The sequence below is a fragment of the Monodelphis domestica genome, chromosome 3, assembly GCF_027887165.1.
Source record: "Monodelphis domestica isolate mMonDom1 chromosome 3, mMonDom1.pri, whole genome shotgun sequence".
Lineage (NCBI taxonomy): Eukaryota > Metazoa > Chordata > Mammalia > Didelphimorphia > Didelphidae > Monodelphis > Monodelphis domestica.
The window spans coordinates 173,933,678-174,077,856 of record NC_077229.1 but is presented as its reverse complement, the minus strand read 5'-3'; the positions used below and the strand labels follow the sequence as shown (position 1 = coordinate 174,077,856).

General features: G+C 36.6%; 1 protein-coding gene and 1 non-coding gene across 5 annotated transcripts; both read left to right on the top strand.

Moving 5' to 3' along the window:
• The first annotated feature begins 34,842 nt into the window (after nt 1–34,842).
• On the top strand, nt 34,843–103,345 carry MTDH (metadherin). Of its 4 annotated transcripts, none has more exons than XM_056823289.1 (13): nt 34,843–35,643; nt 53,650–53,865; nt 68,582–68,666; nt 69,420–69,596; nt 71,278–71,343; nt 72,825–72,902; nt 74,336–74,431; nt 74,906–75,001; nt 80,887–81,008; nt 96,916–97,035; nt 98,757–98,897; nt 99,989–100,145; nt 100,961–103,345. In XM_056823289.1, exons 1-13 carry the CDS (start codon nt 35,251–35,253, stop codon nt 101,029–101,031), a joined length of 1,818 nt encoding a protein of 605 aa, XP_056679267.1. In that variant the 5' UTR covers nt 34,843–35,250; the 3' UTR covers nt 101,032–103,345. The 4 variants fall into 4 exon arrangements, with proteins under 4 accessions (XP_056679267.1, XP_056679266.1, XP_056679269.1 ...); XM_056823288.1 differs by having other exon boundaries at nt 72,825–73,067; XM_056823291.1 differs by lacking the exon at nt 69,420–69,596.
• An 842-nt stretch (nt 103,346–104,187) lies between these two features.
• On the top strand, nt 104,188–104,244 carry MIR7293 (microRNA mir-7293). The gene has a single exon (NR_127496.1). It is a non-coding gene; the product is annotated as a microRNA mir-7293 (primary transcript).
• Nucleotides 104,245–144,179: the final 39,935 nt, after the last annotated feature.

Here is a 144,179-nt window from a genome sequence, read left to right as displayed (position 1 = left end):
ACTCCAACAGTTCTTTCTTTGGCTGTAGGTAGCATTTTTTTTAACATGTGTCTCTTACAATTATCTTGGGACATTGTTTCACTGATAATAATTTGTTCCTTCACAGATGATCGTAATAAAATATTTGTTACTATATGTACTGTTCTGGTTCTACTTATTTCACTTTGCATTCATTTGTATAAATATTTCCAGGATTTTCTAAACTTATCCTGTTCATCATTTCTTGTAGTACAGTAGTTTTCCATTACAATCATATTGTAATTAGCTTGTTTAATACAATACAGCTTGTTTAGCTATTCCCCAATTGGTGGATACCCCTTCAGTTTTTAATTCTATGCCACTACCAAAAAAAGCTGCTAAAAATAATCTTGTATGAGTAGATCCTTTTCTCCTACCTCTTATCCCTTTGGGATACAGACTCCATAGTGGTATTTCTGGATCAAAGAATATGTATAGTTTTATGGCCATTTGGGTGTGGTTCCATATTTCTTTGAGAATGATTGTATCAGTTCAGTTCCGCAAATAATGCATTAGTGTCCCAATTTTCCCACATCCAACATTTATCATTTCCTTTTTGGTCATAATAGGCATTCTGATAAGAGTGAGGTGGTATCTCAGAGTTGTTTTAATTTGCATTTCTCTAATAGTGGTTTGTAGCATTTCCTCATATGACTATAGATAGTTTTAATTTCTTCATCTGAGAACTGCCTTTTCATATCTTTTGACCATTTATCAATTGGGAAATGCTTTGCATGCTTATAAATTTGACTCCGTTCTCTACCTAGTTGAGAAATGAGGCCTTTGTCAGAGATACTTGCTATTAAATTTTTTAAAATATTTTTATTTTTATTTTAAATAAATTTTTATTTATTCATATATTTATTTATTTATTTATTTAAAATTAAATAAATTAATTTTAAATAATTTTTTTAAAAAATTAAAATTTTTTTCCCCAATTTGTTGTTTACCTTCTAATCTTGATTGATTTTGTTTATCTAGAAACATTTTAATTTAATGTAATCAGAATTATTCATTTCATTTTTTGTAATGTTTTCAGCCTTGTTTAATTGTAAATTCTTCCCTTATCCATAAGTCTGATAAGTAAACCTTTCATGCTCCTCTAATTTTTTTTATGGTAACACCATTTATTTCTATATTGTGTCCATTTTGATTTTATCTTGGTGTGTGGTGTAAGATGTTGGTCTTTACCCAGTTTCTGCCATATTGTTTTTCCAGTTTCCCCAGAAGTTTTTGTCAAATAGTGAGTTCTTTCTCCAATAACTTGGATCTTTGGGTTTATTGAACACTAGTTTACTATGACCATTAACTACTTCTTTGTTGATTTTATAACCTATTCCATTGATCCATTAATCTATTTCTTAGTCAGTACCAGACTGTTTTGATGATTACTACTTTATAGTATAGTTTGAGATCTGATTTGGCGAGGCCTCTTTATATTTTTCTTTCACTGATTCTCTTGATATTCTTGATCTTCTTTTCCTTCAGATGAATTTTATTGCTTTTTTTTAACTCTAGGAAATAATTTGTGAGTAGTTTGGTATGACATCGAACAGGTAAATTTAGATAGGATTGTCATTTTTATTATATTGGTTCAGCCTATCCATGAACAATTGATATTTTTCCAATTGTTAGGTCTGATGTTTAATTGAGTATTAAAAACTGTCTTGTTTTCCCACTACAAAATAGAATCTTTTTAAGGGAAAAGGAGAAGTAAGCACAAGCCTTCCTGAGAATTCTGAGATAGATGAATTGCAGTGGTTGGGGAAAATCATATCAGCTAGGTCTATCACTGAATGATGAAACTTAGTAAGGACTAGAAAAAATTATGGAAAATGAGCATAAAGGGGGAAATGGTAATTACTGTGTGAAAAAGCTAAAAGGAAAAGTCTTGGGGAATTCCCTTTATCTGCAAGCTTCAGTTCTCTACATATTTGGCTTTTCAAAACCCTGTGAAAAGCCCTGTGAAAAGAGCTTGCTTGAGTCATGAAATTTCTAAACAATGAAACTGAATTACCAAGAATTTACAAGCTTGTTTAAAACACAGAAATTATTTCTAATGTTTGATCCTTGTACCTGAATGACTTTATAACTTAAGAAGAAAAGAGAATCCAATAAAATCTTTTCTATGTGTGTGAATCTTGGCCAACTTTTATTGCAACTCCATGAGAGTAAAATTAATTGTATTCAATCCTACACTGTGGTTAGTAAAATTAGTCATTTAAGGTAAAAGCCTTTGGAACTGTAACTGATATCATTTTGAGTTTTGAATTCAAGAATAGTTATCTGATGGATCATTTAGTCATGATTTCACCATTCAAGAGAAATGCCACAAGATGTAGGATCTTATTGTATTCAGTTTCTCCATTTTGTTATTTCCTTTTGAATAGGAATGTTTCCCACCTGATTATTCCTGAGGCTGCCTATGATTTAGAATATTATTATATGACTGTCAACTGTGATTCTTACCTGAATTCAAATAGAATTAAAGATTTTTTATCTTTGTATATCTGTCAAGCAGATGGGAGCAAGAAGAGGCTTATCCCTTCTGTAATGGGTGAATATTATGGTTGAGACTGAAAAAATCTAAATTTAAATGGTCACCAAGGGAAATCCCAAATAATAAAATACCCAAGTCAACTGCCAAATTTTTATGGTGATTTAATTACAACAGGAGGAAGAAAATATTAGAGGGAGAGAGAGAGAGGGAGAGAAGGAAAGAAGGAGAGAAGGAAAGAGGGAGAGAAGGAAAGGCCAGTATTCTTCGCTGCTACCTCTGGCATTATTGCTGCCAATCTAGCCTCCTGGGTTGTCGCAGTCATCCACTCCCAATCTTCCTGATCCCACTCACTCCTGCTCCTGCTCCTGCTCCTGCTGCTGTTGATGTTCCTGTTGCTGATGCTGTTTGCTGCTACCTTGTCTTTAGAACACACAAGATGGGTGTCCCTGGAACTGCTTTCCAGGGCAGCTGGTAAAAGCCTTGGTGTGTTTCCGTTAGGCAGTAATTAGCCTCCTAACTCCCTGTCCATGTGGTAGGGGAAGCAAGCTGCTACCTAGTGTTTTACCCCAAGAGTGAAAGGAAAGGAAGGTTACTCTTCCAAGCAGGAAATAAAATTGCAAGCATGGCTCACTCTATGAAATAACAGTGTATTACTTATCTCAAACAGCTCCCAATTTTAGGATGCTTTTTCTTCCTACCATTCCTAAGTACACTTGTCCTTGCAATTATCTTGTCTGAGATTCAGGGGAGAAATTCATCTCCCTACAACCCCTTGCCATTTGGGCCTTCCCAGTTTCTGAGATACATCTAATTTGGGATTCCTCCACACTATGTTCATTGAGGAATTCTCCCTCACTTTGGAAGATCCCAGAGGTGTGACAAAAGGAACCTAAATGGATAGGGAAGGAAATTTAAAGAGTCTGGAGGTGGCATTTTTTTTTACCTTTTATATTTATTGGACTCTGCAAATTTGTCATAATTAAAAGATATGCATTATTTCTTTTTGGAAATGGTCCATTATTAGAATTTTATTTATCTTTACCTTTTTTTTAAAAAAAACATTATTTTATTTGGTCATTTCCAAACATTATTCATTGGAAACAAAAGATCATTTTCTTTTCCTACCCCCTCCCCCCACCTCTCCCATAGCTGACACTTGATTCCACTGGGTATCACATGTGTTCTTGATTTGAACCCATTTCAGTGTTGTTGGTATTTGCATTAGAGTGTTCATTTAGAGTCTCTCCTCAGTCATATCCCCTTCACCCCTGTAGTCAAGCAGTTGCTTTTCCTCGGTGTTTTTACTCCCACAGTTTATCCTCTGCTTGCATTGACCCTAATGGAGAAGTCCATTACCTTCAATTGTACCACAGTGTATCAGTCTCTGTGTATAATGATTTCCTGGTTCTGCTCCTTTCACTCTGCATCGCTTCCTGGAGGTTGTTCCAGACTCCATGGAACTCCTCCACTTTATTATTCCTTTTAGCACAATAGTATTCCATCACCAACATATACCACAATTTGTTCAGCCATTCCCCAATTGAAGGGCATCCCCTCATTTTCCAATTTTTGGCCACCACAAAGAATGCAGCTATGAATATTCTTGTACAAGTCTTTTTCCTTATTATCTCTTTGGGGTACAAACCCAGCAGTGCTATGGCTGGATCAAAGGGCAGACAGTCTTTTATCGCCCTTTGGGCATAGTTCCAAATTGCTGGAGGTGGCATTTTTAAGCGTTTTTGGACTCTTTGTTTTATAAGTCTCTGTATCTTATTGTATTTTATTTATTATTTGCTTTAAGATTTAATGTTGTTGTTTTAAATTCACATATTAATCTGATCAATACTATTCTGTTACACTGAATCATTTTAATCTATGCGTTTTGGCTATTTGGCTATATTCTGTTACCTTTCCCCTATGACTTTACTGAACAAAATATCATTGTAAAAGTTCATAAACAGTCTTTTCTTCCATTTTGCCTTTGTTAAATTGTCACATAGATAATGGATGTACTCCATCAACCTGGTTAACAACCTCTGCAGAATTTAATGACTTAAGAATCTCAAATTGATTTTAAGAGGTCTTCAGAAGTGATTTTTAGATCTCTAGTAGCACCAGTACCTCTGATCATTTGCCTGTCTTTGAATTGTTTGTAACAAAAGATTATGGTCCATTTGTAGTTGAAGAGAAGTGGAATAGCACTATTGTATTTCCCCATTTCATCATTTATAAAAAATGTAATGGAAAAAAAAATGTAATGGTTGAGACATCTGAAGTGATTTTCACTATTTAGTCCTCGGCTCCATGTTAAATGGGTGGGACATATTGGAGACAGGTCTGTTAATTGTTATAGTTTCATACCAGAGGGAGTGAGGTGCCCAAGAGGCTTAATTACCCTGTAATGGGTTATAATCTCATCCTGGAGGTGTGAAGGTTTTTTTTTTTCCTGTGACATCTAGTAGCTTCTGAATGTTGTATATGTGTGTGTGTGTGTGTATAAAATATACGTATATATATTATAAAAATGTTTAATTAAAAGTAGAGAACAAAATAGAAGTTCCTGACAAAAAGTTTTATATATAAAGCATGGAGCCTAAAGTAGTTTATGCATAATATTTTAACTCTTCAGTTTAATCTACTTCCACCAGAACAGTCTAGATTTCTTGGTGATATTTTAGACCCAAAAGGTTTTCATCAGCAGTACAGAGGTTTGTATTTTTTCTAGGATCCTCTGCCACATTTTGGTATGATGGAAGTAATAGGCTTTGTTAAAAAATATCTCAGCCAAGGTTGAAAGATTTGCTACATCTGTAGAACTTGTGACAAGTATCCATGAGTTCATAGTTGCTTTTTTTAAAAATGTCACACAGCAATTCATGTGAATCTTATATGATAATGGGTTTGTCTGCTATTGTCATTAATCGGGCTATTGTGAATTTTGGAAATTTTGGTACCTTAATGCATATTATTTACTGTACTGCTATTTTATAAAGCTGTTACTTTGTGAAAATCATTTGCATACACACAGTGGTTCATGGCCAAGTTAAAAAAAGGAAATGGATGTCAATTTGGTTGAGAAACCTTGGTATTCTACCTCTCCTTGGCTGACACAATGTGTCACCATAAGCTATATTGTTGATTTTTTAAAAAACATTTTTAATTATTGTTTTTCTTTGCATGTGCAATATAGTGTTTGAGTTTTACTTTTTATCTCCTTTTTGTATTTGAAGCACATGTCACCAGTATTGAGAAGATTTTCTTTAACTTTTTTGGTTTTGCAGTAATATAATTTTAAAATACATTTTCCCTAATGTCAATGCACACCCAAAAAGCTTTAGACTATAGGTATATTGCCACTGATTATTTTAAAAATTGTGTATTTGTTCCAAGTCAGACAAGTGATAAGGGCTAGGCATTGTGACTTCCCCAGAGTCACACAGCAAGGAAGTGTCTGAGGCCAGATCTAAACCCAAGTCCTCCCATCTCTAGTCCTGGCTTTCAATCCACTGAGCCACCTAGCTTCCCCCTTAAGGTTTTAACAGGAATATCTAAGGAATGTCTATTAAGTAACTTAGAACCAAAAAGCAAGGACTATTAGAGAAGAGATTGAGAGAAAATGTTTTGTAGTTCAAATAACCACATAGGATATCTGACATTTAAGATGAAATTTGTTGACATTGGGAATAAGCTACTAAAATACAAAGAGATTTAATCTTAGTTAATGGTGATATTCGTTGTATTACTTTGTCTTTTTGTTTCATTATATCTATATAATAAATACCTCTGTTTCTTAATATTTTTGCAGATATTATGTTGAGATACTCATAACAGATTGTGACTAAAAATTATGCCCACCAAATTGTTCCTTTTGGCCATCCTGGGTCCTTTCTAGGACCTCTTGGTCAAAACAGGAAAATATCAAAGTGATACTGTTTCTAATGATTTTTTTCTTGTTCAAAATTGCCTTGGTTCCTAGATCCTAATGAGAAACATCAAGATGAACCTGATAAAACAGTGATGCATGCGCTGAAAGTAACCCTGCAAATATTCTTGCATAACAACAATTTAGACCAGTCCTGAATAGCCCCTGAGATCCTGAAGATAATATCAAGGCTGTCTTCTTCACATTATCAAAGTTATATCCTAGATTCCTAGTGGTGAACCTATGGAATTCATGCCACAGACTGCACCCAGAAACTACTCTTTGGACATGCCATCTGACATTGCTGTAGCACAGAGTTTGCCAGAGTTACTAGAAAGCTAGAGGGGGGAAGGGGAAGCTCCACTTCCTCTTTCCACACCAGCCTAAGGACATCACCTACCCCTCTGCCCTATAGACCAATGGGAGTGCTTCCTCCCTCCCCAGTCTGAGGTAAGGTGTGTGTGGGGGACAGGGGGAGGCTTATATGCTGTGTGACAGTTGAGTCTGTGGAGAAGGTTTGAGGGGAGCAGAGCTCACAGTGTGGAACATAGCTGGAGGGGAGCAGAGCTGAATGGGAACAATGTGCTGGGGCCACTCCCCTCCCCTCTCCACACATACCTGAGGACATTTCTCATATCATCCAACCTCTGCCCTGCAGCCCAATGGTAGTGCTTCCTCCCTACTGTAAAGATTAAAATTTAGGGGAGACTGAGGCAGGTAGAAATTAGTTTCTCTCTTCAAGGAGTATTATATTTTATGAGGTTTATTAAAGTTAAGGATTAAAGAAAAAACAGGATAAGAAAAACGTGCCTAGGCCAGAGAGGCCTAGACAAGATAATCTCACATCATGGAAGAGCCCTGTCTGCCCCAAAACGGAAGTCCAAAAGAGACACAAAAGCCTTTGCAATCAGGTTAAATCCCTTCTCGATCTCGGCCCTCCTGAGAATTCAGTGAGATTACAAAGCATTTTGGGGAAGTGGAGCAAGGGGCTTGTGGGGATTGAAGTCCAGAGTTCAAGTCCATTTTTTACACTGCCCTGCCTGGGGTAGGGGTGGCATTCAAACTCTAAGGGGGGGTCTCAGTCTCTGGAGGGGCACTATATCTCTAAAAGGTTCACCATCACTGTCCTAGTCTATATCCCAAACTGTTGACACACATCTCCTGTTGCTAAGCAGGAGTTTCTCCTCTATTGCTCAATCTCAGAGATCCCCTCCCATCTTTCTTAGAATTTTAAACTTGTAATATCCTCTTCCTCCCAGCTTGGTTCTATCCCAACCTCCACACTTGTGTTTGTTTTCTCTTCATTAAAGGAAATAAAGTTACAGGTTTTTCAGGGGAACAGAATAACTATTGCTCTCTGTTTTTTAATGGTTAACAACTGTTAAACTCATTTGAGTTCTGTATTTGGGCATTCTGGAGATCTTTTTGTATATTTTTATTAATGTCCTTAATGGAGTCATAAGGGAGTTTTTTCTTTCTTTTTTTTCAGCTAGATCTGTTATTTCATTATTTCATTCTTGCTTATTTAGTTTTAAGTTACTTACAGAGATTACTTAGATGTTCCTGCTAAAATCTTTTACAAAGCAGATCCCTTAGTGAGGAAACTTCCTCAACCAATGCAGATCAATAAAAACTCTGTAATTTCTAGTCCTAGAGAGGGACTTTCTGAATTGCCTAAGGTCATGTAGTTAGTAAGTGAGAGATCTTCAACCCAGGTTTTTCTTTTAAAACAAAACAAAACCCTTATTTTCTGTCTTAAAATCAGTACTGTGTATTGGCCCCAAGGCAGAAGCTGGGTAAAGGCTAGGCAATGGGGGTTAAATGACTTGCCTGGGATAACATATCCAGGAAATGTCTGAAGTTTGACCTTCTCTAGACCTGGTTCTCAATCTGCTAAGCCACCTAGCTGCCCCCTAACTCAGGTCTTTCTGACTCTGAGGCCATCTTCATATCTACCCTTCTATACTGCCTCTATCAAGTTTTCAAATGACACAAATAAGTAAAACTAGCTAGCTAGCTTAGTAATTCATATTACTTCCCATAATCAAAGGCTATCTAAAAAGTTAAATTCCAAAGTAAAGCAATATCAAGTCTTAAGTTTTTAAATAACTGCCAAATTCACTATCTAAATAAGTCTTTAGCTAATTCATTTTATCTTCACATTCTATATCCACCCTTAAAAATTCAGATTCATTTAATCCATGTAGTACAAAAAACACCAGAGTTCCACTTCATTTTTTATCACATTTAATACAGGGGAAAGTACATCATTCATTCCTTGAAAACAACCGAGACCCAAATTGCACATATAATGTCACCAAAATGTCTTGAAGTCAAATCAATCCTAGATTATAAATGCCTTTGTAAAATGTATTTGCTTGATTGATTCTTTTAACATCTTTTCCAATATTGTTCCTATAATCAATAAGCCATGAATTTATTCTCTTACTTCATCTCTCTGTCCTCCAAATATTTGAAGACAACTATAATAGGGGACTGAACAATGAGGGCCCAAGTACTTAAATGGTGTGCAGATATGCCTTCTTGGTGGGTTATATAGAGCAAATAAAATATTCTCTTCTGGCTTCCCCTCTAATGTGGAGCTTTAGGGAGCCAGTTGTGGGCCATAAGTGATTGAGGGATTGATTCTGTGGGGTGATGAAAAGTTTTCTAATTGGCTTCAGAAGTAGAAGAGGCAGCTGTTTATCTTTTCCTGGGTTGTCATGTTTCTATATCTTTGTTTCTTTTGATTTTGTTTTTCATGCTAGCCTAATTTGGAGTGAATAAGTATATAGAGATAGAAGATAAAAAGAACCAGTATACAACCTTATGAGCATTAAAAGGTCACAAGAGTCCTTAAAGGTGCCCTGAGGAATAACCTGCTTGGTTCAATCCAAAGACAAATTGACACATGGGAAAAATATCTTGTGCTATAAACAAGGAAGCAGTTCAAATATCTGCTGTCATACCCATAAACAAACTTGGTCAGGACTTCATAAAGGAGGAAAAGGACTTCAAGAACCATAATATATTCAAATTAAAGTGTAGGAGAAAGTGATGTTTTATACTAATTACTTTAAGCTTGCAACCACTCCACCCAGGGGAGTGAGCTCTCTGGAGTGTGTGTCTTGTATATATGGGGCGTGGGGGGAGTTTGCACTTCTGTACTCACTATGTTTTCAGTTAACATCCCTTTGTTGTTGTTTTTTTTTAAGGTTAATTGATATAAACTGGTTTACAGATTTGGGGAGGAACACAACAGATGGGGAATCTCATGAACAATTATCAGAGTAACCACTCACTGTCTGAGGTGGAACCTATTGGTATGAGTGGGATTTGGGATAATGAGCTAAGATGTAGAAGGAGATAGGAAAAATTCAGATGATTCTGTCACATTCAGCTTCCTGTTCCTTGCCAAAGGACTACAGCTTGCAGTTTGCCTCTTGCCCCATTCATACCTGTAAAAAATAGACTCGAATACAGGACTACAATCCCCATGAGTCTTTGCTCCACTTCCCCAGAATGCCTTGTAATCTCACCTGGGCTGAGATGAGAAGGTATTTAAGCTGATTCAAAGGCTTTTGAAGTCTCTCTTGGCACTTGGACTTCTGTTTGGGGCAGATGTGGCTTTTTTTTCATAATGTAGGTGAGGTTGTGTCTAGGCCTCTCTATGACCTGGACACATGTCTCTTATCCTGTATTTTCTTTAATCCTTAATCTTCAATAAACCTCTAAAAAAATATAATACTCCTTGCAGAGAGAAACTAATTTCTACCTACCTCAGTCTCCCCGTCTCCGCTAAATTTTAATCTTTACATACCTTAACTCCTAGTCTTTTTTTGTAATTTCTGATTTTCACCTAATTTTGCTTCAGCCATCAACTGTAGCCTTTGACATTTTCGACTGCAGTATCTTTCTCCTTGGTTCCTGACACTGATTTGTTGAGATCTCCACTTTGTGGATAATTCTCAACCACAGCCCACCCTATTCCTCAAACTCAATGAAGACTCAGCATCATGGATTCTTCTCAGTGACAGACCTACCTACATGGGGCTGGTCTTGACAATCATATAGGGATAAAATAAGGATTGAGGCAGGGGAGGATCATGGGAGGGTGGTAAGATACAGCCAGTTGTGAAGGATAAAAAACACTTCTACAGATAATTGGTAAAGCAAACAGGGATCATTAAAAGTCAAAATGTGAACCTGGCAACACAACTTCAGTGTACCAAGACAGAACCCTCACCTACACTTGTAGTTTGGATGAATGTTATGTTTTACATTGAAAGAGTTTCAGCCACCCTTACCTAGGTAGAGAGTGCCATGATTTGGTTCCTAGTTGCTGGAAGAAAATAGGAGAAAGGTCACAAATTCCTTAGTACTTTAGTAGGGAGGAGGCAAGATAAAGGAAGTAGAGCAAAAGTCACTAGATTTACCTGCTCTATCCAGCCTTATTCCGTGTTTCTCTTGGGATAACATTTTAGGGACTTGGGCTAGCAACCAGGAAGATAACAGGAGTTAAAAGGAATCTCTCACCATACTTCAAATAAGAGTGTAGAAGGAGAGTCCAAGGGTCAGCAGAGTAGTTAAATGCAAAAGAACAATTTGCTCTAACCCTGAAGGTTTCTACTGGCTAGCTATCTATGGCTTTGGGGTTTAAATCACTGGAGGTCTAGATTGCTCCTGAGGCTGTTTGCTAAAAGAGCTGAAAACTCCTTCCTTAAGAGAATAGAAAATTTGGAATATAGCTTATTGCAGAGGCCAGAGGAGAAGACAGCATTAGTCTGCAGCTTGGTGGAGATGCTAGTTTGTGAAACAACAGTATCACCAGAGGTCTCTGGTGGCTTCACAGGAAGACAAGTGTGAGAAGCATTGTGATCCTTATTAATTTATCTTGATATTTCATTTTTCTGGTTTTCTGTAATTCTAGGAGAATTACACTGGCCACACATTTTCCTTGTATGCATTCCTCTACCACTGTTGGTATGATAATCTGTAGAAGATTGTACTCCTGTGTACAATATATAGGGAGGGAGCATTCTTGTCACTTATTTTGCTATACAGTTTAATTAAATATATATTTGCTTTGAACCAATATATCATTTTATCTGGCTAGATCAGTAGAAGAGACATATCAGTGGGGGAATGTGAAATCTGGTTCTGAGTGGATGTTGACACATAATGTATCTTGAAGATACATTCAAATGCTGACTTGTGAGGATGTCCCAGGAGCTCCCTCTTAAGTTACTAGCATTTATAGCTAGAAGGGCCCATAGAGATTATATAGTTCAATTCTAGAATTGCCTAAATAAGAAGCTAAGGCCCATGAAGGTGAAATTACCTGTCAAAGGTCACACAAATAGAAAGTTTAAGAATTAATATTTTAATCCAAGCCTCTAAACCTAGGAGTTTTGAATCAAAAATTTACAATTTAAACCCTTTAATTATAACTGGAGAAGGAAAACTTAGTCTTGTTTAAAGGAATTTCAGGCATCAGCAAACAGGAGGCCTAACATTTTTTGAAGAGGGAAAAGGCTCTGAAATCACAGATTAAATAAACTGGCATGAAGAGAAGCCTGATTTAGTTCTTTTTCAATGACTGGCTCCTCAACAAAAGTCCTCCTTTTATGTTTCTTGGTGGACCAGAGATGACCCTGGATCCTCAAATGCTTGGAGGCTGGAGAGGACAGAATGAAGTTTTACAATCTCCATTAAAACAAAAGGGAGGCTTCAAGGAGTGTATCTTTCTGCCCATTCCTTTCTTAACCATTCTGCTGAATCTTTTGAGTAGGTGTTGCTTGCTATATTTGAAGTGGGAATGTGTGAATAAAAATGAATATTAATTATAGTTGAATAGATAAAATGAGCTAAAATTCTGCTCCACTTTCTACCTGCAGTTTTAACTTTCCCTGTAAATTTGCAAGTGTAAATTATTCTTCAAGGAGCACAAATAAGGTACTCTCATGTTTTAGAGTGACTACTACATAACATATAGAGTCAGTTATGCTGTAACAACGTATAATTTCCAAAAAGCACATTACTGAGCAAAATCAACCAATAAAAACTACAGGATTTTTGGAAAAAAATTGGGTTAGGGACACAATGCTCAAAAATTACACCAGTGATACATTAAAAAAAGATAAAAACCTAATAAAAACAGTAGAGAGGTTTTATAAATATTAAATGGTTAAAAATACATTCTCTTTGCACTGTATCCTGGTTCCCACTGGCTGAGCTGAAAGACAGACTTTCAATGAACTGAAACATGATTGAAGATGGAAGAGACAAGAAAGTTGGACTACCCTACCCCTCTTCAGGCCACAGCTCCTACTATACCAAAAGATGTTCAATAATTACAATATTTTACAAGTAATGTTGAAAATGTTCTTTAATATAGCAATCACATTTGAACAAATACACTTTTTTGAAATGTGTTATAGCAGAACTGATTGTACTTAAGATGTTTATATGCAGAAAGACAAGCCAGAAGGAAGAGGTTTGGGATGGTAAATAATGATTTTGGTTTTCAATTGATTGAAATTGAGGTGCAAATGAGAAATATAATATGGAGAATATGAAGAAAACTCAAAAGAACTAATAGAAATAAAGAGAAAAACATTCAGAAAATAATTCAACTACTATGAGAACTGGAAACCATGAAAAAACATAAGATCTCTGAGTAATAGATATGGAGGAAAAGTTATTGGACCTTAATGTAGAAAGGTTATTGCAGGGTTATTGACATCCTGGAAAAGAAAGGGGGGGAAAACAGCTAACTCCCTTATTCTAGGAAATCACTCAAGGAAACTTTCTAGAAGCATAAAAAAAAAAGTGACAATTTACAAATTTAAAAAGAATCACAAGAATTTGATGAGGAAAATCATAAAATTTGAATCTGCAAAACATATTATTATGAATCTCTAAAACAGCATTGACAAATTTATAGGCTCCAATCAGAAAAATGAAATATTAAGGGAAATTAATCAGTATCACAAAATATTTCTTCAGGAAAACTAAGAATAATTTAAGAAATTAAAATGTGACAGTTAAATTTAAGAAGCATGAACAGTAAACTCAGAATTATCCAGAAAAACTAAATGTACTTTTTTAAGGAAAGAGATGAATACCTGAAAATCATCTGTTCTTTAAAATATTTACCGAAATAATATGGCCAGACATCATGGCACATACCTGGAATTCCTGCTCCTGAGGAGGCTAAGGTTAGTGGATCACTTAAACTGGGGAATTCTGAACTGATGTGGGCTAGGCCAATCAGGTGGGGAAACTAAGGAGGGGAAAACCAGCCAAAATTGGAATAAGGAAGGTCAAATCTTTCTGAGCTGATCACCAGTGGAATCTAATTTAATCAAGACAGAGAGATCCAAACTCAAAAAAAAAAAGGGAAGAAAGAAGGAAAAGATAAGACATACACACTTCAAAGAAGCCTTAGAAAAATAGCCAGAGTGAAAAGTAAAATTTTAGGCTAATATCATTAATGAATATGGGAGCAAAATAAAAATGAAATAATGATAAAGATAATTCAGCAATGAACAAGATGAAAAGATATAGAAAGACCAATAAAAAGATGTTCCAATATGTGTATGTGGGATGAATTATATATTAAATTATATATAAAAATATATATAAAAATTATATATAAAAAAAGGAAACATAGTCAATCAATTGCCAGGCACTGAACTAAGCACTGGCTGATACAAAAAGAGGCAAAAAACAGTTCTTACCCTCAAGGAAATCACAATCAAATGGAGGAGATAACAAGCAAATGAATATGTGCAAATATATACAGGAAAAATAGAAAATAATTTTAAAGAGAAGGTACTAGAATAGAGGAGTTGGGAAACTGTAGAAGATGGGATTTTGGTTGGGAATAGAAGGAAGCCAGTGGGTAAAAATTGGGAGAAGAGAATGGCAGACATGAGGACAACCAGAGAAAATTACTAGAGCAGAGAGGCGAAATGTCTTGGTTGAAGTATAGTAAGGAGGACAATTTCACTAAATCCATGAGTATATGGTAGGGATGGGGTGTAAGAAGGAGGACTAGAAAGGTAAGAGAGGAGCTACTAGGTTGTAGAGAACTTTGGATGCCAATGGGATTTTGTATTTGATACAGGAAGTGATAGGAAGCCATTGGAATTTATTGAGGGTATCAGGGAGGGTGGAGGGGGACATGGTAAGACTCACAAAGAAAATCACTTTGATGATTGAATGGAGGATGAATTGAAGAGGGAAGAGAATTGAGCAGACCCACCAGTAGAGTATTGTAATAATACTAACTTGAAGTGATGGAGGTTTGCATCAGGGTGATAGCAGCAACAGAGGAGAAAAGGAAGCATATTCAAGAGATATTGCAAAAGGTTAAATCAATAGACTTTGGTTACAGTTTGAAAATTAATGGAGAGGGGGAGAGAGTAAGGATTCAAGGATGACACTTGGGTTTTGAACCATAGGGCCTGAGAAGACACTGTTTCCCTCAATAGCAATAGGCTAGATAAGAACTGATGGGATTTTGGGGAAAGAAAATGAGCTCCATTTTAGCCATCTGAAGTTTAAGTAAAGCTCATCTAATGTAAAATAATGGAAAGAGGGCCAGTATGATAGTCAAAGAATCTGGGTTCTATAAAAATAAATAATGTGGGGGCAGCTGGGTGGCTCAGTGGATGGAGAGCCAGGCCTAGAGATGGGAGGTCCTAGGTTCAAATGTGGCCTCAGACACTTCCCAGCTGTGTGACCCTGGGCAAGTCACTTGACCCCCATTGCCTAGCCCTTACCACTCTTCTGCCTTGTAGCCAATACACAGTATTGACTCCAAGATGGAAGGTAAGGGTTTTTAAAAACAAACAAACAAACAAACAAATAAATAAATTATGACAAGCTACATAAGATAAAATATTTAGATGGAAAAACTATTCCACTATAGGTTCAACACTTTTCAAAACTGTTTAATTTGCCAATCAGATTCAAACTGTTCGGATACTTTCTGATACTTTTGAGAGAGGTAATCAAAAGTATCCTCAGTTTTGAAGTGAAGTTCAAATGTGAACTTCCCTTCAGGGGCAGGCACAAGGACGCTAAAGAGATTCTTATTATAAACATAAAATATTTGTTGAAATATATAAGGATAAATAAATTATTTCTAATCCTAAGGAATTCTAAATCCACCCAAATAAGCTCCCTGGTTCCACAAGGAACCCTTCTCCTATGTTTCACAGGCTACACTTCTCTCTCATCTGACTACCCAAATTTATACCATCTAAATAAAAACGACCTCAATTATCCTTATAAATCTTAACTTTGCCTTCAAATTATAAAATATTAAAGGCTAGCTGGTTGAGTCTCAACAAGAATCAAGTTAGGACTCTGAATTTCAGAGTCCAAACCAAAGACCAGATCTTTCTTTGGTCTTAGATATATAAACCAATCTATAAAAACCACAACAGATATTCAATAGTGTTTCCCAATTTGGGAAAAGAAAACACTAAGCTCCTTCAGATCTTACCCTCAGACAGAAAGAGAGGCAAAGATGTTATCTCCTCTAGCCCTGAGAGAGAGAGTCTCTGAAAGTGTGTCTTTGTCAACTGCCAGAGACAAACAACCAACTGTCATAGAGAGTAATTGACACAGAAAAATGGTTATAACTATCAGCAGTTGAAATTAACATGCTCTCTCAACTCTGCTTCAAACTCTAGTTCTTTTCTCATGCCAGCTACTTTATTTCTTATCTCTAAACTAATAAAACAATACTTATTTTCTAATATCATTCTTACAGTTCAAGTCTTCTTAAGAATCTATGACTAGGTAGAATATTAGAGTCTCAAATGTATAAGCATAGTAGATTTAAGAAAGGCCTTAAATGTTTAGATGAATCAATTAGGCTTCTATCTCAGGATATAATTGAGATTAATAGCTTAAGTGCCAATGCTAGAATATGCAAGAAAGTATTAGGTGATACCAATAATTTTTGGAATGTGAACAAATAAAAATCATGCTTTGTTTTCATAATGGCTTGTTTAGAGCTCAGATCTGTAATTTCAGACCTTTATTTCCTCCTGGGTATTATTTATTACTGATATCATGATTTTTTAACACCATAAGTGTATCTTTGACTTGTTTTCCCTTTCTCTTAAATATTCTCCTCTTGATTTGTAAATTTAGGGCAAGCTTTGCAGTCTGAGATGACTACTTTGAGTTTTCCAGAAGCCACACAGTTGGGGTACATACCTCCCCTAACCCCTTCCGGACTTTTGGTTGGTATGGAGAATCCATGTTGTTCAACCACCCTATGAGCAATTAATATAACTGATAAATATATATTTCTCATAGATCTCACCCCTAAACAAAACATGGTGACTCAATGTTTGTGCTTTGGCACTTACCAATTGTATGACCTTGGCAAATCATTTAACATCCAAGGACTTCAGTTATCTTGTCCCATATACAGCATTGGAGGTTAGACTACAATAGCCTCTGAGGCCCCTTCTAGTTTTCTAGCTTTAGGGTCTTGTATGTATGTATAATTATACATTCTTGGATTAGAATTCCTTTGATAAAATAGTGTCCATTTTTTTTTTAATATAAGAGGTGTAAGGGGGAAAAGAGGTTATTTATTAAAAAGGTTGGACTGGATTATTTAAGAGTGTGGTTGCCAGGGATTTAATTTATTCCAAAGAGATTTATTTACCATTTATTTACAAAATGTAGAAAGAGTGAAGTAAGAAAATCAGAGAGAGGATAGGGTAAGCTATCTAGCTTAAGCACTAAGTAATTTACTAGTGGCCCTGGCCAGGGAGAGTTAGTTCTTAGGCCTCAGCAAAGCTGAGGGCTTAGGGAAGTCTCTTTAGAAAAATCCAGCAGTTCAGAGTCAGCTTTTCACTCACCATGTGTCAGTTCAAAGGAAGAGATTTTAGAACAGCCTCTCCAGGAAACAGGGTCTCAGGTCCAGTCAGCACATTCTTCACCAACCTCCACTTCAAAGAATGAAGGACTGCCAATAGCTCTCCATTCAGGAAGTTGTAACTCCCTTTTAAAGACACTTTCTCTTGAGTCATTTCCTGTGTCTTCCTCTAATTGTACATCTACCAATCACAGTTGAAGTCCTGCTTTAGGACTGCCCAGGAAGCAGTCAGTCAATTCTGATTCTTCCCCCACTACTGCACATGTATGTCACAGACCTCCCCCACTCAAGTGTGAATGGAGTGTTTATCCTTTTGGTGATTAAATCTAAAAATAGGCAGGGGTTACAATTTAATCTTCACAATCAGGGGAAAGTTAATTATTTTCATTTTCACAATCATGAGAGAGTTAAATTTAATATTCACAGAGGTCCTGGGTTCAAATCTAATCTATTTCCTAGCTGTGTGATCCTGGGCAAGTCATTTACTCCCATTGCTTAGCCCTTACCATTTTTCAGCCTTAGAACCAATACATAGCATTGATTCTAAGATGGTAAGTAAGGGTTTTAAATAGTATATATGCTAGAAAAATCCTTAATTTTCTTACTATAGGAAGACTTTCTCCATCTCCCTAAATTCTAGTGCCCTTTCTGTATTATCTCCAGTTTGTCCTATATATAGCTTGTTTGTATATAATTGTTTGCATGTTGTTTTCCTGATTAGGTGGTAAACTCCTTGAGATTAGAGAAAATCTTATATCTTTCTTTCTTTAAAAAAAAATTACCTTCTGTCTTGGAATTTATACTAATTATTGGTTCCAAAGCAGAAGAGCAATCAGGACTAGGAAATTAGGGTTAAATGACTTGCTCAGGATCACACCACTAGGAAGTGTCCAAGGTCACATTTGAACTCAGGACCTCTTATCTCTAGGCCTTGCTCTATGAGTCATGTAGTTGCCCCTCTTGTGCCTTTCTTATGCTAGTGTTCAGCAGAGTCCTTGGCATATACCAGGTGCTTAAATATTTGTTGACTGACTGATCTAATAAGGTAAGAAATATATACATACATATGTGTGTGTGTATATGTGTGTATGTATTTGAAGCCTCAAACTGATACCAAAATGGAAAAGTATTAACATTTTCACTAAAAAAAACAATAATAAAGTGGGCTGTACCAATTTATCTCTTAATATTAGTCACTTTCTTCAAAATGTTAGCTATTGTAAAAAGGCACAGAAAAGAAACTGAAGGGATAAGGAAGTAGAGTAATATAAGCCTATAAAGGAGATAGGTAAAGAAAGAGTGATGAGGCAGAATAAGTTCCTTCTACCTATAGGTCTTAAGAATCTATCCTAGACTATGATCCTATGTCAGTCAATGTAGATTTTATATTTTCAGAAAAGAAAAAGGAACAGATGATTTCAAGGAAGGTGTTGTCCATAGCCTGGGGACAGTTTCTATAGGCAAGTCAAAGAACTAAAAGGCCATGAATTTAATGATTAGGAAGTCACCACTGACTTTCTGTTTTAGTAGATTGATGTGTTCAGAAGTTGAATTCATCATAACAAGAAATAATATGAGATTATAACATCAAATGAGATATTTGTAAAGTGCTTTGAAAACTTTTATTTAAAGTACTAAATATATATGTTGTTGTTGTTGTTGTTGTTATTAAGTAGTAAAATAAAATACCAATACAGATTCTTTGCTGTTGGGAAAAATTCTTTGAAACATGACTTTCCGTGGGGTTGTAGGGTTGTCTATTGCCAAAGAAGAGTTTTTCCTTTGGGCAAAGGCCTATGATGACTGGTTGAATTCAGTACCAATCCAATCCCAATACTTCATAGAATTAGATAAAGTAATAATAAAATCCTTATGGAGAAACAGATAGGCAAGAGGATTAATGTCCCACCAGATTTCAAAATGTATTATAAAACTGCCTAGTACTAAAAAAGAAAAAAAGAGATCAGTGAAATAGAATAAAGAACTCACCCAAAGAACCAGATGTTTGTAAGTGGTTACTACTTCATAAATCAATGCCTAAAAAACACTGGGGAAGGAAATCATTAAATCAAAACTTTTGGAGAAATATTGTTAGCTACATGGCGAAAAAAGGATTTGGGTAGAGTCCGTATACTACCCACTTCAAGGAGGTCTAACTAAATCAATGATCTAAATGTTTAAAGAATTATTTTAAAACAGGAAGAAACTGGACTAATATACTTATTTCAGTGGGAGGAAGAAAATATTTATTAAGTAACTAGAAAGAAACCCTAGAGACAAAAGCATAGGGCTTAATTATTCAAAGATAAAAGGATTTTAAATGACAAAAATAAATGTCTGAAATAAAAATAAATATTTTTTTTAGAAAAATATTACACCTAAAAGGTAAGATTAAAGAAAGATTAATGTCAAATGTAGATTTTAATGCCAAAGAGAGGAATTTGAATTTGATCATGGAAAAATCACTTTGGTTTCTATGAGGAAAATGCAAAGAAAGGATAGATCAATTAGAAGTCAATTGCAATAATCTAGGTAAGTGGTCATAGGTCCACCAAATAGAATAATAATTGGATGAGCAGAGAAAGGGACAATGCAAGAGATGGTAGGAAGATAGTATCAACAAGGTTACAACTATATATGCTATATAGATAGAATTGATGAATTGTTGTCCTTTATACTTGAAGAGGACCAGAATAATATCATGGGATCATGTCTTTTGACTCAAGCATAAATTAGATTTAAATAAGGCAGACCTGCATAAAATCTTCAGCATTACTTTCTCTTTTCTTCTTAAACCCATACCTTCTTTCTTGGAATCAATACCAAGTATCAGTTCCAAGGCAGAAGAGAGGTAAGAGCTAGGAAGCAGAGTTTAAGCAACTTGCCCCAGGTCACATAGCTAAATGTCTGAGGTAAGATTTGAACCTAGGACCTCCTGTTTCTAGGACTGGCACTCTGTCCACTGAGCCACCTAGCTGCCCTGGCCTTACTTTTTCTTCCAGAGTCATCGATGTAGAGGGCAAGACAAAAGTCAAGACAACTGGTGATGGCTCTTCTTCAAGCACACTCTGATCTCTCCACAGTACCTGCTTAAGCCACCTTTGTGACTGACTAATGGACTAAATTGTTCTCATCCACCTCTTTGATCAGGGGAAGTCTTCACCTGCCTGGGGTAGATCTCCCTTACCTCACCAGTGGGGCAAAGATGCAGATGTGGCCTCTGCACTGGCTTCTTAGAGCCACAGGAGGGGGGGGAGGAGGTGCCCCCAAAGGTGGGTGAGCAGCCCTGAAAAGGGTTCAGCAAGCCCTTGTGCCAGAGGTGCTGGGCTTCTCTGAACATCCCATGTACCTCATAGATACAGTATATAGAATGCAACTATGTGTACATGTCTATGTAAATGTTTGTATATGTATATATCTTTTTTATTTTCTCAAAATGTATGCATCATTTGTTACCTGCTATATTTTATTAGTTTCTTTCTTAACCAAACTGAAATTAGTTAAATTTTAGTCTTTGTTGGTGGTTTATTATTATTTGGTTCAATAATTGATTAACATTTGTTTTGAATTTTGAAAATGAAATACTAGCTTACAAAATATGCAGAATGTTTCTGTGACTATTCCTATTACAATGCCAGATTCTTTCACCTACAAAATTCTGCTGTAGTGGCAATCTTTCTACTGTCAGTCAACCATTCCTGTTTTTGGAACCATCAGCATCATTACCAGAGATGCCCCATGATGCTTGAACTGCTTTTAGAAATCATTTCTATTGCCAGAGTTATCAGGAGATCCCTTACAGTCCATCAGCTGTTTCTTTTGGCTTCATTTCAGTCTACAAGACCTTACTCTATTTAAAGAATGGCAGGCAACAAAAAACAGCTGACTGGTAGCACAAACTCCAGTCTTTAGGCCTTTAAATAGAGTAAGGCACTGTAAGGAGGAACAGGTTCCCTGGAACATGTCTCTCATCACAAAAAATGAGTTTGCAAGTTCTATTTTCCAGGGATTTTTATGGTGCTTAGATGGGCTAGATTTAAAGGCCTATTTTTGAGTGTGTGTGTGTTTTTAATAAGCTCTCCAGGCTTTATTTTAAGCAGAGATAAGGAGGACTACCCATCCAAAGGGAAGGAGACAAAGACAGGGATGAAATGGAAGATTATTTTGTGGGAGTGACTCCAACAACTGAGATAAGAGAGACATCTCTGTAATTATATGTAAATTAATATGAAAATGTAACATTTCTTTAAAATTGTTAGGAATATATTTACTATGAAAAGTCAAATATAGTCATTCTTCCTCATCTTTAAGGGGTACTTTAGTAAAGAATCCTTATGTCACCAAAATACTCTTAAACGTTGTTGCTAAACTTCTTACAAGCTTTGTATGCCTTCTGGAAAGTCCCTGCATCTCTTCCTTTTCCCACTGGTGAGTTTCTTCCAGAACCTGTGTTTTGAGGAAGGACCCAAATTAGGCATCATTCATTTTTCACCTTGCCCAGACCTGGCTATTTTCAGCTGACTTTTATGTATTCTTTTCTTTCCTTCAAATAGAAGCTTCCTGAAGGCAGGGACTGTCTTTTTGATTGTATCTTCAGAGCTGAACACAGTGCTAGGTAGTCAGTAATTGTTGGCTAAATGTGCAAAAACTTGAGAGAAACCTACAATCATTTTGCTTATTGCTCAGGTTAGCTAGAAACTATTCAATTTAGAAATAGGAAGTTTCTAGATATTGAATTTCTTTCCCCACTTTCAGGTACCAGATTTCTAAGTCCTCATCCAGGTAAAGGATCTGGAATCAAGACAAGGCCTGTCTAAACACAAGCCTAGAAAGGCAAGAATGTGGCTTGGCTAGGGGAAAATAAAGACTGTAGTGTCAGAGTTTACTTTTATCTTTTCTACCCTTCCCCCCTTCTTCTTTCCCTTTCTTTCCCTTACTTGGGAGAGTAGAAGGAATTTGAGGATTTTAAAATGGAGGGACCCCAGGCCTCTTTTTGTCTCCTTAGTGCTTAGCACAGTTTACCTGAAACATAGTAGGCACTTAATAAGTATTTACTGATTGATTAGTTGAGAAGACAGGTTCTATGACAGATAGTGCTTAAATATGATGTAGCTATTAAATTGGTAGGACTGCCCACCCTAAGATACTATGAGATCATCAGTGGAGAACAAGCCCCAGTGAGCAAGAAATTCTATTCCAAAGGACAGACTGGAGGATGAAGGCACCTTTTAGGAAGAAATACTCTAAAGAATTTGGTACTTAAAAAATCAAGCCATTCCCCAATTGATAAATAGGCAAGGGACATGAATAGGCAATTTTCAGATAAATCAAAACTACTAGTAAGCACATGAAAAAGTGTTCTACATCTCTTATAATCAGAGAGATGCAAATCAAAACAACTCTGAGGTACCACCTCACACCTAGCAGATTGACTAACATGACAGCAAAGGAAAGTAATAAATGCTGGAGGGGATGTGGCAAAGTTGGGACATTAATTCATTGCTGGTGGAGTTGTGAATTGATCCAACCATTCTGGATGGCAATTCGAAACTATTCCCAAAGGGAGCTAAAAGACTGCCTACCTTCCATCCAGCCATACCACTGCTGAGTTTATACCCCAAAGACATAATAAGGAAAAATACTTGTACCAAAATATTCATAGCTGAGCTTTTTGTGGTGGCAAAAAAAAAATCGGAAAATGAGGGGATGGAATCCTATTGTGCTAAAAAGAATAATGACCTGGAGGAATTCCATGTGAATTGGAACAACCTCCAGGAATTGATGCAGAGTGAAAGGAGCAGAACCAGAACATTGTACACAGACTGATACACTGTGGTACAATCGAATGTAATGGACTTCTTGATTAGTGGCAATGCAGTGATCCTGAACAACTTGGAAGGATCTATGAGAAAAAACACTATTCACATTCAGAGGAAAAACTGTGGGAGCAGAAACATAGAAGAAAAACAACTGATTGATCACATGGGTTGATGGAGGTATGATTGGGGATGTAGACTCTAAACGATTACTCTAGTGCAAATGTCAATAATATGGAAATAGGTCTTAATCAATGATAAATGTAAAACCCAGTGGAATTGCATGTTGGTTATGGGACGGGGCTTGGGAGAGGGGAAGAAAAGAACATGAATCTTGTAATCATGGAAAAATATTCTAAATTAATTAAATAAAAATTTTCCAAAACTTGGAAAAAATAAAAATTTTTAAAAAATTAAAATAAAAAAAATTTTTTTAAGAATTTGGTACTTAGAAAAAGATTCCCTCTGAGGAGAGGAAAAGCCTCTTCTAACTAAGGCTTTGAGAAATAGACCACTCCTTGAGAAAAACAAAACAAATTGAAAACTAGAATCAAATGGCTCTCTGTGTTTATTGCTTTTTCTAAAGGAGCCTCCTGGCTGTAAGATAAAAGAACTTGGCAGAAGCCACTCTCAACACGTACAAGAGAGCATTTGGGCCAGGACTCCAGTAGAAGCCAGAAGATACAAGAAAGAGAGGAGATATAGAACCCCTTGACAGTGACCAGTCTTGACCCCAGGCCTAGCAGAGCAGGGAGTAGTGGAGATTGTAGTAGGCCTGTGGCCAGCAGGACACATGACTGCCAGAGTGGAAGTGGCATGATGATATCACCAGAAGACATTAGGACCCTGTAGTATCTGAATGAGGAATTGTCCCTCTGGACACCTGCTGGGTCATTAATTCATCTTCCCTGGGTGTGTGCCTTTCCATTCATATTCTCTGCATGGGTCTCCTCAGCTTACCGATGCCACATATATATATATATTTGTGGAAAGTGTACCCCAGGTTTATGGGGCAAATGTTTTGTCGTTAAAAGACACCCTGTGGCATAATAGATAAGTCAGGAAGGCTTGGGTTGAAGTTGTGTCTGACATATATTAGCTGTCTGTCCCTGGGCAAATTACATAACCTCTAAGTGCTCCAAACAGTTCTCTAAAAGCATGTTAAAGAGGAGGCAACTAAAATTGTGGGAAAAGATTCCTCACCAAGGAGTTCTCTATGCCAATGAAATCACAAATCCTAGGTAGCACAGTGCTACCTAGAGCAAGACTTATAATCAGTAGAACCCAAGTTCAAATCCTGCCTCAGACAGTGTGACACTGGGCAAATTATATAACTTCTCTGTGCCTTAGATTCCTCATCTGTAAAAGAGTGGATAATATTATTACCTACTTTTCAGGGATGTTGTGAAGGTCAAATGAGTAGTCAACACAGGTAAAGTGCTTTGCAACCCTTAAAGCACTATCCATATAAATGCTAGCTATTGTTATTACCATTGTGAAATTGGTGTTTTATTAAATGCCATTGCTTTGAACTAATTGCATTCTCTGGCTGGCTTCTGAAGGTTAACACATGAGTAGGGGCTTATGAGATGATTTTGAGTGGTTGTAAATCTAGAGACCCTCGTACTCATGGTAGTTTTTGTTTGAGGGCCCATTCTCCAAGTAAGCTTTAACTCCTAGTACTATATCTATATATGGCTTTTCCAGAGGAATTTTTGCGAAGTATATTTTGAAACTAATTTCATCCATATAAATGCTCCTTCCAACAATATAGACCATGACCCCTCTATACCTTCTCATTATATATAATTCTTCTCAACGTCTTCCACTAAATTCTCCAAAAAGAACCTACACACTGTGCAAGAGACCTTCCTCTGTTTTTTTTTTGTTTGTTTGTTTTGATTTGGGTTTTGACATTTCACAGGAACCAAGATAGCATTCTGGCTGTCTGTCTCTGTTCTCACTTTTCCTGCATATCCAGTCCACCTCCTTTTCCAATTCTAAATTGTTCTGATGATATCTTTGATACTACTTCTTGCCCATGAGTCATGGGCAACAGATTATTTTTTTCCTACCATGAGTCTTTCCATTTCCATTTTGATTATCCCAAGACTGTGGGTTTCCATAATATAACACTATATAATATGACCAGTTAAATGCTTCAAAGCTTCACTAGATCTTTGATGCAATCATCATGGACTGGTGCAGATGATGGCATATTCGCACCATCTCAATCTGCAAGATCCTGGTTTTGTACATGTATATCTGTAAAACCAGCACAAAGGACCCACAAAATATACTGGTGCCCTTCTTCTGGTTCTGTTAATATTGTGAGAATGCCACAGTAGCATTATAGCTTTCCATCTGTTATCTTTTACTCTTATTGCATGATAGGACCTCTTTTTCTAAGCATGCCCCCATGGTAGTTGTGTTTTTTTTTTTTAAATAACACCAGTTTATAACTACCTTGGACTTTTCCATTACTCTTTAGGTCACAAGCAATTGTGATTCTTCTAATATAGTGTTCTATAATTTGTAGCATCACTGGATCCTACAAATTTGGATTGAAAACAATGTTATGAAACAAACAAGATTAGGATGATCAACTTGAAATTATTGGAAGTATTGTTCAATCAATTCATGCTATACAAAGATTGCTTAAAGGAACTGAGGAGAATAAATGGCTCAAGAAGGCCATGACAGTTGTCTTTAAGTATTTGTAAGATTCTCCTGTAGAAGAGGGATTACACTTGTTCTGCTTGGCCCAAGAGGATAGAACTAGAATGGAAGTTGCAAAAGGCAAATTTAGGCTTGATGTAAAGGAAATTTTCCTAACAATTAGAGATATGAAAAATGGGATAGTTTGTAGTTTCCAGTCACTGCAGCTCTTCAAGAAAAGGCTGGATGACTATTTATTGGGTATATTGTCATGGTGATTATATTTTGGAGATGATTGTACTAGATAGCTACTAAATTCTCTCCCAATTCTGACATTTTGTGATTCTATGAGTTATAATATAAATTTGTTTTACATGGAAAAAAAGAAAATATAGTGTTGCTAATTCATGAAGTCCTTCTGCATCATTCTGTCTTAGGAACCAAGATTGGTTCAAGGCTGCCTCCACTGTTCATCTCCTCTCTCCTGGGGTCTGCATGCTGCACCATCCCTTCAGCATCTTCTGGATCTGCATGGATCCATGCTTTGCCCCTCAGCATAGCACTAGCAGTTTGCTTAACTCCCTCACCCTGGCCTATGCTCAACTTCATTTCTGCCCTCTTTTAAGCACAGTGCTCTATCTCTGTTTGTTGGTTAGTTTCTCTTACATGGTATCCAAAACTACTTACTGCCCTAGAAGACCTTCATCAAACCCAGAGGATCTCTCTTAGAGTCTCCTATCTATCAGTCCTCTGGTGCCACTCCCTTCAATATTCTTCACAGTGACCTGGAGAAAATCCACCTTTTCCTCTGAGTTCTGGGATTTACTTTTATAAAGGGAATGCCAAAATACATGTGGCTTAGCATCACATGTAATATATGACCTCATGGACAAGCCTTGTCTTATAAAGACTAGCAACAGTTAAATAATTGTTTATAGACAGTCTGTAACTTTTGACCATGGTAGCTTATGAAACAGAGACCTATAATTTTTACAATGTAAAGGGAACTTGAAAGTTATCTGTTTCAACTCCCTTACTTTACAGATGAGGAAATAGTCCTAAAGAGGTCAAATGACTTGCCTGGAGTTACACAGCTAATTAGTGGAAAATTTTTTTTCTGAAACCAAGAGCTTCTGACGCTATCCTATTTTTTAATTGTTCTATAAGGCGTATCTAATATAAAGACTTTTATGAGGAACTGATGAGTAAACCCATTGAAAGCCTGTGAAAAAGATATATAGGCAAAGAAACCTCTGCCTGGGCTTTTAGGTCTTTTTTATTTTCTTGGTAAGATAAAGAGACATCATTAAAGATAAGCTTGGCTTATAAAATGTAGTTCTCCAGTATAGCTATATCCAAAAGGTCTGCCATTTTCCATCTCTACTACTGAAACTAAATTTAAAAGACATAATATGTGCCATTAAAGATCAAATTATTAAAAATGTAGTGTTATAATAAATTCAAAGTAAAATTTCATCATGCATATACTAGAGTCCTTAGAAGCAAAAATATTTAATAAATTAACTGACTTCCAAAGCTGTGACAATAAGAATTGTTTTCAACTCTTAGAAAAAAATATTTAAATTTTTTCCCTGCTATAAAATTTATGATGAATGACCTCAGAAAGATATCCAAATTATTTTATAAAATTTTATTCTCCATAGGAAAAGTTATAAATCTATTCTTCTCTTTTCAATCCTGAAATTGTACCCTCAGTTCCAATACCTAGAGTTCTTTAAGGTAAGATCTACCTCTCCCTTGATTTCTTATTTTCTTATTTCCTCCAGGAGCCTTTTTCAAGAAATATTCTCTCTGAACATGGATCATAATATGTCAGAAAATTATTATTTAAAATTTTATTGCCACATAAATAAAAATAATTTTTAAAGAAATTTTTTCTCTGTATCTGTCTCATCTTTAATTATTTCTTTTCCATTCATCCCTTACTATATTGCTATAAATATGTCCAGGTTTTTCCAATCCCTAAAAAACTCTTCTTTAACCTTTCTGTCCCATCAAACTATCATTCCATATCTTTTTTCTTTCAGAGTCCGGCTTCTTGAAAAAGTTTTCATTTAATGTTTCCATTTCCTTACTTCTCTCTCTTTAACTCCTTTCACTCTAGATCCTACCCACCACCATCCTAGTAAAACTTCTCTTTCAAAGATCTTCTAATCAACAAATCCAATGCCTCCTTTCTGGGACCTCATCGAAGCATTTGTGCCTCCATCCCTTCCTTCTGGTTCTTGTCTTTTAGCTTCAACCAGAGATCACATTATTCTGGTTCTCCAACCTCTTTTTACTTAACTTCTTTCTCTTTCCCAGGTCTTTCATTTTCTTAGGCACTTAAATCCTTGATTCCTTTCTTCCTTCTCAGTTTTTTGAAGTAGGTATTCTACAAGGTTCTGCCTTTGATCCTTTTTTTTCTTCTCTATACCCTCTCCTCTAGAGGCAACCATGGTAGAGAAGATAAAAGTAGTGGGTTCACAGTTGGAAAGACCTGGGTTCAAATCCTATTTCTGACATCTCACTATCTACATAGTAGATAGAGGTGCTATCTTTGACAAAGACCATCTTTTCTTTATACTAATTTTGAATGGGCTGATCCAGAGAAAGCCCCTCAAACTCACAAAGATGTCTAGAGGAATATAGGCCTCAGAGCTGGAAGAAATATTAACAATGATCTAGTTATCTAATGACAGAATTTGAGAGATGGAAAGGCTCTTTAGGGACCCTCTAGTCTAGCCCTTACACAAAAGAAATCTTCAGTATAATATACCCAACAAAGGGTCATCCTGACTGTACTAAGGACCTCCAAGGACAGAGAATGCACCATTTCTCAACACAACCCCTTCCACTTTGGAGCATCTCTAATTGTTAGAAGTTTTTCCTGACATCAAAGCCTAAACTGTCCTCTTTGCAACTTTTACCCATTGCTCTTAGTTCAGCCCTTTGGGGGACAAGAAGAGTTTCCCTGTGATAACTCTTCAGATACTCGTCCACTTAACATACTTTTCAGGCAAGGAGACAGGCCCAGATTATTCAGTAGATAAGTCCAAAGTCACATGAGTAGATAGCAGAACCTGATACAACCCTCCCAATAGGGACATAGTTCTTGAGCTGCCTGGGATATCAGAGGCCATCTAGTCCAAGCCCTTCATTTTGTGGTTGAGGAAACTGAATCCCAGGAAAGTTAAGTGGCTGGCTGAAAGTCACAAAGTAGTAAACATCAGATCTGAACGTAGGTCCTTTGACCTACAGAATGACTATTATTTTCAGGGTATCATAATGCCTATCAGTTGAGGGAGTGATCCCAGATATTTCAGGAAAGGAGTTCTCTAGGGGATATGGAATTCTGGCTATGTCTCTGGTAAGAACCTCCCTCAGCAAGACTGAAAAAAGGGGAACAGCATCAGAAGAGTTTCTGATGTTGGTATTTATAGGCCCAGACTGACAGGTGTGGCAGCTAATGAGAACCTGCTCTAGCAACTCTCTAGCTGGGTTCCTCCAAACCCTTCTCCATACTTGCAGGCTCTGATGCCTGCAATGATGTGGTAATTAACTGACTGTAAAGTTAGATTTTGTTATTATAGGACATCTGTGTCCAAAAACCACAAAGTATTTCCTTTTTTTTTTCCAGTTGCAATAGTTCATATAGGTGTCATGAGGTTAGTGCAGGAGATATTCTGAGGCTGGAGGAGCTTCAAATACCCAAATAACATCAGACACATGGCCGGTTACTTCTCTGAAGTCTGGTACAAACTCTGTTCCAGAATCATAGACTCAAATAGCAGCTGTTTCTAATGCCAAATAATAGCAGCCAAAGTAAAACATTAACTACTGCTCTCATCAACCAAGACAATTCCACCAGTGCCAGCTCCTTGCTGATCTCTTGCTGAAGCCTCCTCTCTGATCTCTGGCATTCCCAGGGGTTTGGGGCTACTGTGCTGACAATCCAGCAGGGTGATAAGAGAAAGTAGGAGGCAGGTTGATTCCAGAATTGTCTAGGTAGGGAGTTATAATGATGAAACACAAGGTAGCTTTGTAGAATTCATGAGTGGATTTCTCCACACAACCAATGATATGGACATTAACCCATCATGCTAAACAACCAACCTTTGAGGTAACAAAGATTTCATATGAAAGTGCTAAAGCAAATGGCAAAGACAGAAACTTCTACAAATAATAATGGCAAATAGGAGAGGTGACACAGAACTAGGGACAGACAAATATTGTCCTGATTTTTTTAAAATGGAAGAATGTAGAGTCTCTTCATAATTACATGAGCTTTGACTTCAATTTCTAGTTAAATTCTAGAAGTGGTTATTGTATTGAGCAAATGTTAACAAAATCTTTCAATATTTCCTTGTACACAGAAGAGAGAGATGGGCTGGATGATAGTACAGGTAGATATAGTTAATAGAATTTGTTATTTTTCTACTCAATTATCCCTTTTATTTAAAAAAATAGAATTAAAAAATAAATTTTTATTGGTATTTTTGTTTATATCATCTAACTTCCCTCCTCTGTCCCTCCTCCTCCTCCATTTCTGAGTCATCCCACATAACAAAGAATATTTTTTAAGGAAAAAAAAAGAAACAAAGAATAAAATCAGTAAAGCCAATTAACTCATTGATAAAAATATGAAAATACATGCAATGTTCCATACCCGTGGACTTCCCACCTCTGCAAAGGAGTGGGGGTAAGTGTTTAAAAATAGAAGTCTTTAATAAAGTAGATGAGCAATGCGCTTTATATGGGTCTTTAGAATTTGCAAATAGCTTCATACTTTTAAATAACAGCACAATGGAGCAGAAACAATGTTGAATTTGGGGTCAGAAGACATGGGTTCTTCCAGGTAATCCTACCTCAGACATAATATCACTGGTTAAAACCTTGCAGGTCATCTAGTTCAATAACAATTGTCCCCATTTTATAGATAAGGAAAGTGAGACCCAGAGAAGTTACTTGATTTGCCCCAGATCACACAAAAAAGTAGCATTGCTTTGAATTAAATTCATTTCCTTTAGATATCAAATCTTTCCAGTGTACCCCCAATAATTTTTCCCTAGACATGTGACCACAATCTTAATTACTTCTAATCTGTTTCTTCATTTGTAAAATAGGGACAATACTTATCTATCTCATTTGGTTGATGTGAGGAAAGTACTTTTCTGGCTTTAAATAGCTATGTAAATGTGAGATGCTAGAGGATAGGAGGAAGCTTCATGGAATAGATGGCAATTCAGTTGGGCTTTTAGTTTTAAAAGGTGGAAAGACTGAGAAATTCAGTCTATGCTTTCCTTTCACTCTCTAAAAAACATCTTGCAAAAATTCCACTAATGAATGGATCTTTCCAACTGAAACTGCTTTCTCCAAAGTTACTGAGGATCTTTTTTCTCTAAATCTAAGTAGCTTTTTCTTCATCCTCATTCTTCTTGGTTTTCATGTCATTGATCTTTCTTAGTTATCCTACCTCCCTAATCATTCTTTCTCATTTTCTTCTGATAGATTATCATTCATTGAATGCCCTCTAACTGTAAATGTATCCCAATGTTCTGTCTTTGGTCACCTCATCTTTTCTCAAAAAATAGTTGGTATAGTCAATAGAGTGCTGGGACTGGAGTCAAAAGGAATTGAATTCAAATGCCCTTTTAGCTATGAGACCCTGGGCAAGTCACTTGATCTTTGTTTGTCTTAATTTCCTCAAATGTAAAAATGAGGATAATAATAATTCCTAGGCTTGTTGTGAGGCTCAAACTAGTTAGTTTTTATAAGGAATTTAACATAGTTTCTGCAGAGAAGGCACTTTATAAATGTGTGTTCCCTTCTCTTTGATATATTCTCTCCTTTGGTAGGTAGGTAATATATCAAGTGTTGGATTTAGAGTCAGGAAGACCCAACTTCAAATTCTATCTCAAATTCTGTAGGGCCTCAATAACTCACTTAATTACTCTGTGCCTTAGTATCCTCATATGAAAAACGGGGATAATAATTGTATCTACATTACAGGGCTGTTGTGAGGATCAAATGAGATAAAATGTTGCCTCATTGCTTTGCAAACATTAAAGGGCTACATAAATGCTAGGAAAATGCTGATTTCATCTGTCCACATGTGTATAATTATCATTTCTACCTGGAGGACTTCTCTATATATTAAGCTCTAGTTTCTCTTCAGAGCTCTAATCACATCATCAACTGCCTATGGGATATTTTGAGCTGTATATATTATATGCATCTCAAATTCTACATATCCAAAATACAATTCATCTTTTCTCCAAAGCTTATCTGTCTTCCCAAAGCATCTATTTCCTTTCAGAGCATCACTATATAACTTCCATTTGCCCATATTTACAACCTCGAGGTTATCCTACACTATTCACTCTTACCCCACATACAAAATTAATTCCCAACTCTCCTTATTTCTCTTTCCACAATATCTCTCACAATATTAGAGAAGTCTCTTCTCTAATCATATAACCACTACCCCAATTCAGGTCCTAATAACCTCTCAGCTAGGTGGTGCAGTGGATAGAATGCTAGGCTTGGACTTAGGAAGTCCTATTTGAGTTCAAATATGTCCTCAGACACTTATTAGCTGTGTGATCCTAGCTATGTCACTTTGCTTCTGTTTGTCTCAGTTTCTTCAACTGTAAAATGGGGATATTAACAGCACCTACCTCCCAGAATTATTGTGGTGATCAAATTCATAAAGTGCCTTGAAAAAGAACTTATGCTCAAATTTGTCTTTGCCACTACCTATATGGCAATGGGCAAGTGATTTTAAGCTCCTTAGGTTTTGGTTTCCTTAACTGTAAAAGATGGTGGTTGGATTCAGTGGCTCCTCAGGTTCCTTTTGGCTCTAGATCTAAGAACCTATGGATTGTACATTTGGAACATTTTTTTTCAGAGCAGATCCTTTATAATTTGTTGTCCTTAATTTATAAGCCTAGCTGAAACTCTATTTTGTTTTTTTATATTTTTTATCTTCATCCTACTTCCTTCCATTTATTAACCACAACATCTATCAGAACATTTCTGTGAAGTAGGTCAATATATCCTTAAACACTTGCTACTCAATGTTCATTAATATTATCCCTATTTTTCAAGTCTAAAATCAACTTTCACTTAATCCAGAAAGCATGTGGCATGGAGTTAAATAATAGGCCTGCTTTCAAACCCTGATAGGGACAGTCTAGGTTTCTGAATCCAAGAGTGCTGGGAATAGTGTTATTAAAATAAAGACATTAAAAAAGAGGTACTAACATCTTCACTTTCCGCATGTATTGTTTCCCCCATTAGAATGTTGGCTCCTAGAGCAAGGACTGTCTTTTCGATTTGTTTCCCCTTACCCCAACTCCCTTCCCAGAACATTGCTTTGTATACAATAAGTGATTATTAATATTCATTCATTCATTGCTTTCATGCTGATGAGAATGTTGAAAATATTTTAGAAATAGCAAGTAGGGATAGAACTGATAGGGTAATTCATTTCTCTCTCAATACTTTCTCTGTTATAGTTAATAAAGAAAATCTTTTGAAATTCATTTTATAGAAGAGTTTCTGGGAAGGAGATCTGTAATTTCACCTACTTTCCTTTCAATGATCTTTTCCTGCATTATATTCCCTCTTTAAATCCAAAGTAAGTTCCTTGAGGGCAGGGACTTGGGTTTTTTATAAAAATTTGTGTCCACAACACTAAGCACAGAGTCTAGCACTTAGAAAGCACTTAATGTTTACTATTGACCTATTGTTCAAATTTAAGCTTTTAAATGTTGCCTGGATGTACTGCAACGCTAGTATGTAGAGGCAGAATTTTAACAGAGGTCTTTTTGATTCTGAAATTGCCTCTCTATATTGGTTATGTATCACAGAATCATCTATCTATATAGTTGGAAGAGGTCTTTAAAAAAAAAATCCTTACCTTCTCTCTTAGTATAAATATCTCTATGAGCAAGACAATTGGGATTAATTGATTTGCCCAGGGTCACCCAGCTAAGAAGTGTCTTGTCATATTTGAACCTAGAATCTTTAGTTACCAGGCCAGTGAACCATCTAGCTGCCACCCCAGAGGTCTTCTCATCCAACTTTCTCATTTTAAAGATAAGGAAATTGAAACTCAGGGAGTTGTAGTGACTTTTAGATAGTAAATTTAAAGATTCATTATTTGTCATCTTGGACAAATCACTCCACTTCAATAATCTTCAATTTTTTGATCTGTTAAAAGGGAGAGCAGGGGAGGAAGTTCAGGTGATTCCTAAGGTCCCTTCTAGTTCTAAATCCGAGTTGACATTTGTTGGTGAAAGAGTTATCGAAGTTCGGGATGATTTTTTTATGCCTTTTTCTTGGTACTTAATCACAGTGCAAATCACAGGCCTTTCCATTTCTGAATTCTTAGGAACTGGGAAGAGGGCAGCAGATTAAGGGCAAATAATTCCATTTCAGGGTAGCCAAGGACATCAGAGAAATAATACTTTTTAAAAGTTGGACTTAAAGTAATAAATATTGTTCCCAGTTTTCCAGTTTATAAAACATGGAACTCCTGACCTATGGCCATATGAGATTGGGAGGGGTTGGTAACACAACTAGTTGCTTTTGAGTCCCAAAGAGTATAAAGCCATTTTTGAAAATACTCCTCTTGATCGGTGGGGGAGGTGCCCTTCCTCCTTTCCCTCCTTCCCCCATTGGAGGTCTTCCCCTTCCCTCAGTCCTTTCCCTGACTCCATCGCGAGCCCCACCTCCCAAAGACTCAGCCGAGAAAAAAAAACAAAACTACCCCAAGCCGCAGTGCGGGCTCTACGGGAAATGCCCTCCCTCCCCTCCCCCAAGAGAAATCCCCCTTCACTTGCCCAGCCCCCATCCCCCCGACCCCGCCAGGTCATAACCAAAGGCAAGGCCATTCTCAGAGGCCAGAGTGTGGAGCTCGCGCGCTGACGTTTGGCCCCGCCCACCACCCTCTCCCACGTGACTCGCACGCCATCCCGCCTTCCCTTTCCCCACCCTGCCCCGCCAGTCCCGCCCCGCCCCGCCCCTAGCCCTGTGCGGCGCGCCCCGCCGCTCTTCCGAACCGCCATTGTTCAGCCGCGGGAGGAGGCCTGGTCCCAGGCGCTGGCGCCGACACGCCACTTAGCGGTGGCCCCTGGAGAGGCTGCGTACTCTCTCCGCTCCTCCTCCTTCTCCTCCTCTTCAATCTTCTCCACCTCCTCCTCCTCCTCCTCCTGGTGGCGGGTGAGCTAGGCTGCCTGGGGAACCCGGGAGCAGCCCTGTCCCCCGCGGTGGCTCGGACCGTGATGAGGTCGGTCTGAGCAGAGCGCCCGCGCGCCGCTTCCTCCCTCCCTCCTTCGCTTCCCGCGGCCTCTCGGCCACCCCGCGCGTCCCTGCTCCCCGGCGGCTTCCCGCGCGGGGCCCCGGACCCCGAGGGAAGATGGCCGCGGAAGCGGCGCGGAGTTGGCAGGATGTGCTGGCCCAGCAGGCCGAGGAGGGCTCGGCCCCGCTGCGGGAGCTGCTGTCGGCTGGTCTCTACCTGCTGCGCACGGAGCTGGGCCTCGATCTGGGGCTGGAGCCGCATAGCTACCCGGCCTGGGTGATCCTGCTGGGCACGGCCGCGGTCGGGCTGCTACTGCTACTCCTACTCGGGTTGGGCTGGGCCGCGGCGTGCGCCGGCGCTCGCCAGAGGCGGAGGAGCCCTCCCCGCCGGCGGGAGGAGGCTTCGACCCCTGTCCCGGTCCCTGCCCCGGAGGACGGAGCCCTGCTGAAGAATCTCAAGAGCGAAGATTCGAGGAAGAAGAACCGGAAGAGACTCACTGAGAAGCCCAAGGTGAGATCCGAATGAGGGAGCGGGAGTTGGGGTGGGGGCGAGGGGACCCCGGCTCGACCAGACTTGGTGTGCACGGCGGGCAAGAGAGGGAGTCACAGACCCTCCGGGGTTTAATTCCATGGGGAGACACGGAGGTTCCCTAAGAGGGGACATCATAGATAGGGACGTGAACTTGGGACATAGGTGGAGCCGGCGCCAGGACAGGTGGTGGCTGTCCAAATTCCGAAGGCTGGTGGAGAAGAGTGGACAAAGAGAACCGACGAGGCATGTTGGTGTACTTTCGAGATCCAGCCACTCTTATGGTATCTTATGACCCCAAAGAGTCTTCCGAGGCCTAGTCGACATGTGCAGGCACTGACACTGAAATGAGATGTCATGGTGGTGGTAGGAGGAAGTTAGTTTGTGGAGACGAATTCAGGCTTTGGCGAGGAGAAAGCCTGAAGAGATGCAATTTCAATATATATATTTAGAAGGTGGTCACTGAGGGAGAAGACACGTGGAAGACACGTTATGCGTCTGAATTAGCGGCACCCACCCCACCAGCCTTCCATGTTGGAAGGGAAATGGATGTTCCCCCTGGTCACGATGAATGGAGATAGAGCAGAATGAGATACTTTTTCCATTGGAAGATAAGACCGGCATTGAGGCCAGTAAAACAAAATGTTGAATCACACGAACCATCAAAGGTCAGGATGATAATCTTTAATAAGCCTTTTGTCCTGTACTATATGTACCCCCAACGTTTGGAAGTTGTGTTGAATGAACTGGAGTAAGAGTAGTATGACTGAGCAAAACTCTAGGAGATCCAGGCACTTCCTGGGCCGAAGTGGAAATGAAGATTAAAACCTCTTATCTTATATTTATGTTCCATAACTTCTAAATTTATGCTCTCTTTTTTAAAAAGGCCTACTGTCCTAGCTGTGTAATTGTAACCTCTAAGAAGAGAACAAGGGTTAAGGAGAGGGAGAAAAAAAATTCTATTTGGAAAAAATGAAGGCACTGTGTGATCTTTTTTCAGACTGCCAGTATGAACCTAATAGTGTGTTAAGTAGACTTCAGGTAGACAGGTAATTATAGTTTGTCAAAGTGCAATGAAAAAGAGTACTAAGTTGGCCTCAAGTGAACTCCATTTATTTTATTGTTGAATATGGAAACATTTTTCATCCTGTCTTTGTTTTTATAGTTGTTAGAAATTAACAAAACAAATTTTTATTGTATAATAAGTGAAATGTGCATTCATAGCACAGGTCCCTGCTTTCAAAGAGGGGTAATTAGGGGTAACGGGATAGGGAAGAATAGAATAGCATTTCTTACTTTGAAAATAAAAGGGGTTCAAATTCAGTATGCCATTTGCTTAAGTAATCAACCAACCAAGTACTGTTGGATATAAAAAATTGGTCTCTGAATCAAAAAATTAATTAGTCGGAAATTAGGCTTATGTACCTATAAAGTAAAAATGCAAGTCAATCTGTGTGGTTCTAACTGTTAGAGCAATAGGAGTTCAAGTGTAGAGTATATATCACTAGGGGAGAAGAAGGGAAATATAAAGGCATTCAGTAAGGAATTGGTACTTGAAAGAAGAATCCAGAGAGTTTGAATAGAAATAGTAAGTTGGTACTGGGGAACTAGGGGAGACATGAGTAAGTGGAAATGCCCAACCCTGGTTCCTAGTGCAATTATCTCTAATTGGCAGAAGTCCAGCTCAGTGCTTCATAATTTTGGATTTTCTTGGCAAAGATTCTGGATTGGTTTGCCACTTCCTTTTACAGATGAGGAAACTGAGGCAATTGGAGTTAAGTGACTTGCCCAGGGTCACAAAACGTAGTAGGTGTCTTAAGGCCAGATTTCAACTCATGAACATGAGTTGGCCTTTTGAACTTTTTATAAGTCACTTAAACTTTGTTTCATTTAGGCAACTCATTTATAAAATATAAGCTAGAAGCACATAATGTAAACTGTAAGTACATAGTTTGTTAAACAATGCTTTGAAATATGAGACACAACCTATAAATGAGATCTATTTTATTCAGTGGTCTATCCTTGAATACTAATAGTTTATGTACTTTAGGGTCAGTCCTTTAATTAGGACATAAAGTCTACCTTTGATTTTTACTAGAGGTGTGCTAGTCCCTTAACATTTCAATAATTATGAGTCTGCTAAATAGACTTAAGTTCTCAGAAATATTTAACTATTCTAGATTAAGATTGCTGAGGAGACCTCGAGTCAAGGTCTGTTAGTGTAACTTCCCCATAGTCTCTTTGGATAAATCATTATTGAGCCTAAAAATTTCTATCAAAGTATTTTCTTCAGTATATATTTTGTTTTCTTTTCATATTTTCATTCATTACTGTTAGTTGCATTCTTTAACCATTTCAGATAAAGAATTGTTATCTTAAGTCATTTTAATCTGTCTGACACTGACATTCTGGGGTTTTCTTGGCAAAGATACTAGAGTGGTTTGCCATTTCCTTTTCCAACTCATTTTGCAGATGAGGGACTGAGGCAAACAGGGTTAAGTGACTTGTCCAGGGTCACACAGCTGGTAAGTCTGAGGCCAGATTTGAATTCAGGAAGATGAGTCTTCTGACTTCAGGCCCAGCACTCTATCCCACTGTGCCACCTAGAGGCCCCCTCAGATAAAGTAAGTGCCTTTTATTGACCTTTGTGATTTGATGAGTATAATATTCATAGGATGAATCATAGATGTAGATAGAGGTTAAAGAGGACTATAGAATAAAGTATATATGTAATCCCTTCATTTTAAAAATGAGGAAACAGGCCTAGAGAAGTTAAATGATTTGCCCAGTCTTTTCAAAATTCTTTCTAATGTCTCATTTTTGTTTATAGTTTGGCACAGTGCATCTTTTCAAATTTTGTACATGATGGGGGCATGTTCCCATATTGTCTTTGGAAATTTTTTATGGTAGTGTGTTCAGATTGGAATATTTTATTTCCATAGGGTGATATAGTTTATTAGTAATAATTTCTCAAAATGCCAGGTTTTATTCTAATTTAGAATAAAAGTTCCCCCTACTTGATGTCATCCCATCAACATTTTTCAAGTAGAGGAAAACCTGCTGTAATTCATGCCCTGAAATTTTCTACACTAATATTTTATTAAATCAAGAAGCAATGAATTACAAGTTGTGTAACTTCCTTGGAAAACTACATAATTCAAATGAAATGAATTATTCTAAACTCTTATAAATAAATAAAACATTTCTTAAGTGTTTCCTATGTGCAAAAAACAATGCTGAGCTCATAGGGCAAAATAGGAAAGAAAAAGAGTTGCTGAAGAAGCTCATTTTTTGATGGGGAGCAACCGTTATAGAAGATTTCTTCTATATGTAAGGCAGATGGAAAGGCCAGACCTTAGGTTGCAGCTGTAAAGCTGAAGATAATTCATTTTCTTATGTTTTTTTTTTCCCACTTAGAAAATAATATCTATTTCTGATATTGAACCATTTGACAGTGCCAAAACTTTCTTGGGTAGGGACTTTTATTTTGAGATCTTAAATAGCTCTGGCTACAGAAACAGTTGACAGGTAGCTTTTACACAGTGTTTTCCTACAAAGTGGAAACTGGGCTGGTGTTGCAGGAAGAGGGTCTTGGGATCAGGATCCTCAGCTGGTTTGAGAGAATGGTTTTCAAGGTGGTGGTTTGATTTGCCTGGCATATATACCACTCACTCTTTCTCCTTCAGTGTCTTGTTGCTTCAGCTGCGTTGTTTGCCATTGATTGAAAGTTGATGCCTGGCTTCTTCTCCAGTGGTTGCTACTCTGGATGATGTCTGTAAGGCCTGGGCTAGGAGGAGTAATTTGGTAATAAGAGTTGCACTTTAGACATTTCTTCTGTGAATTCTCCTAAAGTTAAGTCAGTAAGCATTTATCAAAGTGCCTGCTTTGTAAGCACTGAGGATACAAAGAAAGACAGCCCTTGCTCTCAAAGAACTCAGTCTTAACAGAAGAGATAACATGCTAACAATTATATATAAAGTTGTATATTGGGTAAATGGAGGTTCTCAACTAAGGGAAGGCTCTTGCGTTAATGGGGTTTAGGAAAGACTTCTTATGGACGGTTGAGAAGATTTTATCTGGGACTTGAAGGAAGCCAGGAGCTAGAGAGAATTCCAGGCATAGGAGGATAGCCATTGAAAATGCCTCCTGTGTGACAGGCTCTGTACTAGAAAGAGAAGTGAAACAGTCCTGCCCTCAAGGATCTTAATCTTCTATGGGGGAGACATTTTATATTGAACAGAATAAACAAGGTAATTTTTGAAGGAGGAACTACAGTGGGGAAGATCAGAAAATATCTCACATAAGAAGCTTTAGAAGTATTTGAAGGAAAATAGGAATTCTAAGTCAGAAGTACTGAGAAGGTACATTCCAGGCAAATGTGTAACAGAGGGGGAGGAGGGGATATAATGAAGGAACAAGTTTACTAGGAACAGAATTCATGAAGAAGGGAGAATAATGTATATGATTGAGAGGTTCTTTGAAGCCAAGTTGCAAAGTTCCTTAAATAGAAGCAAGAGTTTCTATTTGGTATTAGAAGTAAGTAGGAAACTACTGGAATTTACTTAGCAAGGAAAGTCAGATTTATGACTGAGAATATCAGTTTGGCAGCTGAGTAGATGACAGGGCTGAAAGGAGGTAGGAAAACCACCTAGGAAACTATTGTCTGGTAGAGAGGGTGTAAATGAGAGGGTGTGGTATGAATAGAGAGAAGAGGAACAAGGTATTTTGAAGGTACAGCTGACAAGTTCTAGTGATTGATTGGCTCTGGGTTGAGGGAGAATCTGTCTTCTAAGATAGTCAGTAATGAATCTGGATAACTATGTGGATGGTAGCACCCTTAACAGAAAGAGAGAAAATGTGGGAAATGTGTGGATCTGAGGTAAAAGACAATTTTGAGTTCTCTTTTGGATATGTTGATTTTGAAGTGTTCATACCATCTCTGTTGTACTGTTTAGCATTTGATTAAATAATAATAGATTGCATGTTCTAAATTTAGTAGGCAAGTACTTAATGGGTCTCTAGCACTATGTGCTATCTCTCCCCTTACTTTATCCCAATGCCTCCCACAGAGCGAGTTGGAAAAATATATACATGTATGTGGATAGGAAACAGTATGTCAGGTGGGCAGAGATTATAATGTTGTTCCAGATCTGTGACATGTAATAAAGTCAGGCATTTATTAAGGACTTATTATGTGCCAGACTGGTAAATAACTTAAATATCAAAATAAGTAAAAAGAAGGACATTCCTCTCCCCTCAAGGAACTTAGATTCTAATGGGGTAAGATAACATTATTGAAAGTTGTGAGGTCATGGTGGCAGTGAGGAGGTCCAGGTTTGGGCCTCACTTCAAAGTGGAGAGTCTAGGAACTAGTAGGAGTGGACAAAGAAAGAGGGTGACAAAGTCCTTAGAGTGAAGCATAGCTACTATAAGGAATGATAGGCAATTTACCCAAAATGAAGGTTCTGGGCTAAATTTACCCTTGTAGGCTTCGGGAGTAATTTGTCTGAGGGATTCTAAGGGATAAAACTTCCTCTCCCAATGTAGATCTCTAGGCATCTCTTCTGCAACTTACAATACTAGAAAATTGCCTGAGTGCAGTGAGAGAAAGTATTTTGGCACAGTCAATAATATTTAATAAGTGGGATCTTAATCCAGTTCTTCCTGGCTTCCAAGGTCCCCTAACCACCATGCCTTATTCACACTTCTGAAATATGGAAATTACTTTTAAAAATTGTTTCTTGACTTAATTTTAAAGAGAAATTTAGATTTGTTTTTTGACATACCAAATCTAAAAACTTTCAACTCTTGTAGAAATTCTTGTATTTTGAATTTCACTTGAAAACAGATTATCACAGTGAACTTAAAATTTCCTTACATTCAGCAAGCATTTCATAAACACTTATCTGTTTGCAAGACACGATAATACTAGGAGCTTTGCCAAAGACCTGTAATGTGCGTTTAGTGCCTTTGGTTGTATTTAATAACTACCTCATCTCATTTAGAAGAGGCTGTCATCCTTAGTATGACAACAAATTTGTAAATACATAGGACTGTGCTTCTTGAAAAGCAGTCAGTGTTTTTAAAATGTGTTTTCTGAGTGAGCCTAGTTATTGAAAAATCACTGACTTGGGGTCAGACTGTAAGTCCATATTTTTATTCTGATATCTGTGTGATCATGGCAACTCATTTAATCTTCCTTGAACTTATTTCCTCACCTCTAGTGACACTCATAGTCTACATTATAGGGTTGTTGGGAGGAAATGTATTTGGTAAGTAAAGCATTTCACAAATCTTTAAAAGGGTTATAATGTGTATAATTTTTACTATCGTGTTCTACTAAAATCCATGGAATAATCAAAGTTGATGTTTTAATTAAGATCAAAATTTAAGTGAACCCAGCTTTTTTTTTTAATCTTCATCTTCTGTCTTAGAATTAATACAAAATATCAGTGCCAAGGCAGAACCATAATGGCTAGGACACAGCTAGGAAGTGATTGAGTTCAAATTTGAACTCTGGACCTCTTCTCTCCCAGACCTGGTTCAATCCACTGAGCCACATAGCTCCTCCTAAATCTAGCTTTCTAAACAAAATCTTTTCTATAACAATAATTCCAGGCTCTTCCACTGAATTCCAGTTTTCCATTCAAGTTCCTTGAAAAGAAGGAAGGATATTCATAATGGATACGTATTTCATTCACTACTTGAACCTGCTTCTCAGGACCTTTCTGAGGCATGGAATGTTGCTAAGAATTCTACACTTTTAGATCAGTGCAATAAAACATGAGATGTATGAACTGAAGCAGCATAAAATAAGCAAAACTAGAAAAGCAATACAGGCATCCTTTCCACACCATGAGGGTTAGGGGTGCATGCAGTGCCTCTGCATAAAATTTTTTGTCCCTCTCTTCATACCAGAGAAGTCTGAATTCTTTAATTTTTTTTTTATGGGATGCTTACAGTATTTTATTGTAAAATTTGGGTTACGTATTTGGTCATGGGCTGTGTAGTTTCTAAATTTCACTTGTCATCAGTGTAAATGAAAAGATCACTAAAGGGGAAGGAAACAAGTATTTTAAATGCCTACTATATACACTATGTTAAGCACTTTACAAGTAACTCATTTGATTCTCACAACTTTGAGAAGTAGATGTTATTTCCATTTTACAGGTGAGGAAACTGAGGCAAACAGTGATTTTTTTTTTTTAAGGTGTTGGCCCAGAATCACATGGGTTGGTAGTATCTCAGACTAGATTTGAAAGTCTTCCTGATCTAGCCAGCCTTCCAAACAAAGACCCATCTAACTTCCTCAATGTAAATTTAAAAATCACTTAAAAGAGGGAAGCAACTAGGTGCCTCAGTGGATTTAGAGTTAGGCCTAAAGGCAGGAGTCCAGGATTCAAATTTGGCTTGACTCTGAACAAGTCACTTAACCCCCATTGCCTAGCCCTGACCACTCTTTTGCATTGGAACCAATGCACAGTAATGATTCTAAGAAAGTAAGGGTTTGGTTTTTTTTTTTTTAAGAGCTCTTTTTAAAATGAAACAACTTGTATAATGGTTCTGGGGAGTAGAGAGGTGAAGGACTTGGAGGATCACATTATGTTTATTATACACAATCAAAGTTGAGGTTACAATATCAAATGCTTTTCTTTTTCTGTATTAAAATTAATACTGAGCATCAGTTCTAAGGCGAAAGACCAGTAAGGAGTAGACAATTGGAGTTAAATAATTTGTCCAGGCTCACATGACTAGGAAGTATCTGAGGTCAAATTTTAATTCGACCTTCAGGCTCTAGGCCTACCTCTATCAATTGAGTCACAGCTGCTCCCAGTTTTTCTTTTTTAAACAGTAACATTGAAAATAAGAGGAAGACTATTTCAGAAATGGCTGATAAGAAAAAAGATACATCTGAATTTTTTTAAGTAATGCTAATGTAAACTGTACATTTCAGCAAAATCCAGCTAATCACACCATCTGATTATGAAGTGATACCTGCATTATTAATTTATTTTTATTACATAGAAGGTAACTGCAATGCAGAGTTTAATGATAGTTGCCCTTTAATCTTAAAGCCAGTCATACAAATGTAGGTCTCTTTGAGGTCACTGCTCTTTTCCACACTATATACATGTCATGTGTCCCATAACAATATAATTATAAGAGCTGGTGGATGGTAATCTCCATTATTCCCAATTCTTTTTTTTAAAAACCCTTACCTTCCATCTTAGAGATTCAATACTATGTATTGGTTCTAAGGCAGAAGAATAGTAAGGGCTTGGCAATGGTTAGTTAATTAAGTGACTTGCCCAGGGTCACATAGCTAGGAGGGAATGTCTGTGGTCAAATTTGAACCCAAGACCTCCTATCTCTAGGCCTGACTCTCCATCCACTGAGCCACCCAGCTACCCCCCTTTATTCCCGATTGTTATGACTGTAGTTCAGGAATTACTTAATGCCTGCCTGATGTAAAAGAGACTGTCCTCTGATACTCAAGGATCAAGGAAACTAGTTCACAACCTTCAAAAGGAATTTTAAGAGTTCCTGTAAACTTCTCTGGCTTTCAGTTTCCTAATCTATAAAAAGAAATTCTATTTGATGATATAGGGCCTTTTCTAACTCTTAAGTCTTGAATATATAATCTAAGGCAGCTCTTTAGATAAAAGTAGTATGGTGAATACCACAAAGGGATTGTTGTCATATAAGCAAGATTTTGATGAGAGAAATTCCATTTTACATGAATTTTAACTAAAATAAAATTTCAAATAATTTTCCAGTGTTTTTTATAGTTCTTTGTAAATATAAATCATAAATCCTAGTGTTTTGTGTAATTACCCTCTGTGCTTTAAATTATTTGAGATAAGAAATTTGTAGATAAAATTGTGGATTGTGTTTGTGCTGTCAGCTACTGCTTTAGAGATTATAGCCTGTATATTTTTGGGGGGAATCACAAGGTTTGTAGCAGTAGCCTGTTGAATAAAAAATGTTCTATGAACAGTGTTCAACAAATACTTATTAATCTGCTTTGCCTGACATTGTGCTAAACAAGTAGTATTCACATTTTAAACCAATGTCTTGTTCAGGACTGGATTCCCCACCCCACCCTCACCCCCCAATGTGTGTTCCTTTTCTGGCCTTTCATAACACTTTTCACATACCTCTTGGCATTTATCACATCCTTTCTTGTATATAGTTACTTGAACAATGGTAAGCTTCTTAAGGACAGGAACTGTGTTTTGGAAGCTCTAGGAAATGTAAAGTCTAGCACAAGGCCTTACCAGGTCAATAAACCAGTGAATGACTGAATATTGTACTGTTGAATCCTAGAAATTTGCTTCCACTAAAAGTTTATATATAAGTAGATATATAGTATAATGCTATATCAGAGCTAGTATAGTTTAGTCATTGGATTTCTACTTCTTGGTTTCTAATAAACTTAAGATGTGATTCTAAGCTACTTTTTAAGTTAAATGTTAAACCCTCCATATACTTAACATTATATAAATTGTATATTGTCAGATTCTTAAAATGAATCCTAAATTGCCTAAATATAATGGAATTTAATTTCAAGTATAGTTTTTATTTTTCACATTTGAATAAAACTAGTGGAATCAATTGCTAAGTTTAGGCTATATGACACAATATTCATAAAACAATAGTGGCATTCCTTATATCATTTATCCAACCATCAACCAAGTTTTTTGCTCCCTGGCTTCTAGCTAATTGCTATTGCTACCAAACTCAAAAGGAATGAACTACTACAGCTGTCACCATGATTTGTGTTCTTTTTCTTGATTCCTACGAATATGTTGTAACCATTTGGACTATTCTTGTAGAAAGTACATTGCTTTAGTCTCTGGGGCAGGGTAGATATTGGGGGAGAGTACTGATGACTCAGGGAAGTTCAGTCTGGTGAATGTGGAATGTACATGTACCTACAAATCATTATTATGGAGACCTTCCTTTCTACCACCACCACCCTTCTTTTATTAGTATTAGTTTTTAATTCAACACTTAAGCATCTGGGATTTCATATCAATTGCAGCCCTCTGCATTAGCAGACAAATATCATGACTTGACTTGGCTTTCTTCACCTGGTTGCCATCCTGGGGATAATCATCTTTATACTGAACTGTGTTGAGCTTCCTTAGGTTCTAGATCCTTAAGTCCAACCCCTGCATTGCTAAATTAAGTTGGGGTTGGGGGTGGGGGTGAGACTACCACTGAAAAAGGTTAAATGACCTGGAGTCTTATAGCTGGACAGTATCTATTGAAACTTGCACTTCTAGCATCATATCCAGGAACTCAAGGTACTTAGAAAATCTCCAAATCATGATGGTGCAGCAGCTATATTTTATGAGAGACATGATCTGGAAGATGAGCTAGTAGAGTAAATAGAAAGGTCAAATAAGAGTAGGATCAAAAGAAAGCAGAGTTAGAAAAACTTTGGAGGAGGGAGTGGTTGACATTGTCATGCTTGGGAGGTCCAGTAATTTACTGGAGACAGGTGATTGCACTTTTAAGGAAACTTTTTTAATCATATGGACTTTAAAGTGCACTTTAGCTTGAAGCAGAGAAGGTTGTACTATAGATTTGTTCCATTGGGCTAAAAATTGGAAACAAAAGGAGTAGGATTGGGTTTATGAGTCAGATAGTAACCATTTCATTATAATTAATTTTATTTTCTTAATCCTATGTATTTTTTATTTTGTTCATTTAAAATTTTTTTTATTTTAAGACGGGGTCCATAAGCTTCATTGGACAGCCATAGAGGTCTACAACACAAAAGAAGGTATTAAAAAAACCCTGGATTAGATGATCTCCAAGTTCCTTCCAGGTGTAAATCTTCTGATCTTTTTATCCTTAAATATGATTTTTTTTAAAATTCACCCCCATTACTGAATGTAATCCTTCCCTCTTCCCTACCCAGAGAACTTGAGGGGGGGGGGCATTTAAAAAGCAATTCTGCAAAATGAATCAGCATATCTTCAATGTTGACAGTATGTACAAGATGAATATTTTTTTTTATATAGGTGCTCCACTAAAGTCCTTCCCTAATATCTCTTCATGGGTAGAGGTGAGTGTCCTCTCAGAAGTTTTTCCAGTGGGACACAAGCTCTAGAAGGTATAACCAAGCTCTAGAGTCTTCAAGGATGAAACTAGTGATAGTCTGTATGTTAGTCTGAGGTCTAGTGTACCATATAGTTCAGAAAGCCTCATTAAAAAGTTGGCCAGAGACAGACAGTGATGAATTTTTTAACCTCAGCATAACAGACTCTGTGTTAAATTATTGAATATAATCTCTGGCAGGTACCACCATCTGAAAGGGTTTCTGGTCCCAGCTCTGACAGACTTCTACAAGAACCATCCAAATGAAATTCTGAGGCTGTGGTGACTTGAAGTTATTTCTAAAATGATCTGCTTGAGGGGGCAGCTGGGTAGCACAGTGGATTGAGAGCCAGGCCTAGAGACGGGAGGTCCTAGGTTCAAATCTGGCCTCAGCCACTTCCTAGCTGTGTGACCCTGGGCAAGTCACTTAACTCCATTTGCCTAGCCCTTACCACTCTTCTGCCTTGGAACCAATACACAGTATTGACTCCAAGACGGAAGGTAGAAGGTTTAAATAATAATAATAAAAAAATGAAATGATCTGCCTGCTAAGGTGTAGAGGGGTTGTGATCTGTATTCAGTGTTTCCTACAAGTAGTCATTCCCTATAGCAAAAGTAGCAGAATGAGGTTACAAAGGAAGAAAATACTGAATTGTCTTCTGTTGTCCTCTGCCATTTCACAACTCTTTATTATACTGTTGAGCAGCACTTGTCTCTCACTTATACTCTAGCTGCCCCACTTCCACCCTAGATCTTTGAAGAACTTGAGTAACAAGTATTGAATTAAGCAGTACATAAATTTATATATTTTTATATTTAAGAAGTTCACTAAAGGTTCTATTCTTCTGGCATGTTACCTTTATTATTTAAAAAGTCAGTGAGGTTGGATATGGATGATACATAACCCAATGAGTGATAGACAATATAGATAAAATTCTTTGCTTGTGATGACATTTAAAAAATTTATTTGACTATCAGTTTGATCTTACTAAACTGCATTAATGAATGTTTTCAAAAGTCAAAGTATTAGAGTTTGTTGGTTTTATATATAGAGAAATTCCTATTTGGGGGTATTAAATGAGTCTGAAAGTAATTTTTTTAATTCCCAGGCTATTTTAAAATTATACTTCTGACAAGAATTTAAAAGACAGCTTCTTAGGGGAAGAGAGCTCTGAACTGCATAATCTTTGGAGAGGCTACAAATCAGATTTTTTAGTATTAATTCTCTTTTCCACCCATTTTTCCTGATAACTTTTATAACTGTAGGTGAAATCTTGTCATCAGAACTATTAAATATCTAGACTTTTATTGTGGTAGGAATTTAAAAAGAAATTGTTATGAACTAAAACAAAATTTAATATTTTCATATACACAGGAAACCAGAAAATAAGAATTATATGTGAAAATATATCTACATGTAGTTTGTTCCTTTTAATAACATTATATGAAAAAAATCACATTGCTCTGCTTGTGAAGGGAGCATGGTATAATATAGTGCTAATCTCAAAGTCAGGGAGATCAGGATTCATTCTGACCCACTTTTTAGCTCTGTGATAGTGAGCAAGTCACTTAACTTCTTTTTGCCTCCCTTTCTTCATCTATTAAATGAAGAAGTTGGACTTGATAGCCTAAGATTTCTTCTACCTCTAAATCTGTGTTTCTATTCTTGACCTTTGGATTTTTTTTTTGTGAATTTTTACAAAACACTCCATTAAAGCTCCCTTTCTCACTGTCTTCCTCCCCACTTCCCCATCACTGCCAGTACTACCTTTTCCCAAAAGAAAAGCCTACTTTATAACAAAAGTATAGTCAAGCAAAATAGATTTGTGTTCTATTGGTCATGTCTGGGATTGCATGTCCTCATTCTATATCTGCCTCCACCACCTTTCCACCAAAATGTGGGAAGCATGCTTTATTTTCAGTCTCCTAGAGTCTTTGTTTATTAATCAGAGAGGTTTTAAATCTTTTAAAATTGTTTTCTTTTATGATATTGAGATTATTGTGAGAAATAGTTCTCCCTGTTCTACTCACTTCACATTGAATTGGTTCATCCAGCTGTTTCTAAGTTTCTCAGAATCATATACCATAATTTATTTATCATTTCCCCAGTTGATGGTCACTTACTTTGCTTTGAGTTCTTTACTCCAACAAAAAGTGCTTTATAAATACTTTGTATATATCTAGGTCCTTTCCCCTCTTTTTGTTCTTTATCAGAAGTTCTTAACCTGGATTACATGAGCTTGTTTTTGTTTTTAACCCTTACCTTCTACCTTCTGTCATTGTTTTCTTTTATGATATTGAGATTATTGTGAGAAATAGTTCTCCCTGTTCTACTCACTTCACATTGAATTGGTTCATCCAGCTGTTTCTAAGTTTCTCAGAATCATATACCATAATTTATCATTTCCCCAGTTGATGGTCACTTACTTTGCTTTGAGTTCTTTACTCCAACAAAAAGTGCTTTATAAATACTTTGTATATATCTAGGTCCTTTCCCCTCTTTTTGTTCTTTATCAGAAGTTCTTAACCTGGATTACATGAGCTTGTTTTTGTTTTTAACCCTTACCTTCTACCTTCTGTTTTGGAATCAATACTGTGTATTGGTTCCAAGGCAGAAGAGTGGTAAGGGCTAGGCAATGGGGGTCAAGTGACTTCCCCAGGGTCACACAGCTGGGAAGTGTCTGAGGCTAGATTTGAACCTAGAACCTCCCATCTCTAGGCCTGGTTCTCTAGTTCTGCTTCATGAGCTTGTTTTTAAATAATTATTTCAGTATCATTGGCTTCTTTTGTAATCTTATGAATTTAATGACTTTAAAAAATATTACTTAGAGAAGGAATCTGTAAGCTTTACCAGACTGCTTTGGAATATTGTCATTTATATTGGCATGGCTTATTTTTTCTGTAGATATTCATATGGTTCTTGTATTTTGATAATTGGACTCCCAAATAGTTTATACATTCTATAGTAATTTTGAATGAAATTTCTTTTCGTCTCTTTCTTTGCAAAATGTGATGATTTTGTCTCTTTTCTATCCTTATTGTATCTTTCTTTTTTTTTTGCTATGGTTAGTTTTTTTTTCTTTAGTGCCAGCCTCTATCACATTCCCATAAAGGTAACAGCAAATAGGCACCCTTGTTTTACCCCCAAATCTTCCTAGAAAGTCTCTAGTTTTCTCTACCTAAAGAAGATATTTCATTTTGATTTTATGTAGACACTGTTTACCATATTAAGGAAAGATCCATTTGTTTCTATGTTTTCTACTATTTTTTCTTCTATTTTTTAATGTTAAACATTTTTAACATACCTGGTTGTATTTTGTCATTATTTTTTCCCTTGGTTTTGTTATGAATATGATTATGCTTATATCTTATCTCATTTTACCAACTCTTTTTCTGATAGAAATACTATAATGTATAAATTTTATTATATGTATATGTATATGTATATCTATAATATGATCTGTATAAATTTTATGTAATATATATAATATACATAATACATAATATAATACACTCTGTAGCCCTGAAGAGCCTACAGCCTTGTTGCTATTTTTTAAATCATATTTTTTGCATTGATATTATCACAACCTGCCACCCATAGAGCAGGCAAGCTAGCCAACCTAAAGCAGTGGGGTACCTTGGGGGGGAAATATGAAGTTGGTTACATTTGCTAGGTAAGTTAGGCTATAGTTACCACCTTGATGACCATCATCTCCCCTCAGACCTTGATTTGGACAATCTAGGACCTGCATCACCAGAGAGACCTACTTTATTTGCCCAGCCTCCATAGACATTTAGTAGAGAAGTCATTGTGAAGGAATTGGCCTTCCTTATCACTACTATTAAAAATTGTTGACCGGCTACCACCAACAGACAGCATCTCTGAGATCATCAGTTCTGCTTTCAGCTCTCCCTTTACAACATACACCTCCAAAAAGAAGAGATCCTGCCAAATTCTTTCTGATACGAATATAGTCTTGATATACAAATCAAGGAGAGTAAAAAAAAACAGAAAAAGAAAATTATAGACCATTTCCCCTACTAAATATCGGTAAAAAATGTAAATAAAGTATTAGTATAGACTCTGAAACAGTATACACTATGGCCAGATTAGATTTATATAAGAAATTTAGAATTGCTTTAATATTAGAAAAACTCTAAAATTTCATCAACTTATATTAATAATGAAATTAAAATAACATGATTATATCACTTGATGCCCCCCACCTCCACCCCCCCCCCCAAAAAAAAAAAGGCTTTTGACACACTACAGTCTCCATTCTTGTTTTTTAAAGACGCAGTAGGGGCAGTTAGGTAGGTGAGTGGATAGAGATTCTGGCTTGAAGACAGGAGGGCCTGGGTTCAAATGTGGCCTCAACTCTTAATAGTGTGACAAGGAAATCACTTTAAAAGACTGAATATATATTAATTTAAGGTCGCCAAGGAATTCAGCTATGTAATTCCTAAATGAAAACTCAAGTCAGCAGTCAACCTTTTATGGAGTTTAATTACAAACAGGATGAAGAAAGGTATTAGAGACAGAGAGAGAGAGGGAGAGAGAAAGGGGAGAGAAGGGAATAGGGCTTAAATATCCCTTCTGTTTAGGCTGGGCCAAAAGGCCCAAGCCCTTAGATAGCTGGGGCAAAGAAAGGAGATCAGTCCCTATTACTCACATGACCAAAATGGAGAAACAGTCTCAGGGGCCTCCACCTCCAGCTTCCTTCAGAGCTGACTCTCAAAGCACCACCTCTCAGACCAAAAACCTCTCCAGCCAACCACCCCCAGTCCTCAGACCCCTTTCTCTTTAAGGAAAACATCCAAGTTCCCTCCCCTCAATTCTCACATCTACCAATCACTGTCCATGTCTTCCCTGTGCCAATGGTGGCTCTAGCTTAACCCAGGATAGCCCAGAGGTCTGTGGCTTTGCACATGTCTGTTGAAGGTCATATTCTCAATAATTAAATCTTGATCCTTTGCTGCAGCCCTTCCTAAATCCTGTTAGGACTGAGTGGGGTGGAAATTGTATTTTCCAAGACCTGGTTCTGTCATTCCAAGTATCTCCATTGTATCAATTCTAAAATCAATCATGACTCAAAGAAATTCCTGTTCTATGCTTAAGCATAGGTCAAAGCCCTTTCCATTGTTCAGCAAAAGGTTTCTGTCCTAAAGTAATCTTAAGAAGGGAGGAGGAGGAACCTCCCATGCCAATGGGGTTCACATTCCAATAGAGTTCCCACTCTCAATAGGAAATTTTTCAAGTATGAAATTTCCCAATGGTGAAATTTCCAACATTTATAAGTCTAAGAAATTTTAAGGTTTACAATAGCTATGTGACTGGTCAAATCACTTTAACCTCAGTTACCTAGCCCTTACCACTTTTCTGTTTTGGAACCAATACTCTGTTGATTCTAAGGCAAAGGGTAAAGCTTATTTTAAAATAAAATTTTAAGCCCTAGAAAACAGTAATAAATGGACTTTTCCTTAAAATGATAAATAGTATATAACTAAAACCAAAAGTTACCTTTATGTGTAATGGAGTTGTCTACCACAACTATTATTTCCAGTAAAATCAGGAGAGAAATAGCTAAGTTAAAAGCTTAACTACTTTTTTTTTTCAGCACATATGAATATTTGCTTAAAGGATCCTAAAGAGTCAATTGAAAACTTAATTGAAATAATAATTTAAGAAAACTTTCAGGATACAAATGAATTCCACACAATTTATCAGCATTTCTTTGCCAGTAGAATTTAGCAAGAAAAGGTAAATTCTATTTACAATAACTACAGAATGTATAAAATACTAGAAAGACAAAAGCCAAGATTTACAGAACAATGTAAATACAACTACAAACCACTGCCTACAAAAATACATATCTGTGTAATTAGAAAAGTATTAAATCCTTATAAGTAAGAGGAGACATAAAATAAAAAATTCTAATTTAATTTATTCAATGCCATATCAATTAAACTATAAATGAATTTATATAACTAGAAGAATTCATCTGAAGGCAAAAAAAAAGATTAAAAATTTCAAAAGGAAATAATGAGTAAGAGTGGGAACAAAGGAGACCTAGCAGTAGAAGATCTCAAACTAGATAACTTAATTCTCAAAACAATTAGGTACTGGTTAAAAAAACAGATCTGTCAGTAGAACAGATTGGCAACATAGTGTAATAGAAGCAATTATGTCTAACACTTGAGTATTTGACAAACACAAAGGCCCCTGCTATTGGGATATTGACAAAAACTGGGGAAAATGGGCAGCAATTTGGAAGAAATACATTTTAGGTTAACACCTTATAGCAAGATAAGCTCTTAAAGTTTTGCAGAGTGCTTAATATGTTCTTTCATTTATTCCTCACATAGAAGTAGGTACTTTTATTATCTCCTTTTTATAAATGAAGAATCAAGGCCAAGAGATTAAGAAATATGCCCACGGTCACACCAATAGTTAGTTTCCAAGGCAGGATTTGAATTCTAGGGTTTGTTTTGTTTTTTAGTTTTCATAACTTAAGTCCAGAACTTAATCCCTACTGCACACTACCCCTAGCCTTCAATTACTATCTGTAACTTTGATCTAATAATCACTTAGCTTCTCTAGATCTATTTCATCATCTCTAAACTATGGGAATTGGACTAGATTATCTCTGAGGGCCTTTAGTTTTAAATGTGACCCTGTGTTTTTTTATCCTATAATATTTTTTTTTAATATTTGTACTGATTTAAATAAAATGCATTGGGTACTTTTTCCTAAATAAGTTTGATACATAAAACCCACTGAGCATTTAATTGTAATGTGTACCATTGCTGTATGATGCTTTAATATGATTATCCTGGCCATTTTATAACTTTATGAATGTTTTTTCATTTTATTTGTAGCCAAATGGGCGAACTGTGCTCGAGGTACCAGAGGAGGAAGTGGTCACAACTCCTCGAAGAGAAGCAGTAAAGCAGCAGCACCAGCACCAGCACCAGCACCAGCACCAGCACCAGCACCAGCAGCACCACCAGCAGCAGCAGCATCAGAATCAGCATCACCAGCAGCAACAGCAACAGCAGCAACAGCAGCTAGATGCAGAAAAGAAAAATGAAAAGGTTAGATGAAGATAAGGAATTTCCCTCTCTCCAGTTAATAACTTATGCCTTTATAGATGAGCCCTAGAATCTATCCTGAGCTTCTAGTACAAAATGTAAGCATGTCAAGCAACAAAGTGACTGCATCTTTGAGTTTATAACCCTCCTTAATTTTATAAATTATACAATTGAGTTTGGACTAGATAATCTCTAAGGTCCTTTAGAGCTTTAACTTTATGATCTATGATTCATATTGAATCAAGATTCTGTTGTAATTACCATCTATTTGTTTGACAAAGTTTACATTTAGTAAACAATCTACTTCCCTTGTGATACTCCAAAATTAACTCTCAAGATTTGTAGCTGGTACACTCCATGTCTGCTGTGTTCCAGCATTTTTCATGAAGAGGTCACAGCTTCTCTCACACTATAATATGTACTCTGGACACACATCTGACATGACTTAATTAATGATACTTGTAACTGCTTATGATTATTTTGGCACCCTGCAGCTGCATTTTGATTTATGCTTTTTAAACTAGGGTGAACCTTTTAAAGATGACCCACCCACCCAGTGCTGTGCCACTCATTCTGGGCATGCCTCCAGCCCATTACAGGAGAAGGAGAAAGCACTCCTGCTGCTGGGCTAAGAGGTGGGGGTTGTGAAAAAATGTCCTAAGGCATGGTGGAAGGGGTAGGGGGGCAGCCCACAGAGAGCACTCTTCTTTAACATTTTAAGCTGTAATTTCATAGCGTTATTAAAGAATTGCAAGTTATATTAGAGCTCTAATCCAGCCCCTTCATTTTCATCATAGGGATTTTGAGAAGCATGATTTTTACACCCATGTAGTTACTGGAGTCATTTGATAGAAACCATACATTCTATGCTTCCTAGAATCTGTATATGATATAAGTGGTAGCTTTTGTGGTTATTAAATGGAACATGGGGAGATACTTTTTTATTTTCATCTTAATGTAAACAAAAACCCCAAATGCTTTGTGAAAACTAGGCTACTAGGTATAGTGTCAATAGTTCCATTTACTTGACTGATTTTTCTAAAATATTTTTGAGCACCTATAATGTATAAGAGACTTTGTTGGTCACAAAGGGGAAATCAGCCTAAAAGTATAACACAAATCGTCCTTAACTCAGCTTTCCTCACTACTACAATAAAGTATCTCTTGCTCTCTTCACAAATATTGGTGATTGACATGACAGAATTGTATTGCTGAAAAAATTGTTTCAGTGCAGGTATATTTTAATATTTCAAAAACTCAATAGATCTGGAATCAGGAAGACCCGAGTTAAAAAATAAAGCCTCAGACACTAGCTATATGACTAGGGCAAGTCATTTTTTAAAATAAATTTCTATTTTTTACATGGTTACCATGGTTATTCAAAGTACCCTTTCCTTAACTCCTCCTATAGAGCAATCTCATTTGACAAATACTTGGGGGGGGGGGGCAGCACAACTAGTTGATCAATACATTGAAAACTTCTAAAAATAGGTGCAATGTGTAACACTTGTGAACTCCTTTAATACAAAAGTTGGGAATCTCTTCCCATTTTGCATATTCAAGCCCTGCTTAATCTTTATAATTTTGTTACATTTACTTTTGATTTTTGGCATGTCATTCTTTTGTTTATATTGTTTTGGCTACTATATTATTGTTTTGGGGGTATGTTTATTTCACTCTACATCGATTCAAAGATCTTTCTTGCTTCTGTATCACATAAATAATTTCTTACAGGAAAGTAATATTCCATTACATTTCTGACTCACAAATTGTTTAACCATTCCCCAGTTGATGAACATCTATTTTGTTTCTAGTCCTATCAGTGGCTTCCTTTGCCCAGTAATGGAGTCTCAGGTTCAAAGGATATGGACATTTAATTGCTTTATTTGAATAGTTTAAAATTCCTTTCCAAAATAGTCATGCTATTTAACAGTCCCACCAATATTGTATTAAAGCTTCCACAACTTCTCCAATATTGACAAGTACCCTTTTTTTGGCCATTTTTGCTGATTTCTAGAGTATGAAGTAAGACCTGACAATTATTTTGATTTCTGGGCAAATCATTTAATCTTGCCTGCCTCCGTTTCCTCATTTGTTAAATATGGTTATGTAAAAATTAATTTTATATCTAGTAATAAAAATATTTTTTTTGAGATTTATTAAGGATTAGTAGAAATCAAGGAATAAAGAAATACAAATAAAAATGGCCAATTAGCCCATTCAAAATCCCCATGCTTAGCTTAGCTTACCACTATACTTCCTACATCATTGCAATGGCAGAGCGAGTTTTGCAGGGGAGGGTGGGGGGGGGGGTGCGAAAAGCCTTGGCAGGAGAAATGTCGCTTAAAAAAAATTATCTAGGCTATCTTTAAAAAAAAAATTGAAGTTCTCGTCCAATCTTGCGGTTGCCATTAACTGTAAAAATTAATTTTATCTCTAGTAATAAAAACATTTTTATTATTAGAAATAATTTAATTTTCAGTTACCAATAGCAGTTATCATGATTACTGTAAGAATAAAATTATATTAAATGCTCTACAAACCTTAAAATGCTATTACATATTTTTAAAGGCTATTATTTTTGCCACAGGAGACTATTCAGAGATATAGAGGCTGGAGATCTCTGTGTGGGGTATATTTACTCTTAATTTATCTGAAATATAGACAATTTGAAGGAGTGTAATACCAGATAAAGCTTGAAAGCCAGGTCAAAAATATGGAAAACCTAAAATGCCAGTCTAGGCAGAGGAATGACATGATAAAAACTGAATTTTATTTTTAAAAAATAGGATTATTTGAAGGGAGTAGTGTTGGGCCTTGGGCAAAATGTAAAGAGGTTATTTTGAAGTACAAGATGCTAGCATGTATCACAGAAGAGAGTGTATCTGTGGAGGTGGGTGGTGGTGATTCATGCATTCAACCTGCTTAACAATCTTACCTATTTCTAGCATTGTCCCCTTTCTTCTTTTTTCCAGAGACTAGAGGAGGACCTTTTCCCTTGGGTTTTTGAAGGAGGGGAATCCTGTGGCTTATAATCATTTTTACCCCTACCTTGGAAAACCTCTAATTAAAGGAGTTAGGATCTAGTATTCTGACATGATCCTCTGTCTGATTAGTTCTGTTCCCAAAGTTGGGAACTACACCTTTATGTATTTCTCCAACCCCATTTAAGAAATTCTTTGTCCCATAATCTCTCTGTCTCACTTCACTATTGGCTCCATATTTGGAGATCAAGGCCATTTACACAGATATCATACATTAAGAAATTGCCTTCATAGAGGACATAGTTGAGGAATTGAATATAATTTCTGAGAGAAAGCATCAAGAGAAGCAAGAGGGAGAAGGAATAAGCCTTGAAGAACTGTATTTAGTGGTTGAAAGGAAGAGTCAGGAAAGAATTATCCATAAAAAGTATACTCCTAAACTTTAAGTAGGTAGAGTTAGGTACTTCACTAGAAGCAGAGAACAGGAGATGGGAGAGGAAGTAAGTAGAACACCCAAAACAACTTGAAGTAATAGGTCCTATTCCCAAAAAGAGCAACCATTGTGGCTGTAGAGGGACTACTATGGGGTGGGAGCTGGGGAAGGGAAAGGGCAGCAAGCAGACAGCAAGTGGGGCAGATAGGCAGCTCTTCCAGAAGGGGAAATAGTGATAAAAAAGTTTCAAGGAACCTAGGTAATTTTATCTCATATCAGGTAAGGAAAAGAGACCTAGGAAAAGGTCATTTGTAAAACATTGGTATTATAAGATCATTGAAAATGGGAGAAGTGCTATAGGACTGGGGAGAAAAGGCATGAGTCTCATTTTTCAATCGAAGGAAAAGGTATAATTTACAAACTATAGGCCAGTAAGCTTAACTTCAGTTCCTGGTAAAACTTTTTAAAGAGTCAATAACATAATTGATAGAGAACAAGGAAAGTTGGGTTGGGTTGTAGTCCTAACTGATATTCTGCCTCATGACCTTATGTGATTAATCTTTGCTTTAGTCAGCTCTGAGACTAAGGTGCCAACTTGAATGGCAGAAGGAGTTTTACAATTTTCGAACATCTAGAGAGGAAATGGTGGATATAAAGGAAAGGGCCCATACTCATAGCCTCTCCTCCAGCTTTGTAGAACATGCTGGAGCATAAAGCAGTAGATAGCATGCTCACTGAGCATGGAGTTAAGTAGAACCCTGAACTTCAGATACTTAACTAGTTTTGTAACTCTGGGACAAGTCATTTAGTTTCCTCAACTGTAAACTGTAAAGTAGGGATAGTAATAGCACCTACTTCTCAGGGTTATAGTGAGAATCAAATGAGATCATATTTATAAAACACTTAATACAGTGCTTAGGAAATTGGTGGAGCTTTAATAAAATAGTCCCTTATATACTTGTTTTCTTCATTTCCCCTTACCCCCAATATATATCATGGGAGAATTAAGAATCATCTCCATTCTCTTATGAGTTATTGTGGACCTTGGTAGTAGCCTAAAAAATTATAATGCATGAATGTTTATAAGAAGTTTAAATGGACCTGGAACAGAATGAGTCAGTCATTTGAATCAGGCTTTAAAGGATAAATTAGAATTGGGGAGGGAGTAGATATTTCATTAGTAGAGGAAAGAAACCATTGGGAGTGGGCATGAAATTGCAAGTATTTAGGTTTAACTACAGTGTGAAATGCATAGAACAGAGTCAGGATTAGGTTCTTGAGGACTTCCATCAGTAGGGATAGTAGAAAAGAAGATAAAAGACTATAGACCTAAAATTGGAAAGGATCTTCTAATTCATCTACTACTCCATTATTTTGCAGATGAAGGAACTGAGCCTTATACAGTGATGTTCCAGGCAGAATTTGAAATTCTCTTTTCTACCTACTTCACTTTATTGCTTCTTTACAGAAAAATAGAAAAACAGATTACTACCTGGGGAGCTAGAGATTTCCTTCCTAGTTGACATAAAGCTTTTAGTTGACAGTTCCTTGGATTTTGCCTTTCTTTTAGTTCCAAGTCTCATTGTGCCTATTTCCATTTTTCCCCAAGCATAGGTCAAGAGATCATATAACCTCCTCCCTCCCCCCTCCTGAATTCTAAGTATGCTATATTTACAGCATTCTCCTAATACCATCTGGTTACCCTGACCAACAAAAAGGGAAGAAAGAAAGAAATTAGTCTGATATAGCTTAGCTTTGATGAATCTTTGTTGATTTTAGTGGTGACAATTTCTCTAATTGCTCACTAATCTTTCTTTTTAATGGTCTGAATCTCAAAGATCCAGGAGGACCTAACTTCTAGGGTTAGAAGTCATCATAGAAACCTAGAATGAGACCAAGTAGAGCCAACCACCCAATCCAAAATGGCATAAATTCCAGTTCAGGAACAAAAGCTGTAGGGATGAGTAAATCAAGGAAAACACCAATATAGAAATTATTATACATAGGGGTCAGCTCTGTAATTCAGTAGATTGAGAGTCAGGCCCAGAGACAGGAGGTCCTAGGTTCAAATGTGGCCTCAGACACTTCCTAGCTGAATGACCCTGGGCAAATTACTTAATCCCATTGCCTAATCCTTAACACTCTTCTGCCTTGAAACCAGTACACAATATTGATTCTAAGATGAAAAGTAAGGGATTTGTTTTTGTTTTTTAATTTACACATATAAAGATTTCTTCCCAAAAGAGTGAATAACTCCAAAACAACTAAGTAAAGACTCAGGAATGAAACAAGAGTTGTTTGTTTGTTTGTATGTTTGTTTTTAATGAAATTAAAACTGAAATAAAAGAATTGAAAGAATAAATAGCTTGGAAGAGAGGTTGGTAAATCCCTTGATTTAATAAAATAGATAAAATAGAACAAACAAATAAATGATTCCACAAGACAGTAAGAAATAGGATAATAGGGCCAGTTCAGTGGTTTGAGAGCCAGGCTTAGAGATGGGAGATCCTGGGTTCAAATCTAGCCTTAGACACTTCTTTGACCCTGGGCAAGTCATTTAACTCCCATTGCCTAGCCCATGCCACTATATACTGCCTTGGAATCAATACACAGTACAGATTCTAAGACCGAATATAAAGGTTTAAAAGAAAAGAAATATTAGAATAAAAAACTTAAAAAAGATAGTATAAGTAAGATATATGGGGTCAAGAAGAATTGATGTATAAAATAGATCAAGGAGAAATAATTTAGGAAATACTGGACTTCCTGAAAACCTTGTTGAAAAAAGTCTGGATATTACATGTCAAGAAATCATAAATGGAAATTGCCCATGTCAATTAGGGATTAAAATGAAGATAGAAGGAAACCACCATTCACCTCTTCAAATAAACTCTAAAGAATTTAATTAGCTTAGAATAATTTTTGTTCTGTTCTCCCCAATATAAGTAATTCTTTTTGCAATGGGTAACAGAAGCAAAAACTTCTGCTAATCTAGAAGAGAAAAAAAACATCTTTTTTCAATTATCCTTTTGTTTCTAACTTCAGCTCATTCTAGGCTTTCATATTCTTGACTTTTTCCCTTAAAACTTTATCTCATATTTTTTATCTATACATCACATTCATTATTGAGTATAATACCCCAGTAAGCCATCCCTTGGAACAGAGGTTAGAGTAATAATGCTAGCTTTAGGTAGTGTTTTTAAGGTTTACAAATCATTTTATACATTTTATTTAATTTTATTCTCACAACAACCCTGTGAAATAGATGCTATTATCTTTATAGATGAAGAAATTGAGACTGAAAGGTAATTTGACTTTTCTAAGGTCATACAGCCAGTATCTTGAGATAGGATTCACATTAAGGCTGTCCTGCCTTCAGGTACATTCAGGTACTATCTATTACACCAGTAGCTACCTCACATTAAAAAATAAAGAGGAAAAAGCAACCCAGCAAAACTAACCAGTTTACTGACTATGTTTGACTTAAAAATTGTTTCATTCTTTGAATTTGTGTCCTCAGTGCCTAGTACAAGCCCCCTGGCACATAGTAAGTGCTTTACAAAGAGTAATTAATTGAATTTATAAAATATTCTACATCTATAATCCCCATATATCTTCAATTAAGTAGAGGGAAAGATGCATTTTTCTTGATCCTTCTCTGTGGGTTGGTTATTATAATTATGTAGCATTGACTTTAATTTTATTGATTTTTTTTGACTACATAGTACCACTTACTATCATTTCTTTGTTCAGCTTACTCAATGTACATCAGTTTTATATATGTGTGTGGGTGTGGGTGTACACACACAAATGCTTTTCTGAGTTCTTTTGTTGTTTCTCAGTGATGCCATGTTCCTATATCACAATTTGTTTAGCCATTTTCTCTATTACACTTTGGCCATTTTTCCTATCACTAGGCTCCCTGTTTGTTTAGTTTTTTACTATTACAAAAAATACTGTTTAGGAAATTTTGATGAATATGGCCATGAATATTTTGGTGTATGTGGAACGTTTCTAGCTTTGGTATTCTTTGGGTATATAATTAACAATAGAATCCAAAGTATAGGCATTTCAATCATTTTAAAAAAATCATTTAAATCATAAAAATCATTTTAAATTGTTTTTTAAAATGAAGGAACTAATTGACAGCTCCAGCAGTAATGCATTACTGTCCTCATTCTTTCCCATCCCCCTCCAACACTGACCAGTGCACACATCTTTTGCCATCTTTGCTCTTTTTTTTTTTTTGGATATGAGATAAAACTTTGGAGTTGTTTTAACTTTGATTTTCTTATCTTATTATTTAGTGACTTGGAAAAGAGTTTTTCTGCTGTCTGAAATTTAGGGGTGTGAACTGTTCATATCCTTGGACTTGTTATCCATTGGCAGATAATCTTATATTAGCTTCTTATATATCTTAGATATCAGAACTTTATCATGGATACTTGACACATTTTTTCCTCATCAGCTGTGCTTTATTTGCAATGAATTGATATACAAAAGTAGCCTTTCAGTTTCATGTATTTGAAATTATTTTATCTTTTGTGATTGCTTCCATTCCTTGTTTGGTTAAAAACTCTATAGCCATAATTGTAAACCGTGTATCTCTCATCTAGTTCTCTCTCTCTCTCTTTTTTTTAATAATGTGACAAACATTCAGGTTGTATATCCCATTTTGAGCTTATTGTGGTGTTGAGTCAAACCTAATTTTAGCCAGAAAACTTTCCTGTTTTCTCATCATCCTTGTCATATAGAGTTGTTATAAACATAGTAATTTATATATCCAGTTTTATGGAACACTGAGCTATTGAATTTAGTTGTCTCAATCTTTCTTATCTAATCTGTTCTGATGAACTGCTTTTAATGTTTTTAAGCAGTGATAAAGAATTTTGATGATTGGTTTGAAATTTGGTTTAAATAGTTTTTTGAAACCTATATGAATTGAATTCTGGAAGTACTATTCCCCTCTGTTTCTACATTTTTCCCTTTCCATTAAATGCTTTTTGGCTTTCCTTTCCTTGAGATTCTAAATCTTCCAAATTAATTTTGTTCTTTTATGTAGTGTTTGGATAGTAATTTATTTAAGTGGTTCAGTCTAGATAGAAGCAAGAGTTTCAGCTTAGAAGTAAGGGTGTTTGGATTTTGAGATATCCCCTTGTAGTAAGGAGAAAGATAATTTGCTGTGGATCCCTTAAGCATTCTGGATAATTCCTCTTGCAGTTAAGGAGGACAGGGGTCTCTGGACTTTGACAGTTGATGGCAATTGAAGAGAAAGAAAAAGAAATTTAAGGTGAAAGATTTAGTGTGAGATAATTTTGAGAGCTACGATACTTGGAAAAAGTTGAGAGGTATGGTTATCCCCTCTGAGCCACAGGGGGCGCTGAAGAGCAATTAAGCTAACTGAAAAACCACTCACAAGCAGAGTTGAGTGAGAGATAAATTGCTTTAACATTTCTTTTCCATCTCAGCTACCTGCTCTCCAAAGGAAGTACAAGAGATAGGTCTCAAAGTCTTGTGGAGAGTAGGCCTTAAAAGTCGGACCTCTCACTTTGAGTACTGAGATAGGAAAAATTTCAGTCACTCCTCCATTAAATACAAATCTTAAGTTTTTTCTTCTTAGTTTTCAATTGCCATCAACTGTCACTCAGAGAGAGAGAGAGAGAGAGAGAGAGAGAGAGAGAGAGAGAGAGAGAGAGAGAGAGAGAGAGAGAGAGAGAGAGAGAGATCAAAAATCACTTCTGTTCTCACAGACTGTCAGAGAAACAGAAGCCTGAAGTTCTTTCCCAGACTCCTCTTATCCCCAATACTTAAGGGATCCATAGAAAATTACCTTTCCTCATTACAAGGGGATATCTCAAAATCAAAACACCCTTACTTCTGAGCTAAAACTCCTGCTTCTATCTAGACTGAATCACTTAAATAAATTACTATCCTAATAGTAGGTATGTAAACCATCCCTTTGGTATAGTGTTATGTAGTTTTATATATGTAAGTTTTGAGAGTACCTTAGAAGTTGTATTTTGTAGCCATTTTAAATTGAACTTTCTTTTATTTTCTCCTGGATTTTGTTATTGCTGTATAGAAATGCTATTGATTTTATGGATTTACATTGTATCCTGCTATTTTTCTGAAGCTTTTCATTGTCTCCCTTAGTTTCTTTGCTTATTTTATTTCTTATGCTATCTATCATGTCACTACCCTATAGGAATAATTTTGTCTCATCTTTACCTGTGCTTTCATATTTTCTTTGTCCATTTTGCTTTCCCTACCTTAACTGTTAGGAGATTTCCTTTCAAAGTAGTACTCCATGTGGTGTATGGTGTAACCCAAAATAGTACAGATTTTTGAAGACCTTTCCAGATGAGAGAAAGCAGTGATTAAGAGAAGTTAGCAGGGTTGAGGTCCATTGTGAAATCTTCCTCTGACCCTAAAATGGTTTTTAATGTTAAAGGTGCCAACCATTAAATGATTTCAGTTAACTTGAGGCATTTTTAATTGTCATGCAAATGGTGCTCTATTTGTGGTTTATTTGAAATAACATTCAAGTTATGTATTAATACAGTCGATTGCTTCTTTTAAACATAATTCCAGAGATTGACTCTTAGATCAGTTCTGATTTTTAAATCATTTCTGTTTGAAATCTGGTCCTGACCAAAGATGACTGCATATATGCTCTTTTCCTTCTCTATTGAGACATTGGTAGAAATTCTCAAATGAGCAAATGTTGGCAATAAGCAATATTTAGATAATTATTTATTAGGGAGGCAAACTCTAGAAAGAAGTTCTCTGAACTTAGAGAGAGGGTGGAATGGAAAGTCACAGTGGTTTTCTGATACTGAGTAAACAGTATTCTTTCAGCCAATCCTTAACTTGCATTGTTCCTAATAATATTAGTATGTTTCCTATCTATCTCAGACCAAAGATACTCAAATTTTAAGCCTACCAACATTTTTGTGGACTAGTTTTGGGGAGGAGTGAGTGGCAAGAGAACAGCCAATACTAGTAAAGTTTTCAGATCCTCATTGGAATTTTCCCTGGCCTAAATTGATACTTCCCCTGGCAGTAAGTTGTTAATTGCAAAGCCAAGGCCTGTTTTAGTTCATTTTTTTAATTGTTGGTAGTGTTTTTCTTAAAAAACAGCTCAAGGACAACAGAAATATTGTTTCAAAAATGATGTGTATATTCACCTCTAGAGAAAAAAAATGATAAATAGAAATGAGCAATACTTAGTTTTATATGTACATATCTTTTTGTTAAATGATGACCTAGTGGGGAGGAGGAGAGTGGGAGGTGCCTGGGGAATTTTAATGTAGCAAATTAACTAAAAACAGATAGCACAAGGAACTTTATCAGCAATAAATAATTATCAATCCCTCTATTAATAGCCTTCCTTCCCCCCAAAGACACACATTTTGCCTAAAATTACTTTAACAATTTAGTAGTTGCATAGACCTTGCAGGGCAGGTATTTTATTAGGCGTAAGAGTTAGAAAAGAGATCTGCTATAAAGAATCTTACCCCTTTTATATTGGTGTCTTTAATTGACAGATTTAAGAAAACAAGCCTACCAATCTGAGTTTTTCAGTTGGTGTCAAAGGTAAGCTCTGCCAAGACTTTCTGTGGTTTGGAGGGCAGTCATTTAGAATGAATGGATGCTTTTGTTAAGGCAGAGCTTCTATTTATACTGTCAGCTTGTACCTCCTGCCACTCTAATCAGTGATGTCACTTATTGTGATACAGATTTGTGTTAGCCTTAGCTCAGGAGTTCGGGGAAAAAAAGAGGACATATTAACTATATCACAACCAACTCCTGATGATTTGGGTTTTTCTTTTCAAAGAGAAATAAGAACAACTTATTTCTGACCTTGAGATAGAATCTTAGGCATACTTATTAAATATAGATATATAATTTTAAAGTAAATGCTACAGTTGGTTCTTAAGCATTAGTTTAGAAAATAGAATTTTGCAACATGTAAGAATTACCAACCTTGTATGACAATCATATTGCTTACTGTGCAAACAGCTTGTTTAATATTCACAATTCTGGGCCTATGCAATCTTTATGTTTATTGCAAAGTTTAGCATTTATTAATTTAATAAAATAGAACATTCTTAAGATACTTTACAAAGTGTCTTCCTCATGAACCAGACTAAATATAGGTAATATTCCATCATTTTCATTTTGCAGATAATAGTAGAACAGATAGAAGTAGTGTAATTTTCTAACAGTTGACATTTGGCTGGTCCTTAATGAGACTAGAGCTTAGACCCAATTCTCTTGGTGCCAGAAAAATGCAAGGGTGATCCCAGTGGTTCATTGGATTCATTCATTGGAAGTTCACAGCTGTGGCCTGCAAGGGAATCAGAGAGGAATTCTGTTGTTGAAGGTAAAAAATAGGAACACCTTTACTTTTTATTGTAGGTCATTGCTATTTGCATTGATCCTGCAGTCTGAAAATCTACTTTTTTGTAACTGCAGCCAAAAAGCTCTGCTAAACAATCAAAGAGGGCTCAAATATGATAGCTACTTAAATATTCAGGTCCAAGGAGTAACAATGTGCTAAAATTGTTTAGGAGAATGATATATTTAATATATTGGTAAAAGCAATATTTCTAAAAGAGGAGGTTAGTTTTCCAGTACAGGTGAGAATTTTGCAAGCTTTAGAGGGACTTGGTTTAATACAGAGACTTAGTACAGAATCCAGGATGTTTATACCCCATGTGATACAGGCACCCTCACATTTTCCATATATATGAAGAAGAGGGAGAGATTGATTTTGTAGTAACAAAAGTGCATTTATGGTTAATATCAGTTTGTTATTGCATTTGGTGGATATTAATAGGTGGATTATTTCTGTTTACATGTAACTTAGAACATAAGATACTTATGCTTAATGTTTTTAAATAAAGTTTATTTAGTACTTTGGTTTCATAAAGTAAGCTACTTCTTTGATCCCTGCTTGGACCTTTTCCTTTACCTTATCAGCTTCCCTTCATTTTTTTATTTTTATTTTTTTTATTTTTACTTTTTTTTTAATTTTTACTCTCCCTTAACTACCCTATGACCCTTAATGTTTTTACATGGGATGTATTTAGTGGTATGGTTTTACTTTGATTTTTCCCTTGGTTATAGAATTCATGCTTTCTCCCTCCCTTCATCTCTCCCTCCTCCCAAGTCAACAAGCTATTCCACTGGGTTATACATAAATATACTATCATTAGAATCCATTTCCATATTATTCATTTTTTTAAAAGAAGAAGCCTTTAAAACCAAAACCCCAAATCACATACTCATATAAACATGTTTCTTCTGAATTTCAATTCCTATAGTTCTTTCTCTAGATGTGGATAACATTCTTTCTCAAAAGTCCCTCAGAATTGTCCTGGATTGCTATTAAGTAGCAAAGTAGTTGTTTTTATCATCCCACAATGTTACAATCTGCATATAATGTTCTCCTGGTTCTGCTTATTTCACTAAACATCAGTTCATGGAGGACTTTCCAGTTATTACAGAAATCCATCAGTTCATCATTCCTTATAGCACAATAGTATTCCATCACCATCATATACCACAATTTGTTCAGCCATTCCCCAATTGAGGGATATCCCCTCATTAGGAAACTAGTTTTCTGACTTCATAATTTGCTTGGAGATAATGAAGTCATAAATTTGTTTAGTTCCTTGGAAGAGAGACATAACTTTTATAATACTTCTATAATAAGTATGATGTCATTTTGATAAATTATATTTTCTTTTCTCAGCTAAGACCTTGATAATGTGAGTCCTTGATAGCTACTGGAAGTGATTTCATTGAGAAATGTCCTCTACCAAAGGAAATTCTTACCTTCTTTGCAAAAGTTCCCTAGAAAACTGAGAGGACTTGGTCAGGATCACCCATTTAATATACATCTGAGTTAAAACTTCAGTCAAGGTCTTTTTGGCTCCATCTTTCTTTTCCACCCCATACTGCCTCAGATTTTAATATAATGAATTTTTAAATTTGTGTTTTTCCAGTGTGTTTATTTGCTATTTTTGATGCTATTTTAAGTCTTATTTATTTCATAATTAGTGTGTTACCATTTTTGTTGGGCTGAAGGCTTTTTTGAGAAATCAAATTTCAAAAATAGGGTCTAAGACTGGGCTCCTAAAATTTTAGTGCCAACTTCTTATAATGGAGTGTCATCAATTGAAAGCAAACAAGCAAATTTAGGGTAGACATTTCAAACCTTGAAAGGGTAGTGAAAAAATATTTAAGATTGATTCATACATTAGCTAAGGAGGGAAGGCAGAAGGGGAAAAATCTTCAATACCCCCTCTCCTCTCTCTGAGCAAACCTATTACATCTGCTGTCTCTCCTGAACCCCACTTTGTGGAGAAGGGGGTTCTCCCCTTCTCTCATATACCAAAAGCCCAAGCCTCCCCTTGGGGGTACATTCCTTTCCCTCTTTATTTTTTTTTAAAACAACAGCTAGTAAGTGTTTGAGGGTAGAGTCTTTCTGACTCCAGACCCAGTGCTCTATTCTTTGCATGACCTGGCCACAAAGGGAGGAATCTTTTTGCAGTACATTTTGGACTTCCATGGGTTGGGAAATAAGGAGTTCCTTTTCAGAAGATTAGCATCCTTTAGACTTAGACTACAGACAAAACTATAAAAGCATCAAAAAAGTCTTGTGAATTACTTGGTAGATGTTTCTTATCTATGAAAGGGGAATTCATAACCTAAAGAACTTTGAAGTATTCTTTTATATTGTAGAGGATTTCACACCAATGAAATTATTGCTATCACCCTAAAAAAGCAAGTTAGCAGCAATTCAAGTCTTTGTATCTACTTTAGGAACAAGTAAGTCTATTACATAGATCTGGTCTAAAGATGGAAATCCCAAACCAATTTTTAAGGGGTCACATTTTATTAACCATATTTTAAAATTCAAATATAATTAGAAGGAACAAATAATTATTTTAAGTTGCCTATGCATATACTCACTTTTGAAAACCAGCAAACTATCCCCTCACTGAAGCAGTTTGCAATTTGCTGTTACAGTGTATTACAAATATTTGTCTTGTAAACCAGAGATAGGAAACACCATCTTCTTTTTGATGGGATAAAATATAACAGTTTCAATGTAGTCAAGTTTAAGACTGCGCGTTATAGACATGTATATATCTTAGTATCATCTATCGTATTATATATTTTCTAACTTCTCTAAAGCCATAAAAACCTAGTGAAATAGTCTTAATATGCCTAGAGATCATATCTCTATCTAGTGTTTTAGGAATAAGTTAACACTTTATTTTCCTTTCAGTTAAAGAAAAATAAGAAGAAATCAAAGTCAGAGGTTAAAGCAGTGCAGAACAGTACCCGCCATGATGGAAAGGAAGTTGATGAAGGTACCTGAGCAGGGAAGGGAATGCAGTCATCTTATTTTTCTGAGTTGTATTTGTTTAATGATGTATTGTCTAACTCCTTTTTTCATAACTTTGTATCTTATAGAAATCTGTGACTTTAATAAATATAGATTTTTGTAACTGGAATTTTCAAAACATTGACATTTCTCTTAATGAAAGAACCTGTCATGCTTCTTGTGAGAAGAAGCATTCTCCAAATTTTCAATTTAACCGAATACATTAAACAACTGAATTTCTTTAATTACTCTTTGCTGCTTAAAGATCAGTATACCCTAAACACCTCCCACTTCTTTGTGGAGTAATGATTGTCCTTATTAAGGAGAGCCCCTTTTCTTAAAAAAAAAAAAAAGGTGGGGTATTTTATATATATATATATATATATATATATATATATATATATAATGCTGTTAGGCTCTGTCCCCAAGAAAGTAAAGACACAAGATATTTTCTCTCATCCCTCAGCTTCTAGGAGTATCTGTAGTAAGTTTGACAAGGTGTCTAGAGGAAAGCTTGAGGATAGTTGCTGTTACCTTAGTTCATTGCCAGAGAGGATGTTAGATCAGACTCTTATTTCATATAACCAGCATTGTTCAAATTTTTATTCTACAACCTAAATTTGTCATGATGCCCTGTTCCATTTGTTTTGTTTCTGGTTTTTGTTTTTATTTTTTCAACGCCACCCTTTTGGTTTGTCCTTACTAAATACCTTTTTTTTTCTCCCTGGGGCTATGTCAGGAGCCTGGGAAACTAAAGTCAGTAACAGAGAGAAACGGCAGCAGCGTAAGCGCGACAAGGTGCAGCCTGATACTGGTCCCTTGGATCCGGCTGTCTCGGGGATAGAAAGTGGCTATACAGTAACTACTGAGCAGCTTATTACAGCTTCGTTTCCTGTTGGTTCCAGGAAGAATAAAGGTACTTAGTGGAGCATAAGAGGGACATATTAAAGATGAACTCGTATTCTGAGCTACGACATGGCATCATGAGTTCAGATCCCACAGCTTTTGTATTATGAACCATGATTTAGCCAATATTAGCATCATTGCTTGTTATATCCAATACCTTTAAAAATAAAGCCCAGCAAAGCAAAAACTGCATAGCCTTAACTAAAAACTCATAGCCTAAGAGGAGAAAAAGAAACAGCCTGCTTCCCTCATCTGTATTTCCTTTGCCCCTAAAATAAAGTATACTTTTTGTCATCTTCATTTGTCATCATGGTGTAGACATTAGTACATTGAAGTGTTTTGTCAACAGCTTTCATGTTTAGTGTTATTCTTGAACATTCTGAAGCAAGCATTTCTGGAGAAATATAGATCCTGAGGTCTGATGAATCCTCCTATAAAGGGATATTTATAATATCAACTATGAGGCCATTTGAGTATTTTAAATTTCTATAGCTAAAAGATACCTTTAAAAGGTCATTTGGACTAGTTCTGTGCCACTAAGCATTTTAATACTCAAATTATCCAGTTATCTGGAAGCTCTGCATATTTCTGTCATTTTCATCCAGGACAGGCTCAGAGTGATCATACTAAGTTTGCTTTAGTCTTTGAGTTGTCTTTTTCTTAGCCTCATCATTGTCTTCACTGCTTCCTACTATTACTATCCCTTTGCTGCTCGTATGCTTAGTGGTATTTATCAGCATGAAGCAGCAATGACTCATTTTTGTTGAATTTCCCCAGTTTCACTCCTTAGTAATTTTTAGTTTATATCTATTTATCACTCTCATATGCATGCTCTTTTTGCCAGCCTCTTTAATACAATCCTGTAAATGCTGACTCTTAGTTTCTTTAGGTATCAAAGAACAAATATCTAGGGACTCCAAATTGTACTTTTCCTCCCTCCTGCTTTCCATAAAGTTTATTGGTCCTAAAAGTATTATAGTCATTTGCAAAGTCACAGTGTTGCTTCTGCTGGGATTGTTGAAAAGGTATCTGCTATAGTTCATAAACTATAAACTAAATTTTTAGATTTAAAGATGTAGACCTTAGAGATTATCTAATCCTTTTTACCAAGGAGAAAACTAAGACTCAGAGCTATTACCACCCAAGATCTCTATTAGTGGCAGAGCCAGGTCTCCAGACTCCCAATCCCATTAGTACTTTTCAGTGATTTGCCTCTGTTATCTTTCATTTAACATGGATTAGCTCTCAGGTAGCAGAGAAAGGGTAGTAGAGAGTAAAAAATGAGGAATCTGGACTGTCTAATTTGAGAAATTTCACTTATAAAATGGCTAAGCTGAATACAATTCTAGTGAACCAGTTCTTTAGTTTGCAGATCTCTAGTTACACTGTTATAGAATTTATTTTCATAGTATATTCTAAGTTTAGGCATTTGAGAATTTCTCAGATCTTTAATTGATTCTTGATTAATTAATGGTAGAAAGAACTTTTAGGAAACTTCAGTTTCCTAAAAGTAGACATGTGATGTTTTTCTTGTACGTCTGACTTTCCATTCTTATGTCAAACCTGAACCAAAAAAAGAGTAACTCAGTCCAACTGTTCAGTAGAATTGAAATCGTGTTGTTTCTAAGTGATTTTGACCTATAATAGTTCTCTACTTAATGTTATGTGAAATTTATTTCTGTTTCAACCAGGTGATTCTCTTCTCAATGTTCAAGGTAGCAACTTTAAGTCTGGAAAAGGAGATCTCACCCTTCAGGGTAAGGAGTTAGGCAATCAAGCATTTTTAATGAATCCCCAAAATCATTTTGGGTTAATACTTGCAAATAAGGATTTGAAGGCTTTTCTCCTTCCCTCCTCACCATTCCCACAGTCTTGATTAAAACATAAATAATATCAGTCTTTCGTATCTTTCATTTTATAAGCAGGCATACACTAATTTTTGAGATTACTTTAGTGTCTTGGGATAGATAGAACACAAAGAAAACAACTTTTAGGTATGCACAACTGATGTTTGTGCTGTAAGGTTTGTAGTGCCCTTTGCAAAAATTCTCTCTTCAGCTTTATGAGATGGCTATTATAGCTATTATCCACAGTTTACAAGAGGAGGAAAATAAGACCCAGAGAAAGGAAAGGGAACTTGGCAGTGGTCATAGAGCTCAGTATCAGTGGCAGGATTTTGAACCATAGGTTTTCCTGACCTCAAATATGATGCTTTATATGTTGTAATATCCTATCTCTGAAAAGATTTGAGATTTTAGAAGTCTATAAATTTTAGGAGAGGGCAGCTGGGTAACTCAGTGGTTTGAGAACCAGGCCTAGAGATGGGAGGTCCTAGGTTCAAATCCGGCCTCAGCCACTTCCTAGCTGTGTGACCCTGGGCAAGTCACTTGACCCCCATTGCCTAGCCCTTACCACTCTTCTGCCTTGGAGCCAATACACAGTATTGACTCCAAGATGGAAGGTAAGGGTTTTATTTAAAAAAAAAAATTTTTTTTTAGGAGACAGCATTTTCAGGTGTCATCTTCATATCTACCATTGTCATCTAACTGACACACATACGCATGAACAATATTCCTATAATCTTGAAGGCAGGATTTGTATGTATCCTTACACTTGGTAAGAAATAATAACAATAGCAGCAATAACAAAAACAATATTAGCTTTACAGTTTGTACTTTGCATCTCTTATCTCATTTGCTCTTTACAACTTTTGAGGGAGGTGCTATTTTCATGGTAGTAGGTATCATTTTACAGATGAGCAAATTAAAGCTGAATGAGATTAAATGACTTGCCCTGGGTCACATAGTTAGTATATATGTAAGTCAGGAAATCAAATCTTCTGAATTCCAAGTCCAGCACTCTGAAGACCACTATACAGCTTGACTGTCAACATAGTTGTCAGTTAATAAATGCTTACAAGTTGATTGATTATTTGATTGTAAGAACCCTCTTGTTCCTACCCAGGTTTATAATATCTAAATGTAGCAGTGTATGTGATTTGTGATGCTTTCTTTAATGTCATAATGCTACCAAATAATGAAATTATGTTAGTTTGACAAAGTATTTCCAGTTCCATACCAGAATCCATAGAACCTTAAAGCCAAAGCGACCTCAGAAGCTATCTAGTTCAACTTTCTGTTAAACATTCTCTTATAAGGCAGCTTATTCCACTAATTGTTAGGAAATGTTGCCTTAAATTTATTTCCTGTAACTTTGATCCATTGCTCTATTTCTTCAGGATTGAATGAAAACCCTACTGTAAATGGAGGAGGCTGGAATGAAAAGTCAATAAAAATCCCTTCACAGATCAGTGCAGGTGAGGAGAAATGGACATCTGTGTCATCTGCTTCAGCTGGCAAGAGGAAGATTGAGCCATCTATTTGGGGTCAGGATACTGGAGATACTAGTGCAAATGGAAAAGACTGGGGTGTGTCCCTGGTGGGAAGGACCTGGGGTGAACGTTCATTATTCCCTGGCATTGGTAAGAGTTACTAAATCATGTTAATTCAATTTACTAACTTTGTATTACTGGAAAATTTAGGATTTTCCAGCCTTTAAAAAAATCCTTGGATAGTAAAGTAACAATACTATTTAATAGTAAATTCTCACCTAAGGAATCGCGTGTGCAGAGTTTTTTCAGGAAATTCCTATAACGCAGTTATCAGCATAAAATAAAATTCGGTATTTATAATTTAGAGAGAAATTAAGAGTCTCACGGAAGTGTGAGCATTTTGTAGCCTCAGCAAAACACCATTTTATTTTAAATTTTGCCATTTATAATTTTTTAAAGTTAAAGTAGCTAGAAGCTACTTTAGTTTTAAAAAATGTATTTGGTGCCCTCCCCCCCCCCCACCCCCCAATACTTTGACATTCATCTAAAAGTTTATTTTTTAGAAAGCAGCAAAATTTGCTTTTTAAAAAGGCAGTGTAAAACTATTCAGTTAATACGAAACTCATGGGATTCATTATTTCAACAATCTTTAAGTACTCCTTTTAGAACCCAGATTAAAAAAAAACTTTTGGTGAACAATTGAACTCTCTAGACTTATTTAGGTTGGTCTGTGGAATAGCTAGTCTTCTACTTTTGAACTTTTTTTAAGATTATGATACATAATATGGCTTTGAGAACAAGAATAAAATGTGAGGATAAAGACAAGGAAAGAATCTTGTGTTGATGAAGGTCCCCAGATATCATTTACTTACTAATATAGCTGGGTGGTGGGGAGTTGGTACAGAATAAGTAGCCTTTTGATTTTTTTTTTAATGATCATTTAAAAATGGTGTTCTATTAGAATTTCTTATAAAATTTATTTAATTTTTACCTACTGTTTAGGGAACATGAGTGTTCTTGAAATTGCAATTTTTTTTCTCCATTTAAATCCTAATTGCACATAAGTATTCTTGATAATCCCCCTTTTTCTTCTTTTTCTCTGTTCCTCACAGAGGCATCCCAACTGCTTGCTCTGCATAGTGGCATAGTGGCATCAATAAATCAGTCAATTAATCAACATTTATTAAGTGCTTACTATGTGCCAGGTGCTGTGCTACTGGGAAGAAGGATACTCAGAACATAAATGAATTTTAATTTTAAACATTCCTTTAAAATTACTACATATAAAATAGGGTTCTCAAAATGTTGGAGTATGTATTTATAGCTTGAGATTGTCTTTTAAAATGTTATTTCAAATCTGTGCACATGTTAACATTGTCATTGTAAATTAAGAATATAAGTAATCTCTATTTTGACAGCTTCTTGGTCTGGCAACGTGGATAGGAGGGTAAATAATTCGACTGAGCAGAATTCTGCTCCCTTTTCATCTCTGGCACTCAACACTACAGTTTCTGGTATGTAAAATCAATTTAAGCTATGTTTGAGACATAATTAAACTTTTAAAAATACCTTTCATTTACATTTTTTTTAATTTCTTGGAATTTTTGGAAGCAAAAATCTCCAAGTACTCTCATCAACATGAATAATTTTTTTTTTGCAAGGTGATACCTAACATGTTTCAGAACAGGAAGACTTGGCCTCTCATCCCTCCCCTATAAAAGAGACATCTCCAATTTGTGATTAGGAACCAAGCTAGTTACTTCCATCTGTGATATAGCCCCCAAAGAGTTAGTGGTTGCTTTTCTTTTTATCTGTCTACCACTGCCATCAGGAATTTTTAAAATGTTTCTTTTTCTTTGAAAGAAATCATACCAGTTATGTGTCAGCCCCCCCCCCCCCCAAAAAAGGGGGGGGGAGAAATTATTGTTAAAAAATTTCATTTTAAAATTGTTTTTTTAATTTTTTTGCGTTCATTTTTTTCACTTAAGGGTCTACCACTGAGGTTTCTCAGTCTACTGCTTCTGATTTTCAGTGGGATGTAAGCCGTAATCAACCCCACATCGATGATGAATGGTCTGGGTTAAGTATGTCCTTTTAAAAATTACAACAAAACGTTTTCTCAGCAACTTGCTTTGAAATAACCTTACTATTTTGTGTACTTGCCTCTAATTTTATACCTTCTTTTCAACTTTAGTTCAAAAGAGTTCATCAAATACCCTACTTAAAAGCTGATTAATATGCCATACTTAAACTCCATATTTGAAATAATATTTAAGTATATCTGTTCTAAAGCTACCCTGGGAATTCAAGGACAAAATGGTTGCCTCTTTTTTACCATTAAAAGTACTTTCCTTGCAAACAGTCCTATAACTACTCTAGTCATTTGAAGGTTAGGACTCAATCTTGCAGATATTAAGGAATTTTAACACTTATATGGCAGAACCAGGTCTAAAACTGACTTTTCCACTCTCCAGTAATTCTCAATAATGATGTAAAGAGCTAGACTGCATCAAAAGGCAAAAAGGTCAGAAAAGACCAAAGAAAAATGAAGGCTATTGCTTCCCCCCTCCCTTTGGCAATTTATAAATCTTTTGTAAATCTTACTCTTCCTTTGAATCTTTGTTCACTATGGTCCCTGCCTAGTTGTATGTAGCGGATAATCTTGGTTCATTTGTGACAGTCCTGGTAAATGAGTTAACCAAATGACCCAAAACAAACCCTGTGGGCACATTTACAGAAGCATAGCATCCAGAACCCTGACTGAGATACAGACCTTCTGGTACAAGGGAGCCAGGGAGAATTCTTGGGTTCAGAGACTTGATTGTTTGGTCCTGGCCTCTCATGCTCAAAACCAACCATCACTGATTTCCAACTCCTGCTTCCCATTTTTTCCTTTTTGACCTTTTACCATGTACTGCATCCACCATTGCAATTTCTCTTAGAGTTAATTCATAGGGCTGAAGAAGTAATAAACAATTTAAAAATTAAGCATAATAGATGCTATGGTCTTAATTATCCTACCTCACAGGATCCATGATTTCATCACTGGATACTCCCTGCATTAGTTGTAGATACCAACATTAGTAATAAACATACTATTTGTTATGTCCAAGACTTATCATTTGATGGCCATTTTCCTAATGATGAGTCTTGCTGAGCTGGATATGTCAAGTCCTCAAGTATTCAAAGCCTTTCCATGTTTGTAGAACCTGTCAGAGCCTGGGTTATGATATTTCAACTGTATAGACTCCAAGCTAGGTCTTAACTGGGATTCCTCAGACTCACAAAGGCCTACCAGAGACCCCTTTATTAAATTTGATCATTGATATTTCCTAGTCTCATAAAACCTTTCTGATGCTCATCGTTCTTAGGTAGTGACATTTTAAATTCTTTTTTAAGTTAATTTTTCTGTTCTCCATTTACTTTTGGGTACTTGATTTGAAACACTTATTTAAATCATTTTAGCCCCCTGGAATGAATTGCTCTCCTACTCCCTAAAGTTGCTAGAATGTAACTATCAGTAAAAAGCTCTAATTACCCATAAATAAGGGCATTTTTAGAAAAAGAATGTAAAGTTCCTTTTTCCTTTACATTCTAGGTTCATATGCCAGTCCCTAAAGCTGGGGAGCTTGCCTTAAGTGAAGGATCAAGTTTTAGCAGAAACTTTTTTCCCAAAACTAGGCTTTTCATGTTAGTATTCCCTGCCCTGTGGTACAGCAGACAGAGAACTTTGTGAGAATCGTGCTATTAATTCCCCAGGGTTATGTTTCCTATTCACCATGCCATCCCACAGACCAGGATTATGGCCCCAGTAAAAATGTAGTTAAAAAGGCAAGAAGATGATTGAATATTGAATTCTGTATTTGTTTCATGATCAGTTTTTCATTTTTATAGCATACCATTGAGTGCAATTATGTTCTCTAGTCAATTAACCAATGATACTTTAGATAATTTTGAGGGGAAATTTTAGTTGTGTTAAATGCTCTTTTTATTTACATAGAAAGAAACAGAACAAGAAACTTAATGTAATTAAAATAAAATAAAAATTAAAGTAATGTTACTTTAATTTTTAACGGCAAATAATTTTAATATCATACCCGTGTTATGGTCTACAAAAAGAGGCAATTGTAGCAAAGTAATTATACTTGGTTTTGTGTTTCGACTGGATAAAATGTGAAAGGCTTTTATTGTTTGAGAAATAATTTTTTTTTTAAAGGAATAGTAATATTTGACTTTTAGTAGATGATCAAAGGGGAGGATTGGAATAAATGACTTCTAAGATCCTTTCCATCTCTAGAGCTTAAACTTTTAGATAAAGAAGGATTTTTCTTCTGGTAAAATGGAAACAATCAGAAGCTTGAAAGTTATTCCATTGGGAATGTAAGCTATACACTTCCCAATTGACAGCTACTCCAAGTTCAGGGTCCTCTGTGGGCTTATATTCACAAAAACTCTGGCTGATGAAGCCCTACTGACTTTTAACCAGCCTGAAGAAGCAATGAGGTCAAAGCAAGAGCATTTAATGAAGTGGCATAATATTTTTAAAAGTAGCAGTAAATACATTTCCCTATTAAACTTGGGGTAATGTTGCTAGAAATTTTCATGCCAGTAAGAAAAATAAAAACATGTAAGAAATGTGGATAGAGGGGTACATGTTGGAAGCTCATGTGACCAAGATATATTAATGGAAGGGTACACACACACACACACACACACACCCATGTAGATGATCAGGCAATAAGAATAGAAGGCAAATCATACTCCTTCAGTGATTCTGCTAGTGAAGTCATACTTCCCATTGGTCCTGTCCCTGCCAGATTGTACTCCACTAAATCCATCATTTCCACCAAGCACTACTGTGTTACTCTTAGCCTGCATTAAAGTCTTTGCCTAACTTTTCTTCATGGGTATGTTTTAGTTCAAAGCCAAGGCAAAAAAGAAAAGCAGCTACCCTCATCATCAGCCATCAAACAAAACTTAGTAGAAATTGGGACTTTTTGACTTTTATGGAGTGACCTGTGTTGTTATTTCCAGAGCCTACAGTAAGAGATTCTTAGGCTCTAAGCTCTCTAAAAAACACAGAACATAAATCACTCCTAGCTAAGGATCTGGTACCCTAAGAGTCAAGTCTTTTTCTTTGGACCCAACTTGGCACTGTGTTTGGGAGTATGACAAGTTGCCTGACCCTTCAGGCAATTTAGATTAGCATTATCTCCTGATCTTAATCTATAGTGATTAGACTATATTTTTTTCTTTATACACATAAAAGGGTCATTCACTGACAATGATCAGTTCTAGACTTCAAGGTTTCCTAGTTTTTCAATTCCTAGTCTCTTGAGGTTCTTTTGCATTTATTAAAAAATAGAGAGGCACATAGAGATTTTGCTAAGTCAGAGAAGAATATTGTCATCATCAATTGTCATGTGTATAGAAAGCAAAGCATTTAGTATTTTTTATAAAATAATCTTGTTATCTTATTTTAAGTTATCCAGTAATCCATGTCTTAACATTATAGAAGCCTGATATTTTAGTACTATAAAGAAACTAGAAATATGTTGTCCTGTAGACATTTGAAAGAAGTAACCCTGTTTATATGAATTACTATTTAGTTGGAGAGATAGCACTCATTTGATTCTTCTCTATTTACTTCATTAACTTTCAAGTTTGACCAGGTGATATGTTTCAACTGTGATATTTATAGGACACTGGATTTAGTTAGAAATTTGCTATTTAAGTCTCACCTTTATTTACTGGGTATATAAGCTTTTACAAAGTCACTTAAACTCTGTATGCCTTGGTTTCTTCATTTGTAAAATAGGCAAAATAATTGGATTATCTAACCCAAAGAATGAAGATTGCTTCTTTTATAACAACTTTCAAAGGAATTGAATAAGACTAAATATGGTACATTGCTAATTGGAATTAAGATACACCTGAAGTTTGGGGAGGGGGGGGTCAAACTTCTATCTTGAAACTAAATGGCCATTGTTCAAAATGTCCTCAAATTAATATTTGTTATTTTAGAGAAATTTTAATGAAATCTGATGAATAGACAAACTATAAGAGAACAGAGAATATTCTGAGTGAGGTTTCCTGATCCACTACTTTATGAACAAGGAATGATGTCTGTCCCAAGTGTCCCAGTTCCAAGCTATCCTCCACATAGACACCAAAGTGATTTTCCTAATGTGACCCTACTCAGCAAAAAGGCCTCTTTTTGATCTTTAAAACCTTTCATATCCTGGCTCCTTCCTACTTTTCTAGTTTTAAGGGCAATTTTTCTTGTTTCCTACTTCCTTCAAAACTCAGTTTAAAAGTCATCTTCTTTTAAAAGTTTTTTTTAGTACTCCTACCCTAGCTACTGTAATCTTCCCATGAGATTCCCTTAAATTCTTTGTCTCCCATATTGCTATATTTAATTCCTTATGGCAAGAACTGTTTTCCTTCTTTGTTTCTTCAATATTTAGCAGGTAGTGAACATTTGATAATTGCTTGTCTTTTAGAATGTTGTGTGAAGAGAGTTTGTTTAGGTTGGGTAAATACAAGATTTCATTTCTTCAGTTTAGCTAGAAATGGAACTATGAATGTAGAATTTTAATGGCTTTGCCTGAAGGAAGATAGAGAAATAATGAAATTCATTCTAGCCATAAGGCAAAGAAAATTTCCTGGAGGTGGCACAGGAGTGATTGTAGAATTATCACAAAAGAACTTCTTCAGTGCTACAAAGATCTCTGATTTTGTTAGTAATTTGTTAACTGGTCCTCAGTACAGATTGTATTACTTGGTACTCTTTAAGAATCATTGAAAATTGACCATCTGTCCTATGGTCAAACCTACTGAATAGACAGGTTGAAGGGAACCTTACTGGAGAAAGATAGAGCTGAATGAGGTGTTTGAAAAAGATAGACCAGATAGAAAAGATGTTAATAAGATATTAGTGAGACTTTTCTTAGAAGGAACATGAAGTGGTTAAAATGACAGTGTTGTTAGAGAGTCCATGTACCAAACTGACTTATAAAAAGGACCTTAAGAGGAAAAAGTTAATTGTAATAAGTAAGGTAAGAAATCACCAAGTTCTAGAACCTACCTAGTAGCTCTTGTGATAATAGGAAGGAGCAGAGTCAGGAAATAAAATGATAGAATAACTTGTCTAAAGTTACATATCTAGACAAACCAGTTCAGTGGATTATATGAGAAGAAAAAAAATAATATACTGCCAATATGCTGTTTTGAAAGGCACCACAGTTGGCCTAGAAGTCAGGAAGACCTGAGTTCTGTCTCTGATACATGTAGACTTTGTGGCACTGACTACTAACTTAGGCTCTCAGTATTCAAAAAAAAGATTTTTTTTTTTAATAAACCCTTACCTTCTGTCTTGGAATCAATACTGTGTATTGGTTCCGAGGCAGAAGAGTGGTAAGGACTAGGCAATGGGGGTTAAATGACTTGCCCAGGGTCACACAGCTGGGAAGGGTCTGAGGCCAGATTTGAACCCAAGACCTTCTGTCTGTAGGCCTGGCTCTCCAGTGAGCTACCCAGCTGCCCCTCAAAAAAAAAGATTTTTTAAGAGTATAAGTTACCCCTGGGCAAGTCACTTAACCCCTATTTCCTAGCCCTCACCATTCTTCTGCCTTGTAACCAATACATAGTATTGATTCCAAGTGGAAGGTATGGGTTTAAAAAAAAAAAAGAGTGCAAGTTACAAAACAGTTGCTTTAGTAAAAGGAGTTTTCTCACTGAGAGTTCCATATCCCGGTGAAATATCAGCTTTGATCAATTCCTTTTGTCCTTTTACAAAAGACAGGTATGGGGTAAAGGAAGAACAAGGCAGGGGAGTTTTTACCCATTATAAAATTATTGTTAAGCAGTCATTATAACTCTTGAGAATGGAGCCTTGTAAAAGCTGGATATTTTGCTGTTACTTTTATAATAGAAGAGTGGACATTTACATGGTGCTCTCTTTTTACAGATGGACTTTCTTCTACTGATCCCAGCTCTGATTGGAATGCGCCAGCTGAAGAGTGGGGGAATTGGGTAGATGAAGAGAAGGCTTCATTTCTGAAATCCCAAGAGTTGGCCCATGACGAGAAAGTAAGTAAACATATTGGGGTTTTTTTGCTCTTTTAATTAATTAAGCTTCAAGTTTACCAAGAAAGGGGGTTTATTATGTGTTTTTTTATAATTTTATAATTCATAAAGAAAGAGACTATTGCATAAACCCATGTTTTCAGGGCTTTCTAGCCTTAACTTAAAAATAAAATTTTAACCATTATCTTCTGTCTTAGAATGAATTTCTGTGTATTGGTTCCGAGTCTGAAGAGCAGTACGGGCTAGGCAATAGGGGTTAAATAATTTGCTCAGTCACCCACCTAGGAAGTGTCTGAGACCAGATTTGAAACCAGGACCTCCCATCTCTAGACCTGTCATTCTCAGCTGAGCCACCCACTTGTCCTTCTTAATTTTTGAAGCATAGAGACACATGCCATCATAGTGTTAAGTGGAAGATTTTCTATGTGCCAGTCTGAGGTACCCAAGTACCTCATTTTTAGTAAATATGGGAAATAGCTATTTTTAGTAAATATAGGAAATAGCTAAAAAATTGATCTAATATTCCACACTTCATTGATGAGGGTGTACTTCTTCCAATGGTAGAGATTGAAGATTGTATCCATTCACACTTGATCATCCTATCCAGTTCTTATTCATATCTACCATAATGTCTATCCAATGCACAGCAGATCTTTCTTGTAGTATTTAAACATTGTTTTAAGTAACCCATACATTATCTTTATTGCTACATGCCTGCTCTACATCCTTTTCTGGTCATACATTTCCCATTGCCTTATCATCCACATTTTTTATTCTTTTCTGATTATGAAGATAATCCATTTCCTAATTTCAGGCATTTTCATTGGCTATCTCATGTCTGGAATTCTCTTGCTTCACTTCCTGGGAAGCCTTTCCAAATCCTCAGAATATAGCTTCTTTGTACATAGTTGCTTGCATGTTTTCTCCCCCATTAAACTTTGAGCTCCTATAAAGCATGAAAGCCTTTTGCTTTCTTACCTTCTCCAGGATGTATAGCCAAGTGCCTAGCATGTATTAGGCACTTATAAAATGTTTAATTCAATGACTATTATAGTGTCACCTGATTTGAAGCCATATTGCCTATCAGATAACATGCATGGATATTTAAAAAGATGGGTGGTTTTTTTTGTTTGTTTGTTTTCAAAATTCTGGAAAGGAAAGACTATATAGTTTCCACAATTGAACCCAGTACGCATCCTTCTGGCTTTCTAGTAACAAATTGGTGAGCTCTGTACTGGGGCAGTGGTGTGTGCCCACAGAGAGGGCTCTTGAGTTCCCCCTCTGGCACATGCACCATAGGTTCCTCACCACAGAGATATGGTCTCAGATACCAGTGAATGAAAAAAAAAACACATACTAAGTACTGGAGATTCAAGTAGAAAGATAAGACAGTCCTTGCTCTTCAAGAGCTCATATTTCTATTGAGGAAGACAGCAAATATGGAAGAGTTCAGCTGCAAGTCAGATGGAAAAGTTTGGAAAGCTAAAAATAAGCATTTCACAGAAATAATTACTGCTGGTGATAAGAACTTTCTTTTCTAAGTCTTTCGTAGCTGTGGCACCTATAGAAGTAGTTGCCTACCTACATAGTTGCTCAACTTTCCAGGATTAAGGCTGAGGACATGGGGATAGAAGCATTTATTATTCTCTAGGTTCTTCTTCAGGGTCAAGGGGTAGTGGTAGTTTGACTTGCCTAGCACATGTTATCTTCTGTCTTTCCTTTGAAATGCCCTGCTGTTTCAGCTACACTGACTTGCCTGAAAATATAGAAGGTTGTACTTGATTTGCAACTTGAAAGAAGTAAGGAATTTTATAAGGCATAGCTCAGGAAGCAATGCATTCTAGAATTGAGGGATGGCCAGTGCAAACACATGGAGACATAAGATAGTAGAACAGAAAAGGCTTGTTTTACTGTACTATAGAATGGAAGGGAAAGAGAGTGAGACATGAGCAAGTTGGAATAAAGGTTGGGACCAAGTGATGGGAGACTTTGGAATTTATATTTTATCCTAGGTAAAATAGGGAATTGCTGCATTTTGAATAGGATAAAGCTACAATTAGGAGAAATTTCTTTGGTAACTAGTAGACAAATTGGAGGACAGAAATCTGAGGCAGGGAAACTGTTTCAAAAGGCCATTTTTTTGGTTTTAATGTTCACTCTACCTCAGTTCCTATAAAGTCTTATTTTTCTTTTAATTTTTTTATAAATGCAAACTATGTTATATTTATATATCATAATTCATTCAGCTGTTCCTCAGTTATTGTTCCATCCCCTCCTTTGTCTGAAGTTCTATGCCCCTATGAAAAGAACTATTGCAAATATTTTTATGAGGAACTTTTCATTTTTTTATCTCTCTTGGGTATAGGCTTAGTGCTTTAATAACTATTTTTATTTTTACCTTTTCCTTTATTTGTACAAAATACCCTGGCTGAGAAAAAGTGGTGGTTTAGGATTTAAACAAGTCCTTCTGTCCTGAAACATCTATTTTGAAGGTTTGAGACTAGAAGCTTTAGCCCAAGGATCTTTTAGTTTGGCGCCCTTAGCATCAATGGACTCAGCAGGCTTAGCAGCCTTGGTATCACTGGGCTTTGCAACCTTTGGATCAGACTTGGTAGCCTTTAGTGATCTTGGTATCAGATTTAGTGGCCTTAGAGCCAGATTTGGTGGCCTTAGGATCAGTGGGCTTGGCAGCCTCATGGGCAATGGTTCTGGCAAACTTGGAGTGTCCCTTCCATAAGCATGGATCAAAGTACTTTTCATTGTTCTCAAGGAGCTCTCTGTCCTAAAGCAGTCCTAAGTAGGGTGGATATTCCCAAGGCAAGGAGCCCTCACATTCAAGTAGAATTCTCACTATCTGCTAGGGAATTTTTTTAAGTAGAAGATTCCCCAATGGGGGAAACCCCTAACATTCATAAGTCTGAGAAATTTTGAGGTTTACAATCCCCCCTGATGATCATGGGAGACTAGTCTCCCCATTGATCAATTAACATAATCAATTTTGTAATTCAAAATGCACTTCTAACTATAGATATACACGATATTCAATTTTCTAAGAGAAATTAGAATGGTGAGAGAGGAAATAGAAAAGAAAAGAAATGTTTTGCTAGGCGCATTGACAGAAAGCCAAATTAGGGGTAATCCCTTTTGGCATAAATGTGTACGTTTACAATAAATGTTCAGTTCAATCAATCATATCCAAAGTTCATTCTTGATCTTCTTGATGAAGTTTAAGTTTTCCGGCATCTTTCTGCAACAGTTCATTCTCTGGATATAAAAGTTTCAAGCTTCTTTCTTGAAGATCTTTTCTCGAACAAAATCAAATCTTGGATTTGTTATAAAATACAATCTTAAACAAAAAATCAAAATTCTTGGATTTTTATAAAAATACAATCTCAAACAAAAAATTCAAAAATTCTTAGATTTTAAATTAAAATACAATCCCCCCTGAAGTAGGTGTTAACAAACATTCAGTTCAACTCAGAATGCAATGTTGAGTTATGGGGGTGTATTAGTCAATTATCAAAAGAATAGAAAAATAATCAAAAACATAAGAAAAATTCAAAATAGACCTTTTATAGGTCCAATATAAAGTAATTTCTATCCCACAAGTCTGTAGGACAGAATGCAGTAATAGTTCACTTAGTCAATTGTAGCCAAGACTACAGGAAGTTGCCATAATATAAGAAAGAACAGTAACTAGAATTCTATTTTGATAGGGAAATGTCATTCCCTTGTCTGACTTTTTTGTCATTCTCAGGGATATAGGGAGCCAGCATGATAGTCAAACTTTGTACTTGTATGAGTACTTTGTAAAGAGTGTAGATACAAGGAAGTCCTACGACTTAACATATGTCAAGCGTCGCAACCTCAAGTCTCACATTAGTATTTCATGTGTGCTCTTTTTTGGCACTATTCAGATTAAGTCTGCTCCTTATTTTTTATCCCTTTTTCTGGAGTCATATACAAACATTAATCACAGTCTTATAATATTTTATCAATAAATGGCACGTTCCCGTAGTTTAAAGCTTTTAGGTATATATTGATATTATAGCAAGAATATATATTAACTTCTATTACTGCAGGAAAAAATATAAATATTAATTATGTGTACCTTCAGTACAAAAATGAGAAAAAATCAAATATTCTAATCAAAATAAATAAAAGAAATAATAAAAATAAGGAAAAAATCAGTAATTCAATGTGTTCTCAAAAAAAAAAACAGCATTCACTTGTCTAAGGATTATTATCTCCAATGCATGCGATAGGTTTCAGTCAATCAGTCTCAGCAGAAGATGCTTTCTTCACATGTGAGCAGTGAATCCAAGAGTCCTTTTCTCCAATCTTTATGGATGTTGGAGTAGTTAACAATATTTGGAATGGTCCTTCCCACGAAGGCTGAGTTGCTCCAGTACGTTTGAAATTCTTAATATAAACTTTATCTCCTGGATTCAGGTCATACAGAGAAAAGTCTAATGGTCCAGCTTGTACTGCAGCTCCGGATTCATGAAGTTCACGTAGTTATTGCTGTAACTCCTGTACATAGGAAGCAATAGTAATATCTCCCCCTAATAGTGAGGTATATGCCGGGGAGAAAGGCTTAGCCTGTATAGGCGGATGTCCAAAAAGCATCTCAAATGGTGAAATATGTAAGTCTCCTCTAGGCCTGCTTCTAAGATAAAATAGGGCCAGAGGGAGATTTCAGGCCATTTTAAATGGGTCTCAGTGCACAATTTTCCAATCATAGTCTTAAGTTCTTTGTTCATTCTTTCCTACTATTTGGAGAGGAGAAAAAAGCTGAAAAAGGTTAATTAGCATCAACAAAATTAATACAATCTAAGAAGAATCATCTTCATTATACTTAGAAGTTCCCTGGGCACCTCTCTGAGGGTCATTAGCACCTCGAGTATTTTTTGGACGAGCTCCATTTCTTATATATTGTTGAGTATTATCATTTTCTTCATTTGGAGAATTGTCATTTTCCCAATTCCTATTTCTATAATTCTGGTTTCTAAAGTTCTTATTTCTATGTTCATTATAGTTATTTCCATAATCATCATTAGAATTTCTAAAATTCTGGTTTCTATGACCATTGTCATCATTATAGTTGTTCTGGTTTCTATAACCATTATCATCATTTCTATAGTTATTTCTAAAGCTATTATTAAACTGCGTATTCCTTCCAATCATCTTAAGAAAGGTTCTACATTCCATCATTTTGTGGCCCTTCTTCTCACAGAAGTGGCAAGTTATTGATTTATTTGTGAATTCCCGCAAAGGGGCTATAGTCTCTCCCTTATTTTTCAATTGTCTCTTTAACATTCAATTTCTTTCTTTAAATCTTCCACTGATGAATCATCTTCCTCAGGTCTTTTTACACGACCTTTATAAACATAGGTTGCTACTCTCCTTAGTTCATCGAGGTCCATAGAGTCCCAATTAGGACAGCTAGTTCTAAAGTAGTCTTTTACCACTGAACAACAATTCTTAACAAATTGCCTACTTATTTGTCTAATGTCTCTTTCTCTGGATAAATCAAGGTCCATATATGTATTCCCTACGTCGGTAAGTCTGTCCATAAACTGGGAGGGTGTTTCATCAATATGTTGTTGGGTTTTTTCAAATTTTGACCATTTTTCAGGTCTATCAGAGCAAGCTCTCATGGCTGTCAATAATGCTTCTCTGGCCTGGTTTAGTTTTGTGTAATCTAATTCAACATTGGGGTTCCACTGTGGATCTTCAGTTGGCCAATAATGTTCTCTTCAACCTCGTTTTTGATTAGCCAGAGAGATGATTTTATTTTTTTCTCTCTTTGTTAATAATTCTTCTAATATATTCTCAACATCCAACCAAGTGGGGTCAAAAGTTCTGAATATGTTCTCTAATTTTTTTATAATTAATATTGGTTCCTCCTCAAATGATGGCATATCTTCCTTTAATTTTTTTAAATCCTCAGGGGTAAAAGGTGTATAATGTCTTACAGATATTAAGTTTCCATTTTTATTAAAAGTGGGTACTTCCCTTAAAGGAAATAAACTTTTTAAATTATTTGGTACTCCTGTTTCTAGACTTCTTGCTCCATTTTCAATTGGATAAGTCTGAGACATAGAAGAGTTGGGCACATTAAAAGGAAGGGTTTGTTGTAGTCCCATTATGCCAGAAAATTCAGAGGTAGGATGTGAATTTAGGTTGGAATGTGAACTTAAAGTAGATTGTGTAGGATGAGAAGGAGGAGCCAAGGAAGAAGTGTGAAAGGATACAGAGGTGTTTGGATTGGAGGAATCAGTAATGTATGAAGTAGAGGGATTAAGATCAGAAGTAGAGTGTGGATTTAGCTTTGATTGTGTTGAGTCGGAAGGGTGGGTGGGGTGTGAATTCAGAGTTGATTGATTAGAGTTAGAGATTTCTGAGGCCAAGGGGGCAGGGGGAGGGGTGGGTTCGTTAAGAGGGTTATTGTCCATAGCAGGGTGGGACAGAGATTCTGATATTGTTCTTAACTCTCTGTTAATGCTTCTTATAAAAGTTACAATCTCTCCCTGACCTTCCTCTATAAGGTCCTGTCTAGTATTTAGTTTTTCCATTTGTTGAATATGAGAGGGAGCAATTGGTTGGTTTGACTGAGAATTGAGTTCTTCAAGGAAATACAATATTAGAATTATAACAATCAAAAACTCAAGGGAAAGTAGTATGTTGATTAGATTTTGCCATAAGTTCCATGTGATGAGCCCTTTCAGAGAGACAAGGAATTCTGTATTTATAAGATTGGTCATGGGACTGATGAGCCAGCTGCTAAGTAAGCTGCAGACCAATGCTTTTGTACTAAGTACAAAGTATTTACTGAAACTCCAGTTGTTAACTAAGTTCTGAACTGTCTGTGACTCCATATTTCTAAAGTAAAAACGTGGGAAGCAGGGCAAGGCCAAAAAGTTTTCCCAGGTTTTTCTAATCCTAATTTAGGCAATTGCTAGCCAGGACCTTAGTGCCCTGTTGCTAAGATCTAAAACAAGCTTAATTTAAGGAGAATCAAAAAGGTTTTTTACTCACCTGTTCTTGTAGCTTTAAATTGAAGTCAAGTTAAAACAGAAAACAAAACTGACTGATAGACAAGTAATAAGGCAAAGAGATAAAGGAAAGAGATTTCACAGAAGTCTTTTGAGGGTTTCTCACCAACTTCGTAAGGTCGCCATAAACTGAGATTTCAAATGGTTGAGGTCTTAAACTGTAGTGATTAAAATAGTGGAAGATACAAACTGTGATAGATATAAGAGAGGGTGAGTAAATTTGACCGCAGAAATGTTTCACTACAGTTTCTTGGGTTTTAAAATCAAATATAAGGTGGTCGCCAGGGAAATATTCCCAATTATTCAAATACCCAAGTCAATTGGGTTTTAGAGATTTTAATTAACAATACAATGAGTAATCAAAGAAAGAGAGAGAGAGAGTAAGAAAGGAATAAGTATGAAGGGCCTCAAAGCCAATATGGCCTAGACCTGAGCCTTAAGAGAGGAATCAGTCAGTTTTTTATAACTCACCATAAGATCTGTCTAAGTAAGGATTTCTAATGACACCAGGCCAGCAGCATCTCAGCTGCTTTCACCAGCTCCCTCCTCCATCTGAATGTTTCAGAATCTGATCCCGCTCTTCTCTGAGCTCTTATTTTTAAGGGCAAAATCTCCTATGTCACCTCCCCTAAGTCCTTACATCTACCAATCACTGTAGATGTTTCTAAAGGACCGCCCATTTTGAATTCACAGCTGAGTAGTTTAAATCTCTTGAGTAAGTCAGGAAAAAAATGCTGCTGTATCTACAAATTTCATTAGAAAAATCTTCTGAATAAGTTATCACCCTTTTAGGTTTAAGTAGTTTACAAGTTGCCCCACCTTTATAGGTACTTAGTATCCCATTGTATCAATTCTAAAACAGTCAAGAACTTCCTGTCCCTTCCATAAGCATGGATCAAAGTACTTTTCATTGTTCTCAAGGAGCTCTCTGTCCTAAAGCAATCCTAAGTAGGGTGGAGTAGGGATATTCCCAAGGCAAGGAGCCCTCACATTCAAGTAGAATTCTCACTATCTGCTAGGGAATTTTTTTTAAGTAGAAGATTCCCCAATGGGGGAAACCCCTAACATTCATAAGTCTGAGAAATTTTGAGGTTTACAGGAGTCAGGCTTTGTGATCTTGGAGCCTAGATGTTTGATGCCAACCCTCGCACCTGGATGCTTGGTGGCCATGTTATGGCCAAAATGCCAGGCATTGGCTTTGGAGATCTTGGTCCTGAGGAGCTTGGCTTTGAAGTCCTTGGTGCTCAGAGCCTTAATGGCTTTGGTATTGTTGGCCTGCATCTTTTTCCCCTTTGTTTTTCATTTCTTGGCAAAGTGCATGTTTCTCAGAAACTTGGGGTCAACCCCTTTTAGAAACTCATATCTCTGTGACCTAGGTTTCTTGATGCCATTTTTGTGATTGGTTGTAGGTGTTGTGGTTCTTAGACTTAGCCATCCACTTAGCCATCTTTACACTGAAGCCTATGCTAATGGGTACTCCTGGTTTATTAACTTTTGAGGCATAGTTCTGGGTTGTTTTTCAGAATAGTTGGACTAGTTCTCAACTGCATCAGCTGAGCATCTTTTGTGCCTTTTTCATTGTAGCACTTCCAACAATTGTCGCAGGTGACAAAAATAAACATAGACCTAAATAAGTGGAAATAACTATTTGTCATTCATGTCAGTATTATTATAATTAAGTTATTAATTCCCATACCAATTAAACCATGAAAGGATTACTTTATAGTGTAGAAAATAAAGCAGAATTCATCTGGAACAAGGTCAGATTTCTCAGGGAGAAGTAATGGGGGGGATATGGGAAGGGATGGGGCCATATCGATATTAATTCACAAGTTCTACAAAGCAGTAATCAAAGCACTGTTTTGTACTGCTTGAAAAAATTATAAATGTTGATTAGTTGAATAGATATAGGCCATGTATCTACCTATATTTTATTGTGGCATATGGTGTGACAGTTTTGTGCCAGACCTTTTCCCCTTTTTTCCCCCCTAAGTTTTGTATTGTCCCTTTTCCAGTTTTCTCAGCAAGTTTTGTCACTTAATAAATTTCTATTGAGATCATTATATTACTGTTTACCTCTGAGTTAGTTGTGTTTCAAGTCCTTTTCTGTCTCTGTTGATATAATTGTGATTTCATTTATTAATTGAATGTTAGTATTTTCTCACATCTATTAATTTCATAATATTGAATAAAATTTATATTCTTAGTATAAATCCTACCTGATCATAATATAAAAACTGATAAATTTGAACTGATATTCATTAAGGATTTTGGACTATAGCTTTCCTTTTCAGATTTCTCTCTCCTTAGCATAGATATCAAGAACATTTGTATCATGGAAGGAATTTTTCTTCTTTCCTATTTTTGCAAAGAATTATTTAATATTGGAGTTAATTGTTCAGTGAGTATTCATTTTTGTTATGTTCTTGGGTTTCCTTTTTTAGTATTTCATTCTTTTTCTGAGATGGTTATTTCCTTTTACTTTTATTTTAAATATCTGTTAGGTTTTTGTAATGATTCATCTTTTACATTCAAATAATTAGTTTTATTGATAAAATTGGACATTAATCATTCCCTTTTTTCTTAGTTGTTTCTCCTTATATTCATTTATGATTATTTGATTTTCTGCTTTTAAGAACAGACTAATAGTTTTTTCTGTATCAATTCAATTTTTTCTGTTTTAATACTATATTTTTAAAATTTCTATTTTGGAGTTTAATTGACTTAAATTCACTTGTTTTCTAGGATTTCTTTTTTCCTTTTTGTTTTTTAAGTTATATGTCCATTTCATTGACATTTTCTTTTATTGTTGATGAAAGTTTTTAAAAGGGAAGTCCTTAACCTGGCATATGTGAAACTTTTGTTTTCAATTTGATAACTTTCGTATAATTTCCTTTATAAGCCCATTCTTTTTACATATTATGCCTTTTAAAACATTCTGAGAAGCAATTAATAGATTTTATCAGATTACCAAAACTATTCCAAAATATTTTGGTATGTTGTTTAATTATTGCCATTTTTGACAAAATTATTTGCTTTTTTGTCTCTTTAATTTTTAACCTTTCTTTCAAAAGGCCATTTCTTAGTTTAATTTGTATTGCATTGTAGTCTGTAATGGATGTTTAATGTTTAAGGTGCAGTGAATAGTAGAAATAGATGTATGTTATTCTTGTTTGGTTCTCATTCAACAATCTTCAGAAATCTAGCATTTCCAACTGTTCTAAAATTCCTTTAAGCCCATAACCTTTTCTTTTTCTTTTGATTAAATTTTTCTAGGTCTGAGAGGAGTACATTGAAATCTCATAAGTTTATTCTTTTACTATCTATTTCTTCCTATAGATAAATTAATTTTTCACTAAGTGTTTAGTGCTTTTAATTTTTCACTAAGTGTTTAGTGCTTATCTATAAAGTCTATATTAATTCATTGTTAGCATTACCTTTAAGCATGTTGTAATTTCTGTTTGTTTTAGTTTTATAGTGGACTTGTGTGAGATAATGATCACTATGTTTCCTTGGTTGAATTCATCTGAAACATAAAAGGTTGTCTTATAGCCCTGTCTTTTAATGTCATCATTCTTTGTTTCAAGTATGCTTCTCTTGAGCACTGCATTATTGGATTGTTTCCATATTCACTCATGGGAGACTCGAGTGCCTGCCAATATTTTAAAAATAATTTTGGGAGGGGGTCTGGTTGAGGGGGGAGGAATTTGGGGGCAAATATCAGCATAACTAATGAATGCATTGAAAACGTTGAAAAATATACAATATATAATACCACGTTGAAAAATATACAATATATAATACCTGTGAAACTCCTGCCTCCACAAAGGAATAGGTTGGATGTATCCTCTCATATTTCTTCAATAAAATTGTAATGGATCTGCATAATTTTGCTATTTACTTTTTATAAATTTAAAACCCTTAACCTTTCATCTTGTCATCTTTGCCAGTTTGCAAGGTGTGAGGTAAAACCTCAAGGTTATTTTGTTCTTTGTTTCTCTTACAAGTGGTTTTTTATTTAGCTATATAATGCTTTGCAATTCTTTTAAGAATTGTGCTCATTCTTTGACCACTCATTTTGGGAAATGACTATCAGTCATACTTATTTTTATTTATCATTTCTATACCTTGGATTATCCTTTTCAGAAATTTGAAACAGATTTTTGTTTTGTTCCCCATTGGAACACTTCCTTATCTCCTAAGTACATTAATTTTGTTTATGCAGAAGATTTTCAGTTTCATGTAATCTCTTGTCTTTTCCTTTTATGTTTAGTTGAGAATACTTGTTTTCTACTCATAACTGTGAGAGGCATATGATCTGTTTTTTATATGATTTTTACAACTAATATTATTAATTTATAATTTTTTAAGGAATATGCTTCCCAGTTTTTCCCAGCAACTTTTGTCAAATACTCTCCTAAGAGAAATTTATGTTTTCCATTTTATCAGATACTAGCTTATTATAGTCTGTTGCTTTGAAATCTCATCTAATCTGTCCTATATGTTTTAATGTTTGTTCCAAGAAGTCTCCTTTCAACTCAGCTTCTTTTCTTGATATTGTAAGCCCTTTCTTTTTCCAAATAAATTTTGATATTAAGTTGTATAAAGTGTCCTGGTAATTTGGTTAAAATTTTAGTAAAAGCATAAATTAATTTTGGTAGTATTTCATTTTTAATTATATTGCCTACCCGTGAGAACTAAATATTCCTCCAGCTATTTAAGTTACCCTTTATTTCTTTAAGGAACACTTCTATTTGAATCTATGTAAATGGTGTGTTTTTTAGTAAGTCGATCCTCAGATAATTTAGGGCATTTTGTAGTTACTTTGAATGAAATTTCTCTTTGTACTAACAATTCTTGTGTTTTGTTATTATCATATTTTCAGGCCATTAATTTTATCTCAACATCTTTTCTGTTTCTCTAGGATTTTCCAAGTGAACTATCATGTCAACAAATAGAAATAGTTTTATCTCCTTACCTATTTTTATATCTTGAATGTTTTGTTCTTGTCTTGTTGTTGAGATTTTTCTTAACAAAGATACTAATGTGGTCTGCCAGCTCATTTTGCAGATTAGGAAACTGAGTCACAGTATTATGTGACTTGCCCAGAGTCACATAGCTAGTAAGTGTTTGGGGCTGGATTTGAACTCAGGCCTTCCTGACTCCAGGCCTATACTCTGTACCATATAATGATCTGTAAAGGATGTATTAACTTTCTGCCTTTTACATTTGTTTGCAATTGTATTTGTAAATCCTACAAAAGACACAATGAGATTAAATATGAAAGTATTTAAAAGAATACACACATAAGTCAAAGAATCAATCACAGTAACAAGTATGTAAAAGAAAAAGGGCTGAAGAATGAGGCATGTGAAAAATGTCCTGTGGAGAGGAGAAAACTAAGTATCCATGTGCCATGGGTTTACCATCACAGTGCTAGGCTCGCCCTTTTAGACTTTTTCTACCACTGCCTTGTAGATCTTGCCTCCTTTGTCCATTGTGCCTCATTCCTAGAACAGTGCTACTTAGCTGAAAACGTCAGAGATAACACTGCCTCCAGGTGGGACTTCTACTCCACCACTGATCTATTCCCTTTTTTTATTGGCCTTTTTTCTAAATTTGTCTGACAATCTTCATGTTCATGCTTTCCCACCAAGCAGAATTTTCTGGCACCAAATCCTCCAGGCCACATTCAGTGCAAGTTCGTCATCTCCCTTCATAGACAATCTCTATTCTTCCATGAAAACATTCATCAGTGAAAACCTCTCCTACCACCAAAGGAAGGCCCAACTCCTTTCCTCCTTTTTTCAATTCTTTCCTCATGTGTGAAGTTTCCCTTCCTCTTTCATTTGCTATCCCATAGGCTCTTCTTTCTAATACAGCAGGGGTCATCTTCCCTTCATATCTAGCCCTATATTTGTTCCTGGCATGTGGCACATTCCTCTATCTCTGTTTCTGCCCCCTTTCAAATATCCTCTCATATTGTATTATAGTACCACAAAAACAAAACAAAAGAAAAAAACCCAGACCTACCTCTTTACTATTATCTCCACGGGATTTCTGCCTTCTCTCCTTTGTGTACATTTAAGAAGTTTCTTACTGATCACTCTGTCCTTGGTGGCTACATTTTATTTATTTCTCTTGCATTTTTGTTTGAGATGTTTAAGAAGCAAGTAATCTCTTAGTTCTGTTTTCCTTCCTAGAAATTTTGAAACTGCTTTTTTATTATTGAACATTGGTATTTTTTTCATTTATGGTTAAGTTCAGATTTGCACAGTATGCCACCTTCATCTGCAGCTTTAGTTTCTTTGCTGTTCAGAATACATTATTCCATTCACTCCTACATTTTCTGGTGGGTACAAAATAGTCTTGCATTATTCAAATTTACTTTCCTTTGCATTTGAAGGTCCCTGATTGTTTACAAAAAAAAAAAAACAACTTAATGGTTCCAAAATGAATTGTTAAATTTAACCACTATGTGTCTTGGAATTTGCAGCCTTGAGTTTTTTCCTGGAGCTCTGAATTCTTTAAATTGGTATTTCATTTTCTGCTTTCAGAAGTTCTGGGCAGTTTTCTTCTATTTTTTCATGCATTATGGTATTAAGGTCTTTCATCCTTGGGGGCAGCTGGGTAGCTCAGTGGATTGAGAGCTAGGCCTAGAGATGGGAGGTCCTAGGTTCAAATCTGGCCTTCCCAGCTGTGTGACCCTGGGCAAGTCACTTGACCCCCATTGCCTAGCCCTTACCACTCTTCTGCCTTGGAGCCAATACACAGTATTGATTCCAAGATGGAAGGTAAGGGTTTAAAAAAAAAAAAGATCTTTCATCCTGTCATGTTGTTCAGGGAAATCCACGCTCCTTAGGTTTCTCTATCTAGCTGTTCTTCAAGATGAGTATATTTTGCTTGCATAATGATCATATTTTTTCTTGATGTTTTTGCTTTTTGCTTCTCTTCTCAAAATTTTCTTCAATTCTCTGTTTACATTTCACCTATTCTCTTTTTTAAAAATTAAATTAACTTTTTTATTATTTTATTTATTTTTTTAATTTTAGTGACAAATTTCTACATTAAGTTTTCTAAAGTTATGTCCAATGTTGTCTCCCTCCTTTCTTCCCTCCTCTCTCAGGAGCTGACAAGCAATTTAATCTGGGTTGTACATGTATTATCACACAAAACATTTCTATATTATGCATTTTTGTAAGAGAATAATCTTACAGAATCAAAACTCCAAAACATAAACCCAAATAAATAAATGGTAAATAATTTGTTTTCACCTGCATTTATGTTCCAACAGTTACTTCTCTGGAGTTTTAGATAGCATTCTCTTTCATAAGATCTTAGAATTGTCCTGGGTTGTTGTATTGCTGTTAGTAGCAAAATCTTAACACATTTGATCATCCCACAATATTGCAATTACTGTGTATAATCATCTCCTGGTTCTACTTATTTCACTCTGCATCAGTTCATGGAGGCCTTTCCAGCTCTTTCTGAAATCATCCTGTTCATCACTCCTTACAGCACATTAGTATTCCAGCACTGTCATACACCACATTTTGTTCAGCCATTCCCCATTGAATGGACATCCCTTCAGTTTCCAATTCTATGCCACCACAAAAAGAGGAGCTATAAATATTTTTTTGCAAACAGGTCCTTTCCCTTTTTTTTTTTAAACTGTGGAATATAGACCCAGTAGTGATATTTACCAGATTAAAAGGCATGCATTCTTTTATAGTGCTTTGGGCCTATTGTCCTTTTTTGTTTCCTTGGTGAAGCTTGTCATTGCAGATTCCAGTTTTTCTTCTCTGCTCATTATTTTTGCTCCACTGGGTATAACTTCTGCTTTCATAATTGTCATTTTTCTTTTGTTTCCACTCATAAGCAGTGTATTATAGTTCTTTGCTTTCTTCACACTCTACAGGGTTTTCTGTCTCATCATGTGTTCGATCATTTTCCCTTTTTGAAATAATCATAGATTCATTCATATTTCCTATTATGTTTTCCTCTATTGATTTATCTGCTTTGATTCTGCATTTTTGAGTTTTTTTCTTCCTGAGATTTTTGGTAATTTGATCTTTTTTTCCCCTCCTATTTGCTTTCTAAGTCTTGCTCCCTCTAATGGTGGTTTCCTTAGGGGTTGGATTTCAAGTTCTTCCTAACCAACCTCAGTAGTGACTTTCAGACTGTACGGCTTGGCCCCAGTTGGATGCTGGGCTCTTCTTCTACTCAAGCTTGATGCGCATTGCATCTTTATGTCCTTCACCCTCTCCCCTAAATAATCAGGGTAGCCCATTCCCAATTTATCTGGTGTTGTCTGCCTTTACACTGTCAGGATTGTTTTGCTAGTGCTTCAAGGTTATCTCCTCCGGCACAACTGTAGTGCTGTTGATTTGGAGTTGTGACCTCCAGTAGGATTTTGCTCCCAAAGATCAGCTGCTTTGGCACTGCCTGAGCAAACCTCTTCATCCTGGAACTAGTGTCTCCACAGCACAGGAAAGAGGTGCTGTAGGCTCAGATTTTGTGCCTCCTTATTTGGGAGTTGAAGAGGAGTGCTCAGTCAGCTTAAGTTGTCTTATCAGTGTATGTTTTTTGTTTGTTTTTTAACTTTTTGGATTTTGGGTGCCCCAGACTACTACAGAGATAGCTGATGCCTTATCTTTCATGCATAATTTCTGTTCTGGAGAAGCTTAAGAAGTTGCAAGGATCAGAGAAGATGCTTAAACCTTTTGATGCTAAAGTTACCCAGAAATCTCCTTACTGGTTCTTATAAAAAAGATTAGTGTGAAGGATAAAATCATCCCTAATTGACTTAATCTCATTGGTTCACTTTAATTTTTTTATGTTTTCAAAATTAGTTTTCAGATGATGATAAAGAAAAGGAAGACATGCCTCTTCAGAGTTCTGCATCTGGAAAATCTAAAAAGAAGAAAAAGAAAAAGAAGAAGCAAGGTGAAGAAACTAACTCTCCTGCACAGGTAACCTGGGTATGGTATTTCCAAATTAGTCTCTGACTTCTAATATGAAGTTATCTTTCAGAGGTGAATAGAATAGAGGCCAGCAGAGCAGAAGCCATAGAAAATGGACCATCAATTAAGGAAGACATATTTGACCTTGAGCAAGTCACTGAAAAAAGATTACACTGTAGAAATGTTGACAAGTAGTAATAACATTTGCTTTATTTTAATAAAATTGTTTAGTTATCAAGGAGCTGAACTCTGGGTAGAAAAAAAAATAAAGGCTTTGAGTTAGTTGCCTTGTCATGTTCTCTGACCTTACTTACTTACAAGGTAATCTCAGGCCTTAGGCATTGCTTTTTTACAGAATCCAGCTTGTTTGGTATTTTAGATACACAGATTCATGCAGCAAAAGTAGCTCTTTGTCATCACCCTTTGCCCTCTGTCTTTTTGCTTTACAACTACCATTGACAGACAAATAATTGTTTCCTCTATTTAAAAAATAGTATAACTCCCCATAAGTAATGTGATACTTTGGAATATTTTTATTACTAAAGAATAGGTCAGGTTTCTATAGAATCATGAAGTTTATTTGCATTTATATTCAGATGAACAGAATGGCATACTGTATTGCCTTCTTTGGATTTTGTTTCCTGAAGTATTTTTTTTCCCAGATCTACACCTATATATTTGTGACTGTACAGTTCATTTCCAGAATATTAAAGCTGACTCTCTTATTTTTTTCAAATATATTACATTTGCCTTTATTAGTAAATAAGCAAGTGTAAATGTACGCAAGCAGTAGAGAAACAGCATAAGGGTTAAGCGACCGACCACCCAAGTAGTCAGAAAGACCAGATGTTCTTGATGCTGACCTGTAAAATTCTTACCTTCTCATGCCTCTGGACATTCTAAAACTGTGTTGCCTATTTGTATTGATAAGAAAATGCACCCATCCATCCCTTCCTATCACATTGCATACATCAGTGAATTAGCAGTTCTAATTCACTCCATATACTTTCTTCCTTCCTCCTTCTTCCCCCTTCTCCCTCCCCCGCCCCCAGCTCTATTTATACATTATAGGCATTTAGAATGGTTCAGTTACAATGGAAATTTTATGGGACTTCAGCTTGATCATAAAATATTATTTTTTCCCAATAATAGTAATGCAAGGGGGTAGTACTTATTAGTACAATTGATTAGACTTGAACTGAATGAAATATCAATTATGAGACTTGCTATTTCAAATTCTTATTTAATAATTTTGGGAAACAGACTTCTAACAATTCCAGCTATCTAGAACAGGTAAAATCTCATAGAGTACAGGGGAAATGACTATTCCTAAGCTCAAAAGTTTACTCTTTCTAAAGCAGCAGTTACTAGTCAGCCTGTGGGCTGCAGGCGCCAATCAGCCAGGTGGTAAAGTAGTTAGTACACTGGGCTTGGGATTAGGAAGACCTGAGTTCAGATTCACTCTGAAACACTTCCTAAGTATGTGACCCTTTTAATCGCTGTCTGCCTCAGTTTCCTTATCTGTAAATGGGAGTAATATTAGTGCCTGTATCCCAGGAAGGTTGTGAAGATAAAATACATAAAACATTTTGCAAAAAAAGTGCTGTGTAGAAATGCAGTCACTTTTTTTAAATCAATTTTTTAATCAATTATTAATCTTATTAATATCATCATTAATACTAATACTATCAACATTCTATTTAAGCCATTTGGATGTTTTTCCTCTGCAGGATATGGAAGAATTAGAGAAAGAGTTTAGGGAAGATGTCCCAATGGAGACCTCTAAAGTACATCCAAAACAGAAAAAAGCTCTTTCTTTGAAGACCATGAGCACTAGTGATCCACCTGAAGTACTCATCAAAAGTAGCCAGGTAATTTTCTGTTATTTATGAACCAGAGCAAGCCTTGTAGACTCAAAAATTGAAGTGAAAGATAAACTGTAGTAGTTCAGAGGAAATTCAACTTGTAACCTCAGCAAGTTTGCAGACATTTGGTTAGCATGACCACAGTTCATTTCCAGCTGCCAAGGCACCCCCCCCTCCCTTTTTTTTTTTAATCAAATCTAATTATATTTTAAATTGGATTTTCAAGACATATTTTTTGAAAGGTACTGATAATTCGGCTAGTGGTTTTGTGGGGAGGCGGGAGCAAGAGAACAATATTTTATTAAAGGAAAAGATTGGAATACTCATGAGACAATAGTACCAAGGCTGCATATGGCCCTTTCACAGAAGTGTCTGAGATCAGATTTGAACCTAGGACCTCCTGTCTCTAGGCCTGCTCTCAATCCACTGAGATACCCAGCTCCTCCCCCATCCCCTGATCCCCCATTGGGTCTTTTTAGACCTCTGGTTTTCTATCAGGACCCATTAAATGTTTTAAGGAATGAGTTCTCACTTAAATTGAGTCTTAAAAAATTTTTTTTTTTTTAGTTAATGATGACTGAAAATAATGTTCTACTTACATAACTTAGGGAGTACTTTAGAGGGCAATGCTCTTCTTTCGAGTAAAGACTTCTTCCTAAATTACTTTAAAACTAATTAAAAAGCAGTAAATTCTTGGGGTTCTTAGTTTTTGAATTCCACATATGTTTTGATTTAGAGGCAAGCCATCTCAACATTTGTAGGTTTAACAACATTATTAAATAGTTATTTAGCATTTGTCATCTGAGATACATTAGTATTTTTATTTAACAATTCACTGTCAGAGACTATGTGTTATTTTTTAATATAAAGACTTTCCTTAGATTTAAATTTCTGACATTAGGATCTTTGAAAAAGAACTAATTTGTGTATGTCGCTTAAAGGACAAGAATAAGTTTGCTCTCTGCTTTTATTGATAAACTAATCATTGCATCTTTGTTTAGATCAATTACCAATATAAATTATTAAGAAAGTCCTCTGTACAAAATTAAATGTTTAAACACAAGAAAACCTTTGTAAAACTTTGTATTTCAAAATAGCCTGTTAAGACTCTTCCACTTGCTGTTTCTACCGAGCCATCTATAATTTTATCACAAAATGAATCTGACAAGATCCCTTCCCAAGTGCCCCAGACGCTACAAGAAACAGCTGTTTCCAAGCCTAATCTTAAGCAGAATAGTGTGCCTCCTTCCCAGAGTGAGTAACCCTTCAAGGGGATGGGATGTTGGTGGGGGAGGGGAAGGAAGGGGAGGAGTCAAGAACAGAGTTCCTTCATGTACCAAATTTTCAATAACATTTTCAAGTGTGTACTGGTTTGGGAACTTGATAGGAAGAGTTAGATTGTCAATAAGATTCAAATCATAGCAACACTGGTTTCCTTTGTCCTTAATTTTAGTAGATGAGAGTTGACCAGGTTTATGGGATTCTTACTGAGAACTTATTCTTTGATCCTCTTGAAGACTCTCACTTGGTATATATGACCCAATATGAGAAGAATTTTCTTAAGTGAATGCCCAAAAAGATCACCAATTCTTGGCAGTTATTGGTTAAGACAGAGGTCATATTAAAACTATTAAAGTAATTCTCATAGAGACAAACACTTCTAATTATTAGGGAATAGTTTTGTCACACTTTGATTTCTTCGTGGTAGTGGATAGATGGGTATTGCAAAACATATTAACATGCAAAAGTACAGGTTTTCTTAGTCCATTGAATAATTAATTATTTGAAATAGTTTTAGTATTAGAAGTTGCACTGCTTATTTCCATTGAACTGGAACCAGTTAGTATACTTGAACAACTAGAAAAAAATCTTTTTAATAGCAGAAATATAGTAGGGGAAATGGAATATTGGAAACTTAGTAGCACCTAAAAATTGAACATCCATTTGGTAAAAACTGTCACCAAAAAATTCATTAAAGAGGAATTTATTTTATTTTATATTATTGTAACTCATGGTATAGAGGTACCACCTTTCCTAAGTTTCTTCCCTTTTTTTTGCCACTCTTCTAGCCAAGTCTGAAGCTAGCTGGGAATCTCCCAAACAAATAAAAAAGAAGAAAAAAGCTAGACGAGAAACGTGAATGTTTTATCCTGAATTGGACATGTGTTGTGCAGACACTGTCTTGAAGATTATGCTGTTTATGCAATAATTTGTGAACATGTACAGAATTTTATATAAATTTCAACTGATTTTTAAAGACAAAACTGCTGTGAATGCAACCATCATTAAAATGGAATCAAAGGAAAGTTAATTTGTGAAATTAAGAGCTCAGCAGAACAAGCTACATTGCTGGAAGACGCTTAGGAGTCTCTTTCAATTTTATGAACTATCTCAATTTAAGAATATAGATCTCCTGGTTTTACAACAGTGCCCTGTTTACAACAGATTGTGTTCTGTTTCACCTGCAGCTAAAGACTAGAGAAGTGATTAGAGAAAGGGTGGGCTATAAAATAGTAGGTATTTCTTGCATCTTTGGTTCACAGGTTGTCTACCATTTGAATTTGCTTCACATGTAAATCAAAGTGCTTTGATTAATTGCATAATCTTCCATATCTTACATATTTTTTGGTAGAAGTGTGTATTAAAGGAGTCACAAATGCAAATACAAAAGTCATTGTTATTTGTGTAGCTAAAGTCTTTATGGCTTAGTTGACAGTTACAGAAAAATCTTTCAATTAAAAGATCAGAAATGCAATTGACACTTGTATGGTTCATGAAGTTATTTTTGATAGTCTTAAATTACTTGAATTGTTCAAAGTGCAGTATATTTTTAATTCTATTGCAAAAACTCAACTATGTGTATATGGTCTTACTTGTTTTTGTTGTTTCCTTATAGAAGTTCATGCTCATGTTTAATTGCTCATTTTTAATGATGTGAACTCTTTTAGAGTCAAAATCTTATTCCTTTTTTCCCTTTCTCAAACAATTATTTTTACCAGCTGTTCTCTTTGTTCTAAAATGTCTTTTGACTTTAAAATTGAAATCATTCACACACTAGTTATACAAGACATCCAAGTTTTGATAGAGAATGGGAGACTAAAATCAGACAGCTTTAATTGACATTGTCAAGAACTCCAGTTATCAGGAATACATTTTTTTACTGCCTTAACCTGTAGTGTGTAGAATATGCATCTAAATTTCTTGAGGGGGAATTAGTGTTTTTATAAGAATTTTCATGTAAGTATTACAGTTGTAGTTAAATAAGGAACATTTCCCACTTGAAACTGTATTGATTAAAATGATGTGTGAAATGTCCCATTTTCAGGCACTGTGTAATTATATTGTAATGAACTGGCAGGTATCTTTGTATCTATAAATAGTGCATGCTTGGCCATGTACACTGTAAATAGCCTTTACCAAATGTGTTTGACAAGGACCATAATTAACATCCCTTAGTGAATTGTAATCAAGGAAAAAAAAAAGCCATGAATTATTTGATGCGATTGGCTTCATTGTTTTTATGTGCTCAGAGAAATTGTTTGTAACAGCTGTAACCAATGGTACTGATCCAACCATCCAATATCATCTTGATTTTACTTGACTGCAGTTTAGTAGTTTTGACTTACGAATGCTAGAAAGGGTGGAGAAACAAAATTACTTTAGTTTTGTTGAAGATTGGCTTTTATGACTGAACCTCTTTCCTAATAGTGATTACTAACTTTTATACAGGTGTTAACATCTGTTTCAGGAACATGGCAGTATGTTTACATGTTCAGAGTTTTGTTTAATTCAGTGACATTTCTAAGTTGATTTGTTTAAATAAATTGAGCAAATGATAGCTTTGTTTTGTTTTATTTTGCTTTATGGGAGTAAATAATAGCTAATGTGATAATGGTTTTTTAAAATTATCTTTGGTTAACTTTAAATTTAATATTTTCTCAAAAACTCAAGGATCCTGGTTTATCTGCCAGAACTTTTTACAGTTGGTGGGGCAAGAGGCAAGGTGGGGGGTGGGGATGGGGTGGGGAGAGGAAGGAGGCATGTATTTTAGAAATGTGCCAAAAGGTCTTTGTTTAAAAGATGTCAGTTATCAAAGTGTAAACATCATTTCTGGTAATAAATATATGTCATTCTTTTAGGCACTCATCTAATGGATTTTATTTTAGAGTCTAATTAGTTCTGTGTTTGTATGTAGATACTGCAGAGCAATATTTAAGTCCACACTTTATTTTCTTAATTAAAATATCTGTTAACACAGCCTGAAATGTTTGAGGAAATCTAAATTTTTTTTTTACCCAATACTTCCATTTTGACTTTATTATGATTTGATGATTTTGAAGTTTTTGTGTAAATTCAGTGTATACATAGAAACTGCTTTCAAAGAGACTTAAAAGAATGCTGTCGTGTAAGATGTTTTGCTTGTTATCAATAAAACATCCTCCTTTTTCCCCTTCCTTTTTTTTGTTTTGTTTTGGTTTTTTTTTTAAGCCAGTTTCTCAAAGAACAAATTTTCCCTACCCAGAAAAATTCTCTCTGATATTATTATTGTTAGAACGTGGTCTGAGTGACATTTATTGCATCTGTTTTCTTTTGTTGATGGGGTTGAAGTTATTCATATGTGCTTTCTCTCCTAACCATTTTTTCATTCAGAATAATTTATGTTTTAAAAGAATTTCAGTACGAAGTCTCGTAGACAGTGGAATAGCTCTTGGATAGGAAATGATTTGTTGAAAGTGATAATATTTAGAAAGACTGACTCTGTACTAATCCACTGGGTAAATCATACTTCAGTTTCCACACAGGCTTATAGGTCAAGTTCAGGCCATTTAAGTACTGAGATGTCAGAAAGAAAATAGATATGAGAACATAAATGTACCAGAACCAGAATGCATAAACTTGTTATCAGACGTTAGCCTTAATGTATGTAGCATTTACAAGTCCTTCTGTAGGTTGCTGGCACTTCTGTATCAGGGTCCACCTCTTAAAGGGTAAAATATGGACTTTCCTGAAATGTGCTTAGATGGAGACAGGTTACAGTTCCCATGCCTCCTTTGGGAACTTCACCCTATCACCACAACTGCATACTTAGATGCTGCCATGTACCATAAAGCACAAACTGGAAGTTGATGTTCTACAGTTAAGAAAAATCTTGAAAAAAAGGAGTGGGTACACTGGCAGCTGACAGGTACCAGAAATCCCCCATCTCCTGCTCACACCAGCTACTGCTGACCAGCAAAGATCTCCTCAACCCCCATTCCTGCCTGTTGGCTGCTGTTCAGAGTAGCAGGTGATGGGCAGCAGAAATGCCCCAGCTCCCAGTGGTAATAGACAGGCGCTGGGGAATTTCTGCCACCTGTCAGCTCTGCTTTCAGCGGCAGAGCTAAGGGAAGCCTTGATGTCTGTCAGCTTTTGCTGAGAGCAGCAATGGGGTCTGGACTTCATCCTCTATGGTAAGTATAGATTGGAACCTCAGTTTTATGCAAAAGGATTTAAATATGGTGCTAGATTAACTTGTGCCCTGAAAAAATGTTAATCTGGAGTAAATGCTCTTACTATTAATTTTTAGTAGTCTAGGAAATCAGTGTAGTGTAAGGTATTCATAGTATCTTTTTCTTTCCTCCTTAAAATGTCAACTAAAAGGACTTTCTTTAGTAGAAAGTTTAATTTTAAAAGAATTTACGTATTGCCTAGATAGCTTTTAAAATGTGGAATGTTTAGGTAAATATTTTTTTTTCTAAACATAAGACTTTACCTAAACATAAGCTCTGAAGGAAAAGAGAAACTATATCTCCTAATGGACTGTAGTTTTATTTCAGAATGCAAAACATATAGTTCCCCTTTAGATGGTCACAGAGTAACTCTTTAATATGTTAATAGACTCATTCAGTAGTATCCCCAACACTTGGCATACTGCTTAACACATAACACTAAATGTTTTTTCATTGATTTCATTCAGTCATTCAGCTCAGTTTTCTAGCCTGTAAAGATCTTTTGGGGTCCTAGCTGTCATCTTCCTGCCCCTCAGCAGATATCTGGTTTGCCATGCCAGAGATCTTCTTGCAAGTTGACTTGGAACCACTAATTGACTACATTTTGAGCATTTGTTGCCGTTCTGCCAACTCAGAAATGTATCTAAGTTCAATCACCTGGCCCAGACTTTCTTTTCAAAAGAAAAAGCCTTTAAGGAAGCATTTTCTACCAAATTTTTTTTAATGGTTGGCAAATAGGAAGTCCTCTTGGATCATGCCTTCTGTATTTATGCTTACTTGAAGTTTGTCCCCAGCACAAATCTCAGTGTAATCCAGTGGCTTATTGTCTTCAATACAATTTCAGACTCCTCCATAAGGACTTCTGGGAATCTGATGTATGCCTGATGGTAGAAAATAGTTTGTTATGAGAAATTTTTGTAGGTCTGCTTCCAAAGTAGTATCTTGCATTTTGGTTTATTTGTTTCATTCCTGTACAATTCTTTCTTTATGATCTCATGTGGGAATTTTCTTGGCAAAGATCAGAGTGGTTTTCCATTTACTTCTCTACCTCATTTCACAGATGGAGAAATTAAATTATCCTTTCTTCTCTGCCCCAACCCCTTTCCTCCCCTCTCCAACCTATCCCCCCTACCCCCACCTCTTATTCCTCTGCTCCTCTTTTTTTTTTAATTATATAATATTTTATTTGATCATTTCCAAGCATTATTTGTTAAAGACAAAGATTATTTTCTTTTCCTCCCCTCCACCCCCCATAGCCGACGCGTGATTCCACTGGGTATCACATGTGTTGTGTTCTTGATTTGAACCCATTGCCATGTTGTTAATATTTGCATTAGAGTTTCGTTTAGAGTCTCTCCTTTGTCCCCTCAACCCTTTAGTCAGGCAGTTGCTTTTCCTCGGTGTTTCTACTCCCACAGTTTATCCTCTGCTTATGAATAGTGTTTTTTTCTCCTAGATCCCTGCAGATTGTTCAGGGACATTACACCGCCCCTAATGGAGAAGTCCATTACGTTCGATTATACCACAGTGTATTAGTCTCTGTGTACAATGTTCTCCTAGTTCTGCTCCTTTCGCTCTGCATCACTTCCTGGAGGTTGTTCCAGTCTCCATGGAATTCCTCCACTTTATTATTCCTTTGAGCACAATAGGATTCCATCACCAACATATACCACAATTTGTTCAGCCATTCCCCAATTGAAGGGCATCCCCTCATTTTCCAATTTTTGGCCACCACAAAGAGCGCAGCTATGAATATTTTTGTACAAGTCTTTTTCCTTATTATCTCTTTGGGGTACAAACCCAGCAGTGCTATGGCTGGATCAAAGGGTAGACATTCTTTTATCGCCCTTTGGGCATAGTTCCAAATTGCCCTCCAGAATGGTTGGATCAATTCACAACTCCACCAGCAATGCATTAATGTCCCTACTTTGCCACATCCCCTCCAGCATTCATTACTTTCCTTTGCTATCATGTTAGCCAATCTGCTAGGTGTGAGGTGATACCTCAGAGTTGTTTTGATTTGCATCTCTCTGATTATAAGAGATTTAGAACACTTCTTCATGTGCTTATTAATAGTTTTGATTTCTTTATCTGAGAACTGCCTATCCATGTCCCTTGCCCATTTATCAATTGGAGAATGGCTTGGTTTTTTGTACAATTGATTTAGCTCTTTATAAATTTGAGTAATTAAACCTTTGTCAGAGGTTTCTATGAAGATTTTTTCCCAATTTGTTGTTTCCCTTCTGATTTTAGTTACATTGGTTTTGTTTGTACAAAAGCTTTTTAATTTGATGTAGTCAAAATTATTTATTTTACTTTTTGTGATTCTTTCTATGTCTTGCTTGGTTCCTCTGCTCCTCATGCCCCTGCCCTAGCCCCTTTCCCTGCCAAACCTATTTCTCTCCCCCTTCTCCCCTCAACCTGGAAGTTTTACAGTGACTACCAAGATCACAGCCAAGAAATGGTTGAGAGGTTCAATTTGAATTCATGAAAATGGGTCTTCCCTTTTTTTTTTTAATTTTAAATTTTATTTTTAAAAATATTTCTCCGTGTTTACATCCCTCATTTTCTTTCCCTCCCCCCTCACACTGGGTTGTACAAATGTTATCAGGATTCTTATTTCCATATTCATTTTTACCATAGAACTGAAACTCCAAATCATATCCATATAAACAAGTGATAAGCAACGAGTCATAACTTTTTCTTTTGCATTTCTACTCCCATACTTCTTTCTTTTAATGTGGATAGCATTCTTTCTCATAAGCCCCTCAGGAATATCCTGGATCATTACACTGGAGAGTTCCACAGAGTTTCACTTTCAGTATACAATGTTCTCTTGGTTCTGCTCATTTCACTCTACATCAGTTCCTCGAGGTCTTTCCAGGTCACATGAAGTTCCTCCAGTTCTTTATCACTCCTTACAGCACAATAGTATTCCATCACCATCAGATACCACAATTTATTCAGCCATTCTCAAGTTGAGGGACTCCCCCTCATTTTTCAATTTGTGGCCACCACAAAGTGGTACAAAGTACAGCTAAGAATAGAAAATGGATCTTCCTGACTCCAAACTTAGGATTGTATCTACTGAGCCACCTTGATGCCCCAGTGTCTCCCATAAATGCCTCAACAATTATTAAATACTATGAAAGATAAGAGAGATCCTTGTTTGACCTTGTAATTATTAATAATGGGCAAGAGACAGAGGCATGTGCATACTAAGGTTGCTTGCCTCTTATCAGAGGGAATCCCAGTGTAAGACTCATACTGAAAGAGGATTCTATGTGCATGATGAGGTCCTTCTAGTGCTATTCTTTGCATGTGACAATAGGCCCAGCTTTGATAATTACAAAGCATCCTGGTTTAACGAAGTTCCAGCTTAATGCTAAGCAGAAAAATCTAGAGGGCCCCTTTTGGTGGCCAGTTTAAAAAATGTTTTTTGTCTAGATTATGATAGACCCTTAGATAAATAACCCCTACAGTTCATCCACACATACATAAGGATAGTGACTAGATCTATAATTTCATTAATACCAGAAATTCCCAAATAATGAAAAACTACTAATGCAGGTCATCACCTCTCCATCTAGAGCCCTGAGAAGTTAAGTAACTTACTTGTGGTCACATGGCTGAAATTCAAGCCTGGCCAGCTCTGTCTACTCTTCACAGTGGAAACTTCTTGTCTTTCATTCTCATTTTGAATGTTATTACAGCAGACTATGTATTGGGCCCTGGGATACACTGCCCTTAAGACATTGTAATTCCCTTTTAAGGTCCTCAATACTCAGAGACAGTGGACCATCTTTTTTAATGTTATAGTCTATTTTTAATATTTAACATAGTAATCTGAACATTTCTTTGGCTTAGAAATAAAAATGAGTTTCATTTGAGGATAATGGAAGTAAATATAGTGTGTGTTAACCAACTGAAAAAAAACAAAGAAGGAAGTATGAAGATTTAGCATAATGAGTATCATTAAGGAAATAGGTGAGAGAGATTGCCCCACTGGTATTGCCTAAACACATTATCAGCATTACCAAAATTGCACCCATCCACATTGAGCTAATTCCTCTGGCCTTGAGAAGCAAGCTATCAATCATTTAATTATGTAGTTAATAAATATTTTGGTCACCAGCTGGTGCCTTCCTCAGACCACTGGCCTCATCATTAGTGACAAGCACAAGGATTTTCCCAGGGCTGCAGTACTGCCCACTCGTCACCAGGAGGCGCTTAGTCCACACAAATGTAATCTTCCTCCCACCTGCCTGAACTCTCCCAGGCTTGTGGACAGTGTGACACCTAGGAAAATTCTTATGTGACCTGCACTTCCCTTTCTGCAGAAAGGAACATGTTAAATAATTTTTGTCATCTATGTACAATTTACAGGAGGCAACTTTTGGGAAACTGGCCACCAAAAGGGGCCCTCTAGATTTTTCTGTTTAGCATTTAGCTGGAGATAGAACTTAATAAATGCCCAATAAAAGTCACTCCTATATAGTCTACATTTAGGTCATGTAGTATGGATCCTGGGACAAAATTTACCAAAGTACCAAAATCAGTTCTGAGCTGATAATATGCTTCCCCTCTTTAAAGGTCTCTTCTCATTTCCATCCAACTGAGCAGTCACAGGACTTTCATGTTTATTTGTAATGTGTGAGTGATTAATGGAGACACAAGCAACTGGAAATGACAGCCTTATTGCTGCTTTACCCCAGCTAGGCTCCTAGGCTCTCATAAGCCTTTGCTGTACCTTCTTAACCTGCTCCCACCGCCACAGTGGTTGCCTTAGTGAGGATCCACTCTTTCTCCTGCTCCCTCTCACTTTCCAGCTCCTCTATGTTTTGTCTTCTATTAGGATGTTAGCTCCTCTTGAGGGTCAGGGAGGTCTTGTTTTCATTTTCCTAGTGCTTGGCACATAGTAAGTGCTTAATAAATATCCATGTATACATGTATATATCTTTCTATTATCTGTGCATGCATGTATCTGTGTGCATGTATATGTATATTTGTACCTACCTATGCATCCATCATCTATATGTATGTATACATGTATATATCCATCCATGTATGTATGTATCATCTATCTGGAATAAAGGTAGTGGAATATTGCTCTAAGTATTTTTAATGTGTGCTTATCACTGACATTCATTAAACTTTAATTTACGCCATGCCAGGTAGTAAGAATACAAAAAGCAAAAATACAAAAACAGCCCCTGCCCTTAAGGAGGGGACTAATGGTGGAAAAAACAAACAAGCATAGACAAGATACAGAGTAGAAAGATGGCAGCTTCAGATGGGGGAGTTTCAAATGGCCAAGGGAAATAGGAAGGTCTACAGAAAGTGGTATATAACTCAAGTGTTGAAAGAAGCCAAAATGAGAGAGCATTCTTAGCCAGGACAGAGGATGGAGATGGGAGATGAAGCAACATGTTTGAGAAGCAGCAAATAAACCAGTTTGTGGGAGAGATTGAAGCATGAGATGAATGGAAAGGTAAAAACCAGCAAGATTGTAAAGAGCCCTGGATGCCAGAGGACTTTATACATCCTGAAGGCGAAAGGAAATACCTGAGAGATGTGATAAGTCTTGTGTTTTAAGCATTTCTTCTGTGGTCAGAGAAGTAGTTACCATACCATATCTGGTATCTACTTTGTCCTTTTTTTTTTTATGTTTTAGAGGGGTTTTTTTGTTTTTTTTTTTATTATTAGTCAATTTAGAACATTTCTTGGTTACAAGAAATTCTTTCTTGTGTTCTTTCCCTCCCACCCTTCCCATAGCCGACACACAATTTCACATGTGTCCTTGATCAGAACCTATTTTCATGTTGTTGATGTTTGCACTAGGATGTTCACTCAGAGTCTACATTGAGCCCTTTTTTTTTAGAAGGGATCATACTAATGCTTTTTATTGGGGGAGAATTTAGACATAAATCATACTTAACTTGCTTTAGATATTCCCCCCCAAAATTCCAAGATATGAACATCTTTAAACTTAATGCCATGATGAATTTGTTCTATATGGCAACCCAAGACATTCTCAAGTGTCAAGATTTGAGATGTTCTCAAAATATCATTCATTATAGAATCTAGGAAGGACCTTAGAGGCCATTTAGTTCAATTCATTCATTTTACAGATGAGGAAGTTGAGGTCTAGGGAGATTTAGTTATTTGCCTAAGGTCAAACAAGTACTCAGTATCAGAAATGAAATTGGAATTTATGTCTTCTGACTCCAGAACCAGAGTTCTTTCCATATTACCCTGATTCCTTTTCGATTATTTGGGATCAGGCTCTCCCAGGATTGAATCTGGCCTATATTAGTGTAGAAATGGAGCTCCTTTTCTGGGAAGGACTCTCCCTTGGGGTTGGGAGGCATAAGTGACCTAGGAGCAAAACTATATGGAGAAAGATGAAGGACTTACCTTTGCTGGGCATCTCTGCATCCTTCCCTCCTAAAAATCAGTGATGGCAGCAACAGCTTGGAAAGCAAGGTTGCTCTTTGGCTCACCTTGTACATTTTATTGTGAGCTCCCTGCAATTTGGGTCATGATAGTAAAGCATAGGATATCTCTTTGACCTAAAAGTGATGCCATAATGGACTTATCCTATATTGCAACCCAAGACATTCTCAAATGTTTACACATTTGAGATGTTCTCAAATATCATACATATTTGATGAGAGATTGGTCAATGAGAGCCCCATTGTGAGAACAAGAGCCATTACAATAGTATTTGATTTTATTTTGGTAAATATCATTTTTAAAATTTTGTGTTCCAGATACATTCCCTCCAGCTCCTCCCTTTCCCCCCATTGAGAAGGCAAACAATGTAATTACCCATACAATGGTATTTTTTTTTTCACAGTGGCCAATATGATATGGTTTTCTTGTTTAGAAATCTGAATGCCGGGGACAGCTGGGTAGTTCAGTGAATGGAGAAACAAGAGGTCCTACGTTCAAATCCGACCTCAGACACTTCCGAGCTGTGTGACCCTGGACAAGTCAAACCCCCATTGCCTAGCCCTTACCACTCTTCTGCCTTGGAACCAATACACAGTATTGATTCCAAGATGGAAGGTAACGGTTTGAATGCTGATCAGGCTTCTATATTTCTGCAAAGGACAAACAAAAGAAATGATCTTTAACTGGCAGGAGAAAGTAATTAGGTTAGGAAGAACTTCCCAGCAGACTGACATATAAGTTGCCAACTAATTCATCAGATTTTTGGATCCCTTCCCATTCATTCCCCTAAAGGTACATATTAGAGTGCTGGCTTAGATCCCAAACTAAATCTGCAGACATCTCGGGGAATGGAAGATCAAATTGCTGAGGTCAGAGTAGCCAGCTCTATCCAGTGCCTGGGATACGGTTGCCTTTTGCATTCACTGTAACCACTGGTATACATCCCAAAGTGATGTTAGACCTAAGAAGATGATAGCAACATCTTTGACCCAGGGATCCCAGTGTTGGGTATGTAACCCAGAGAGAGAAAGCAAATTTCCTTATGCATATAAATGCTCCTGGCTCTCAATCCACTGAGCTGCCCCCTGGAAATGACTTTAAAGAGGAAGCAGTACCATCTGCTTCCCCTCCTAAGGACTGTGGGACTTTTTCATCTGACTTGAAGCTGAGACTTGTATTAAGTGAAGTTTTTATTAGAATGTGAGCTCCTTGAAAGGAATTGTCTTAGTGTTTTGCACAGAATAAGTACTTAATAAATACTTTATTCATTAATTTCTTTTATTAGTGATTTGGAAGAAATCTTGAGAACTGCTTATTCATATTTTTATGGCATTTATTGGGGAAAGATCTTGGTTATATTTGTGTGTCCATACACACATAAAATGACTACAACAATATAAATGGAAGTAATAACAACCATAAAACAATTTGAAGTGATGCTGCAAAATTGAAAAGAATAAGCATGGTCTCAAAGAAGAACTGTAAGAAGACATCTCTGCTTGCTCCTTTGCAGAAGTGGGAGTTTTGTGGGTGTGAAATATTTAATTTATTTTTGGAGTTTTTCAATGCACTAATTTTTCTCTTCACACACACACACACACACACACCAAATACCATTCCCAAATAGAGAAGTAGGCAAAGAATGCATGGTAGTTCTCCACTCCAGGTATTTTTTGGATACCATACCCTTACCTGAGGAATCTGACATAATGATATTTTCCCCACTCAACTGGTTCCCTTCTTATCCTAGATTCTATTTGGGCAATTTTTTCAATTTTGTGGATTTAAAATTATATCTTTTGTCTTTTGTAATCATCTCTCTACCTTCTTTGACTAATAATATGCCTCCTCCTCATAGCTATGGAAGATATAGGATCTGCTGTCTTTCAAATTTTGGGTTGTGATTATCAATATTATTCAATATTTTTAATTTATTGTGAAATGCATAAGATATTCTAAGCCTAAGTCCTGCCAGATGCTTACTAGTTTTCACAACAGTTCTTATCAATTATGGAATTCTTTCATAAGCAGTTTATAGATAACACACGTTCCTATAGCACTTTTAAGTTTTGGAAAGCATTTTCCTCATCTGCGTGAGGTTGGTAATTTAAGTATTATTTATCCCTCTGTTTACAGATGAGGTGATACCAAGAGGTTGTGGCTTGCTTGTGATCACACATCTAATAAGTATCAGAATCAGGATTTGAATCTGTCTCCTCACTTCAATTCCCATTTTCTTTTCACTACACCAAACTGAGATTCTACATGTTCAGAGATAGAAGAAGCTTACCATTGACCTTAGCCTCTGGCCTGGAGAAGGTAGAAGTCAAATTGAAGAAGGTAAAAGAGCTGGATTACAAGAATATTCCAAGGCTAGGATTTGATTGGGGAGCAAGAGATTCACATATAGAGGAGAGTGTAAAGTTGAATTGATTCATCAAGGAGAGATAAAGGGAGAGGAAGAGTGTAGGATTGATGGAAACAATCAAAGGGTGGAAAGATTGGATGTCATGGTGTATAGGAGGAGCTCAGGACAGATCAAGCCCACTGAGGAAAGCAGCTATGCTTCCTGAGATTGCTGGCAAGGTTCCAATCTCTCACCCAAAGGTGCTGCTGCTCTTGGCCAGAAGTCATCATTAAACCCTGAGTCTCCCCTCACTCTGAAGAGCAAAGAAGTCTTTGTAACATCATGACTGAGAGTACCAGACCTGCCTTTCCCCAAGAACAGATTAGCAATCCATTTCTCAACATGCATATGTCTGTAATAGCAACCCTGGTAACGTTCTTGTGTGAAGTCATTTTCATAAGCATCATCCTGAGCGAAAGTAACATCCCCAAAGAATGTTGTAATGCTTAAGATTTTACTCTGTATAAGTCTTTCTTTGTCATAATAAACAAAGATCATAGCCCCCAGTCATGGTACCATGATTCTTCCCTTTGGTCTTCTCAGATATGCTGGCCCTTTTCACTCTCTCTCCATAGCCACACATGATGCTCTACACACGACTCCCACAACGGAGCAATGCAATGATCCAGGACAATCCAGGGGGACTCATGAGAAAGAACTGTGGGAGTAGTAACACAGAAGGAAGACATTTGATTTTTCAATTGTTTATATGGGTATTAGATGTGGGATTTTGGTTTTTAAAAGATTATTACAAACATGAATAATTTAGAAATAGGTATTGAGTGATAATATATGTATAATGCAGTGGAACTGCTTGTCAACTCTGGGAGTGGGGAGGGGAAAAAGAAGGGAGAGAACATGGATCATGTAACCATGGAAAATACTTAAATTAAAATTTAATAAATAATATTTTTTTATTTCCTCAATTGCATGTAATAAATTTTTTCATTATATACATTTTCCAAAATTATAAGATTCAAATTGACCTCTCCATCCCTTCCCTCCCCTGTCCCTGAGATAGTAATCAGTCAATTTGATGTAGATTGTCATGTGTGATCAGGCAAAACATTCTTCCATATTGGTCATTATTTTTTTTTTAAACCCTTGCCTTCCATCTTGGAATCAATACTGTGTATTGGCTCCAAGGCAGAAGAGTGGTAAGGGCTAGGCAATGGGGGTCAAGTGACTTGCCCAGGATCACACAACTGGGAAGTGTCTGAGGCCAGATCGAACCTAGGACCTCCCATCTCTAGGCCTGGCTCTCAATCCACTGAGCTACCCAGCTGCCCCCCATATTGGTCATTATTGTGAGAGTATCTCTTACAAAACCCAAACCCCCAAATAAAATGAGCTAGTATTGTGTGGGATGAAATAAAATGACTACCCAGCCAAATTACAATTACAAACCTGGAGTTAGAGAGCGGATAGTAGAAGATGCAGTCTTTATTCTTACTCAAGTAAGGAGATATGCCCTAATGGTGATACCCAACGCCTGGGTGCAAATGTAAGCATTTTGTAGATTCCTGATATAAAACCCCCGCCCCTCTCTGTCTGATGCCCCATGGTCTGGGGACCAAACACTATCTAGGTGCAAAAGTACCCAATTAGGAAACAAGTTACATAGCATGCGCTTCATCAGGAGTTCCCACCAGGTTGGGGGAAGTTATGGAACCCCAGTCATGTCCTCAGGAGGGACTCCTCTGGCTCCTAAAGGTCAGAGAAGAGAAGAAAAAATAAGGAGGTAGGGTAGTCTGATGGTTTTCTTCCCTGAGATAAGAAAGCCCCCAACTCACTGGCCCTGTGGGAATAACGAAATGTCCTTGAGGTCTCATTCTGAAATCCTAAACAGTCTTTCTTTCATTCCCTAATGCGGGTCTAGGATGGAGGTCCACCCTGAGAAGAACAAATTAATTCAGACTCCAGCGGTTCTTTCTCAAGGTGGATAGTACTCCTCGTCAAAAGCCCTTCAGAATTGTAATTGGTAACTTGGTGGTCCCGTCCGCCGCTCTGGGCGACAGATCCTGGGTGCACTGAGGAAGGATGCTCAAGTGTGTGGAGCTGTCCCAGGTCCTACCTAGCCAGTGCGTTGAACCTGGAGGAAGTCCCGAAGCAAGCAGCAGTGGGTGTGGCTCCTACTCAAGAGCAAAGCGGGGTCTCAATTTCCGTTTTTATTCCAATTTAAAGCCTGCAGAAGAGTAACCAGGGCAGGAATCCCAGCCAAAGGGAGATCAGAATTCTGACACTCTATACCAGCAGAACTTTCCAAATTGCTGATAGTGGCTAAGCCCAGTTCTAATCTATTGTTGCTCAGAACCAATCCTAGGTTATGCAGGAACTTGCACTATTTGGACTAGAAAAGAAGTGCCCTATATCAGGCCACTCTGGGAGCACTAAAAGCTTTCAGGTTCCCAGCCTCATCTGACCCTGAGAGTCCAGATCTACACAGCAATCAATAGCCAAGAAAGCAGCAAGAGGACAAGACCAGATCTTCTCACCAGAAGAGTACACAGCCTGACCTTAACATCAAGTCAGAAGTTAAAATCTGACGAGCTAGCAAAAAAAATAATCCTACCATAAATAGCAATTATAGTTACAGGGATGCTCAAAAAGCAAACTCGGAAGAGAAGAAATAATCTAAATCCTATAAGCAAAGCATTAAGATAAAACAATTTAATTTTTTAAAAAAGAGAATTTTTAGAAAAGATAAATCAAGAGTTTAAAAACTTTAAAATTTTTTTACAAATGAAATGAGAGTGCTAGAGAAGAATAATGGAAAATAAGAGGGAAGAAAGAAAAGGAAAGGGAATTCACCACTTGGCACAAAAGATTTAAAAAAGAAAAACCTTAACTACCACCAGGAAATTTCCTGAAAACTGAAAAAGGACCAAATAAGGGGACAGCTAGGTGGCTCAGAGGATACCAGAACCAAGCCTTGATACAGGAGATCCTGGGTTCAAATTTGACCTCGGACATTTTCTGTCACCCTAGGCAATTTAGTTAATTACAATTGCCTGGCCCTTAGGTGTTCTTCTGCCTTGGAACCAATGGTATTAATCCTAAGATACAAGATAAACTTAAAAAAACAAAAGCAAAAAGGACCTATTTGAAGTCAATGACTCCATGAGACAACAAGAAATATTAAAACAAAGTAAAAAACCCTCTAAAAATGTATAGTTTAAAAAAAATTATCTTGTAAAACAGATGGGGAGAGTGGGTTGGGATAAAGAATCATTAAGTTACCTGAAAGGCATGATCCTAAAAAATCCTGGACATAAATTTCAAGAAATCTTTTTTTAAAAATAGCTAACCAAATTAAAAAAAAAAAACACCCTTCCCTTCTATCTTAGAATCAATACTCTGTATTGGTTTTAAGGCAGAAGAATGGTAAGGGCTAGGCAATGGGGGTTAAGTGCCTTGCCCAGGGTCACACAATTATGAAGTATCTGAGGTCATATTTGAACCCAGGACCTCCCATATTTGGGCCTGGCTCTCCATCCACTGAGCTACCCAGCTGCCCCTGACCAAGTTTTTTTAGAACCAGAAGGTACAGTGGAAATAGGCATGAAAGTATTCGTCAGGTGGAAGAAACCCCCAAATGAAAACTTCCATGAACATTATAACCAAAATTCAAAGCAATTAGGTCAAAATAAAAATGTTACAAGTAGTTAAAAAGGAAGAAAAAGAAGGCACATTAGGATCATGTATGCAATTTAGTAAGACTCAACTTGAAGAAGTAGAGTTTGGAATACAATATTACAGAAAGCAAAAGAGAAAAGTTTGTAACCAAGAATAACTTTCCCAGCAAAACCAGGTATATGAGAGGGGTGGGGAACGGATTTTTAATGTAATAGAAGACTTCCACACATTTTTGTTGAAAAGACCAGAGCTGTAGAGAAACTTTGAAATACATACAAACATAGGACTTAAGAGAAACATAAAAAAGTAAACATGAACCTGACAATCCTGAGAGACTAAACAAGCAAAAGTTGTCTACATTCTAAAATGGGGAGATTGCACATAACTTTTGTGAACACTATTGTTATCAACAGTAATAGAAAGGAAATTTAATTAGCCAGGAAACATGGAAGTGCTTCTGTTATATCTTAATACTCTTTAAAAAAAATGGAAAAGAAAGAGGAAGAGGAATATTAGAGGGGAAGGGAAAGCAAGTTAAGGGGAAATGATTTCACATAATCAATGCAAAGGAAGTCTGTACAAATTAGGAGAAGGTGGTAGGAGGAACAACTGAAATTTGAACCTCACTCATCTGAACTGACCAAAGGAAGAACATACACACAAAGTTGAGAAATACAGTTCACTCGATAGGTAAATGAGAGGAAAGGGGGAGAGGGAAGAAGAGGAAATTAGAGGACAAATTTAGGGTGAGTCTTAAGCAAAGTGAACTCTAATGTACAAAAATATAGTTCTTTGTGAGGTAGGTATTAAAGAATTGGAATCTAAGCAGGTACAAATCAATTAGGGAATGACTGAATGATACATATGGTACTATAAGAAATGATAAAGAGGCAGCTAGATGGCTTAGTGGATAGAAAAACTAGAGATTCTAGGTTCAAATCTGATCTCAGGCGTGTCCTAGCTGTGTGACCCTGGGCAATTCATTTACAATTCAATACACTACTGTGTATTGGTTCTAAAGCAGAGTCAGTGGGGGTTAAGTAACTTGCCCAGGGTCACACAGGTAGCCTTTCCACTCTTCTAAGAAGCTTTGGTACTGATACTTAGTATTGATTCTAAGACACAGGGTAAGGGTTGAAAAGAAAAGAAAAATAATGAAAGAAATTATTTTAGAGAAACTCAGGAAGATGTACATAAACCAATGTTCAGTAAAATGAACAGAACCAAGAGAATAATTTCTACAACAACAGCAATATTGCTAAGACAAATGACTTTGAAGTACCTAAACACTGATCTGCATAACCATATGAACTACAATTCCAAAGGACTAATGATGAAGCATACTGCCCATCACCTGACAGAGAGTACAGAAAAAAACATTTGTATGTGTATTATTTGAAAAATAATAAAGTAGAAAATAGATCAAGGACATTGACCTATTTTTTCTATGTTTTTAAAAAAAATGGTATGTCATAGAGAGAGAGGAGGGACAGTAACTTTGAGTTTCCTAGATAAAAGCAACAAAGACCTAGATAGAACTGAATTTTAAAGGGTTATTAAGTGATGAGCCTAAACATGGCATCAAGAGAACCCGGTGTATGTCCATTCCTCATGTGTTAGGGATGCCAGATAAGGAGCAGGCAGCTTTGGAGATGATGTGGATGAGAATCCCTCTCAAGGAGTGGCCAGAGTCCACAGCTCAAAGGATGATGCTAAACTGGCAAACTAGTAGATTTCCTAGCTACAACAGGGAGGAAGGAACTAAGAAAAAAGAAGTCAGATTCTTGGAGGAGACATTGAGTCACACCTGGATAGAGAATATCTATGGCCTGGAAGATCAATTTTGGCTGACTTGTCCAATTTAGATTGAGATGCAGCACACTCCCTATTAAATATATGAATGAATGATACACATCCCCTATAAAGGGCAATTCCAAACCAATTATTTCATTCTGTGACAACTGCAGTCACTGACACTTAATCAGTTATTTTTTTTTATCCCCCTAACAAGATGGAAATGGGAATGTTCACCTTCTTTTGGAAGAAACAAGGGATCTGCCTGGTAGTGGTTTTCAGAGGAGGTCATTGTTAGCAGCAAAGAAGGAACTCTGGGGGAGGCTGCTTCAAAAAGAACAACAGCTGGAAGGCTTCTATCAGGAAGCATGAAACCATGGCAGGCATGCAATGAGATCCTTTACAAACCATCTGGAATGATTTTTGGCTTCTCTGTATGATTTAAGGCAACTTGGGACCCAAGGTCAAGCAGGACCTCTACTACCACTCAAGTGATTTTTGGAAATCATGCTTTACTTTTGAAACTGATGATTACATTTTCCTGTTTCATAGTCCATATTTGAAAAAAAAGCAAATATATGACCCCATTCCTTGAAAATATGAAACTAATAAGGAACAAAGAATACACAGTGCTGCACCATGGGGAAAAGGAAAATGAAGGAACTAATTAGAAATGAACTCACTTTTATGACTCTCTAGTCTGAAAGGCCAAGTCTTTGAGGTATCTATCAGCAAAATCCTAACAGCTGGTGTGTTTCAGGCAACCCAAGATTTTTTTATTATTTCAAATTGAAACTAGTGGGGATAACCTTCTGCAATGAAATATACCCCATATCAGAAAAAGAAATTGAACAAGCCATCAAAGAACTCCCAAAGAAAAAATCCCCAAGTCCAGACGGATTCACAAATCAATTCTATCAAACATTCAAAGAACAGCTAACCCCAATACTATACAAATTATTTGACAGGATAAGCCAAGAAGGGGTTCTACCAAATTCTTTTTATGACACAAACATGGTACTGATCCCAAAGCCAGGCAGGTTAAAAACGGAGAAAGAAAACTATAGGCCAATCTCCCTAATGAATATAGATGCAAAAATCTTAAATAGGATACTAGCAAAAAGACTCCAGCAAGTCATCACAAGGGTTATCCACTACGATCAGGTAGGATTCATACCAGGAATGCAAGGATGGTTCAATATTAGGAAAACCATCCACATAATTGACCATATAAACAAGAAAACCGACAAAAATCACATGATTATCTCAATAGATGCAGAAAAAGCCTTTGACAAAATACAACACCCATTCCTATTGAAAACACTAGAAAGTATAGCCTTTCCTAAAAATAATAAACAGTATATACCTAAAACCATAAGCAAACATCATCTGCAATGGGGAAAAACTCAAAGCCTTCCCAATAAGATCAGGAGTCAAACAAGGATGCCCATTATCACCTCTATCATTTAATATTGTACTAGAAACACTAGCAGTAGCAATTAGAGAAGAAAAAGAAATTGAAGGTATTAAAATTGGCAATGAGGAGACCAAGCTGTCACTCTTTGCGAATGATATGATGATTTACTTAAAGAATCCTAGGGAATCAACCAAAAAGCTAATCGAAATAATCAACAACTTTAGCAAAGTTGCGGGATACAAAATAAACCCACATAAGTCATCAGCATTTCTATATATCTCCAACCCAGTTCAGCAGCAAGAATTAGAAAGAGAAATTCCATTTAAAGTCACCCGAGACAATATAAAATACTTAGGAATCTATCTGCCGAGACAAACACAGGAACTATATGAACACAACTACAAAACACTCTCCACACAATTAAAACTAGATCTAAACAATTGGAAAAACATTGTTTGTTCATGGGTGGGACAAGCTAACATAATAAAAATGACCATCCTACCCAAACTTATCTATCTATTATTGCCATACCCACTGAACTACCAAAAAACTATTTTACTGAATTAGAGAAAACCATAACAAAGTTCATTTGGAAGAATAAAGGATCAAGGATATCCAGGGAAATAATGAAAAAAAAATGACAAAGGAAGGAGGCCTTGCAGTCCCAGATCTCAAACTACATTACAAAGCAGCGGTCATCAAAACAATTTGGTACTGGCTAAGAGACAGAAAGGAGGATCAGTGGAATAGACTTGGGGTAAATGACCTCAGCAAGACAGTCTATGACAAACCCAAAGATCCCAGCTTTGGGGACAAAAATCCACTATTTGGTGAAAACTGCTGGGAAAATTGGAAGACAGTGTGGGAGAGATTAGGTTTGGATCAATACCTCACACCCTACACCAAGATAAACTCATAATGGGTGAATGACTTGAATATAAAGAAGGAAACTATAAGTAAATTAGGTGAACACAGAATAGTATACATGTCATACCTATGGGAAGGGAAAGACTTTAAAACCAAGCAAGACTTAGAAAGAGTCACAAAATGCAAAATAAATAATTTTGACTACATCAAATTAAAAAGCTTTTGTACAAACAAAACCAATGTAACTAAAATTAGAAGGAAAGCAACAAATTGGGAAACAATCTTCATAACAAAAACCTCTGACATAGGTCTAATTACTCAAATCTATAAAGAGCTAAACCTGTTGTACAAAAAATCAAACCATTCTCCAATTGAAAAAATGGGCAAGAGACATGAATAGGCAATTTTCAGTTAAAGAAATCAAAACTATTAATAAGCACATGAAAAAGTGTTCTAAATCTCTTATAAACAGAGAGATGCAAATCAAAACAACTCTGAGGTATCACTTCACACCTAGCAGATTGGTCAACATGACAGCAAAGGAAAGTAATGAATGCTGGAGGGGATGTGGCAAAGTAGGGACATTAATGCATTGCTGGTGGAGTTGTGAATTGATCCAACCATTCTGGAGGGCAATTTGGAACTATGCCCAAAGGGCGATAAAAGACTATCTGCCCTTTGATCCAGCCAGAGCACTGCTGGGTTTGTACCCCAAAGAGATAATAAGGAAAAAGACTTGTACAAGAATATTCATAGCTGCACTCTTTGTGGTGGTCAAAAATTGGAAAATGAGGGGATGCCCTTCAATTGGGGAATGGCTGAACAAATTATGGTATATGTTGGTGATGGAATACTATTGTGCTCAAAGGAATAATAAAGTGGAGGAATTCCATGGAGACTGGAACAACCTCCAGGAAGTGATGCAGAGTGAGAGGAGCAGAACCAGGAGAACATTGTATACAGAGACTGACACATTGTGTTACAAGAGAACATAATGGACTTCTCCAGTAATGGCTTTACAATGTCCCTGAACAATCTGCAGCAATCTATGAGAAAAAAAAAAACTATCCTCAAGCAGAGGACAAACTGTGGGAGTAAAAACACCGAGGAAATGCAACAGCTTGACTACAGAGGTTGAGGGGACATGATGGAGGAGAACCCTGGGATTCCCCTCAGGGTTGATTCTCACAGGAACAGGGAACAAGCTTTGGATCTTCCACTTACAAGCTAGTCCTAAAACTTGAGTTTCATCAGATCCACTAGACTACAAGTTTGGGGTTTCTAGATTCCATGTTGACAACTTCATAAAACAAAGCTGTTCCCCAAAGATAAGTAGTCAAAGGAAGAAATCCAAGTTATCAGTAATTGAATGAAAAAGTGCTCTCAATCACTAATAATTAGAGAAATACAAATTAATTCAGCTGTGATATTCCACCACATACCTAACAGATTGGAGAAGATGCCAAAAGAGGGATAATGACAACTGCTGGAGGGGCTGTGGGAAAATAAGTACTAATATTATGAACCTTAAAAATTCTCAAGCCCTACTTCATAAGGTTAGGATTGTAAACCTTAAAAAATTCCCAGACCCTACTTCATAAGGTTGGATTAAGACCATTCCCCATTGGGACCATTCCCCATTTGGGGAGTGAAGGTACTTAGATCAGGAATGTGAGACCTCTACTCCACCCCTACTTAAGTCTGCCCTAGCAGAAGATAAACTTGTAAACTCTTTGCCGAACAATGAAAAGTACTTAAACCCATACTTATAGTAAGACAAAAAGTTCTTTAAGCCATGCCTATTTTAGGACTAATACAAAAGGGTGCTAAGTACCTATAAAGGTCAAGCAACTTGTGAATTTACAAGGAACAAAGAGGTGAGAAACTTACTCAGAGCTTTCCTGGTGTGAATTACTCAAAAATTTACAGCTTCTTAGGTGTGAACTAAGAATGGTCTGTCCTTTGAAAACCGTCTACTGTGATTGGTAGATGTAAGAATTTAGGGGAGGTGACATAGGAGAAAATTCCCTTTAAATAGGAGCTCAGATAGAGCTGAAAGGATTCGGATTATTATTCAGATGGAGGATTGAGCTGGTGAAGTCAGCTGAGATGGAGCTGGCCTGGTGTCACTAGAATCCTTGCTTGGACAGATCTTGTGGTGAGTGATTAAGGACTGACTGATCTTTTCTCTTAGGGCTTAGGCCTGAGTTGGCCAGGACTGGCCAGGGCCGGCTTATCCCTTTCTCATTATTTCCTTTTTATCTCTTTCTCTCTTTCTTTAATTCCTCATTGTATTATTAATTAAATTTTCTATAAAACCCACTTGACTTGGGTATATTCATGATTGGGAATATTTCCCTGGCGACCACCTTACATTTGATTTGAAACAAGACACTGTAGTGAAAACATATTTTCTGCAGTCAAAACTTACTCAACCACTCTTACTATCTATTACAATTTAAGTCTTCAACTATTTTAATCACTACAGTTTATGACAACCACCAATTTTAATTATTACAGTATACTACGGATAGAGCTGTGAACTGATCTAGCCATTCTGAAAAGCAATTTGGAACAAATGGGACTGGACATAGCTAATTTGAGATGAACTAGATTGCACTATGGCCACCACCACCATTTTACACTTAGGTCAGATGAGGCAAAGCTAGATAAATTAGTAGTAAACATTTTTATGACTGAAAATTCATGCCAATGGTGAAAATCTGTGCCTCCCCCTCTCCTTTTTGGACCAAACAAATAGATAACTAATAAAAATTTTTTGGCTTGTTTGTAATTCCAAATTTACTGAGAATTTTGACACTAGCTCAATCTAGATAAAATAACTTCTTTGTATTCTGCGTTTCATTACTTGTAAATGAAGAGCTCCAAAAGAGAGGAACAGGGACAGAGTTGACAAAGAAGTGAAAACAAATAATCAGCAAATGTTGATGATGACTAGGGTATTAGGAGCTAGATAAGAGAATTATATTTATTACAGGTACCCCTTCCATATCACAAGTTTCCCCATTATGGTTTCTATATATTGCAGGTCAGCATAAGAAATTAAATGGGAATTTGAGGGGAGTTTTGTGGAATCCACAGATGACATGTGAAGACCAACAGATGATACAGAAAAAGTTTAGAAATTCAGAAATAAAAATATATCTATATTACATATAAATATATTTTATATTTTAATACCACAAATATATACAATTTCTTCTTTAAAGTTAAAATAAGTGTGAGAAGGAAATCACTTTTAAAAGACTTTCCAACATTTATAAGTCTAAGAAATTTTGAGGTTTACATAAGTAAAAGATGAACATTTATAAAAGGAACCCCAGAGCCAGCAGATGATACACAAAAGCAAGAAATGTCGAGAAATATTAAAAAGTTTAATAACTCATAAATGCATATAAGGTACTGTAAATATCCCATAAAAGAAAAAGAAAACATTCAGACTTCTTTGGTACAAAGGGAACGTCAAACCATTTTGTGAGGATTTTCCTGATTGAGGGGGTGCCACACTCTTAAACCCCACAATGTGAAAGGGATACCTATGATTTTTTTAAAACCCTTACCTTCCAACTTAGAATCAATATTTTCTACTGGTTCTGTTGACTGGGAAAAACACAGAACTATTAAATAGTCAAAATCACTCTTTAATCAAGGGCAAAAGGGGTTCGGCGCTAGTAGACAACATAGCTGCGCGCCACACTGCACAGAGTCTGTTAGATTTATAATGGTTTTGGGGTTTAAATTGTTGTGAATAAGAGAGTGGGAGCCATAAACTGTGATAATTAAAATGTTTGGGAGCAAGGGAAATATATATAACAATTATGACCACTGAAATATGTTTTCTACTGTGTCTTGGGTTTATATAAATATAATATGGTCGCCAGGGAATATATTCCCAATTTATGAATATGCCCAAGCCAACTGGGTTTTATAGAGAAATTTAATTTATAATACGCTGATTAATCAATAGAAAAAGAGAGAAAGTAAGAAAGGAATAAGAATGAAGGGCCTCAAGCCAATAAGGCCTAGACCTCAGTCCTAAGGGATAAATCAGTCAGTTGGTTTTATCACTCACCCAAGATCTCTCTAGGTAAGGCTTCTCATGCCAACCTCAGGCTCCACCTTCAAGAGAGCCTCAGGCTCCACCTTTCAAGAAATGTCTCCAGAGAATTCTCCTCCTGACTCCTCCTGAGTTCTCCTTCCACAGCCTCCTTCAGGACCTCTCCAGGAACTCTCCCTCCAGGACCTCTCCTCTCAGACCTCCTCCAAAGCAGCCACCTCCTCAGAGAAAAACCTCCTCTTGTCTTCAGACCCCGCTATCTTTTAAGCCAACAATCTAAGTTCCCTCCCCTCAGTTCTCACATCTACCAATCACTGTCGATGTCTCCCCTGTGCCAATGGTGGCTCTAGCTTAACCCAGGACCGCCCAGAGGTCTGACCCCTTTGCACATGTCTGTTGAAGGTCATATTCTCAAATAATTAAATCTTGATCTTTGCTGCAGCCCTTCCTAAATCCTGTTACTCTCAGTAGGGTGGAGATTGTAGTTTCCAAGACCTGGTTCTGTCATTCCAAGTATCTCTATTGAATCAATTCTAAAATCAATCATGACTCAAAGAACTTCCTGTTCTATGCTTAAGCATAGGTCAAAGCCCTTTCCATTGTTTAGCAAAAGGTTTCTGTCCTAAAGTAGTCTTAAGTAGGGAGGAGAAGGATCCTCCCATGCCAAGGAGTTTCACATTCCAATAGAGTTCTTACTATGAGTAGGAAATTTTTTCAAGTATGAAATTTCCCAATGGGGAAATTTCCAACATTCATAAGTCTAAGAAATTTTAAGGTTTACAAGTCTGAGGATTGAACTCTGGCCTCTCTGGTCACTGACCCGTGGGAGTGCCATCACACTAGATGGACTCCAGGGATCAAAAGAATTTGGGAACCTATATACCATTTGGGGAATCCAAGGGCAGGAAAAGATGATTGATATAACCATAGCTACAAAGGAAAAGGGAGTGTTCAAACTACATTGATGGGATACAATCAAGCTTGGGAAAGGAATCATAGCTAGAGGCTAGGGTGTAAAAGAAGGGGTTGCTTACAATGGATACTATAGGATGGTTCCTGCTGATACAATAGATAGTAGTAGTAGTAGTAGTAGTCTCTCCATGATGGAGAATGACGATTGTCTTTGTGCATTATCATCTATTGATGTACCCTCATGTGGCTTTGAAGTCCAAAGGCTGAGGCGCAAAGTATATGGCACATGGGGCATGGGATGCCAGTTGTTACGGGAGGTGTGGTTGTGGCCTGGTGTCGGCTTTCATGCACAGTTGCAAGACGTCGACGTCACTTATCTTCAAAGGTGGTGGCGGCATGGTGAATGTGGGTTCACCAGCTGCTTCTGTCAGAGGCAGCAAGTTCTAGTTGCTTTGGTGTAATGCCAGCCCACTTCAAGTTTGACTTTAGCTGATCCTTGAATCTTTTCTTTGGTCGGCCTTGTTTCCTGAGTCCAGCTGACAGTTCACCATAGAATACCTGTCTTGGTATTCGCTGTGGATCCATGCGGATGACGTGTCCAGACCATCGTAGCTGGGTTTTGAGGACCAGGACTTCGATGCTGGTGGAGTTGGCTCTGTCGAGGACTTCCTGGTTGGTGATTTGGTCCTGCCATCGGATCCTCATGATTGACCAGAGGGAGCATTGGTGGAATTGCTCCAGCTGTTTCATGTGCTTCCGGTACAGTGTCCATGTCTCACAACTGTACAGGAGTAAGCTGAGGATCACTGCGTTATACACTTTGAGCTTCATCGCAGTGCTTACACCTCTGTGTTGGAGGACTTTGGAGGGCAGCCGCCCGAGTGCCTGGCTGGCCTTTTGGATCCTGGCATTAATCTCATGGTCTAGGGACCCGTCGTTGGCAATGGTGCTGCCCAGGTACTTGAAAGTGTTGACATTAGAAAGCTGTGTGCTGTCGATTGTAATGCATGGCTGGTTAGTTGGCCTCCCTGATGTGGGTTGGAACAGCACCTCTGTTTTGCTGAGGCTGATAGTCAGGCCAAACAGTTTTTTTGCTGTAGAGAACCTGTCCACAATGGTTTGGAGATAATTTTCTTGGTGGGCCATGAGAGCACAGTCATCTGCAAAGAGAGCTTCCAGGATGAGTCTCTCTGTTGTCTTTGTTTTTGCAGTCAGGCGGTGAAGGTCGAATAGTGAGCCATCCAGTTGGTATTTGATATAGACAACCAGGTCTAGATCCACCACAGCATGTCATAATACTTGGGTGAAAAATAGGTTGAATAGTACCAGAGCGAGGACACAGCCTTGTTTCACGCCATTGGAGATGTTGAAGCGATCAGAAGTCTCTCCACCAGATAGGACTTCCCCTGTCATGTCGACATGAAAGAGCTGGATCAGTTTGACGAATTTTGCTGGGCAACCGAGCTTGCTGAGGATCACCCACAATGCGTCCCTGTTCACTGTGTCGAACGCCTTCATCAGGTCTATGAAGACAATGTAGAGACTCAGGTTCTGCTCAAGGCATTTTTCCTGCATTTGCCTCACCATGAAGACTATGTCGATGGTGCTGCGATCTGGTCGGAAGCCACATTGTGATTCAGGCAGGTTCTGCTCTGAAACAGATGACAGGAGTCTGTTGAGTGTAACATGGGCAAGGATCTTTCCAGCAGTGGAGAGTAGTGAGATGCCTCTATAGTTGTCACAGGCTGCTCGTGCACCTTTGTTCTTGTATAGGTCTATGATGGAGGCATCTCTGCGTTCTGGGGGCATGTCTTCCTCTTCCCATATGCTGGTCAGCACTATGTGGAATACCTGGAGCGCCTTTCCATTTAAGGCCTTGTACACCTCAGTTGGGATCCCGTCTTTACCAGGTGCCTTGCCTGCACTCATTTGTTTAATGGTTTTTTGGACTTCCTCTATTGAAGGAGGGACATCAAGTTGTTCAATGGTGCGGTTTTGGGGGATCTGGTCAAGGGCGCTTTGGTCGACTGAAGAAGGTCGGTTAAGAAGCTGACTGAAGTGTTCTTTCCACCTGTTGCTGATGCCTTTTTTATCTTTTATGAGTGTCACTGTCAGAGGATAGCAAGGGAGTGGTGGTGGGTTTTAATGGCCCATAGACAGTCTTGAGGGCACTGAAAAATTGTTTGTAGTTTTTCGTATCAGCAAAGCGCTGGATTTCTTCTGCCTTTTTTCCCCACCATCGGTCTTGCATCTTCCTGATCTCACACTGGCGTGGCTTGGAGAGACTTGAATCTGTTCTTTTTAGGAGCAGAGTTTGGGTTATTTTGCCACTCCATAAAGGCTTTGTTCTTTTTGCTCAATAGTCTTCAATAGCAGTGTTGTTCTCCTCGAACCAGTCCTGGTGGTTGCGTTGTTTGGGGCCTAGGACTGCCTTTGATGTTTCCTTCATTGCATCTCTGAACTGGTTCCATTTATCGGTTGAGCTTCCAATGAGTGGTCCCTTGATACAATAGGGGAGACTACCTAAAACAAAGAGGGTCCTTAGCATATGCTTAGTCCTACTCAACTAGGATTGTCATTCCCCTGAGGGTCCCCCACTCAGTCTGAAACTGTTAGCCTGGGATTCCCTTCAGGGTAGATTCCCATGGGAATAGGGAACAAGGACAAACTTTGGGGTCTTCAACCTTTAAGCTAGTCCTGAAACTCGGGGTTTACCAGATCCCACTAGGCCACAAGTTTGGGATTCCTAGATTCCATGTTGACAATGGCAGCAAAGGAAAGTAATAAGTGTTGAAGGGGATGTGGCAAAATCGGGACACAAATGCACTGCTGGTGGAGTTGTGAATTTATCCAACCAGTCTGGAGGGCAATTTGGAACTATGCCCAAAGGACTATAAAAGACTGTGTGTCTTTTGATCCAGTCATACCACTACTAGGTCTGTATGCCAAAGAGATAAAAAAAAATGGGAAAGAACTTGTTTGTACAAAAATATTTAGCGCTGCACTTTTTGTAGTGGCAAAAAATTGGAAAATGAGGGTATGCCCCTCAATTGAGAAATGACTAAACAAAATGTGGTATATGATGGTGATGGAATGCTATTGTGCTAGAAAGAATGATGAGTGGGATGATTTCAGAAAGAGCTGGAAAAACTTTCATGAACTGATGCAGAACCAGGAGAACATTACACTCAGTAACTGAAACATGGTGGAATTATCAAATGTGATAGATTACTACTAACACCAACACAATGATTCAGGACAATTCTGAGGACTTATGAGAAAGAATGCTCTCTACCTCCAGAGAAAGAATGGTTGGAGTAGAAATGTAGATGAAAACATATGATTTATTACTTGTTTATTTGAGTTTATGTTTGGGGGTTTTGGTTTTATAAGATTATTCACTTACAAAAATCAATAATGTTTTGCATGATATGTTTTTTGTGATAATACACATATGACCCAGGAAAAATAAAAATAAATTTAAAAGAAAAAAAAAAGTGGGAAGGCTGGGTCTAGTGCCTTTGGCTAGTCAAATGCCATTGCTGTACTGTGAAGGCATCCTGTCTTCTCAGTTATTTTTTCTGCGTTCACATAACCAGAGGGAATTCTCTGTGGAGGTAGAATAATGAGTATGTCATGCTTAATGAGAAGAAAATGGAAGTATCTGAATCCTAACTAGCAATGTCCACATTCTGAGGGTAAGGGAAAAAGGAGAAAATCATACAGTGATAGGTGCTGGGGATATAAGGGCAAAGCAAAGCAATCCTTGACCTTGATGTGTATTAAGAGTTATAGCATGTTTATTAAATTGGCTACCCATTAGTCTAATGGCATGTCAAGGTGTGCAGTGTGAATGAAGAGAACTGTATTGATAAAAGCAGGAGATAAATAAGTTATAAAATGTCTATTCTGACTCTTGGCTGGCATTCCTCCATTTTCCATGTCTCACTTCCACTGGTACTCTAGGCAAATGTGTGTGTGTTTTAAAACCCTTAATCTATCTTAGAATCAGTATGTATTGGTCCTAAGGGAGAAGAGTGGTAAGGGCTAGGCAATGGGAGTTAAGTGACTTGCCCAGGGTCACATAGCTAGGAAATGTCTGAGGTCATATTTGAACCCAAGACCACTGTCTATTGATCTGGCTCTCAATCTGTTGAGCCACCCAGCTGCTCCCAACAAATGTATTTTGATGATTACTAGCCATAAATTATTTGTTTATGCTCATTCGTATTTGTACCTTTGAATCAAATGGATGATTAACAATATGGTAATTGATTTAAGATGCATAACATTGACATAGAGGAGTGATGGGGGTAGAAAATGTCACACAGGTCAAAGTATAACTAGAGATGTTCAGAATAGCCAAGACAGGACTTCACATTTTTTTTAATTTTATTTTTATTGTCATGCAAAACATACTTCCATATTGGTCATTATGGTAAGAGTACACTTTCACAACCAAACCCCCCATATAATAAAACCATAAATCCACTGATGTGAAAGATGACTCCAGCAGTCCTTTCTCTGGAGGTGGGTAGCATTCCAAGCCATAAGTCTTTCAGGATTGTCCCAGATCATTTACATTTTTCTATGTTGAAGTTTCTAAGAAGTAAAACAATTTAGGAGGAAAAGGTCATCTGTACTACCAATAAGAAATTATTGAAATAGTACTAGAATGAAGACTTCGGAGGAACTATTTCAGAAATCTTGTTACCAGAAATGAAAAAGCAGCTGGTGAAGCATGCAATGGACTGAAAAGGTGAAGGATGATTTTTCAGCATTTTATTTCAGTCAGAACTCAGTTAGTGGAAGAAATTCTAAAATTGCATTTTGGAAGACAGGCAACTTAAGGAGAAAAAAGAATGCAGGGCTAATTATGCATTAATGACTCAAATTTTTTAGCAGTAACTACCTAAGAGAATCCTTCTAAGACTCAAAATTCACTTATTTTATTAAACAAAATGCTTAGTAAGTCTATGAGTGGTAAAAATATGAGTCTTCATTATTATGGCAAACATTTATTGAGCACCTACTATGTGCAAAATACCAAGCTACTTGCTGTAGGGAACCTAAACATTAATGAGACAGTTCCTGCCCTCAAGAAGTTGCCATTATAGTAATGTATTCAAGACACAATCACAAATGAATTTGCCTACTATTCTATATACATTTTTTAGGAGTTCTCAATGTTTTTATTGGGAGTGGACAGTTTTAATTTCCCTGAAGGGTTGCAATGGACAGGATTGGATGATATGACCATATATATGGAAAATCCTAAAGATTCAACTAAAAAATTAGTTGAAACTATCAATAATTTTAGCAAAGTAGCAGGATATAAAATAAATCCACATAAAACCTCAGCATTTCATGTCACCAACAAAATCTTGCAAGAAATAATAGTATGAGGGGGCAGCTGGGTAGCTCAGTGGATTAGAGCCAGGCCTAGAGAAGGGAGGTCCTAGGTTCAAATCTGGCCTCAGACCCTTCCCAGCTGTGTGGCCCTGGGCAAGTCACTTAGCCCCCATTATCTATCCCTTACCACTCTTCTGCCTTGGAGCCACTACACAGTACTGACTTCAAGATGGAAGGCAAGATTTAAAAAAAAAATAGTATGAGTTAACCAATTTAAAATATCCAAGGATAGAATAAAATACCTAGGAGTATAACTGCTAAAACAAAGTTGGGTACTATAAGAACATAATTATAAAATGCCTTTTATACAAATATGGTCAGATTTAAATAATTGAAGAAATATTAATTTTTCATGGGCAGACAGAGTCAATATAATCAAAATGGCAATTCTACCTAAACTAATCTACTAAATCAGTAACATCTAAATTAAGTTACCAAAAATATTTTCTTGTACTAGAAAAAAATAATAAGAACAAAAGATAAAGAATCTAGGAATTAATGAAAAAATGTACAGGAAAGAGGTCTAGCAATACTAGATTTTAAACTGTGTTATGAAGCAGTAATAATCAAAACTGCTAGATTTCAAAACTGGCCCTGGTTAAGAAATAGAAAAGTGGATAATCAAAATGCATATATGACATAGGCATAAAGAGAGATATCATAAGGAAGTTAGAAAAGGGAATTTACTACCTATCAAATTTATAGATAGGAGAAGAATTTATGAATAAACAAGAGATGGAAAGCATTGTGATGTATAAAATGGATAATTTTGAATATACTAAATTAAGAGATTTTTGTAAAAATACAACTAATATAGCCAGGATTAGAAGGAAAGTAGAAAATTGTGGCAGGGGGAGGGGGAAGGATTTATAGACAGTTTATTGGATAGAGGTCTCATATGTAAAATATATAGATAACTTTGTCAACTTTATAAGAATATAGGCCATTCCCTGATTGATAATGGTCAAAAGATAAGAACAGGCAGTTTTTGGATGAACAAATCAAAGCTATATACAACTATATGGGAAAAAATTCTCTAAATCATTATTGATTAGAGAAATACAAATCAAAACATCTCTAGGATATCATCTCACACCTATCAGATTGGCTAAAATGACAAAAGGACAAAATGATAAGTGTTGAAGGGAATGTAGAAAGATGGGGATACATTGCTGGTGGCACTATGAACTGATCCAACAATTCTGGAGAGCAATCTAGACTTATATTAAAAAAGTTATAAAACTATATACCTTTTGACCCAGTAATATCACTATTAGATTCATTTCCTAAGATGATCAAGGAAAAAGGAAAAGATCTTATATGTTCTAAACTTAGACAATAAGATATTATGTATTGAGGTATTCATACTGTAATACTCATAAGAGAAAATAGTTAGATAAGTCTATATCACCCACAATATCCTCTTTTTGGGGGAGGGGATTTTATTTAATTAATTTACAATATTTTTCCATGATTACAAGATTCATGTTCTTTCCCTCCCCTCCCCCCAACTTCCTCCCATAGATGATACAAAACTCTACTAGGTTTTACATATGTCATTGATCAAGACTTATTTCCATATTATTGATATTTACATTAGGGTGATCATTTAGAGTAGGGGTCCCCAAACTTTTTACACAGGGGGCCAGTTCACTGTCCCTCAGACTGTTGGAGGGCCGGACTATAAAAAACAAACAAACAAACTATGAACAAATCTGTAAACTGCTGTCTGGGATAGCAGAGGCTGCTGGCTGTGATGGTCCTGTCACACCTTGCACAGGCCCATCATTGCCACCACTATACCAGGCAGCAGTATACACAGTGCGGAATCCCCTCCCCCAGGTCACTGCTCACCATGCTGATATCTTCCATTGTGCAGCCCCATAATCCTTTGCGCAGTGCCTCGTTCTCATTCAGTTACTCTCAGAACAAGGTGCAGTGCAAAGGATTATGTCAACAGAAGTACTACTGTATGTGAGTGACACCACCAATACAATTACTGACCTCCAGTGAAAGAGGTGGCCCTTCCAGAAGTGTAGTGGGGGCCAGATAAATGTCCTCAGGGGGCTGCATGTGGCCTGTGGCCTGTAGTTTGGGGACCCCTGATTTAGAGTCTACATCCCCAGTCATATCCCCATCGAACCATGTGATTAAGCATTTGTTTTTCTTCTGTGTTTCTGCTCCCACAGTTCTTCCTCTGGATGTGGATAGCGTTCTTTCTCATAAGTCCCTCCAAACTGTGCTGTATCATTGCAGTACTACTAGTAGAGAAGTCCACAATACCCTCTCACATAAGAGATTCAAGAAAGTTGCCCTTTTTGCTCAATAGTCTCTATCAATGTGTTCACTTTAATTAGGACAATAAGAAAGGGCAAATTAATTAAAAACTAATTAAAGGACATTTAATCAAGCAACATAAACTACAAAATAGTCACAAATGTATACTCTCCCCTGGTTTGAGAGAATATATGACCGGTATGTATGAAGGGCACAGAGTGTGACCATGAAAAATATGGTTTTCAAGACTATGAATTGCCAAAACTGTAAGGTTTTTGCTATGCTGGTAAAGATAATTTTTAGTGTCTTGATTTAAATAAAAAATAAGTGGTTGCCATGGGGAAAATTCCCAAATATGAAAACTACCCAAGTCAGCTGGGTTTCATGGAGATTTTTAATTAATATAAATGAAAGAATTAAGGGAAGAAAAAGAGTAGAGAGATGAGTTTATAGTAGGAAGGGCCTAGGCCTTAGGAGAGACTAGTTAGTCTTTTATCAACTCACTACGAGATTTGTCCCAAGCAAAACTCCAGTCCTTCGCTGAAATCCTCAACTCCTGAACTGATCAGAAACCCAGCTCCAAACTCCTCCACCTCCAGAGAGAACTCCCTGAACTAAGTTCAGAGAGCTCCTTTTAAAGAGAAATTTCTCTTATGTCACCTCCCCTAAATCTTCACATCTACCAATCACAGTAGACGTTTTCCCTAGGACTGACCATTCTTAGTTCACATCTTCTTTTATTCTCACCTTCTCTGAGTAGACTAAAACTTCACACCTCTTTGCTAAGCTTGCTCTTTGTAAGTTGCTTGACCTTTTAGTGATTAATTTGACCTTCATAGGTACTTAGTACCCTTTTGTATTAGATTTAAAAAGAGACCTAGCTTAAGGTTCTAGCTTTACTATAAGTATGGGTTGGGGACTTTTTCTCATTGTTCCATCAGGAGTTTATAACTTTATCTTCCCCTAAAGTACACCTAAGTATAGGTGGAGTAATGTTAGAGTTCCCAATCCATTCCTGACCAAGTACCTTCATTGTTTAAAATGGGGAATAGCCTTAGCCAAATGTTCCAAGGTAGAGTCTGAGAAATTTTAAGATTCCCAAGAGGCACATGGGGCTAGAGTACATGATTGGTTGGAACAATCCATATCTCTGATATTATAGTCTCTATGATATCATTATGCTGTTTAGGTGTCATATTTCTATTCTTTTGTTGGCATTCCATTGCCTTTGCAAAGTAGAGCATTATCTTCGTTAGGAATTTTCATCAATCCCTAGTTGTGATAAAAAAAAGATAAATTTCTGCTACCATTTGTTGGTTCCTCAGGAATTTAGTCTCTTTGGGTCACCCACTACCCTCTACTATCATCTGCCAGGATATAGTGGTTAGTAAGATGCAATGACTAGTAAGCCTCTCCCTTGCAAGGGAGGTCTTAAGTTTTTTTGTTTTTTTTTAATCTATATAATTGAAAGTTATGACAGACTACACCTAGTCAGGCATCTAATAAGTCTGAAACTTTCAGGTTATGATTATCTTTTCTTTGGACTGACTTTCTGTTTTTCTCTCTGTAATTCCTTGTCATAACACATTGTCACATAATTAGAAGATGTAATTGGATGAAGATTCAACAAAGGACATGGAGAAGGAATAGTCAGAAAGGTAGGAAAAAGGGGGCAACTCTGAGGTTCAGTGAATTGAGACTCAGGCCTAGGGACTGGAGGTCCTGGGTTCAAATTTGGGTTCAGATACTTCCTAGCTATATCACCCTGGACAAGTCATTTAACTCCCATTGCCTAGTCTTTACCACCCTTCTGCCTTGGAACTAATAAACAGTATTGATTCTAAGATGGAAAGTAAGTGTTAAAAAAAAACAAAAGACAGAAAGAAAGATTGGAAGAGAATCAGGAGAATAATATCATCAAAACCTAGAGAGGAAGAAATATCCTGAAGAAAAGGGTGGTCAACAGGATTAACGGCCGCAGAAGAGACAAGAAGAATGAAGACTGAGAAAAAGCTATTCGATGTGATGATTTGAGATTGTTGGCAATTTTAGAAAGAATCATTTTAGTTGAATGATGAGGTCAGCAGTCAGATTGCAAAGTTAAAAAAGAGAATAAGAGGCAAGCAAATGGAGGCACCTATTTTAGACAGATTTTTCAAAGACTTTAGTTTTGAAAAGGAACAGAGATATAAGCCATTAGGTAATAGAGATGGACAGATCATGTAGGGGCATGTTGGTAGAGAGTAGGGAACCATCCAGTGGACAAGGGGAGACTGATGTTTAGTGAGAGAGTAGTGATGATGGAGAGAGCAATCAGCTGGAGAAGATGGGTCAAATGGGATAACGTGTGCATCCAGAAAGGTTTACCTTGGTAAAGAGAAGGACCACCTCTTCATGTGATACAGAGGCTAAGAAGGAGATGGTGGTAGAAGGCATCTGAGAGATACAATGAAAAGTGGGAGTTTTCTTTGAATGGCCTCATTTTTTTTTCAGTGAAATAGAAATGAAAGTTTTCAGTTGAGCAGGTAGGAGGAGAAAGTGAGCCATGAGAGGTTTGAGGAAGGATGAAAAGTTTGGGAAAGACTCTAGGATGAATAGATAGTGACCCAATTAGAGAAAACTAAAAGTATAGCCTTGCCATGGTGAGGACCCAATTGAGATTTTATAATAAAATTTTAGTGGACCCAGTCAGCATAGTTTTGTGAATGATAGAAGCACTAGATATATGAATAAGTGGTGTTTTCTGTTTTGAATTATATTTTCATTAACTAAAAAAAAAAAACTCATACTGTCCTTCCATATTAGAAGGAATGCAAACTTAATTGCTATCTGTGAATGGGACAAACATAGATATCAAGATCTACAGAGATTTTTGTTGGATTTAGAAGTCAAATTTACTTCCAAGACAAGTCTAAAATATCCCTTCTTTTTGACATACCTCCTCCAAAATAATTGAAACATCCTGACCAGCTCTGTTATTTCACTGGCTCATTTTGCTGCCAGAGACAAGTCTAAAGGGAAGAAATGGAATATATAGAATTCTGAAGATGAATGAGGAGACAAAAAAAGGTGATGAGAATGGAGTCAAATTAGTCGCTCCTTCCAGCCATTTACTTGAACTAAGACTTCAGACTTCAATAGTGAGTCTACACATCGGTTGTTTTTTTTTCAATGCAACTTTATTTTCACAATCCAAAAATTACAGAATACACTTATTAACTATATACTAGTGCAAGACTACTTGCCAGAAGTCTGGGAAGTGACAGTCTGATTCTGTATCACAATTCAAGAGTTCAAGATCATTTTAGGCATGATACACAGAACCAGGCTTTGAATGCAGGGAGATGAATACGAAGAAGGCAGTAATCAGGAACTACTATTGCAAGCACAGAGGAACATGGAGTGAAGCCAAGTGAGAACAGAGACTTGTAGAAGCCAAGCTGGACAAAAGGCAAAAGAAAAATAGAATCCTGTCATGACGTTAAGTGACTTCCAGATCATGTAGATTTTGTGCTTTTTGCAGTGAGTCAGAAAATGGTTCTCCCAAATTCTGGCTACTCTCTTTGTCTTCAAAAGTTTTTCCCATTTAAGTTTGGTGACTAGAATTGAAGAAGATGGATTGGATGTGTTGAGAGGTAAAAGCTGGTAGTTGAGTAAACAGGTGAATGAAAGTTGATACAGAACATCACTGAGGGGGCAGCCAGGTGGCTCAGTGAATTGAGAGTCAGATCCAGAGATGGGAGGTTCTGAGTTAAAATCTGACCTCAGTCACTTCCTAGCTGTGTGACCTTGGGCAAGTCACTTAACCCCCATCACCTAGCCTTTGTTGCTCTTCTGCCTTGGAACCAATATACAGTATTGATTCTAAGATGGAAGGTAAAGGTTTTTTTTTTTTTTTTTAAGTAAATTGTACTCACTTGAGTCAGTTAAGAAAGGAATAAACTTTAGAAGAAAAACTCAGCTTATGAGAGATTATGTGACCAACAAGATCTATTAGATATTTATTGTTCAAACCCTCACAAAATCATTTGCTTCAAACTCCATGACACAAAGTAGCTAAATTGAACAATTCCAGTGATAGATAACCAATTCTGCAAGTGATCAGAAGGAAGATCTTCAAATGCAAAAGAAAGGAAATTTGAAGAATATTTTTTCTCATTAGAAACTGTAGAAGAGAATAATGGAATGATATGTTCTAAAAAGGAAAGACGCTCAAGATATGACCCAAAGTGACATATCCTGAAAATCTGAGCCTAACCATTAATGAAAAAAGATGGCTGCTCAATAAAAAAGAAGCATTCAAAGCACAAAGAAAACCAGACTCAGACAAATTATTTGCTTTTCAAACCCTCCAGACAATAAAAATACAAGAAAGGTAATAAATTCAGCAACCAGGGACATCAACAACCACAAAATAATGGAGAGACCATTAAGTGATTTATTTCTAAAAGTGCATAGAAAAACAAGGGTGAAAGCAGCAAAAGTCAAAAGGAAGTAATGGTGTAGAAATAAGCCTTAAGCATTGTGGATTCACACCTACATGTGAATTGAGGTGCTTGTGGTAGTACATTTTAAAAAAAGAAGGCACTTAAAAAGCCAGCCATGAGGAAAAAGATAGAGGGGAATGTTATGCACCCTAGTCTAGTTAAAGGTTAGCATGAAGGAGATATATTTCCTGTAGTTTTTCATGAAGAAGGAAGCCCATAGAATTCATCAAGAAGCAAAGGGAATGAATCAAACAGGAAGAAAGGCAAAAAGTTTTCTTTCATTGATGGAAGTGGGTACCACAATTGAATAATACCATTAGGAAAGAGAAATGTTCTTTTTTTTTTTTAATTATTACCTACTATCTTAGAATCAATATTTTGTATTGGTTCCAAGGTAAAAGAGCAGTAAGGGTTAGGCAATGGGGGTTAAGTGACAGTGTCACTCAGTTCCCTCAAAGCCACACAGTTTGCTCAAAGTCACACAGCTGGGAAGTGTCTGAGGCCACATTTGAACCCAGGACCTCCCATCTCTAGGCCTGGTTCTCAATTCACTGAGCTACCCAGCTGCCCTGAGAAATGTTCTTTTAAAAGGTATCAGGGCCTTATTATTATGATGGATATAATCTGCAGGGATTTGGTGTTTAAACTGACCATTCAGCCTTCTTCAGGAGGGGAATCAGAGCTTTTGGGGACAACTGGCTTCCAGTTTTCCTGAGAGGAAATGGGCCCAGGGAGAAGATTTCTTGGTAAATGGGGGGAAAAAAAATCAGAGTAAAAGTAAATGATGAACTGGACAATTAGGGAGATGGGAAAATTCCTATCACAGAGCTAATGATTATGTAACCCATGTCATTCTTCCACAGGGACCAGGAGAGTACACCAAGCTCCTCTATCACTTTAAGGATACTGATCTATCATGCATGGAGTTTGTCAAAAGTGAAAAGCTGGAGGCAAATACCTTCATTGAATCCCTACTGGGGGTGAAGAGGCAGATGGTGGATCTGATTTTCTGGGTCTTTAGTTTGCCAACTGGGTGATGTTAATGGGCGTTGACTCATTTCTACTATTTTGAGAAAAGACTATACTTGCATGTATTTGGCTTTTAAAATTTGTTCAGTCAACAAAAATCTAAACTGGTCTTTATAATATTATAATAGAGCTAAATGTGTTGGTAAGAGAATCAGATGAGACCATGGTAACAGATGCCTGTAGCTTTGGGGAGTCAAGTTAACTAGATGGTTTTATCTATGGATCTTTATGTACAAGGGAAAGTGTTATATATATATATAGGCAAACTTCAAGCTGCCGAAAGACTTTAAATAGGTCAATTAAAATTTTTTTGTTTTTTGTTTTTTTATTTTATTTATTTATTTATTATTTTTATTTTTATTTTTTTGGTCAACTTTTAAAATGAGCCATCATTTACAAATTATACATAATAGAGGTAAAGTTGAATGATTAAAATTTATAGTCCTTCCAAATTATCTTGTTACTGGGATTTCATTTATACCAGCTATTGTCCTAATTGACCACCTCCTAGATCTGGGAAATCTTTTTTGTTGTGTAGTGGGAATTTTCTTGGGGGGGGGTGTTGATATAGCAAGATATAGCACCCCCCCTTTAATCACTCAAATAGCCGGAGAGCCCAATATAAGATGAAGACAGACAGAGGCTTTATTGCTTTCATGCAATGGACAAAGACGTTGCTCTCAAGTCAGAAACCCAAAGATGCAAATGAATTCTCCAATTTATAGGAAACCAACACAATATCCTCCACCTGTACAAAAGAGCACCAACTAAAGGTCTATGTGAAAGCCTGGGAAGGGGAAGGGGAAAGGGAAAGTGAAGCTGTATCTAATTAAGCCATTCAAATCTACCCTCCAAAAGGATATTGATCTTAAAATACATTGAGAATAATACATTGATTTTCACTCCATATAGCTATTTGATGTTTTCCTTTGTCATGGGACTTGATCTATAAACAAAATGGAGTTGAGCAACCTAATAGAGGCCCCTAAAGAGAAAATTAGTCATTTTTAAGTTCCCATATAATGTGTGTATACATACGTACATATATATATGCATATGTGTGCTATTTATATTTTTTAGAATTGGCTTCCTAAAATCATAGAAATCCTCAGTGAGGAAGAATTACAGAATCAACGAATTTGAGAATTAGAAGGGACTTCAGTAGCTGTCTATTTGGCTATCTGGTTCAGAAGAGAAAGAGTACTATTACTTGAGATTAAATAGTAACCAGGCTGTAAGGAGCAATGCAAAATATGCAACCAAGTTTAAGACCTTAAAAATCTCAAAAAAATATGCATAAATATTTATAGATATACATGCATATATATATATATATACACACACACAAAGTGTAGATGCCATGACTTCATGACATGCAGTATAGTGTCATGACCCTTTCCTTGTTGGGGGCTACCAAGAAAGTAGCCAAGAAAATCCCAAATGGGATCAGGAAGAGTCAGACCTAACTAATAAAATCAAAACAACTACAAGGAAACCCTACATAGGTACTTATTCTGTGTTAATGTCATCTTTAGGGTCTATTTCCTCATGTAGTATGTCACATGCCTTTAAAAATCCTTAATTTCCATCAAGAATCAGCCCCAGGTGCCAGCTCCTCTATGAAGAACTTCCTGATTTCCCTTCTCTTGTCCCTAGAGCACTTGAACTCATTGTCCCCTTTAACTACCATCATTCCTTACCTTCTATATGTTTATTTGTTTACAAATCACATTTACTTCAAAGTAGTACATTAGCTCCTTCTAGACCTGGAATGACCCATTTGTTGTCTTTGTATTACCGCTGCCTACCTTGGTTACAGGGACAAAATATATGCTTAATAAATGAATGCAGAGAATTGAATTTTATAAAATGATACTAGAAACAAATAGCATATTTGTTCAAATAAGAAAATCCACAAAAAAGTCATCAAATTGTATTTGCTTCTTTGTAATAAAAAAAAAGGTAAATGTGAGATAATGTAGCATCAAATATATAAAGTCCTCTATTTTGCATTTAAAACTCTTCAGAACCTGTCCTTTTCCTACATTTCTAGTCTTCTAAAACTTTACTCCCTTCCATACACTTCATATTGCAGCTACATGGACCTATTTGCTGTTCCTGAAAAATGGCACTCAATATTCCATTTCTACGCCTTTGCAATGGTTATGTCCAATGCCTGGAATGTTCTTCACCAACCAAGGCTCGTGTGGTGGCACATACCTATAGATCCTGTTACTATGGAGGCTGAGACTGGTGTATTGCTTGAGCTCAGCTCTTCTCAGATGCAAAGGGGCTAAAGATAATTAGGCATCCATAATAATATCAATATGATGACCCTCTAAGAATGAGAGACTGATAGAGTACCTGAACAAGGGTGAACCAGCCTGAGTTTAAAAGTCAAGTTTTGGGGGCAGCTGGGTAGCTCAGTGGATTGAGAGCCAGGCCTAGAGATGGGAGGTCCTAGGTTCAAATCTGGCCTCAGCCACTTCCTAGCTGTGTGACCCTGGGCAAGTCACTTGACCCCCATTGCCTAGCCCTTCTTGCTCTTCTGCCTTGAAGCCTATACACAGTATTGACTCCAAGACGGAAGGTAAGGGTTTAAAAAAAAAAAAAAAGTCAAGTTTTCTGAACAGATAGAGGGGAGGAGGAAGGAGAAAAAGGAGGAGGCTGAAGACTAGAAGGAGAAGAAAAAGGAGGAGGGGGAGTACATAGAATAGTATAAAAGCACAAAAGTTTGAAGTCATTTGGCATGGGGGAAAAACCCTAATCTACCTTAATTGCCCTTGAAGACTATTGTAGAGCTTTTTCTTAACTAGTGTTCATACTAATGACCCAGACTTGTAAAGACTAATTAAGTATTAAAATTAAAAATGTGTTCCACATAGTCTTTGCTCAAAATGTCTTAGAAAGGATTCTGGTAAGATCAATATCATAAATCATTACAATTAAAATTTTGCCCATTAAACCCTATTTTTAAAAGGTTAACTGTTTGGTTGATCCATTCTTTAAGGACACCTTGTTCCCTGACACTATACAAATGTTATTTCCTCTCTTTCTCTGTCTCTGTCTCTGTCTCTGTCTCTCTCTGTCTCTCTGTCTCTCTCTCTCTCTCTCTCTCTCTCTCTCTCTCTCTCTCTCACACACACACACACAAAACCACTTAATGTTCTTCTTACAATGGTGATATTCTGTTTTGTCTCCCCCTTTAGACAGAATTCTTTGAGGTTAAGGTCTTAATGCTTTTCATGGCACTGCCTCTAAATCAGAACTGGGATGCTGTAAGGTAAGTAATTCAGCCAACACCAGTAGAATGCAAATTCTGTGCTCCAGATCTGCTGTGAAATTCTTTCTCCTCATCTCTAAAGGAAATGTAGCAAGATTACTAACTTCTTGAGGCTATTATGAAAAGAAATTAATAAAAAAATGATTGCCAAGCATTTCAAAAAGGTGCCATCTAACAAAAATATATAGTAATCATTTGGCACTTTGAAAGAAGAAAAGCTTGGTGAAATGTCTATTGAAAATTTGCCACACAGATGACTCACATCTGCTTCTTATGCTTATATTTTAAGGACTTCTCAGTATTATTACCCAAATAGCAAAACTGAAATACTGCCATTGAATGAGTAATGGTCATGTCTTGTTAGACTGTAGACATCACTTTGGAAAGACAGATAGCTCTCATTGAAGGTGAAAGGCAGGTACAGCTGTCCATCTTTGGTAGTTTCCTCCAAACCCTGAAAGAGCAAACAGATGTTGTTCTGATGCTAGTGACGGTTTGAAGCCAATCCCTGGGCATTTGTGAGCATGTATATTTGAGGTCAGAGAATATGTGGAAAGAGACAAGTAGTGCATCTGAGTCCATGCATGTGTCTGTGGAGTGAGAGTCGCTGTTATGATTGAGTAGAGAGGTTATATGAATACAGTTACCTGAGCCATTTCAAGGTATTTTTTGCCCATTTAGGGAAATATTCCTAGTGGAAATAGGGACATGGAAGAAGTGTATGCTGGGGCTAGGGGGAGGCTAATGTTTTTAGTCCAAAGAATGAGAAAATTCTGGCTCCCGAGATTAACCCTTAGGGAGGAATGTCAGCATTTTGGAGGTTTGGAATGGTGAAACTCTGACTTCATTGCCATCTTCCCTCCTTTCTTCCTTCCCTCCTTCCTTCCCTCCTTCCTTCCTTCCTTCCTTCCTTCCTTCCTTCCTTCCTTCCTTCCTTCCTTCCTTCCTTCCTTCCTTCCCTCCTTCCCTCCTTCCCTCCTTCCCTCCTTCCCTCCTTCCTTCCTTCCTTCCTTCCTTCCTTCCTTCCTTCCTTCCTTCCTTCCTTCCTTCCTTCCTTCCCTCCTTCCTTCCTTCCTTCCTTCCTTCCTTCCTTCCTTCCTTCCTTCCTTCCTTCCTTCCTTCCTTCCTTCCTTCCTTCCTTCCTTTCTTCCTCTCTTTCTCTCTTTCTCTCTCTCTCCCTTTCTTTCTTTCCTCCTCTCTTCCTCCTTTCTTTCCTTCTATTATTTCTTTCTTTCATCCTTTATTTTTCCTTCCTTAATTCACTTTATTATTGCTTATAGTTTTATTTATATGATGAAAATATTGAGTTTAAATCAAGTCAATCCTTTAGGAAGCTATCATTTCATTCATATGAGTATTCCTTGCACTGGGGAAGAACACAATCACTCTCTGACTTAGCAGATGGCCTTTTTGATTTTCTGAGGCTAGAAAAAAAAATCATCACCTTGTGGATGAACTATTGCTGAGCCTCTGAAAATTTAAATGTGGATCCTTGGGTCTTAGCTATTGTCCTAAGAAAGAAGTTGTCATCATCATCATTGCTAGCATTTATATAGTGCTTTAGGATTTGCAAAGTACTTTATATGTTATCTCTTGATCTCTACAACAACTTTGGAAATAGGCACTATTGTCTAATGATTAAAGTTTTCTTGGAGTGTGTATATTAATTTATAATTATTTATTAGTAAAAATTGGACAGCCAAAAAAAAGTCTCCAAATTACTCCTGGCCTTTCCTTGCCTGCC

What these genes read in the sequence shown, in the direction of transcription:
- MTDH (XM_056823288.1), top strand. Translation starts at nt 35,251, where the DNA reads ATGGCCGCGGAAGCGGCGCGGAGTTGGCAGGATGTGCTGGCCCAGCAG. An exon ending in TGGTTCCAGGAAGAATAAAG is followed by an intron (nt 69,597 to 71,277) that starts GTACTTAGTGGA and finishes TGTTTCAACCAG; the next exon opens with GTGATTCTCTTCTCAATGTT. An exon ending in AGTTGGCCCATGACGAGAAA is followed by an intron (nt 81,009 to 96,915) that starts GTAAGTAAACAT and finishes TTTCAAAATTAG; the next exon opens with TTTTCAGATGATGATAAAGA.